The sequence below is a fragment of the Mytilus edulis genome, chromosome 6 (genome assembly GCF_963676685.1).
Source record: "Mytilus edulis chromosome 6, xbMytEdul2.2, whole genome shotgun sequence".
NCBI lineage: Eukaryota > Metazoa > Mollusca > Bivalvia > Mytilida > Mytilidae > Mytilus > Mytilus edulis.
The window spans coordinates 77,011,147-77,155,325 of NC_092349.1; the positions used below are offsets into that span (position 1 = coordinate 77,011,147).

At 32.1% G+C, this 144,179-nt stretch overlaps 10 protein-coding genes and 1 long non-coding RNA gene across 13 annotated transcripts; 6 read left to right on the top strand and 5 right to left on the bottom strand.

Annotated features, from left to right (window-relative positions):
- Positions 1-263: 263 nt before the first annotated feature.
- Positions 264-9,767, bottom strand: LOC139528468 (uncharacterized). The gene is made up of 3 exons (XR_011665596.1): positions 9,638-9,767; positions 8,131-8,266; positions 264-7,215 (listed from the first exon to the last, which is right to left on the bottom strand). It is a non-coding gene; the product is annotated as an uncharacterized lncRNA (long non-coding RNA).
- Positions 9,768-11,667: 1,900 nt separating this feature from the next.
- Positions 11,668-20,549, top strand: LOC139528469 (sodium/calcium exchanger regulatory protein 1-like). Its single transcript, XM_071324454.1, has 4 exons — positions 11,668-11,823; positions 13,887-14,059; positions 19,474-19,572; positions 20,316-20,549. The coding sequence occupies exons 1-4, from the start codon at positions 11,751-11,753 to the stop codon at positions 20,382-20,384; spliced, it is 414 nt and encodes a 137-aa protein (XP_071180555.1). The 5' UTR covers positions 11,668-11,750; the 3' UTR covers positions 20,385-20,549.
- A 448-nt stretch (positions 20,550-20,997) lies between these two features.
- Positions 20,998-23,976, bottom strand: LOC139528470 (ovoinhibitor-like). The gene is made up of 4 exons (XM_071324455.1): positions 23,834-23,976; positions 22,542-22,674; positions 21,889-22,092; positions 20,998-21,104 (listed from the first exon to the last, which is right to left on the bottom strand). Exons 1-4 carry the CDS (start codon positions 23,868-23,870, stop codon positions 21,032-21,034), a joined length of 447 nt encoding a protein of 148 aa, XP_071180556.1. The 5' UTR covers positions 23,871-23,976; the 3' UTR covers positions 20,998-21,031.
- A 388-nt stretch (positions 23,977-24,364) lies between these two features.
- LOC139528471 (thrombin inhibitor rhodniin-like) lies at positions 24,365-27,723 on the top strand. Its single transcript, XM_071324456.1, has 4 exons — positions 24,365-24,503; positions 25,923-26,049; positions 27,019-27,240; positions 27,582-27,723. The coding sequence occupies exons 1-4, from the start codon at positions 24,464-24,466 to the stop codon at positions 27,646-27,648; spliced, it is 456 nt and encodes a 151-aa protein (XP_071180557.1). The 5' UTR covers positions 24,365-24,463; the 3' UTR covers positions 27,649-27,723.
- Positions 27,724-36,744: 9,021 nt separating this feature from the next.
- Positions 36,745-37,440, bottom strand: LOC139526638 (uncharacterized). The gene has a single exon (XM_071321799.1). It carries the CDS (start codon positions 37,438-37,440, stop codon positions 36,745-36,747), a length of 696 nt encoding a protein of 231 aa, XP_071177900.1.
- Positions 37,441-39,073: 1,633 nt separating this feature from the next.
- LOC139528472 (ester hydrolase C11orf54 homolog) lies at positions 39,074-49,663 on the bottom strand. Its single transcript, XM_071324457.1, has 9 exons — positions 49,504-49,663; positions 47,373-47,471; positions 46,765-46,838; positions 43,091-43,192; positions 42,359-42,436; positions 41,765-41,851; positions 40,895-41,044; positions 40,352-40,465; positions 39,074-39,389 (listed from the first exon to the last, which is right to left on the bottom strand). Exons 1-9 carry the CDS (start codon positions 49,571-49,573, stop codon positions 39,219-39,221), a joined length of 945 nt encoding a protein of 314 aa, XP_071180558.1. The 5' UTR covers positions 49,574-49,663; the 3' UTR covers positions 39,074-39,218.
- A 1,986-nt stretch (positions 49,664-51,649) lies between these two features.
- On the top strand, positions 51,650-56,011 carry LOC139526821 (MIF-like protein mif-2). Its single transcript, XM_071321971.1, has 3 exons — positions 51,650-51,865; positions 54,801-54,973; positions 55,791-56,011. Exons 1-3 carry the CDS (start codon positions 51,758-51,760, stop codon positions 55,843-55,845), a joined length of 336 nt encoding a protein of 111 aa, XP_071178072.1. The 5' UTR covers positions 51,650-51,757; the 3' UTR covers positions 55,846-56,011.
- Positions 56,012-62,196: 6,185 nt separating this feature from the next.
- LOC139528473 (cell division control protein 45 homolog) lies at positions 62,197-80,910 on the bottom strand. The gene is made up of 18 exons (XM_071324458.1): positions 80,774-80,910; positions 78,464-78,523; positions 77,379-77,471; positions 76,571-76,665; positions 73,798-73,912; positions 73,269-73,384; positions 72,790-72,838; positions 71,954-72,015; positions 71,466-71,576; positions 70,155-70,346; positions 69,593-69,691; positions 67,883-67,994; positions 66,638-66,693; positions 66,088-66,226; positions 65,594-65,677; positions 65,257-65,375; positions 64,169-64,245; positions 62,197-63,433 (listed from the first exon to the last, which is right to left on the bottom strand). The coding sequence occupies exons 1-18, from the start codon at positions 80,822-80,824 to the stop codon at positions 63,369-63,371; spliced, it is 1,695 nt and encodes a 564-aa protein (XP_071180559.1). The 5' UTR covers positions 80,825-80,910; the 3' UTR covers positions 62,197-63,368.
- A 117-nt stretch (positions 80,911-81,027) lies between these two features.
- LOC139528474 (ubiquitin recognition factor in ER-associated degradation protein 1-like) lies at positions 81,028-119,596 on the top strand. 3 transcript variants are annotated; one of them, XR_011665597.1, is made up of 13 exons: positions 81,028-81,161; positions 84,077-84,206; positions 85,675-85,707; positions 85,936-86,057; positions 86,578-86,708; positions 87,323-87,395; positions 87,883-87,951; positions 88,823-88,900; positions 93,185-93,226; positions 93,924-94,012; positions 96,079-96,157; positions 97,257-97,523; positions 119,574-119,596. XR_011665597.1 is itself a non-coding variant. In XM_071324460.1 (13 exons), the coding sequence occupies exons 1-13, from the start codon at positions 81,159-81,161 to the stop codon at positions 97,323-97,325; spliced, it is 933 nt and encodes a 310-aa protein (XP_071180561.1). In that variant the 5' UTR covers positions 81,028-81,158; the 3' UTR covers positions 97,326-97,575. The 3 variants fall into 3 exon arrangements, 2 of the variants coding, with proteins under 2 accessions (XP_071180561.1, XP_071180562.1); XM_071324460.1 differs by lacking the exon at positions 119,574-119,596 and adding an exon at positions 90,109-90,123 and having other exon boundaries at positions 97,257-97,575; XM_071324461.1 differs by lacking the exon at positions 119,574-119,596 and having other exon boundaries at positions 97,257-97,575.
- On the top strand, positions 101,353-117,436 carry LOC139526639 (ubiquitin recognition factor in ER-associated degradation protein 1-like). The gene is made up of 10 exons (XM_071321800.1): positions 101,353-101,464; positions 102,109-102,238; positions 103,725-103,757; positions 104,905-105,026; positions 105,679-105,809; positions 108,271-108,343; positions 108,968-109,036; positions 109,893-109,970; positions 115,070-115,111; positions 117,151-117,436. The coding sequence occupies exons 1-10, from the start codon at positions 101,462-101,464 to the stop codon at positions 117,316-117,318; spliced, it is 849 nt and encodes a 282-aa protein (XP_071177901.1). The 5' UTR covers positions 101,353-101,461; the 3' UTR covers positions 117,319-117,436.
- A 6,078-nt stretch (positions 119,597-125,674) lies between the features above and the next one.
- LOC139526640 (uncharacterized) lies at positions 125,675-126,181 on the top strand. Its single transcript, XM_071321801.1, has one exon. The coding sequence runs from the start codon at positions 125,675-125,677 to the stop codon at positions 126,179-126,181; it is 507 nt and encodes a 168-aa protein (XP_071177902.1).
- The last annotated feature ends 17,998 nt before the right edge of the window (positions 126,182-144,179 follow it).

Below are 144,179 nucleotides of genomic sequence, written 5' to 3' on the forward strand. Positions count from 1 at the left end.
ATTCATGTGAACCACAAATTTTAGTTTTTCACAAGATTATTTTTTGGGGATTTGTATGAAGAATTTGTAAAATGTCTGAATGAAAGCATATTATTGGGGATTAGAGTTGTAAAATTAACCCAAGAATGAGATATCCGCCGCAAAACAGATTTTACTACCATATAACACTAGGGGTGATTATTTAAATAACTCTGGGAAATGATGATAGTTTTAGATAACTCAGAATGAAGTTTGTTTTTTGTTGGTTTTTTTTAGGGGGGGGGGGGGGGGGGGTGTAACTCCGGGTTTGAAATGATTTAATTAATTTTTCCTCCCATTTGGTTAAAGATTTAAGTGATTTTTATAGATAAGAGATGCATCCAATTAGATTATAATTTTAAAAGGGTTACTTTTACTTCACCATTACAAGTGCTTTAAAGAAACAGATACCCTGAAATAATTTTGTTGACACTCAAGTAAATAACATTTGGGACATTTTTCAACAATACTGTATTTGAATTCAATCTAAGATACGAATATATATTTAATTTTTTGGTTTCCAATACATCATAATATGTCAAATATAATTTATAATTTGATTTAAGACATTTAATTGCTTTTGACATTGTTTTGAAAATTATACATTTTTTTTTTACAGATTTAATGTCCAAATAGCTTTAAGATAAAAATCATATTTTTTTCAAATATTTAAATGACCAAACAAATATCAAATACTTTCATTTCAGAATTACATATAAAGATTCCCTTGAAAGCAGAACACCATATCCTGAACACTTGAAAACCATAACACCATTCAAAGAACCAATGAAAAAACAATAGAAACAGCCAGACCCTACTGCAAGCTACAGCAAAAAGAAACTGTTAGTAAGAGACGCAGCGCTCCAAGTTCAATGTATTTCTGAAATGATAATTTGATATTTGTTTTTTTGTCTTCAAAAACAACTTTCAAGATGAACATTAATGTTCAGCAATGAAACTTTAAATGCAGATGACTATGACCTAAATTTAGTTTCAAGTACAAATGTACTATGTTATTCTCCAATTTGACAATCAAGATGTATTGAAAACAGTAAAAAAAAAGTTAGGGAAATTGTTTAATTATAAATCTGAAATTTCAGTTTTATCTTTTTGAACTAGTGTACCACAAAAAAACTGCATGAATATTTTGGCCAACCCAATTTCAACCACCCAAAAGCACTGACAATGCAAAAAAGACAATGTTTTAAAATGTTTTATTAATATTTGTTGATCATTGGACCCACATACCTTAAATGTTTTACAACTTAATAAACCTCATCCAAAGTTATTTCAACTATCACCATTTCTGCATGGGTCAATTTGACAAAAAGTTAACAAATTTAATAAGTGCATGGGCAATTCACTCTGGGTTAATCTCCAACCTCTTTTTTAGCTTCACATGTTGTTGAATATTAAAGTATGCCAAATTGAACTACTGAAATTGATGGGCAAATCATTTAACTGCATTCCAGAAGAAAATTTTGTTCCATGGTTAAAAAACTGGGGATGCTTTTTGTTTATGTTGTAACCAAATCAAATCAATTTTCTTTCTGCGTTTTCCATTTAATTTCCAGTTTTTATAGTACTTTCTAATTTGTATCTATACATCACTATTAAATGGCCCATTTTTCCAGTCAAAATTCTAACTACGGCATGATGCATCGTTCTCATGAAATGCTTAATAAAAAAACTGTCATTTACGTATGCAAACTGAATATGTTCTTAAAGAAAATACTTTTTGGGAAGTTTTAAATATGAATTTTTAATGAAAATTATTCAAGAATCCCCTTGACAAGAATGTAATAAGTACCACTTGTATTTATATCGGCATATTTATCTCAATATTTTTTTAAATATGAGAATAAAGAAGAAGGTGTTATGTACTTGGCTATTATTAATCAAATGATCATTTGGCTTCTGTAATTAATAACATGAGGAAAACTTTTATAATTAAAAATGGCTCATCATAATCCAGAAACATTGTTAAAAATTTTGATGGTGAATATTTGTGATAATCATAAATGATTTTGTTTTATATATAAATTTTAACTAATTTTTGAAATTCAGAATCAAATTCAATCACATTTTCCCAATTACTAAATGCTTCTACTATAAAATAGTGGAGGAGGCTTTTTCACCTGGGCAAACTGATTTCAATTCAGATAGCATCACATTTAAGCAGTATATATTAATAATAAAATACCCTAGGTTTAATAATGTACCCCCTCAACTTTCCCAAGAGTAAAATATACATGAATTTTGATCTTGGCATAGTGTACCTAAATTTTACTTCACAAATTTAGAGCGAAATTGCATCACTTAGTTGAAATACCATATTGTATCGAAACCCTCATTTCATACAAGTTACCTCCCCTTCTAATTTAGTGAATTTTTATTTCACTACTCAGTGGCGAATCCAGAAGTTTTCATGAGGGGGCCCGCTCCAGTCATGCTACAGTGATTCTTTATATAATCTTCCCACAAAAGGGGGGGGGGGGGCAAAGGCTCCCTGGATCCACCTATGAGACTGTCATTCAAGATATCAGTGTTTTCATGTAAATCCGAGTCATTATTAGCTATTTTACCTTATATTTTCTGTAAAAAAAGATAAATTATTAAATTTTGGAACAGTTCAATTGTAAAAATTCATAGAAGCTTATCTTAATTTACTCCAAAAAATATAGAAATTTGTTATTTATAATCTTTTATTTAACACATTTATTATTGGGTTATGCATGAAAAAGGTTTGAACATTTCTTTTTTCATTCGTTGATTAAAGAAAATTACATTTCCAATTTTTTTTTCTATTCAAGAAATTATTTACTTATTATATTAAGTAAAACATTTTGAAGAAAGAGATGAAAAAACACATAAAATATTCATGTTGCATTTTGACAATTTTTGATAGAAAAAATGGAGCAAAGAATGAATAAAACTTAAACAATTAGTAAATAAGTTAACATATCAAATATTTGATACCATTCTGTGGTGCCTGAGATCACCCTGTTTTTTTTGTTTTGGTTGGTGCTTGGTGTCTGAGATAATTCCTGGTCTTTGGTAAGGTTGGTGTGTTGTGTCTGAAATCAACCCTGGTCTTTGGAAGGGTTGGTGCTTGGTGCCTGAGATAATCCCTGGCTCTCAAGTTTGGTTGGTGCATGGTGCCTGAAAACCTCTTAGGTCTTTGGTTGGGTTGGTGCTCTTTGCCCTAGTTCATGCCTGTTCTTTGTTTTGGTTAGTGCTTGGTGCTGGAGATCATCCCTGGTCTTTGGTTGGATTGGTGCTTGATGCCTGAGAACCTCTTGGGTCTTTGGTTGGATTGTTGCTGTACAATATTTTGTTATCAGTGTAGACAATTTTCTGTCATTTCTTATGGTTATGTGTTGTCTTATCTTTTTTCACCACATGGTTTAATATCGGCCCTTTGGTATATTCCTTTTTTGTGTATCTCTTGTTTATCATTGTACCCGACTGTTTGAATTTTTAGGATAATTGTAGAAATGCTATTAGCGATATGCTATTCCTAGATGTTCCAGGACATGAATAACTTCTTGATTACACGATGTGCTGCTTCATTTAAAAAAGGTGAAAGTAAGATGTCTCATGTGTTAAATTTTGTGAGGTCACTGGAATACTTCTTGTGTTCCAGGGTGTTCTGTCTCAAATAACACCAGTTAAGACTTTTATTGATTTTGTTCTGTGGGTTTTCTCTCATTGACAAAAATACACAAAAAGACAGAAATAATAAATACCGTATACCTATACATCTTTGTAAGAACTCTGAAATGGATATGAAGAAAAAAGATTAGTAATTTGTCACTTCCATCACTGAAATGGACATACAGAAATTTATATGCCACTTTTCTTCATCTGTTACAACAGAGCCATACTCTAGGGTCTATGACTGAGGTTGCATCTACAACAAACAAAAATTGTAAATTATTAGTGTTTGAGAACGTTGCATGACTGAAACATCCTCTCTGCTGCATCTGCAAAAAAATCTGTAGTGTTTTGGAGAACGTTGGTGTCACTTTCATCAAACGGGCCCTTTAACAAGCTCATGGTAGAGTGATCTTGTTACTATTGTATAGTGCTGCGGAAACTATGCGCTACCCTCCCTGGCCTAGTACAACGGAGTCTATTCAAGGTCTATGACTGTAACATCTCCCTGCTGCAATCTGCAAAATTCAAAATTATAAAATTAAACATCTGTTGGTGAACTCTAAAATGAAACATAAATAAATATACAACATTACATACGGGCATATAAGAATAAAATCAATTGAATTTTATTCTATTTTCTTTAAAGTATAATTCAAAATTTAATTTAATTTTTTTTTTTAATTAACTTTTTTTACTTTATTTTTCCATGAAATTTAGCATTGTAACTGCTGTGAAAATACCAAAACTATTGCCATTTGGCTTAGTTAGTCTGTTTCTTATGTTACCTTTTCTGACATGGGACACAGACTTCTTTTTAAATGAGTTTCACTGTGTGAATTGTTTTTCTACGTTGGCTCCTAGAGGTATAGGTGCGGGTTGAGATCTCTCAAACCTGTTTAGTTAGCGACTGTATTTATGCACCTGTCTTTAGTTAGAACCCTCTGGCCTTTGCTAGTCTTGTATGTTTTTTTAATTTTAGTTCATTTATATGTTTTTGAGTTTAGTAATACATCCATTTTTACTGAACTAGTACACATTTTTGTGTAGGGCCTGCTGAAGCCTGCTTCCTGATGCTGAGTTTTCTGGTTGAGTTGAAGAGCCATTAGTGGACTACAGCTGTTTTCTGCTCTTTGGTTGGGTTGTTGTCTCTAACATTATTTTCAATTTTGTATAAGACTCATATTTTTTGTTGGAAAAACCGGTCACCAAACCTGCATGTTGTGTGCGGTGGCTCCCTTGTTTCATTTTTTTAGTTTGACATTGTTCTTTTTTTTATCTGACCAAGCTGAGCAACCATCTACTACAATGGTACCCATTAAATGTTGCATGCATACAGACCAAACTGAGGTTAAATTATAGTCTTGGAAAAAAATAATAAATTAGCAATGTTTTTAGCTCATTTTTACAAAATTTAACTAAAGACTGCTTCCCGCTGGATTTCCCGTTTGAATGGTTTTACACTAGTTTTGGGGCCCTTTATAGCTTGTCGTTCAGTGTGAGCCACTTAGGCTCCATGTTGAAGGACGTTCATTGACCTATAATGGTTTACTTTTATAAATTGTTATTTGGATGGAGAGTTGTCTCATTGGCACTCACACCACATCTTCCTATATCTACTTGCTTATTGCAGGTCATTACTTCATTACTCCACTTTAATTTATGTTTATCAAAAATGAAGTGCTGTTATTTATTGTCTTTTTTATAGCAAATGCCTCTTAATGTATTTTTTCAAACTTTTAAAAAGTGAATGGAAGCTGACACAAATACACAAGATAATTACCGGTAAGTAATTTTTTTTTAACAATTTCAAGCTCCTATGTGTATAACATATCAAACCTTAAGCTTAGCTTTACAAATTTGATGGATTCTTTAATGTTTTTTGAGAGGGTGTGACAATTAAGCTCCTTGTGAAAAAAGCATATTCTAGTATTGCACAAACCATAAGCCTTGCTATCATCAGTAAATTTGGTGAAAATATTAAAATCAAATCTTATTATCATGTAGAAAAAGTTATGCTGCACTTTGTTTAAACTCATTTATACTCTTCAGAAACTAAAAAAAAATCAGTCAAAGTCAATCAAATGTTTAGCATTGACAATGCATTGAACATTTCAATAGAACTAACATACACAAGGTCTTGATGACTCAAGAGGTCACAGCCCATGAAACAACCAACAATGACAAAATGCTTTCCATGACCTCAACCAAGTCATCACTAAGGCCATTCAACTTCAATAAACATTTTGTTTGTCTTAGTCAAAGTCAAAGTGCAGTGCTAGTGAAATAGTCTCAACAGAGTAGAAATGAGTAAAAAAAAATTAATATTAAATGTTTTTGAAGATATTTGAACATTTATAAAATGATATTTATTTCAAGATGTAGGACACACATTGGACATTTTAGTGTGCTGATTTGGGTCTCCATGCTGTGGTATTTTGTTAGAAGAATGGCATCCTACATCTTAGCCTTGGAATTTATTTTGGAAAATGAAAAAAAAAATCTTTTGTTGATGCAAGCAAGCAAAAGGCAATTTAATGTAAACAATTTCTGTATTTCTTTTATCTTAGTTATCAATTATAGATATGAGGGGGGGGGGTAGGACCTTTATCGGGACTCCGGGATTGGGTGTTTTTAAGCTCGGGATTTGGGGATTGACCCTTTCAAGATCGGGGAATTCTTTTTTCAAATTTCGGGATGTCCAGATTTAAATTTATTTAAATTTGGAACCTCAGGATTTTGAGTTTTTAAGCCCAGGATTTCAGGATAAGTTTTCAGAATTATGACCCATGTGGTCACAGTTATCTCCCATTGAATAAAGGTAAGCTTCATCAAAACAACTCCATTCACTTGTTAAATTTTGAAAAATGACCAGAGCAACTGAATTAATTTTAAAGACCATTGAGGTAGTGGCCATTTTCCTCAATAATAAGAGTGACATTTTTCTCTTGCAGGGGAGTCAAGATTTCCAAATATTTTGTTTTTTGTTAATTGCATCTGGCATTTTTTTTTTTTTTAAAGATTAACAAATTAGCTTATTCAATATTTGAAACCCTTCAATTTGAAAAGTTTTCTGTATGAAATTTTGTAGTTTGGTTAGGCATTGCACAAAAAGGGTGGGCTTTATATAGAAAAGTTTCACCCTGCAACATGCTCATGTGCTTAGGTCAGATATTGGTGTATGTAAGTTATTTGTTAGTCTGTTCATTTTATTCACAAATCTTTTAGACTTTGGATGATTTACAAGTTCATGTATTGTATAAACATCAGTCTATAGTTGAAGACATGTAGTCTTTGGTTATTTATTTTCATTGGGTAGCTGCCTCGTTGATTTATACCCTACATCCCCCTTTTTTCATAATGATGCATAATATCTAACCAACAAAAAGAATACTCACCAAGTTTGATTATAGATGAGGTTCTTACCATAATATTTGGTAACCCCAGATATACTTAACAGCTGTCTCAATTACTGTTCACATTGCTTACTCTTCAAGGTCATCAATCTCTCTTCTGCTCTCTGCTCAGTTGTTGGCTCCTCTAAAACATCATTTCTTTTTAATAAATATGAAAGAATGGAACTTAAAACTCTATATTATTTATCATTTTGTTTGAATCTTGGTTGGTTGACCGGTCACTGGACACATTTTTAATACTAGATACCCCAATGATGATTGTGGTCAAGTTTGGTTTAATTTAGCCCAGTATTTTCAGAGGAGAAGATTTTTTGTAAGAATTAACGACAACAGACTACAGACGACAACGACGGACGCCAAGTAATGAGAAAAGCTCACTTGGTCCTTCAGGCCAGGTGAGCTAAAAAAGAGTACTTAACTTATATTACCTTATTATAACTTATAATGATAACTTTCATTGATAAAATGTATGTCTGTATAAATGACTTCAATGTATATCAATAGCAACAAAAAGTATATTTTCATACATTTGATTTTTTTTTAAAACTTATTCAAACTTTTGAGTGAAAATGATAAATTTTGTGCAAATTGATTATGTATGAGATGAAGAACAGCAATAAAAGCACTTTCCCTTTCTTTTGTTTGTTTATTTATGCTGTCTATGTACTGATTTTGTGTTCTGGATGGATATTCCTGTGTGCATATTCTTTGTTTACCTATTAAACTGTAGCACTAGGTCTATCAAAGATGAATACCACTGTATACTTTAATGTCCAAATCATAATAGTAGTCAAATCTGAGAAAAGTTTATCAAAAAGAATTTTGGGAGAAATTCATCATCAAAAAACAAATTCAGAAGCTTTCAGTCTCAAACATTTATGAAAATTTTTTTCAGGTATATTTAGTTTAGATCATTACAGAAACTTACAATCTAATTGTTAATATACATATAGTACAATATATTATCAGATAAAACTGCTAGTAATCCGGATGGTAAAAAAATTTTTATTAAGTTTTGTAATAAACTATTTGACTATACCTGTATTCACTTGGTCTACTGTATCAAGGGAAAATCAACATGTTTGTGAAATGAAGTTGATATACTGTCTTGCTTTCCTAGATGCATCTGAATACCAATTTAGATTTTAGATGACTAAGTTTGTAGTGTCAAAGTACTGAAAAGAAACATTTAATATTAAAATTATTCCAGAAAATATGTTGCAAACAAAAAAGTATGTGTGTTTACTGTACCCATACCTTCCCTAAAGTTTTGTTGGGAAATTTTTTGATTTAGCAATGTTGCTCCAATACTCTTTTTGAGTATTGACCCTACATGTAATACAAGGTTTTCAACATAGATGTTTTCAGTAAGTTTTGCCAACCAGTTCAATAACTTTACCCAAATTTGATTGGTTAAACTTAATTGTTCTCTAGACAGATACATGAATGTGAGCTCTATTCTTCTTGTTATATTTGCCACTGGACATTATGCAACCAACAATCAATCATGAATCTTAAATGGTTAAAGTAAAAGCTCTATGCTGTATCTCAAGTAAAGCTTATCATAGACATGCACAGACATTAAGAAGATGTTTTACATCTCTAGTAGTAAATCAAACAAAATGGATCACATTAAAGAAATTTCTGATAAATAAATGATACCTTAAATCTTCTATAACTTTGAACTCATTTGATGTCCCCAAAAAATTTAAGGAAAAACACAGGGGTTTGTCCAAGTAAAGATCAATTTAAACTAAAAATGAAGCCCAATTCAAACCTGTTGATCACATGATAATTTATACACTCAAATCTACTAACTTCACACTTGAGTAACCAGCCGTGTAGCCAAATATTTTCACCTGACAAAAGTATTGCAAAAAAATATGTAACTGAATTTTGCTCAGATAACAAAGAATTGCCCTCAAGGGAACTCTTTTTAACTTGTTAAAGAACAGTAAAATCTGAAGCATGAGGCTCAAAGAACCTGCATTCAAATTTTTAAGTTTGACCACGAAAACTGATAAACTAAAAAGTGGACCAAGGACAGATATGAAGAATCAAGTTCTTCTACCTTTTGAAATATAGCTTAATCATATATATACACTTCAACCCCAGGCTGCATCTTCATGTTAACTGTAAAAAAATATAAGTCCATTTATCAGTAAAATACGAAAAAAATATAAATAAGAATTTTCAAAACTTTGCTATCGATAGTTGAGCAAAATATATGCTATCTATATTAATGAATATTCCTTTTCAGTTTGTGTGACTTTTACAAACATTAATATATTTGCTATTGCAAAATTGACAAATCATGCCGGAATGCATCAACCCAGTCTAGTTTATTGTTGGTTGCTTAACGTCCAGTGGCAAATGTTTCATGCATATTTAGAACGATAAATGAACACGAGCCAGCTTCTCAAATTTCTTCAGATGGTCTTCTGTTTTCATATCCAAAATTTTTGAGAAAAGATTTTAAAAGCGGTGTTCTGAATGATTCATATAATGAAAATAACCTGGAAGCATATCAAGAGGTGAATATTTACCTTGGGTTTTTGTGGCTTCACGAACAGTTTCAAAGTTTACATCGTAAATCTTTTGCTTCTGTAAATTGTGTCCATCTTGTTCGTTTGAAGACAAAGTGCAATTTGAAACACTTTGGCGGGAAATTTTCCAATGGCCAAAAATGAAGGTCTTAAAACTTCAAACCAATGAGAACTAACAAAACAAGACACACCCTCGGTATTAAAACTACTCATAAAATTTGTTTGACCACAGCCTTGTCCAGTTGTTGAACAATAAACTAAGATCTCAAATCGAGCATAAAAAGGTCTGATAATACATTTAATATGAAAAATGACATGAGTTTCCTTTAATCATGGATACTGGTTTTCAGGTAGATGTTTAATAAGTGAAGAGTTTACGAACGTCGGACCGACGCCTAATGTTGTTATACATACATGCATAATGAAATATTGGTATGCAATATATTTTGTTTACCCCCTTTCCAAATCATAAAGTACGTGGCTGTTTTTCTATTCAATAAATTACAATATTCTTGTCATTTGATAGACTAAGGGAGCTACCATTTGAATTTTTTTTTTTTGGGGGGGGGGGGGGGGGGCTTGGATGAAATTTGAAAAAATAGGCAGGACAGGAGTTTTGAGTAAAATTATAAAGGCAGGATGAGACACTTTGCCAAAAAAAGGCAGGATGACAATTAAGTTAAAAAAAAGTCAGGATAAACTAATAAAAAAAAGGCAGGACCGAATAGAGTGAAAAATAAAAAGGCAGGACAGAGTTTACAACTAAAAAAAAAAGACAGGACAAAATTTTTCATCCTAGCCACAAAAAAAACACCATACGATTGCGCCAATTAGAAGAAAAATGACTTCCCTACTCCTTTTTTGAAACATATCTTCTTTCTGCTGCTGCATGGGTACTTCCCAGTTTAATGTATGTAGTAGCTTGTAACTTCATTGTATTGTCCAAATACACAAACATTTAAGGTTGAAACGCATAAAACAGTTCATAATAATTCCTATTAATAACAAAGCCCATACGCATTGTGAGAACAAGGCACTGTGTTATCAACATATGTAGCCAAAACATTATCAGAAAAAGCTTCTATGTTCTTCTCTATTGGTATATCTTTATTAAATATTCAACAAAGCAATATTTTTTTATTCTCTCTTTGTACATTGACTGTCTAATGCATTTAAAGTCATTTCTCTTCAGATGCTCATCTTCATGGTGAAAGATCTCCGAACATACGATACTTTTTAAGCCAAAACTAAGAAAAAAATATATATTAATCGTTTATATCTATGATAGATATGTGTACGGGTAAATTGGCGCAAATAAGTTTCGAATATTGGCGCAATTGATACATTTGGGAAAAAAAATTGGCGCAAATGATACCCCTGAAAAACTGTAATTGGCGCAAAAGGACTGCTGCCATTTTAAACTGCATGGTTGTAAATTGATTGGCCTCTAATTAATTTTTGTTTTTATAACACTTAATCTGTTATATTTTTTTCAACCTATGCCAACATATTTTCATTCAATTTTAAACCTTAATTTCAAAATGTTGGCATAGGTTGAATGAACCGCCACTGGATTCAAAGAAAGGGGGCGTGAATGGTTATGGTAGAAAAAGAAACATCACTGTCAGCTATTGATTTTTTTTCGATCAAAAACGGGCGTAATCCGACTCGTTCTGGAACAAGAAAGAAGGAATATTTTCTATCCATCTTTTTTTGTTTTTAGGCCCTTACCCTTCCTACCCAGAAAATAGCTGCCTTACTTACTCAAAATCTTTTATTGTCCTGATGTGATTTTTTTTTTATTCAGACTAATAAACATCTGATACTTAAATTTCTCACGTCGGGAAATAGTTACCGCCTCGGGCCGTGGTCCTCATAGCCAGTCAATAAGTGTATAATATTGAACTAACCAAACTCCTTGACGATGATACATTAAAAAATAAAAAAGTTCAATGAAAAATTAGTTAAAAGACGCGTGTACCGAATTTCCCGCCAATTTTATGAAAGATTACTGTCATGAGTTATTTTTTCTTTACTGCACCTTCAATCGATTTACTGTATTGTATAGACACATCAACTGGACTATTCCTATAAAATAGTAATTATATTTACAATGGCAGACTTAGCCTTGGGAACATGGAAAATGGCAGAATCTCATAATTTTGATGATTATATGAAAGCATTGGGTAAGGTATTGGGTAGATGTAATGTAGTATTTCTGATAATGTAAATAATGTAAAATTTTAGATAATGTATTAATAATATTATGGAGTGCATGTTTTCATTGTGTACTCTTAAAACTGAATTTATCAGCTGGATATCTATTTAATTATTGAATTTGGAAGATAAACTTATTATATGAATATTTTCTAGTGACGTTAATTTATTTATATTTTCCTCTGTTGTTAGTATACGTGGTTAAAAGTGGCTACTTCTTAAGTGGAGATCAAAGGTTTTTACATATGAATTTGAGAGTGTATGGTACACGTGTACGATATCATATTAAAGATGATCATAATCTAATGCACATTTTAATGCACGAAACCAACCTAAAACAAATGGAGAAGATTAAATGCGCATAATTATATCTGTGCATTTGTGGAAAAGGATGTAAAAAATATACCGTATGATTCGACAGTTTTATTTCTAGACAAGACTATACAAATACTTTATTAAAGTTTCACCACTTGTTACATATAAAATATATAGCATTGTTAAACACAAGATAACAACACGAACCACTCTATAGAGAGTTATGAGAGACTATAGAACATTTTTTTAGATATAATACAAATGCAAGTCAATTATCACGAGTATAAAATATATGTTTGCTCTAATAAAATTTCATTGCAGCGTTTTGCAGCATAAAAAAAACTTATTTTCATTTTCAAAAAGAAATATCAATGTTTGCTTACCAGACATGTAAAAAAATCTCATCAACAATACGAGTATGACAGTTTGTCTGACAACTCATTGTTTCTCATAATAATATGGAATTTAATTGATTTTGTTTTCGTATTTAATGCAATATACGCCATTATTTACTCGACCCTGTTTAAAGAAATACAGTCGTATTTTTATATGTTGTTTACTATGATATTTTGTTTCGCTACGTTAGTCAACTTGATAACCGATGACCATTATATAAGTCATTTATCTTCCTGTACTGAGGATAGTCCGGTGACTTTTCACCTGACCTGTCAAATCAAATGGACACAAATGTAATTAATATAGGGCACGACCCCTTCCAACAATTACTCTATTAGATAATAGATACACGGTCAGCTTGATCTGGAAGTTAAAAGTAATGAAATGCAAACCTCCTTTAACGCCCATTTTCCTTATAGAGAAATTCAATTAAAACGAAAAAGTGAAATTCAAAATGCTTCAGATGTATAGCTACGATGATATGTCAGGGAAAAGTTTTTCAAAACAGTAGTATAGATAATTGACATGTTTTCTAAAAAAAATGCAGTTTATTCATTGAAAAGTGACGACTCAACAATGCTCTATGTGATTTGATATGGTGCATGTCCAACAAGAACTGTAATTGATATGCAGTTAATATTTTTCTTTCTTTTGAAAAATCAAAAGTGGTAAAAACATTAAATTTCCAAATCGTGCGCGCATATGTTACAACGGCAAATTATTTCAGATATAAATCAAAAGTGTTATGTGGTATACTTCAAATGCGACAGCAATCCGACAACATTCCACGCAAATTAAAGACACAAAAATTAACACACGTACCGTTGGCAGACCAAGAAATTGTCACAAAGGGCCAACTGACTGTCAAAGAGGGGACCCGCTCCTGTCATGATTCAGTGGTTCTTATTCGCGTTAGACATTTGTTATTTATGCATGAAATATTGGCCACTGAACTTGACACAAATACAAATTAATCATCAACTATACATGATTTCATCCATTGAAAAGTGACGACCAAATTGATTAAGTATGATGTCAAATATTGATACTTGTTATGCAGTCCATATTTTTGAAAAATCTAAAGGGGTGATAACATTAGTACCCAAAATCTTGCATATAATTATTACAGCATAGTATTTTGGATATACATAAAAAGTTATGTGAGGTATATTTCAATGCTAAATTAAGCAATACAACAACACCCACGCACATAAAAGACAGATTAACACAAGGTAGACATTTTTTCATTTATGTATGAAATATTGGCCACTGAACCTGAATCAAATACAAATCAATTATTAATTATGCATGATGTTTTTAGGTGTCGGGTTAGTAATGAGAAAGATGGCAAACATGGCCAAGCCAACAATAGAAATATCTGTGGATGGTGACAACTGGACCATCAAAACTATAACTACTATAAAAACAACAGAGATTACTTTTAAACTTAATGAAGAATTCAATGAAACTACAGCAGATGGACGAAAAGTGAAGGTAACTAATAGACAACTTAAAGGCTATAAATTGGATCCTGTTTCTATGAGAGATGACACGGGGCGCTCATTTCCAAAATTTTCTCCATACTCCACTTTTTTACTCACTTCATCCCACACCTCAACGTTTTACCTACTATATCCCACATCCCCACTTTTTCCCTATATCACACATCCCCACTTTTCTCACCTCTTATATATCCCATTTCTGAAAGTGTATAGAATGGCAAATGGGATATTTTCTGTAGACTTACTCTAAGAAGAAATATCATTCTTGATTGTGTTTTGTTTAATAAAGTTCATCTTAATTTTCGTTTCAGGTATAGTCCTTTTTGCATGAAAAATGTTAAAATCATGACTCAACTTGAATAACTATATGTTTTCAAAATTTACGTGAATGCATTTTAATTTATTAAAAAAACCCAAAAACATCCAACATTTTGGCTCGTATAAAATTAAATTGGGAATAAACCCCAGCCCAGAGATGAAAGAAATATTACAATTCATTGCTCATGCAGAATAGTGTATGACTAAAAACCAATGAAATTTTTAAGCACCATTATGTATCTCGATAAAAATGGACTAAAAGCAAAAAAAAAAAAAATCAAAACGTCATCGCATCACAACAGTGACCGCACCGTATTCAAAATGGAGTAAATAGTTATCAAAAGTAACAGGATTATAATTTTATACGCCAGACGCGCGTTTCGTCTACATAAGACTTATCAGTGACGCTCAGATCAAAATAGTTAAAAAGCCAAATAAATACAAAGTTGAAGAGCATTGAGGATCAAAAATTCCTAAAAGTTGTGCCAAATATGGCTAAGGTAATCTACTCCTGGGGTAAGAAAATCCTTAGTTTTTCGAAAAATTCAAAGTTTTGTAAACAAAAAATTTATAAAAATGACCATATAATTGATATTCATGTCAACACCGAAGTGCTGACTACTGGGCTGGTGATACCCTCGGGGACGAAACGTCCACCAGCAGTGGCATCGACCCAGTGGTGTAAATAGTTATCAAAAGTACCAGGATTATAATTTTATACGCCAGACGCGCGTTTCGTCTACATAAGACTTATCAGTGACGCTCAGATCAAAATAGTTAAAAAGCCAAATAAATACAAAGTTGAAGAGCATTGAGGATCAAAAATTCCTAAAAGTTGTGCCAAATATGGCTAAGGTAATCTACTCCTGGGGTAAGAAAATTCTTAGTTTTTCGAATCAAAGCGCTGTAAGCACTGTAGGCAGTTAACCAAAAACCAAGGCAAACATAATTATGAAAACTGTGGCAATGTTGCTTCAATTTTGTTTTTAAAGATTTAAAAGAACAAACATTAAACATTCATATATAATTGTACATTTATGTTCATTTAATGAATTAATCATTAAGGCAAATAATTCCTATTTTATCAAGGTTTTCAATAGCAACGTATATATCAAGTATATTTTTTTTTCATGCTTATGAGTCTCGAGTCAGCAGTGGTACAAATTCGCAATGATTGCAGTTCTTCTAGTTTATCGTAATTTTTTGTATTAGTTGACTGATAGTATTTCAAGTTGACTTTAGTACGAGCTTGTAAAAGTATGAATAGACTTGCTTCTCTGGAAAGAAAACTGAGTTTGTGTTCTACAGTACAAAAGTTATGAGACACAAATCAGAAAAATGTTTACTACTACAGGGATCAATAGTGAGGTCTGACTGACCTGTCCATAGTAAATGTAAATGACTCCCACCTTCAATCCAAGTCCATGATGTCTAAGTTTGGAATAAAATGACAGGTGTTAGGTCTAGCAAAGTGATATGCATATGTGACGCCTATGAGATTGATCTTGTATGTCATTCAATCTTTTTGAAATCAAAAACAGGAATGAATATGGTTTAGGTATTAGTATCCCAATCTTTTACCTCAAAACACACACAAGAGGGTGTGAGTGACCCCAGGGACTACCCCTATTTTTCATTTGATTTTTTATATTGTCCCATACATGAATATATATGGTTTAGGGGTGGGGGACCCCAGTGACTTCCCCTATATTTCATTTGATTTGTTATGTTTTCCAATACATGGATATATATGGTTGAGGAGTGGGGATCTCATCTGTTTCCAAGTTATCAAACAGGATTGGGTAGGGTGACCATTAGGAGTCTCCCTATATTTCATTTGATTTGTTCTTTTGTCCCATACATGAAAATATATGGTTTAATTTATGGTTAGGATCTCGACTGTTTTCAAGTTCTCAAACAACAGGAGGGGTGGGATGACCGCAGGGATTTCCCCTATATTTTATTTTATTTGTTATTTAGTCCCATACATGAGTATATATGGTTACATGGTGAGGATCTCGACTGTTTCCAAGTTCTCAAACATGAGGGTGCAGTGACCCTAGGGACTCCCCCTTTAATTCATTTGATTTGTTATATTGTCCAATACATGAATATATATGGTTTATGGAGGGGATCTCAACCGTTTTCAAATTCTCAAACAGGAAGGGGTAGAGTGGCCCCACGAACTCCACCTATATTTCATATGATTTGTGTTATTGTCCCATACATGAATATATATGGTTTAGGGGTGGGGATCTCGACCGTTTCCAAGTTCTCAAACAGGAGGGGTGGGATGACCCACAGGGACTCCCCCTATATTTCATTTGATTTATTATATTGTCCGATACATGAATATATATGGTTTATGATTGGGGATCTGGACTGTTTCAAAGTTCCCAAACAGGAGTGGTGGGGTGACCCAAGGGACTCCCCCTGTATTTCATTTGATTGGTTATATTGTCCCATACATGAATAAATATGGTTGAGGGATGAGGATCCCGACTGTTTCCAAGTTCTGAAGCAGGAGGTGGTGGGTGACCCTAGGGACTTCACCTATATTTCATTTGATTAGTTATATAGTCCCATACATGAATGTATATGTTTGAGAGGTGGGGATCTCATCCGTTTCAAAGTTATCAAACAGGAGGGGGTAGAGTGCCCCCAAAGGACTCCACATACATATAATTTGCTTACATTCAGGTATCATATAATCTAGATGCACTATATGTGTAAAATAAGAAACTTCTAGCTATTTTAACTGACCCATCAAAATTGAGAAAAAAAAAATACCCATCTAGTAATATGTTTACACTTTAAAAGAATCTAACTTGCTTTACCAACATTTATTACTGATAAAGAAAATTTATACTGTCACCAACACCATATATATTGTTAGATATACTGTTCCCAGCTGTCACAAAGACTCACATTGAGTTTTTTTACATTAAAATTTGTCAAAAAGTAATTTTGAGTTTCCTATGGATACCTATGGATCTTCAGAACGCTGGCACTCTTGCACCATTATATTCTGCTCTACTTCATCATCATTGTATTTAATTGTACGTTTCTCACATTTTCAGTACAAAATATTTTTAGTTTTTTCATTCTTTTACATATATCTTTTGGTTTTCAATTCTAGTGTTTATATTTATTTACCATGCAAAGATGTATTTTGTCATCTGTCTGATTTTTTTTAAAGTTCAAAGATCGCCAAAACCCGGAATTACCCATATCAGCTTCCGGAATCGGATCCGATTTTAGAATTTTCTTCTCATGTCAGCCATTTTGTTTTCAATATTGTTTTTGTCAGATACGATTTTACTCGAATTTACACATTATTTGTCGGCAATTTTCTGTATAAAGTTAGCGGTTGAATAAAATGAACATCGCTGTTATGAATAATAATGCTAAAAACAAGTTTTGAGATCGTTTATTAGGAGACTTTGGTAAAAAGGTTTGCAAAGTTATTTTTTTATTTCCTCTCAAGTCGTGCATGTCGGGCGTAGCTAGTAACCAAGTCAAAAGTCCGACTGCAAAAGTGGAAGTTCGAAGACCTCGGACAACCGCTAATTGAACCCCTGCCTCCAAATAGAAAAGGTACAAAAATTTGCCGCCAACAGCATGAACAGTGGAACTTATTTTAAGACTACTGACGTAGTTGACTACGTATTGACGACAAACAATATTCCTACGACTTTTGCCATTTGGGAAATCTAAACTACTTGTCTTTATAAATTTTCGGTGATTAAACATTTCATACATTTGTTCTTTGACAGCTTAGCCAAAATCACAGGGGATAATAAACTACATAAAGATTCCTAATGTGCTCTACTTCCTATGTGCAACTTCAAAACTTTTGGATAAATCGACGATCATTTAAGGTTTTTCTGATTATATTTTTTGTAATCAAGAATTAAAAGTATGAAAAAACTGTCCAATTAGTTATGAATAACATAACATCCAGCTAGATAACAACAATGGCACATATTTCAGCATTTATTGGGTAGAACACAAATTTAGGGTGCTCGCATTAGGCAGCTTAACTGCCTAAATATTCAAAGTTTTGTAAACAGAAAATTTATAAAAATGACCATATAATTGATATTCATGTCAACACCGAAGTGTTGACTACTGGGCAGGTGGTACCCTCGGGGACGAAACGTCCACCAGCAGTGGCATCGACCCAGTGGTGTAAATAGTTATCAAAAGTACCAGGATTATAATTTTATACGCCAGACGCGCGTTTCGTCTACATAAGACTTATCAGTGACGCTCAGATCAAAATAGTTAAAAAGCCAAATAAATACAAAGTTGAAGAGCATTGAGGATCAAAAATTCCTAAAAGTTGTGCCAAATATGGCTAAGGTAATCTACTCCTGGGGTAAGAAAATCCTTAGTTTTTCGAAAAATTCAAAGTTTTGTAAACAGAAAATTTATAAAGTAGAACCAGTCAAACTTTAAGCAGCATTTAAAGTGAGTACAGTGTAGTACTTTCATGCTGTAACCAATAAAAAGTTGTAGAAAAGAAATGTACCACAATACCTATGCATGCATCAAATCGTGACAACAAACGGAACCAAAAGCAACCCGCGCCCTTTTCGAAATTCGTTCACTTATCTCTTTTTACGGTAGTGTTCACTTATTTTGGGGGTTGGCAATTGTGATAATTGAAAAAAAGATATAATCGCGTGTCTTTTCGTATTCAATAAATAAACCTTCACCAAGAACTCTCTGTGCCAAGTTTGGATACACATAGAACATGTAGAAAAAGTTTAAAAAAATTTAGAAAATTGGACATAACAAGATCGATCTCAATATCAACCGAAACCATTTCATGAATGCATTTTGCTAGCATATAACGATTCTGTGTCGCTGACCAAATGGTGGAGCTTATCGATCATTTATAGCAACCAAAAATAAGGTCTAATCATATGAATTCCGTTATCAATCAAGTGGAAGTTAGTATAAATCATGAAATGGTTCCAGGATATAAGTTGTTAAATTATGCACTATGTCCGATCAGAAGCATTGGCGTTTTCAAAACAATCTAATAAGGCTTTTGATATAAATCATATGATTATGTTACAGAGTATAGCACGATTGGACGGTAACAGATTAGACATTGACCAGAAGGGAGACTGTAATTCACTGATATCACGAGAATTTGATGGCAATACAATGACGCTGGTAAGTTATATGTCATTAGATATAAGAAGATGTGGTGTGTGAGCCAATGAGACAACTCTCCATCTAAGTCACAATTTCTAAAAGAAAAACCATCATTGGTCAAAGTACGGATATCAACACGGAGTTCCATACAAATCAGAGGCGAATTAAAGGGGGGTGCAGGGGCCCGCCCCCCCCCCCTTTTGGGAAAAAATTGGTTGCTTATATTTATGGAATCACTGAAGTGTGACTGGAGCGGGCCCCCTCTTAGGCAGTCAGTGGACCCCCACTTATTAAAATTTCTAGATCCGCCAGTGTTAATGTGTATTTACTTGTATTTTTATCAATGAAAACCTCAGTACTGGGATTTTAAGTACACAAAGTTTATAGAAAGACATTATTTGTACAGTATCTCTGCGATAAACCACAACTACAGCGCCAGCGTAGTTTGTTCGAGTTTTGACCATGTCGTCATTTTATGTATGTCATTTTGTTCGTATTTCAAGAGTAACAAATTCACTCTTGCAAAATCGATATGCTGGAAGAACTGGCATATAAAATACAAATGTAAAAAGTATTCTTTGATATGCATTGGCATATATATAGAATAGTTGGGATTCCACTTCGTGTAAAACCATGTAGTATTTGATCACTTTTGAGTAATGCCTTCCAATTTGTCCAATTATTTGTATGACAAAACACGAACACATATTACTCCCATTAATCTTGTTAATTTCTTATGTTTCTTTATTTATTAATTTTAGAAACTAGTTGCATATGAGGGCGACAAAGAAGTTACTTGTACAAGAAAATATCTGAAAGCTGAAACATAGACTATTTAAAGAATAGGACTAGAGCGTTGTTATTGTGAGACACTTTGTACAGTTGGCGCTATAGAATATGACATTTAACCGGTGTTAAGAGCTTATAAGGAGAATCTGCAAAAGCTTTATATGTACATAATATCATTTGACAATAAAACATGTGACCATTGTAAAGGCTTTGGTTTATAAAGTAGATTGTCCAAACTAGTCGAAGTGGCAGCTCACTTTTAGTATTGTCACAAACATGCTATTAATGGATGACTTGTTTAGTACACCTAAAGTTTTCCCATTACAGCCGATTGCAATGAGTGTGTAGGTTAAGGTTATCTCGTTGGTTAACTTGTTTGTTAGCTAAACCGTGAAGAGATTAGGTAAACTACCTTCCTTTAAGAGAAGACTAGTCCGACAGATAACGAAACTATCTGCCTGTAGGACTAGACTACGTCGAATGGAGTGTAATATATCTTAACTTTTAATGATTTCACGGTTTAGCTAGCATGCAGACTAGCCAAAGATATTAGCTCTACCTTCATACTCAATTCACTCAGCTGTAAAGATGACATAATTTTTCTCTTAGTCAGTTACGATGAAAGTCATAAGATATATAAAAATACATTTGAACTAATGTTTAAATATTTTAATATCGTAGATGAAACCTAAGCTAGACAAGCCTCTCTCTTCACAATTGTAAGCTCTGGGTGCATACATCTTTGCAGTTCATATTCACATCTGTAATGTATAAAATAAGTTATTATTCCATCTAACTTCAACTTCAACAACAACAAAATACAGCCTATATATTACGTAGTTCCATAAACACCCTTTCTTTTATGCTTACTTTGCTGTTACTGTCGACAAAATGTTAGTCAACAACAACAATATGGGTCAATAAGGCTCCATGCATAACCACTTCTACTATCACATTTCTAAATTTAGAAAATTGCGATGTTTCTTTGTCTTAAATCTAATTTGGAGTACATATTAATTGCTTTTCTTCATAATGAACATATGTACAAAGGTTCAAGTTGATTTTACCACAAATCACTTTTCATAAAACATTTAACATATTTTAGTCCAAAACATAAACCTTAAATTGAAATCTGCGAGTACGTTTCTTAAGTTTAAATGTATTTTTCAAAACAATTGTATATATACGATTGGAGCATATAGTATGCTATCCTGAAGTATTTATAATGTAATAATTGTCGCTGAACGTTAAAAAAAAAACCACCCTATACAGCCAACCACAATAGGCAAAAGATAAACTGTCGAGTTTGACTTCACATGGTTAGATTGACTGCTTGTCAATCGATTTATAATATACGGAAAAATTCAGTCGAATGGCCAAGCGTATATCTTATCTCTTAATGATTTTAAATATCGATGGTATTTTAAAGTGCAGTGTAAATAATGTTTTTGAATATCAATGGTATTTTAAGGTGCAGTGTAAATAATGTTTTTGAATATCAATGGTATTTTAAAGTGCAGTGTAAATAATGTTTTTTTGTCATACTCATTATTGTATGTCTTTCCGTTTGAAGCACATATCTCAGCAATATCATCGGGACAGCCTTTCAACAACAGCATTTCACATGTATACTGGAGTACGATCCATTCCCCGTGGGTCAGAGAACCTTCTTGACTTTCTCCATGACAGGTGCCATTGTGAGCTAGATGAATAGTTCTTACTCGGCAGTGATTTTTGGCGAAATCGCATCTGTAAGAAAGAGACGCCACTGAAATGCAGTTTTATGAGACAATATGCATTAAACATACAATATATATTATCAGTGACCGCTGTGGACAGTAAACTAGGGAATGATAGTAATTGATAATTAGTAATTGTATGCTATGGTAAATGACCTTTCGTTGGTAGTTTAGAGATGCACTTTTCATTTCAACAGAGGCGGATTTAGGGGGGCAGGGGGCCCGCCCCCCCCCCTTTTGTGAAAAAGTTTGGTTGCTTATATAGGGAATCACTGAAGTGTGACTGGAGCGGGCCCCCTCTTAGGTCAGTCAGTGGGCCCCCACTTATGAAAATTTCTGGATCCGCCACTGTTTCAACGAAATTGCTCTTTTAGTGCAAAGTAGTTATTGAATTATTTTGGAGTTTATCCACACTCAATTGTATTCTGTTTCTATTATAAAACGTATTGTAAAACTTACTTATTATAATAAGTCATGTTGTTAGATCCGCACTGGGGGTCATATGGTTCACCAAAACAATGATGTCCCAGAAACATTGCACAACGATAACCTCTTCTTTCTCTCTGATATTCCTCCGCTAGGACGATTAAAACTAAAAGAGGACAAAAATATGTCGAAAATCGGTGTTGAAATATATTCATCTGCCTCATAAGAAGTAAAAAAATCAGGTTAAAGAATATTATGTAGCAACTTGATTCCATCTCATGCAAGAATCATCCTGTTGCATGTAAGCAAAAAAACAACAACAAAAAAAACCCAATTCAAATTAAAATCAACCAACGACCATCAAACAACTCCAATAGATTTCAATTTGCAATATACAGAACATTAACAGCACGCAGTTCCGTGCAAATTCATCTCTTAACTAATCCAGTCCCTACTGTTATCCATACCAATATCTCACTCGTGTGGAGCTAGTCATGCAACATTATCGTATTCATACAATTTCACTGTTCTTTCGGAATAGAATAACTTGATTCTATCTCATGCAACAATCATCCTGTTTTCACTCCTATTAACCTATACTTTTTTAGTGTAATTTCTGGCGACCTTCCGTAGTTTTTTTTACCGCTACAACCAAATCAACTAAACAGTGAGTGAACAAATAGAAAGAACAATTATCTGAATAATTACATGAACGAAAACGTACAAAGAACATGGGGATTTTTAGACTATCCAGCTAATACCAAATGATAAGAATACGACATTAACGATGCGTCAAAGTACAGCCTTCAATAATGAGCCAAAGCCATACAATATTGTCAACTATAACATCTAGGGATTACCGTTAAACAAAGTCAAAAGAAAAGGACCTTTTTTAATTTCAAAAAGTTAAACGATTTGAATTAAATGAAATTTTCAGTAAATCATTTATATATATCAGACTCGTTTATATAGTCAAGTATTTTATTGCTGTGTGTATTGAAACTATTTTTTCATCATACTCATTACCTACTGTGCTTTTCCGTCGTCTTTATTTGTGAAAACGAGATTAACTTTTTAAAAGGGAATGTTGAAATTTTTTCAAGTAACTTTATAGAATTTAGTGTTCATCGGATATCTGTAAAAAACTATTTCCACTCTGGACTTTTTGAGAGCTAAATATAGACACCTGCTGTTACTGCCGATATGTCGCTTGACCTCTAGATGTCATTTTGATATTTGAGTCGTCGTTTTGCTGTCTCATTGACATTTTTTTCGCATCTTCATTTATCTTATATATAATCCTGAAAAAAATATGTTTTACTTACAAATGGCAGGCACTAAAAGAATTATATATCGAAGCATCGTTACGTTGGTGTTTAGTACTCTCTTGTCTATCAATGTCAAAAACTTGTGACACTATATCACGACTGCCTTATCTCAGCGATGTATATCTGTAGAGTTTACATAAGATCTATGGAATGTTGTGTATAAAGGATCGAATTCTACACATTTATTTTACATTTCTACTAGCCATTGCGGTCAATGCAACACCATTAAAGAAATACGCTATCAATTGTGACCGCATAAGGATATAGTCCGAAATACTCTGAAATGAACGGGCCAAAAAAGAACAATGCATAGTCTATTGGGGGGTGTCCCCCTTGAAGTTTTATTACATATAAATAATATTATTTTTTTTGTGATAGTCTTCATGGCTATTTCGATCTCGTATACATACATACATGAATTAAATGTCTACGTATCATGTTGATTAAAAAAAAAGTCAAACAGGTATACACATTCTGTTGAATTCAAAAACATGTTCTCTCTAATTTTATGCCCTTCCAGTTACCTAAATCTAGGCCACAAAAGCAAATTCCTAAGGTTATTTCTTTCTTTATGATAACTTATCATTTGAAACAGAAGGATATTTTGAGCACGGAATTTATGTGGAAATGAATTATGATTTCATTTTAGTTGTGTTGATCATCCAAGGTATGTAGTATATTGTTAGTTAAGACAATATGTTTTATAAACAATACTTGTTATCTGCGTTTTACCCCTCTGTGAGAAATTTAGCAAAGAATCTTAAAAATTTAATGCATGTCCTTATACAGTATTTACACGGGTTCAAATGTCGGTTTGCTTTTTTAGTTTTAATTTGTTTTTGAATTTCCGAAGGAAGACAACGACCCGAACAATGAGCAGAACACTGAACATTATGGCCACATATAGATCTTAGACCCATGCAGCGATAAAATTCTGCACTCAAAGGCGGTCTTGAGCTGACAAAAAAACAATATTGATTGTAAACACAAAACTCCAAAACATACAAATGAATCAATCATATTTTTTTTAATCACACAAGACTAACGAAGGCTAAAGTTGCCTGACTTGGGACAGGCGCAAAAATGAGGCGGGTTTAACATGTTTTGTGAGTTGCCCACCTTCCACTATACCTCTAGTCAATGTAAAAAAACAACCATTTTTTTAAATCACACAAGATTTACGAAGGCTAGAGGTTCTTGACTTGGGATAAGCGCAAATGAATTTGGCGGGTTTAACATGTTTTGTGAGTTCTCCGCCTTCCCCTTGACCTCTAGTCAATGAAAAGCCACACACAAAAATAAAAGCGCACAGTAAAAGTCAGTTTAAAAGAAGTCCGAGTCCGATGCTAGAATAGGCAACTAAATATAATGACAAGCAGAGTACTACTGGCAGTTACTGACACATGCCAGTAGTTTAAACACCCTAACTCAAATCATCATTGATCCTTCCAAGATTGGAGAACGTTATATAAACAACATACAATCAAACAACATTCTGCATTGTAAGACTAGTTTTTTTTGTATCTAGTTAATGTTTACAACCCTTCTAGCCATGCAACCAAAAAGTAACTGACCTACTGTGACCTTGATTTTTTTTGTGGAGAAATGGAAGTTAATTAATCTAAATATCATGCAACATGTAAGAATTAATGCTTGGTTGATGCCAGTGACAAATGTTTCATGCATATTCAAGATGAGAGCAAATGAACAATTAATAAAATTGGAAAGTTATATATGCTATATGTAGAGGAATTAAAATGGAAGGCAAAGTATATGAATTGCCACTGGAAAATGGTGATATGTTGAACGCACACCAGACGATTTCTTAAATATATTAATTTCTTTTTTCTATTCGATTGTTTTTTTAAACTATATAATGAGGTTGTTTTTTTTTAAGAAACACACTGAATACTAGTAAGTGAAAGTATGTTGAAATATTAAAAAAACAAACAATTACAAAACAAATATTAAAAAATTAGATCAATGTCCAAAGCACATATTTCCTGTATCATAAACATGCATAAGGCAAGTAAAATGCTATACGTGTATAGACGATCACAGACCAATTGATAAGTTCTTTTCTCAGTTTTTGTATCACCTTGTAATACCAGAGCCTTGACGAGATATTATTGTGAGCTTGCAGACAGAATCAACTGCAGAGCACGTGATGAGGCTAGAACATGTGGGTCAGACGGCAAAACATACTACAACATGTATGTATCCAATAGTTACGAGAAGATTACCACAATATATAGCTATAGGTAGAGGTGGTATGAATGTCAATTAGACAACTCTCCATCCAAGTCATAATTTATAAATTAAGTAAACCATTATAGGTCAAAGTAAGGTCTTCAACACGGAGCCTTGGCTCAAACCGAACAGCAAGTATATCGCAGTAAAGGGCACCAAAAATTACTAGTGTAAAACCATTCAAACGGGAAAATCAACGCTCTAATTTATATAAAAAACGAGAAACCAGAAACACTTATGCTTGTGACCACATCAACAAACGACAACTACTGTACATCAGATTCCTGACTTCGGACAGGTGCTTACAAGTGCAGCGGAGGTTAAACGTCTAATGGTACCAAACCTTCACCCTTATCTGAAACAAAAGTGTTACATCCCAACATAGAAAGACACACTATAAAATATCAATTGATATGGCTTAACTCAATCAAAAGACATATTAACAGCAAGTGAACATACACTGAATGAATAAATTTGATCTTTCATACAATTTAAATACAAAATCAATAAAATAATATAATATCTGTATGTCTTCAATAGTTATGAGAAGTTTACCTTAATATGCATGTATCTAATAGTAATTAGTTAAGGAGAAGTTAACTACAATGTGTTTATATAAATTGTAGATTTATGAAGTACAATCATTATGTCATTATATCGTTTAACTGATTATTGTATTTTTTATAAATATAATTGTTATTATATATATCAATATAGATTTTCTATTGACAAAAAGAGGAAGAAGAAAACAAGGATACAATCTAAAAAGTCATCACCACGCATAAAATTAAATAAAAGTCCAAAAACACCACACAGTAACATTTGGCATCTACGGTTTTTACAAGAGTTGTGATATAATTTACAGAAAACATAAAATTTTGTAAACGTTCGTGTCTTTACTTTGAAAATGTGTACATCTGATTCACTTTCAGGTGTGCTTTAAATATAGCAACTTGTGACCACCCAAGACTACATGCTGTCCACTCTGGACCATGTCCAACTAGTTCGACTATCACTGACATACCATCAGTTCCTACACAAGATGGATTACAACTGGCTTATGATATATTCTGTCTGGATTTGTTTCACCACAACTGTTTATTGGAAAGGTCGTTTCAGTTATGTGGCTCTAATAAGGCAACATACATTAACTTGTACGTTATACTTATATCACTATTTTACAATTTGAAAAAAAATGTTTTGACATCATTAAACAAAGTTATTATCGTTTTTAAAAAATCTATTTTAATCGTGAAATTGATTAATTTTAATTGGTATAACAAACTTTTGTACGTTAAAGTTCTTTTCTAATTTTGAATCTTTTTTTTCAAATCTTGAATTTATCATATTTCGATACATCCCTTGGTAGATTAAGATTTTGCATTAGCAGCGTGATAAAAGGTTGCGCGATCATGGTTTGCATTAAATTTTGCAGAATATAAATTATACACTATTTAATAAATATTTCAATCCTGTCTTTTATTGTTTTTTTCAGATGTGAATTTGACAAAGCCAGATGTACCCACAGAAACTTACATGTGGTTAAATACGGACCATGTTAAACTGGCCAGAGAACTATAATATAATTATATGTCTCTGGTTAAACCAATGTTTGCGCAATTAAAATATTTTCAGTATTCATTCGTTTCATTAACAAAAACACATGTCGCAAAGATCAAAGGCGGCTTGGACATTTAGAGTTAGACGGATAGGCGGTGATGCAGTATACAATGTAATAGTTTCGCAACATGATAAGGAAGGTGCTTCAACTATTTGTAAACAATATTAATTTGATTTCAGTTGTGTAGCCATTGGCAAATAATGATTGAACGTTTTTAATTCGATATAGAGCGTGCTTTTCTATCTTCCTAACTATCGATTAATTACATCGAATTGAATAGGGATTAGTGACATCAGAGACATATATACACATGTAAACTATATATATATATCTCTGGTGACATACTGCAATGGGACATCAACCCAACAGATGTATGCAAAAACATTGAAATGCATCTAGATATGCATACCAATTTCATATTAATCTCCTTATGTTTCAAATATTCCTCCCTCTTTTCAAACAGAGTATAAATGGTTTCATTTCTTACATTCCATTGATCTCAATATTCTATATTAGCACTACCGTACCGATCAATCGGTTCCATTCCAATATCACACTCCATTGTTTAACCTTTCCAATAACATTTTCCCGCGTTTTTACGAACATCAGTTCGGAACTCTTTTGGACTCATCCTACTGCACGATAGCCAGGTGTAAAACTGGGAAAGAGGAAAACAAGACTAAAATGCCTGCTAAGAAAAGAAAGTCACAAGAGACAGCTGATAGCAAAGAAACTGTTAAAGACAGTCCGACGAAAAAATCAAAGAAAGCCTCAGAAGCAGACGCTTTCAAACTCATTGTTGAATACTGGTATGAAACAGGTTTTTGTCTTTTTTTGCCAGAGCTCTAGCTTTAAATCTTCAATTGTGATAGTAAACATAACCAACCATGATAACCATAATTGTTAAGAGTTTAAATCTAAGGAAACTTTTCATAGTAGTATAACATTTGACACCCACATATGCAACTATTCCAGTCATAATTAGGTTCGATAACTCTGTATGTGACTGGTTTAATTATGGTTATGTAAAATGTACTGGTTACCCAAGTAATAATTTCAAAATATATATATATAGATATTGCATCTTTGTTTCAACCCATCCGTGGTTTCCTTTCGTTGATATAAAATATTATCATTAAATGATTTCATAAACAATCGTATAATACTAATATATATATTAAGTCTTGTCAAAATTTACATCGTGATTAGGTCACGTTGCCATGTTTGTTTTGTTTGATCACGTTGATGACTTAATTAATATCTCCACAATCTTGCTTTATCCTTAATTATCATACGAGTTACAATAACGTGTCATATTTAATTGCAATACAAACAGTTAAATCTTATTGAATTATTTGCATGTGTAAACTAAGTGTCGAACATCCTCTACGTTTGAAATTATTTGGTCGCCATTTTGTTATATGTAACTTCGAAATTTTATCAAAACAAATAGCATGTATCCACTTTCACAGAGGGAAATAGTGTTTAAATATATGCTGCATTAAGGTAAGACAATTATTGAAAAGACATGCATCTAACAATTTTACGATTTTCATCGTACAAATCTTCAAAAATCTATATGTCCATGTCGCCCCACGCTATCAATGTTCTAAACTGCATGGTCGGTGCATGTAAATCTTTATTTTTAGTGTGAGAGACTGTTTCTAATAAATATATTGAAGAACATGTGAAAAAAGAAATTTCGTAAGTACAAAAAGACACACTTTGATAAATATTTGAAATATTACATTTTGATTTATAACTAAATGAATACCGGCATGTCGTGTCGTTATGAACCTTCAACAGTGTCCGCCATTTTGAAAATATTGCTGAAGACTGCCAAAATATGAACTTTTCAAACAAATTTCGAAGCAAAAAGTTTAATACCTGAACTGATATGGTTTGCCATTTACTTTAAATAAATATGTTGTCGATCTTTTTAGAGGTTGGAAGGATATAAGTAACAATAAATTAATTGAGAAAATTGATTTTACAAAAAGGTCCCATTGCAATTTTGTCGAGTTTTAACGAAGATGTCAACGGAGGCTGTGTGGCTATGTCACCTCAATTTTCAAACTTATTTCGAAGCACGAAATCATATTTCTGAACTGAAACTTAAAACATATTTAATTGTAAAAATTTATAAACTGTAAAACGCGGGGTTGGAAGGAAAAATATACTTTATAACAAACAAGTTATGACCGTTTTATCTATGTACCCCGTTCACTTTCATTGATAATCTATCGGCCATTAATGATATACAACAGAAGTGTAAAAGTCACGTGATGACGGAGATAGTTGGATATGAAATTGGAGTTTGTAATTAAGAGATTCAACCCCCCCTTTTTTTTTTTAAATTTGTTACATTCTAATATAGTTTACATTTTCCAAGATTAATCAATATTTTACTATTAATAGGGTTTTTTTTTTTTTTTTTAAGTTTCCTTAGTTATACTCATATAACATGTAAAGTATGAATTGAAAGAGGTTTAACAGTTTATAGGATAACTGCACTCATCAGAGTGAAAAGTACTTGCAGTTCAAAAAAGCACATCAATATGATGAGGTCAATAACCATCAACACAAAAGTTGTTATTCTTTTTAAGAAAAAAAAGATATCAAAGTAATTCCACAAGAATTTCAACAACATGCTATCCAGATAGCCTTACTGCTGTAAGGATCATCAATATACTGATTTAGATCATATTGTAACTAACATTGACTAACAAATCGAGCATCATGATGTTTCTAGTTTCAATTGCATTTTTGTAAAGTTATAATCCTATAAATTCTTTTGTTTTCAATTTCAGCAAATCCTGACAAGTATTCAAGCGCAGGGCTGAAACATTAGTAGCAGACTTGCGCCAGACCTTTGGTGAGGTAGAAGTTGATTTCAATCCTTCCAAACCTCGCCGTGGAAGTTTTGAATTTACTCTGGTTAAGGGTGGAAAGGGTAGGTTTATTTGAGAATAACTGAGTGACATCCGTTTTACATGTTTACTAAATAGATTTATGGTCCTGTCACGAAAAAGTCATATCAATGTACATTGTATAACTTAATAAAAAATTATGAGGCTTTGTTTAGTAATTGGAAATAAAGATACATTATGTAGATTTATAGTTAATTGGTTACAAAAATGTTTCCAGGTTAACGTAAATATTCACATATTCCCACTTTCACACTCCAGGATCTTGTTGATCTTATAATTCATTTGTCCAAATATTTTTGTCACACTTCCCACTTTCACACTCCAGGATCTTGTTGATCTGATATTGCATTTGTCCAAATATTTTTGTCACACTTCCCACTTTCACACTCCAGGATCTTCTTGATCTGATATTGCATTTGTCCAAATATTTTTGTCACACTTCCCGTTTTCACACTCCAGGATCTTGTTGATCTGATATTGCATTTGTCCAAATATTTTTGTCACACTTCCCACTTTCACACTCCAGGATCTTGTTGATCTGATATTGCATTTGTCCAAATATTTTTGTCACACTTCCCACTTTCACACTCTAGGATCTTGTTGATCTGATATTGCATTTGTCCAAATATTTTTGTCACACTTCCCACTTTCACACTCTAGGATCTTGTTGATCTGGTAATTCATTTGTCCAAATATTTCTGTCACACTTCCCACTTTCACACTCTAGGATCTTGTTGATCTGATATTGCATTTGTCCAAATATTTTTGTCACACTTCCCACTTTCACACTCTAGGATCTTGTTGATCTGATAATTCATTTGTCCAAATATTTTTGTCACACTTCCCACTTTCACACTCTAGGATCTTGTTGATCTGATATTGCATTTGTCCAAATATTTTTGTCACACTTCCCACTTTCACACTCTAGGATCTTGTTGATCTGATATTGCATTTGTCCAAATATTTTTGTCACACTTCCCACTTTCTCACTCCAGGATCTTGTTGATCTGATATTGCATTTGTCCAAATATTTTTGTCACACTTCCCACTTTCACACTCTAGGATCTTGTTGATCTGATAATTCATTTGTCCAAATATTTTTGTCACACTTCCCACTTTCACACTCTAGGATCTTGTTGATCTGATATTGCATTTGTCCAAATATTTTTGTCACACTTCCCACTTTCACACTCTAGGATCTTGTTGATCTGATATTGCATTTGTCTAAATATTTTTGTCACACTTCCCACTTTCACACTCTAGGATCTTGTTGATCTGACATTGCATTTGTCCAAATATTTTTGCCACACTTCCCACTTTCACACTCTAGGATCTTGTTGATCTGATATTGCATTTGTCCAAATATTTTTGTCACACTTCCCACTTTCACACTCTAGGATCTTGTTGATCTGATATTGCATTTGTCCAAATATTTTTGTCACACTTCCCACTTTCACACTCTAGGATCTTGTTGATCTGATATTGCATTTGTCCAAATATTTTTGTCACACTTCCCACTTTCACACTCTAGGATCTTGTTGATCTGATATTGCATTTGTCCAAATATTTTTGTCACACTTCCCACTTTCACACTCTAGGATCTTGTTGATCTGATATTGCATTTGTCCAAATATTTTTGTCACACTTCCCACTTTCACACTCCAGGATCTTGTTGATCTGATATTGCATTTGTCCAAATATTTTTGTCACACTTCCCACTTTCACACTCTAGGATCTTGTTGATCTGGTAATTCATTTGTCCAAATATTTCTGTCACACTTCCCACTTTCACACTCTAGGATCTTGTTGATCTGATATTGCATTTGTCCAAATATTTTTGTCACACTTCCCACTTTCACACTCTAGGATCTTGTTGATCTGATAATTCATTTGTCCAAATATTTTTGTCACACTTCCCACTTTCACACTCTAGGATCTTGTTGATCTGATATTGCATTTGTCCAAATATTTTTGTCACACCTTCCACTTTCACACTCTAGGATCTTGTTGATCTGATAATTCATTTGTCCAAATATTTTTGTCACACACATCTCTGAAGTTTATTAACAGATGGACTTCATATTTGGTGATCAGTAGCTTTTACAGCTAATGAGTTATGAAGTGTTAAGTGTTTTTTATAGCTGTCTAGCATCATCTTCCTCTTTGTCAATACTTTTAATATGTCAATATTCAATATACAATTTTCCAATGCCACTGGAAAGAATGACTTCATATAATTTGGTCTGCAGCCTTGGCAGCCATGACAAATAAATAATGTGACAAACACTTCTTTCAATATGAACAATTTTACTGTATATCAATGTTGCATTCTTGTAAAAAAAACACTGGCAATAGTAATTGATGTTTAACGACATTCCATGAAAAACCTAATTGCTTCAAAATGAAAACGTTTTCAGAAAGTTGAAATGAAGTTGTGTTTTTTCATTTTGCAATAAAATAATGCTATTGTACAGAATAATATTGGTGTCAGAATTTGCGCAATATCTTGGACGATACAAATTATTGCAACAGTAACATCCTCATTGCATTATTATTTTTTTTTATTTTACAGAAACCGTAATATGGACAGGAGTAAAGAAAGGACCACCTAGGAAGATGAAATCCCCCGAAACACCAGATCTAATTATTGAGGCAATCAAAAAGAATCTCTAAATATAGAGAGAAGAATAAGGCAAGGACTCTAGACTCGATCAGTACCTCAACAAACACAATATCTCACTAGCTATTTCAACTTGATTGATGTTTTTGGTTTAGAAGTTTTAATGAAAGAAATAAGTACAAAGGGAGATTACTCTCTACTTATTACTGGAAATGTTGTTTATCTTCTAGCAAGAACAAAGATTGACTTGTTTATGTATGTGAAAAAAGGTGACAAATTTAGTTTGGTGCTATTTTTTGGGGGTGTTTACCAATTTTTTGGTGATGATTTTTTCATAATAAAATATAAAAAAAAATGAATATTGATTTATATTTTAATTTTGTGGTGATATAATATTAGAATTGTTTCTACTGGGTACAAAATTTCCAGCTTTTTGCACCGCCATTGTCTCAGAATGTTTTTCTCTATATTTTTATTAAGGTATATAGGAATTTTTTTTCTGATTCAAGTGTCTGTGACTTTTTGATAACTTTTCAATTGTGTTACCTAATTCAATGGTTTATCAGTATTTCAATTCTCAAACAAAGAATTTTCAAATAGATATAAAAAAAAATGTGGTGTGAGTGCCAATGAGACAACTCTTCATCCTAGTCACAATTTGGAAAAGTAAACCCAGACCTGTTGGTGACCTTCTGCTGTTGTGTTTTTTTCTATGGTCAGGTTGTTGTCTCTTTGGCACATTCCCCATTTCCATTCTCAATTTTACCTTATAGGTCATAGTACACATTGTCAAACTTTTCTTCAAATTCACTGATATATTGCCATCTTTATCTTTCAGACAATTAGAGAGGGGGGATAGGATGGGTACTGATCCCGAAATCCCGGGCTTAAAAACACGAAATCCCGAGATCCCGAATTTAAATAAAGTAAATCCCGACATCCCGAAATCCGAAAAACGAATTCCCGGATCCCGAAAGGGTCAATCCCGAAATCCCAAGCTTAAAAACACCCGATCCCGGAGTCCCGATAAAGGTCCTATCCCCCCTCATTAGACAATGATTCATGAATCTTTCATCTTGGCTTGAGCCTTCAATTTTACAAAAAATAAATACAAGATTTGGTTTATTGCAAGGGATCAAGTGATTTGGATTGTAGAAACTACAAAACACCTGATAACCTTTAACAATGAGGGAAACTAATAATGCATAGTAAGTTATAAAGGTCCAGCAAATCACAAGCTTAGTTTATACACCATATATCAATATGGTTTAAACATATCTGACATGTAACTTTTTTTAACCATGATTCTGTGGTTTCAATACAAAAAGTCGTCTACCATCAACGTTGAGAAACCCTTGTTTTGAGTAGATTTTATAATGTGTCTTCCAAAATTAAATTAAAACCAAAACAACAATGTTCCTGAATCAACAAATATGTCATATTCTGAACTTTGTTATGATACATTTGGACAGAAGTGTAACAGCACAACATGGTCATGAGAACAAAATTAATTTTATTTGGTGATTGGTTTTCTGTCATTAAGATATGTTGAGAATATGTTGCCATTGTTTTACTAGTTCTATCTATTTCAAACATGATCCAATGAATAACATGTTTATAATAGCTAAATGAGTTATATATAGAATAACCATTCATTGTCAAATATCAATGTTATTTGTACAAGGCTTAGAAACAGGTAGAAAGTGAGGCTGTGCCGAGAATTTCTACCTGATTCGAGCCGAGTACAAATAACATTGATATTTCGAGACAATGTATGGTTATTAACGAGCCTGCAACTTTTGTTGCAGAAAGCTCGACATAGGGATAGTGATCCGGCATCGGCGGCGTTAGCTCACTTCTTAAAAGCTTTATATTTTAGAAGGTGGAAGACCTGGATGCTTCATACTTTGTATATAGATGCCTCATGTTACGAAGTTTCCGTCAGTCACATGTCCAATGTCCTTGACCTCATTTTCATGGTTCAGTGACTGCTTGAAAAAAAAGTTAAGATTTTTTGTAATGTTGAATTCTCTCTTATTATAAGTAATAGGATAACTATATTTGATATGTGCGTACCTTGCAAGGTCCTCATGTCTGTCAGACAGTTTTCACTTGACCTCGACTTCATTTCATGGATAAGTGAACAAGGTTAAGTTTTAGTGGTCAAGTCTATATCTCAGATACTATAAGCAATAGGGCTAGTATATTCGGTGTATGGAAGGACTGTAAGGTGTACATGTTCAACTGGCAGATGACAGTTGTAATAAAGCTTAGCTTTATACTTAGGACTATCAACATAATATCAATGATTAGTAAAGAAGGCGAGACATTTCAGGGTGTGCACTATTGTTCATTATATACTGCAACTCTTATAACTAATCTAAATGAAGTATTTAGGGTAAAAACCTTCTTAATTCTGAGCAGAAGACGTAAAATTTCCGCGACCTGTATGTTTTATTGCTGTCATAAATAAAACTCTACGGAAACACATTGTCAACGTCATAAACAAGGTGATATACGGTCAGTGACTGTATATCACATATGAATATACTGTCAATGCAATTTGACTGCTCAAATAGCACAGCTGCAGTATATAAATCAATCAGGATCACATTACCAAGATGTCAGTATTGCATAAATAACCATTTCTAGTTTCAGTTGGTATAAAGACAATTTTTTCTCGCCTCTACCAAATCTAAAAAGGGAGACAAGGGTGTGCTTTTTCCAACAGCTGGGTCAACTGTGTATTGGATTTTATCTCACCTATGACAATAGGTGTCGCCATCAAGCGGCAATGACAACATAAATTATTAGTTTAAAAACTTTATATTTCAGAAGGTAGAAGACCTTTTAATGCTTCATATCTTGTATGCAGATAGCATATTTTATGAAGATTCCGTCTGTCATTTGTCCAATGTCCTTGACCTCATTTATCATAGTTCAGCAACTGCTTGAAAAAGTTTTCACCATGTAAATTCTGCACTTATTATGAGTTATAGGATAACCATATTGACATATGGGTTCCTTGCAATGTCTTTTAGATAGACAGGATTCACCTGAAACTCAACCTCATTTCATGGATAAGTGATCAAGGTAAAAGTAACATGATTAGGTCCGTTTCTCAAATACTATAAGCAGTAGGTCAACCATATGTGGTGTATGGAATGACTAACAGATACATGTCAGTCTGGCAGATTCCCTCGGACTATGACCTCATTTTCATAGTTTGTTGGTTAATATAAAGATTTTGTGATTTGGACTTTTTTCAAGTTCTTTAGGCAATAGGTCAACTATATTTGGTGTAAGGAATGATTTTAAGCTGTATATATCTGTTTGGCAGGTATTATCTGACTGTGACCTTATAAATAACCTTTTACTCCCATATAATTATTTTTTTTGCTTTCAATTGTACAATATTAAGACCTACACCTTATATGTCTATCTGCAAAATTCGATAAAAACTTATAAATAAATCATTTGTTATGAATCAAAAATGTTCAGTAGCACCTTTTGCATCTGCCTGTATATGTTTTAAAATCTTTGGTTTACTGGTATAGTATTGCTGTTTATAAATGCTTGGAATCTTAGTGGTCAAGAGGTCTAAGTAGACAATCTTTGGTTTACTGGTATAGTATTGCTGTTTATCAATGCTTGGAATCTTAGTGGTCAAGAGGTCTAAGTAGACAATCTTTGGTTTACTGCTATAGTATTGCTGTTTATCAATGCTTGGAATCTTAGTGGTCAAGAGGTCTAAGTAGACAATCTTTGGTTTACTGGTATAGTATTGCTGTTTATCAATGCTTGGAATCTTAGTGGTCAAGAGGTCTAAGTAGATCATCTTTAGTTGCTGTTCATTAATGCTTGGAATCTTAGTGGTCAAGAGGTCTAAGTAGACAATCTTTGGTTTACTGGTATAGTATTGCTGTTTATCAATGCTTGGAATCTTAGTGGTCAAGAGGTCTAAGTAGATCATCTTTAGTTGTTGTTCATTAATGCTTGGAATCTTAGTGGTCAAGAGGTCTAAGTAGACAATCTTTGGTTTACTGGTATAGTATTGCTGTTTATCAATGCTTGGAATCTTAGTGGTCAAGAGGTCTAAGTAGACAATCTTTGGTTTACTGGTATAGTATTGCTGTTTATCAATGCTTGGAATCTTAGTGGTCAAGAGGTCTAAGTAGATCATCTTTAGTATCACAGTCAACACTAAGATTGTGCATTCAATTCCAATCTTAGTTTACTAGGATTGCCATAATATGAAGGTTTGGATGGGGTTAAATGATTAAAGAATAATGCCCTTAAAAAATGAAGACCATTGGTTTTCCTGTTTAAATTGTTTTACACTAGTCATGTTGGAGCCCTTGTTAACTTGCTTTTGGATGTGATCCAATACTAAGGGTAAGGGTTGAAGGGCTTAGGTTGTAATTATTGAGTTGGAATATAATGAAATGCTGCCATAGTTAAGTTTTTAAACAGTACCATAAGTACTTTATGTCATGGCTAAAACAAAAGAAGAAAAAATAATATCATAAAATCTTTTTATCAAAATCAAAAACAATTACAGTTTCTAACAATTGTATAATTATACACATGAATTCATTTAAATATAAAACTTGTCAATTTTAATACCACTTAATTTATGAAACAAACTATTGCAAAACACAGTAAACCCTTGTTATAAAGCTCCTTATGGTATAAAACCACTAATTCAAAGCCCCATTGCTTTCTATGTTAAATTCTGCAATTTCAAGCATTTATGGCTACTTTGTCTTAAGTTCAAATAAAGGGGCAGTTATTTCATGTCAAAACTACCTTATCCTGATTTGTGCTGAAAGAATCAACATACCTTTAATTGCATATTAGAGCCTACTGGTTCCCCCAAGTTTGATAGTACAAAAACAGGAACTTCTGATCTGAACAATAGGCCAAATGTGCCCTCCTATTAAAATTTCATATTCTTCTTTATTATTCAAGTAAAGCTTTTAACAAGGGTTCTGCAGTGATCCCAAGTGCCAAAGCTTTCATTTGATACAAAAACTACCAAAATATTCCCACTATTGACAAAGATACAGCTATGCGTAGGAACTATTTTGTTTAAAATATGTACTACTTTCTTGTATGTTCTTTCCGACCGTGCCTGAATTAGTGGTTCTATACCTTATGTTATCACCACATTGCTATAAGAATTATTTGAAAAAAGTTTCATGAAATATAAAATGCTACTGACATACAAATATATGCTGCTCAATCTCCTTAATATAATATCAAAACATTTAATATATTTCACTAACTAATAAACAATTTTCTAAACTGTAAAAGGACTAGTAAATGATTTAAAAAAATGTATTGCACCTAGACAAATTATGATAAATATGTTATTCCAGTTAGAGAATTCTTGAAGGATGTGGCCTTATCCATAAATCCTAATAACAAGAAGAAGTACTGCCAGCAAAGCTCACAAGATGATTCCAAACACATCCCACATTAACCAAATCAATTTTAGCAAATCACATCCTTGCCATTGGTTAATGTTGGATGTGTTTAAAATCATTTTGTGAGGTTTGCTGGCATTACTTCTTGTTCTTATTAAAATTTAAAAGATAAAGGTTCAAAACACAAAATGAGAGATGGACAATCATATGGGTCAGATTCAGAGAATGGCCAAACAATAAAGTAAATAATGCGAGTGATTTAGTGGAAGTTTCTTAAAATTCTGTGATAAAATTCTGGAGCTTTTGCAGATACTATATTTTTAGGTAAAGATTGCATGAAATGCAATCAAAACCTTATGGGATTGACGGGATATCTAAATCTTCCAAGGCTGATCACTACCTTTTTGATACACAAAATATAGTGCATTGATCATAACATTCTATACATATCCATGAACAGCAATTTTAACTAAGTTTAAGGATACTATAACAAGGTTTAACTATAAAAATAACACAGTAAATGACTAAGCTATTATCGTGCTAATTCTGTTGTCTGAGGAGGTTGATCTACCCTGTATACATAATCTGCTAGTGTAAAGTATCCACGGTATTCTACTTCATTTGGTGTTGTGTCGTTATGGTAATGACCACCCTGACCATGTTCACTGTAACAATGGAAATGTTCAACTCTTAAATCCATACCCTAAAATGACAAATAATTAGTATATTGAAGTCACATTCAGCATGATTCTACACATCAAGTTTTAATGTTCCAAGTTATTAAAATATTCTTATTCAAAAAGTCAAATCTCACAACTGACATTTTCACAAACTACAGCATATCATACAATAGGAAGGCATGTACCCAAAAGAATTCAATCAAAGGCTTGCAAATTTGAGAGAATTGCTTTCATTTTGCATTTTCAATTGCATTGTAAGAAGTGTTAAGAATTGTAAAGGCTACATTTGAAGATTTTAATACATGAATTTAAAACTTTTGTAAACATTATAAATTCCTTATCAAAACATTGGAAACGACTGTTATTTTAGTGATATCTCTTTCACACATTCATGACCATTTCTAACAAATGGCTCCTGCAACTAAAATTGTATTCTTTTTAATCCCTAAATGGATTGTGTGATAATTGGTCTCGTAAAACAGTCATATCCAATTGTATTTTTGTCCATCTGATGAGTTAAGCCTTTTTCAACTGATTTTTATAGTTCGTTCTTATGTTGTACTGTTATACCACTGTCCCAGGTTAGGGGGAGGGTTGGAATCCCTCTTAAATGTTTAACCCGTCACATTATTTATGAATCCCTCTTAAATGTTTAACCCGCCACATTATTTATGTATGTGCCTGTCCCAAGTCAGGAGCCTGTAATTCAGTGGTTGCCGTTTGTTTATGTGTTACATATTTGTTTTTCATTCATTTTGTTTATATAAATAAGGCCGTTAGTTTTCTCGTTTGAATTGTTTTACATTGTCATATCGGGGCCTTTTATAGCTGACTATGCGGTATGGGCTTTGCTCATTGTTGAAGGCTGTACGGTGACCTATTGTTGTTAATGTCTTTGTTATTTTGGTCTCTTGTGGACAGTTGTCTCATTGGCAATCATACCTCATCTTCCTTTTTATATGTGACTATAATGACAAATACTTACTGGGTCATGTGACACAAGTTCTCCAAGACAAACTAATGGACTGTCCATTTCATAAAACTTTAGCCATTTTCCTACTTGCTCTTGAGAAGTCAGTGGTGTTTTAGAAAAATCAGGCTGAAAAAAAAATAATGATTCAATTTATTTAATTGTACATGAATCATACAGATATGATTTACAAATTCTTAGATGAAAAATAGCTGTTTTTAAAAGGTGTCAGGAGAAAATTCAAACTTGTAGTCTTAACCGTTTAACGAATAAATGGAGAAAAAAATAGAGCATTATATAAAAGGGACATAACTAGAGAACTGTAAAAAAGTTATGCCACCCAAATTCAAACTTGATCTGTGTTTTATGGTAATAGGCATTGTGTATTAGTTTTATAACATTTGGTTGAGGCAAACTTAGATTACAGAATGAAAGCAAAAAATTCAGCAATTTTTCCATTTGTAAAGGGGCATTACTCTAGAAATTTTACAAAAACAGACAAAGCTTAAATGCAAAATACAGAGATTGAAAAAAGTGCAGAATAGTATTTATATATACCATTATATGAAGGTTAGCTTTCCCCTTCTCCACCAGAAAGACACCACCTAGTGCCACAGGTTTGTTGTCATAATGACTGCCCAGGACCTTTCTAATACAGGACATAAAATTTTCTTCTCCAGTTCTCTTACTAGCCTTTACTTCTATCACCTAAAAAGAACAAAAGTATATCAGGTAATACATGATATTAATACATCAGTGTCAGTAACATGGTAGTGTTATGGATAATTTGTTGACATCTTTACGTTTATTTCAGCCTATCGCCACATTTGTTTTGGTTGAACAGTAAGGCTTGTCATTTGGGAAAATGACAAAATTTAATTAATTATCATTTGGTAAAATTTGTCAGATACTTGCTATTACGACAAACACTGAATATTCTGAAAAAAAGTTTTATAAGTGTTTTTTCAGAACCCATCATTTGCATCAAATAAACTACACAAAAATTAATCACTTCTGTACTCCTAATTTAATATAAACAAAAATTTCTAATGTAAAATGCATTCACTGTATTCAAAATCTGATGAATATATCTGGGTCTACAACATTTTTTTATTTAGATTGCAGTTGTCTTTGTCATACTTTATATTTTTTTGTAGACTGCTGTTTGTCTTTTTTCAACTTAGTTTTTTTTTTTTAGCATTACTGTGCATTTGGTTTATCAGAACTTTTTAAGTAATTGTTTTAAATTCATATAGCTTTAGAGAACAATTAATATGAACTGTTTCTATGTTTATATCATGAATTATCCATGAAATAGTTTTGAATGGTGGTCAGCTAAGTGTCACCACAGCACTTAAATGGGCAACATCCTATTTTATCTAGAAATATATTTATGTCTATTTCATGACTTATGAAACAACTACTAACCTTTCCTGGGTTGCCATCACAACATAAAAAATTTCCCATCAAAGAAAATTCATTTTTAGTCAGTGTCTCCTGGATACACCCTCCATCCTGTCAAAAAAAAAATTAATGAAAAAGACTTTAAGGTCATTACATTGTGTAGTAACAAAACGTACAACACATACATGAAAAAAAACCCCACTTTTTCTGTTTGCTGGTTTCAATTTTCTTAGTTTACCCTTGAAATTAGTGTGGAAATGTTTTTTGTTTTTATAATTACTGTGATTCTTAGAGTTATCTCCAGTTGTATCTTAGAGTTATCTCCCATATGTTGTCTATTCATCCAAACTGTGTTGATAAAGCATATTGCATGAATAAAAATCTGTAGCTTTATATGTAAATTAATACATTTTGTTCCCCTAAATTTAAATCAAATAATGTTGGCATATGCCTATACTTAATATATATAAGCCAGTTTTCACTTTTTAAGAGATTGGAAATTCAATTCAACGAACTGACAACTACCCTACACTTTAATCTATTTGTATTTGTAGGTCTGGTGCTTAATAATATAAGACAAGAGTAAAAAGTGAAACATTTCAGATTTTCTAATCATACCTCTGTGCTGACTTTTGCAATGTGTGAATTCATAACAGCCACATTTCCAGACTTGTCTAACTTTACATCATTAATCAGCTACAAATAGAATTTTTTAAAACTGGTTTAAATTTGATTGATTGATCTATTGTTGGTGTTTAACACCACTTGTCTATTTCATGGAAGTTTTTATTGGTGGAGTTATATATAAGGATCTTTGCTATTCCTTGACTAATATTCATGGTAACTGTTGGGATTTTTTGTTTAATTCTTTTAAGTTATGTTTAAGTATTGAAAACATAGTCATACCATTTATTATTATATTATTTTTAACCGTAGATTTTTCTTTAAAAATATTAATCAATTTCAAAAGAAAATAAACATTAAGAAATTGAGGTACATGTATACAAAATGAAAATGAAATAAAGAATAAATAGGTTATATACAAATTAGTTCATTATTTTGTGTTGCCTATTAACCATACAAGCATGTTTTCTATACATTGAAATTTTTGAAATACATAATCAATGGGGGTTGATCCAGTGTTCAATGACAAAGGGGTTAGGAAAGGGGATAATTTTTCATTATACCAAAAAAAATTGCACATGTAAGCAATGTATGTCTCTCCATTGATGCTCAAGGCCTGTTGAAATTTAAAAAACTAATACAAGAGCTGAAGAGCCTATAACACTAATCATTACCAAAGCCTAAACCAAACATTGACAAGGAATTTTAATTTTCTTTCCTACTTACTTCACAACAGCACCCAATATGTTTGTGTGGCCCTGCTCCTGCTCCAATCATAAATGCTCCTGGTAAGTCAACCAATTCAGCTATTTGAGTAAATGTATAGACCTGAAAACATAAATGATTCATATTATTCTACCAACTTGATGCAATTTAAATGATAACAAGATTGAGTTCAAAGTACCGTGAAAATTGGGAAAAAATCTCTAATTTGGCAATAAAATTAGAAAGATCAGATCATAGTGAACATTTGTACTTTAGAAGTTTCAAGTTGATTGAACTTTAACTGCATCAAAAACTACCTCGACCAAAAACTTTAACCTGAAGCAGGACAGACAGATGTACAAATGGACGGACGGACGGACGAACGAACGATGGATGGATGAATAAACTGACGCACAGACCAGAAAACATAATGCCCATAAATCACTGGCGTAGCACACGGTATGGTTGGTACGGTTCCGACCGTACCAATTGTTACTGCAGGTACGGAAAACCGTACCAAAAAAATCAAAATATTAATAAAAAAAATATGCTAGAATAGTATGCAAACTTCCATACAATAAAAGTTTTACATTTACCCCTACCTGTTTTCTTAAAGAAAGAAAAAAAAAATCCTTCAACGTTAAAAGTACTGAGCATATCAATGTATGTAAGGCAGCAACCATTTGATTTTCTGGGGGGGGGGCTATGGGTTTTTTTTCTGTACAAACTTTTTTTTCGCCTGTGTCGCCTGTGGCGAAAAACAATCTATTTTTTTTGCAACAAGTCGAAAACAATTTTTTTCTTTCAATTTTAACATTACATATAGTGACAGCTGAGGGTGAAACAAACAATTTTTTTTTCTCAGAATCAAAAACAAATTATTTTTTTCTCCAAAAACTGGAAACAAACTTTTTTTTTCAAAAAAAAAACAATAGCCCCCCCCCCTCAAAAATCAAATGGTTGCTGCCTAACCGCAGTACCGTAATCAGTTTATTGATTACCAATTAATGATTAATTAATGAAATTGTTAAAGATGCTGTTGCGGATAATGTTGGGTGTTGTTATTGGTTCATGTGCCAATCTGACACAGACTGAATAAACTGAAACGGATGGATAATCTGAAGAATGCTATAGCCAGCAACAATCGCCAGCTAATTCGGAAAATCTCCACATGATGTTACTAGCTCTACGTTTAACGCATCAGTTTGGAAACATGTTCAAGGCCGAAGAAGCCAGCAGTTTTTTTATTTGATTAATTGTTGCAAGTTTTGATTCCAGATGATGTAGATATAAACCTCAAAACAATTGGAAATAGTAATATTATTGTTTGCACAATGCCATATACTTAGGTTTGCAGGTAAACGATATATGTAATGATTTCACTCGTTTTTTTTTTAATAAAACAACCACAAGTCAAGTTCAAAATCAGTTGATTGATTGTTTATTTTCTTAACGTACAGTTGCAAATATTTCGAGCATAATGTCAATTGAAATCAGAGGTGAGGGCTTTTTTTTATAATGTAAGATACCGTTTTGCAAAAGGGGATATAATCTTTATCGGGACTCCGGAATTGTTCATTAAAAGTCGGGGATTGGTTATGTTCGGGACTTCGTAAGACCTCTAAGGCTTCATACCCCTTTCTGCACTGTGCCTTTCTTTGAGCGCCCTTCCGTAACACAAAACCTGAACAAAAAATCACCATTATTTCACATATCTATACTTCACTAGGAGGCGGTTTTCGTGAGACCGCCGATTTACTCTTTCCATTGTTTATTACAATTATTTAGAAAACCTGTAGGAATGGTGAAGAATTAATGAAGAAAATACATTATATTTTTAAAAAAGAATCGCGATCAAGGGACAAAAGACAAACCAGAGAACAAGTAAGACACACAAGGACAACCAACACCATTCAACATTGAAAACTATAAAATCAAATTAGAAACACGGACCCCTAAAAAAACTGGTGTAACTAAATGTGCTCCAGAAGCGTAAGCAGGTCCTTCTTGCAAGACAACCATTGTCCAAAAAATCACGGTAATGGCGACAGGCTCTCTAATAAATGTGCATATGAAAAAATCGTACACAATACATATAAACAAGATACAAATTATCAAGAACACAGTGATTTATTTCAGTTCTTCATCTTGACAGTCGCTGCATGATCATTTAAAATATTTATATCCTACCAGGTCAAGATGACCCCCTAGTGTCGACTTAAGTGATTGTCTTGAACGTTCACATTAAAACATTTAACATGTTAACCCTGCCGCAATTTTGCGCCTGTCCCAAGTCAGGAACCTCTGGCCTTTGTTTTTCTTGTTTGTTTTCAATTTTAGTTCTTTCGTGTGTTATGGGGTCTAGAAAAGTGTGCATCCCCCAAAACACGTTGTTTCTGCACCAACAGTCCTGTAATAAAAGACTTCTGAGGTTCATATCATTTACACTCAACGTTTTTTATCATGTATTTTTTTTTACTATCAATGTTTAACCCGAGTTGGGGTTTGATAGTAAAAAAATTAGATACTATACGAATTCGGGTTCAACATTGATAATAAAAAAAATATCCGCTAAAAAACGTTGAATGTAAATGATATGAACCTCGGAAGTCTTATATTATAGGACTACCAGACCGGCCGCAGCTTATCCCATGCATGCAGTGTGTGAGGATTGTCATGATAGTTTTTTTACCCATTCCCGATCCTCATTCATTTTTCTATTCACTATAGCTCTAAAGTTGCTAGCCGCACTTTGATTGTTTTATTTTAAACATTAAAAATAATAATATTAAGATCTTATAATAAATAAACTGACAGAAATCACTTGTAAATCATGAATTTTGCACAATGATTTGTCGCGAAGTATAGTATGACAGTGTTGTTCTCATTCACCAATCTTGCTATGTAAATGACACAAAAAATAGAAAACAAACTACAAAACCTGCAAGACACAGACATTCATTTTTTTTCAAATTGTCTTGTAAAAAATGCTGCTGCTCAAAAACATTTGTTAGTGCCAGGAAACACTCAGAATGCAGGATTTTAACGCTATAAACCCCAGAGCTTCTGGGGGCCTTAAGCGGCCCCCATTTCCCCTGCCGTAATGCAGCCTCGCTATGCGAGGCTGGATGGGCCACTTCGTGTCCCATATTATGTCTAATTTGCAGAAACCGTACCGTTATTTTTCGGCATGCTACTCCTATGAAATGGGGCATAAAAATGGGTAAATTTTTAAAACAGATTTTCTTTTCATCACAAGTACATAAAATGTAATTCCAACAATTAGGAAATACATGACTTAATATTGTACATTGTTGTTTTGGGTAGATCTCTGTTAAATTATCATAATGACCTCACATCCTTTGTCAGTACTCATGTTACGGTATGTCAAGGTACAAGTACATTATTTCACATGAAGCTGATTGCAATGCACTGTCTGTTGAAATAATTTAAGCATTATATAATAAAAGAATACTAAATGCATTAATTGTAATGCTGTAATCTTATACAAAAATGGGGAAAGTGTAGTGTAACTATCATGATACAAATCCATAACAAGGACAATGAAAAACGTCAATAAAAATATTGATATATCAAAAAATCTCCAGTTTTGAGGCCCAAACTCAAGCTGAATATTTTCAAATCTCTAGTTGTGACAAGACAACTCTGTCACATGTATGTTATAATGTGAGTACCTTGTTAAGCTGTGGCAATGGTGTCAGATATGGAGGTCCACCAATGTCAGCAAGCCTGGGGTGTCCATTCAAACCTGTTCAAAAATGTTTTAATAAAATAAACTGAAAATTTATTTACTTATTGTTACCCTGAGAAAACATTTGTCAACCGCTGCAAAGCCAAGGTTGACAATGTTTTCTCAGGGTAACAATCTGCTCTATCAACCTCTCAGCTATGTGTTATTTTATTTATTATATATTAATGTCCTTTCATTATTGTCTTTTACAGTTGTATTCTAAATTCAAAGCATTTTACTTTGAGGTCAGTGTCACGAACATAACAATGTTACAGGTATTCGAAATATCAAGACAACAGATGTGCAACAAGATGTTTTATTTTTGCATTCAAGTAAAAAGTTCTGTGCCAAAACGTAGAACTTAAGTTTTGTCTTTAATGCCCGATCTTAATTCAATTCATTGTCATTTAAACTGTCGATTTTTGATTAGTCTTCCCACAGGGTGACATTTATAATAATTGTCACCCGCTAATGTGATACAGTAAATTGTCACCCTCATATTAGCCAATCAAAATCTAGCATTTTAATGTGAAATATAATAAAAAGATTTACCTGGTGCTGAAAGACCATAAGGTTTCTGGGTCAGATCGGGACAATCCACAACATTCACACTGACTGTTGAAAAGTTCTTCTCCAAACCATCATTCAATACTACAAAAAAACAGATGTGAATGCGAGTAAACAAAAAAACAAGTATTCATACAATTGGTGAGAAAAAAGCAACTTAAAATCATTATTACTTGTCTTAGTCTCTATTACACTATTTAGTCTATTGAATGAAGTCTTTCTAAATACAATTTTAGTACTTTTTCCTTTTCAGAACAAAACAAAGCTTATTAAAATAAGATCTTTGTTACTTATCAACTATATATGTAAAATGTATCAGGTCTTGATTAAAAATAAATTTTCATCATGGTGGAATCTGTTCCTATTTGAAAGTAAAAGTAGATGTACCTGTCACGCATGCCACTGGAATGGGTATGTGTTTTTAAATATATCAACGACCATGGTGTGAAACTTGATTAATGTTTTGTTTCTTCATCAGGTGTCTGTTTTATAAAATACAGTGCACCACATCTTATATCTAATGAGTATGAATGATCTGATCTTTATCTGCTGAAACTTGTATAATACAAGTGAAAAAAAATGTCATTTAAGTACAGATGTAATAGAACTGATAATTTAATAAGTTTACTGTTTATATGACCAAAATTGTCAATTGACCCCTTAAGGTGGTATGGGAGTCTAAAATAAAAATGATATAATTTGTTCATACTTTGCCAACACGTAGTATCTATTTATATATGTTGAAATATATAATAAAAATGATAGGTCACCGCGCATTTTCTCAAGCTACAGGACGCGACAAAATGACACATTTTGTAAGGATTATACAGGAAAAAACACCATTTTGTGGTTAGAAGCTAAACAAAATGATAGAATTGTTAAACACTTAAGGAAAAGATAGCTTTCAGACAATGCTTTGAGAATTTCAAAAGAAAAGATAGGGTCACCGTGAGTTTTCCAGCTAAAATACAAAATAGGAAAATTCCATGTAGAATCCTTCAGAAAATGCACTATTTTAGAGTTACCTCCCCTTAAAATGGCAATTTAAAAAAATAAATAAAAAACACACAAAAATAATCAACATTAGCAAAAATATTAATATTTATAAGTTATATTCTTATAAATTGGTTCTTTTAAATGAAAATTCATATTAAATATCTGCATTCCTGCATCAAATTTTGCTACCTTGATAGAAAATCTTGACCTTTGGTTCACTGTTTTTTACAATCCAAGATGGAGGAAGACACCCATACCACCTTTTTAAAAGGAGTTATTGCCCTTTATTATCAATTTAACACAATTTGTTTATCATGTTTTCCTTGAAACTGCTGAGTGCTAAATCAAATTAAACCAAAGTTAAGCTGAATGATTCTTATGTTTTATTTTCAGTTTCCTCAAAAACATGGCCACCAAGGCTAAAAATATAACATAAGGGAAACTGCAGTTTTTTTTACTTATATCTCAAAAAATAAAACATTTATAGCAAATCAGACAAGAAGGTGAACATGGGGAAGTATTCATTAGGTCGAAGTCTACCGGCTGCTCAGAAATTATTAGCCAAATCTAAAGGGGTGGCAAGAGCTTTATATCCTGAGTAGCCCATAGTCCTAATTATATTTTATCATTTAACAAAATAACCTTGCCATTTATGACTAATAGGCAGCACAGGGCACTTACGACAATGACCCCTTAAGTATCTCTTATATTTTTTGTAAACACAAAAATAGTGAGAAAGAAAAAAAGGGGGTCCATGACAAAAGCCTGTTATAGCAAAGGACAAACGAAATAGTGAACTTATATGTGAATGTATTGAAAGAATTTTCTAAATTTCAGATTGGCCTATTCTCAACTTTTAAAAGTACATAAATAGACATGTTTTCAACTTTTATGTCCTATAGATAAAGGCAGATGTGGTGTGAGTGCCAATGAGACAACTCTCCATCCAAATAACAATTTAAAAAAGTAAACCATTATAGGTTAAAGTACGGCCTTCAACACGGAGCCTTGGCTCACACCGAACAACAAGCTATAAAGGGCCCCTATGCATATTACCACGTACTATATTTTGACCTTAGTGAAAACTTATCTCAAATGAACAATTTTCATTATATTTCACCTTTTGCAACTTCTTCCATTGCTGGAACATGCATATCTGCCTTTTTTACGGGTACACTTTGCGATGACATCTTTTTATCTGCTCGTTTATTTTGCAAGAAACTATGTACTTAGTGGGCTGTTGCCTGCCGTCTCTGTTATCGTAGCAATGATTAGAGTTATCGTTACTAAAACTGGGCATTACGAAAAGCTGGAAGTCATTCATTCCATGCCAACACGGAAAGGCGGAAAAGGTAAATTGGGAATCAAGGCATTATATATCTTTCTCCTGACATATAGAAAACCACTAACTTTAGAACAACAGAGAAGTCAATTTATAAGCGACCCAATGTACTTGGGGACAGGACATTTATTTAGTCCAACCTTTTTTTCCATATTCAGTGATCATTTTTTTCCCTAATAATTTCAATTATTTTCGTGCCGGTTTTTTTCTTTATTACATGAACGCAAATATATGTATGCATCAGTGACCGCTGTGGATAGTAAACTTGGATTTGATAGTACATAGCAGAAAAAGTTATTTCCCATATATTTAAGTATAATTTGAAAATCAAATTAATCATTAAACAAAAAAATATCGGATATTGGAGTTTATTAATAGGGATCGAGAGGGCTGAAAAAATAGTCCTGTCCACAATTGAATTTGTCTTTTGATGTAATAAGAAAAAAATTGATACTATGCATGCTTTTTAAATGGAAAGTGTGACGTCATGATGCCGTGATTTTGTTCAGAACAGCACAAAACAGGCCATGATCTACTCAAATATAATTCGAATCACAACTTTTCAGAGTGTTCCTAATAATTCTTTACCATGATAAAGGTTTTTTTCTTCAAAATATACCAAATTTCATCTGTAAATACTCAGACCCTCCCCCCCCCCCTCCCCAGAATTCTTCTTTCTTTATCATTGGAATTACAAAAGACACAGTTAATTAATTTACATACTATAAAAAAGATCCCTTCACATCCTTGTCTTCACATAAGAACGATATCCACAGCGACAAATCTCACCAAGCTCTATATGATGAAGTACCATACTCGAAAATATGCTCATGGAATTCCTGAGATTAAGCTTTTCTTAGTATCTATATCAGTTAATATCAGGAATCATTCCATAAGTTTGGCTTTAAAATGATCTTGACCTCCATTTATATAAATAAATTAATCACACAGAATCCGCGTCACTAGCAATGCTGAAAGTAAATTGATTCATCCTGTAATGCCTACCAGTATTAAAAAATTGAACAATGATCGAAAATGAAATCCAATGTGTGTACAGAAATTGTAACGATTTTTTCCATCATCGGTCCACTATCAGACTATGTTGGAAATAAATTATCTTGTGTACGGAAATGTCCATAGATTAGATGACTGGGTCTAGCTGGGGTATACATATAATGGTGAATAGTGACAGAAAATGAAGATGAGTGGGAAATAGACGAACTAATAAAGAATAGGGGATAATGGTGTTCTAAATTATAAAGAAATGAGAATACTTATAATGATGTGCTATGATGTATAGTATAAAAGATATAGTGCTTGCTTGGTTGTTGTTCCCTGTGGCCAGCATTTGTAGGCATATCAAGGACGAGAACAAACCAACAAGGCAAAGAATACATTAAGTATGATATGCAAGAAAGGGTTCTTCCAGGATGAAGGCGGGAAATATGGACGGTCTCATTGACACTCATACCACATTATTCTTTTTATTCATTTATTTATTCATACCACTGTTAAACTGAGGTATGTCTGATAAACTGATAGTCAGTTTGTCTTGTAAGACTCCTCATCTAGAGAGTTGTTTCGAACGTTCTATAATTCGCACAAAGAGCTTGACACTTTCTTCTCAAGACATCAGATTAAACTTTACCAATCCGGACGTGGCTGCGTATTTATACATCCCTCACCAAACGGACGTCTTAGTAAGATTAATTTAATATGACGGACTGACCAAATTATATACCCCATTCAACTCTAGACAAGAGAAATAACGGACCAGGCAAATCACGAACATAGAGACAATTGACATATGAATTAAAGAATACAGAATAACTACTAAATATGATCAAATATCATGAACCTTTGGCTCAGTTCTTTTAAATTTATTTATAAACATCGATTTAAATTTCCCCCGCTTCTAATCTTTACCAATGAGTATGCGTTTAATTATACATATGTGACATAATATTACATTTAAATAAGTCAGATAAACAAGTTCAATACACACATCTCCATTATACACATACATGTAAACATGCCTATTGTGCAGGTGACAACTAGTCTAAATAAAGGACTGATTCCTACAGAATTTGCCAAGAAATTTTCGGCGTTTCTTGCTGAGACCTTGGACAAGCCAATCGAGGTAGGTATTAATATAACCAAGAACTTATACCTGTGAATTATACATTATGCTCGCCCCTTTTTGTTAATTAACCATGTTAACCGATTTTGATACTTGATTTTTGCACTTCACATTTTATATTGATTAACTATATAACTTTGCCTTAATTAGACAAACTCTGAAACTGAATAACTATTCTTAGGTGTGTAAGATTGATTGATTGTTAAATGCTTAACGTCCAGTGGCAAACAGTGGCGGATCCAGAAATTTTCATAAGTGGGGGCCCACTGGCTGCCTTAGAGGGGGCCCGATCTCGTCACGCTTCAGTGATTCCCTATAAAAGCAACAACAAAATTTCTCAAAGGGGGGGGGGGCGGGCCCCCTGCCCCCCCCCCCCCCCCCCCAAATCCGCCTCTGGCAAATATTTCATGCATATTCAGGACAAAGGTGCGTAGGATATAACGTGATGAAATGTCTCCAAAGTCATGTGGTTACTGTATCAATATACAGTTGTTGATTTATTTTTACGCTATATAACACTGTCACTGTGGGTTCAATTTATCGATTTACTCGAAACAGTTTGAACAGGGACGATATTTTCTTAGATTGTTGTCTAAGTTTAGTGCTCTTGATAAACATTTACTCTAGGGGTATTTTCTTATCACTGTACAGGTCTCTGCCTGGTTATGTTGATCAGCGTCTTATTCAGACTTTTAATAACATGAATTACTGTAATCATTTATTGCATCTTCCATTTAAGCCTTATCTTAACAATATGTGCATGTAAATCTTTTTGTACAAAAGATAACAGTAGTAATCACCTGTGGTGCGTTAGTGTGTAAATCTTCTCTTTCAGAAGATAACACTGGTAATTACCTGTTATGCTTTAGTTTGTAGGTTTTCCCTTTCAGAAGATAACAGAAATAATCACTAGTAATGCTTTAGTTTGTAAGTCTTCTCTTACAGAAGATAACATAAGTAATCACCAGTGATGCTTTAGTTTGTATGTCTTCTCTTACAGAAGATAACAGTAGTAATCACCTGTGATATGTTAGTTTGTAAATCTTCTCTTTCAGAAGATAACAGTAGTAATCACCTGTGATATTTTAGTTTTTAAACCTTCTCTTACAGAAGATAACACTAGTAATCACCTGTGATGCTTTAGTGTGTAATCTTCTCTTTCAGAAGATAACAGTTGTAATCACCACCTGTGATTACTTAAGTTTGTCAATCTCTCTTCTAGGAGATAACAGTTAGTAATTGCCTATGATGCTTTAATATGTAGTTCTTCCTTTTCAGAAGATAGCTGATGCAATCACCGGTTACTGTTTTAGTCTGTAAATATTCTCTTTCAGAAGATAACAAAAGAAATCATCTTTGAAGTTTGATGCTTTAGTTTGTAAATCTTCGCTTACAGAAGATAACAGTAGTAATCACCTTTGATGTTTTAATTTGTAAATCCCCTCTTTCAGAAGATAACAGTAGTAATCACCTTTGATCCTTTAGTTTGTAAATCTTCTCTTACAGAGGATAACATTTGTAATCACTTACGGTGCTTTAGGTTGTAAATCTTCTCTTTCAGAAGATAACATTCGTAATCACCTTTGATCCTTTAGTTTGTAAATCTTCTCTTTCAGAAGATAACATTTGTAATCACTTACGGTGCTTTAGTTTGTAAATCCCCTCTTTCAGAAGATAACAGTAGTAATCACCTTTGATCCTTTAGTTTGTAAATCTTCTCTTTCAGAAGATAACATTTGTAATCACTTACGGTGCTTTAGTTTGTAAATCCCCTCTTTCAGAAGATAACATTCGTAATCACCTTTGATCCTTTAGTTTGTAAATCTTCTCTTTCAGAAGATAACATTTGTAATCACTTATGGTGCTTTAGTTTGTAAATCCCCTCTTTCAGAAGATAACATTCGTAATCACCTTTGATCCTTTAGTTTGTAAATCTTCTCTTTCAGAAGATAACATTTGTAATCACTTACGGTGCTTTAGGTTGTAAATCTTCTCTTACAGAAGATAACATTTGTAATCACTTACGGTGCTTTAGTTTGTAAATGTTCTCTTTCAGAAGATAACATTCGTAATCACCTTTGATCCTTTAGTTTGTAAATCTTCTCTTTCAGAAGATAACATTTGTAATCACTTACGGTGCTTTAGGTTGTAAATCTTCTCTTACAGAAGATAACATTTGTAATCACTTACGGTGCTTTAGTTTGTAAATCTTCTCTTTCAGAAGATAACATTCGTAATCACCTTTGATCCTTTAGTTTGTAAATCTTCTCTTTCAGAAGATAACATTTGTAATCACTTACGATGCTTTAGGTTGTAAATCTTCTCTTTCAGAAGATAACATTTGTAATCACTTACGATGCTTTAGGTTGTAAATCTTCTCTTTCAGAAGATAACATTCGTAATCACCTTTGATCCTTTAGTTTGTAAATCTTCTCTTTCAGAAGATAACATTTGTAATCACTTACGATGCTTTAGGTTGTAAATCTTCTCTTTCAGAAGATAACATTTGTAATCACTTACGATGCTTTAGGTTGTAAATCTTCTCTTTCAGAAGATAACATTTGTAATCACTTACGATGCTTTAGTTTGTAAATCTTCTCTTTCAGAAGATAACATTTGTAATCACTTACGATGCTTTAGTTTGTAAATCTTCTCTTTCAGAAGATAACATTTGTAATCACTTACGATGCTTTAGTTTGTAAATCTTCTCTTTCAGAAGATAACATTTGTAATCACTTACGATGCTTTAGTTTGTAAATCTTCTCTTACAGAAGGTAACATTCGTAATCACCTGTGATCCTTAATGTGTAAATCTTCTCTTACAGAAGATAACAGTTATAATAACCTATGATGCTTAAATTTGTTAATTTTCTCTTTCAGATGATAACAGTAGTAATCACCAGTGAAGCTTTAGTTTGTAAATTTTCTCTTACAGAAAATAACACTAGTAATCACCTGTGATGCCTTAGTTTGTAATGCTGGAGACGAATCACCGTTCATGCTGATCTCAATCATATCCATCGCGAGATTTAACGAGAAAGACAATCCAGGATATACAGACAAAATTACTACCTTTGTTAAGGAAGAAACCAAATTACCTGGAAACAAGTATGACGTTAATTACAGCTTTTTTAGCAATTTCTTTATCTCAATTTTATAGAATGTATGTTACCTATCATGTTAAAACATTTGCCCTGTCCACATACGCTAGGTGAAGGATGAGAAATTTGTTTCATTGTTAATATCATCAGTCGATTTTTTTTTGTGTACCTACCACATACTTGCACTTTCTTAGTTTGTCTTAGTAATACCTCGTTTTTGGAGAATGTAATAACTTTGACATGATCCATTTAACATACCAAAACCTTATTTTTAAATTGAATTACAAATGCAAACAATGGAAAAAAATATTATCCACATCCTGTACTCAAGGCCCTGCCAACTTGGCAAAAATGTGTTTTCAGAATTTAATCTTGTGGAAGATGTTAAAGAAAAGTACGAGTAATTGATACTCGGATTGATAGCTGCGTATTTAATGTCCAATGCTAAATACTTCAGACATATTTAGGACGAAAACAAATCGACAAAAGTAAAGTGAGTCGACTGGATTTCAGAGCGATGAAATTGAACAATATCTGTTGTTTCATTAATAATACATCATTCTATTAGAAAATGATTTAATGTAGCTACTTAAACGTACAATGGAAAGAATTTTCAAGACCAACAATTTACTAGAGTTGCACAGGCATAACAAGTCCAAACAAACAGGCAGGTAAAAGAAACCCGTTCGCAAGCCATTTCTAAAATATTGATGTTTTTGGGACTTTTTTTATAACGTATATTATTGTTGCATATAAAGCGAATTATTCTGATGAATGAACATATTTGTGATATTTGTATAGAAAAACCTATTTCTTTGTTTTAGGGTACAGATTGTTTATACAGATCTTCAACCGCACATGGCGGGTAAAGGGAAATGAAGAAAACAACATATTTATGATACTAACTACACAATAAACAGAATACAATATGTATGACTTTAACCTTGATAATCATGTTTGAAACACTTACTTATACTAATAAACACTAACACATGTAGAATATTATAATTTTGTTTTATCAATAAATTTATTTATAAAGTTTAAATCAATTATACACATTTGACTATAATATATATGTTTTGGGTGTGATATGTCATCCTCCAACAATATGATACAACAGTACAGACAAGAAAAGGCTGCTGTCAAGTTTAAGATCGGGAGGATTTTTCCCTTGGACAAATGAATTCTAAAGTTTTCTTAAAACTGTTTGTAATAAAACATTTAAATCCATCCTCCATTACCTATATTTATCTACACGTTTCATCTTTCATCTATACTGAATACATATTGTATTATATGTTTCTGATAACGTATAGTAGTCTCAGATAGGACAGATCGAATATGAAGAAAACAACGTACAGCTATCACTATAGCTATAATACTAAGAGAGAAATGAATAAGAATTACATTAGATTAATTAAAAAAAACATTACAGTGAGTGAACTATAAACAAAGAGAAACTTTGAAAACAAAAAGAACGAGGAGGTTAACCCATGTTCCGGTCGCATCTCAGTGGCGGATCTAGAAATTTTCATAACTGCCATAAGAAGGGACACGCTTTAGTGGTCCCTAATTAGTAATGAACCAATTTTCCCCACCTACCCACCCCAACACAACCTCCGCCCCAATCCGTCTATGCATCTATTAAAGCTACTGTTTTAGATTTGAAAGCTGATAAAGCATTCCTATCGCGGAAAGCAAATGATGTTTTATATAATTTTATTCAGTTTAAATGAAAGATAAAACGTGTAGATACATATAGGTAATGGAGGATGGATTTAAATGTTTTATTACAAACAGTTTAACTTTTAGGAAAACTTGTAGATTTCATTCGTCAAAGTGAAAACGAACCTTATAAATGCTTAAATACCTGTCGAAGGATTTGTCTAGTTAATCTTACTACACAAATCCTTGACCTATCGACATTGAAAGACAGCGATCTAGTATTACCTATCTAGAGAAACAGTCACCTATCGACATTGAAAGACAGCGACCTAGTATTACCTATCTAGAGAAACAGTCACCTATCGACATTGAAAGACAGCGACCTAGCATTACCTATCTAGAGAAACAGTCACCTATCGACATTGAAATACAGCGACCTAGTATTACCTATCTAGAGAAACAGTCACCTATCGACATTGAAAGACAGCGACCTAGTATTACCTATCTAGAGAAACAGTCACCTATCGACATTGAAAGACAGCGACCTAGTATTACCTATTTAGAGAAACAGTCACCTATCGACATTGAAAGACAGCGACCTAGTATTACCTATTTAGAGAAACAGTCACCTATCGACATTGAAAGACAGCGACCTAGTATTACCTATCTAGAGAAACAGTCAGTCCACAGAATGACACAAATCCTTGACCTATCGACATTGAAAGACAGCGACCTAGTATTACCTATCTAGAGAAGCAGTCAGTCCACAGAAAGACACAAATCCTTGACCTATCGACATTGAAAGACAGCGACCTAGTATTACCTATCTAGAGAAACAGTCAGTCCACAGAAAGACACAAATCCTTGACCTATCGACATTGAAAGACAGCGACCTAGTATTACCTATCTAGAGAAGCAGTCAGTCCACAGAAAGACACAAATCCTTGACCTATCGACATTGAAAGACAGCGACCTAGTATTACCTATCTAGAGAAACAGTCAGTCCACAGAAAGACACAAATCCTTGACCTATCGACATTGAAAGACAGCGACCTAGTATTACCTATCTAGAGAAGCAGTCAGTCCACAGAATGACAAAGACAGCGACCTTGTATTGCCTATCTAGAGAATCAGTCAGTCCACAAAATGACAAAGTGAAATAAACAGCTGCACCATAGGCGCATAATACGCCCGTCGTCTTGTGTGTAAGTTTTATGCAATAATCATACATAGTTTTTGAGATACGGCACGACATGTGAAAAAAACACATCCCTGTTTTAGTTACAAAGTCCCTTAACTCAAAAAGTTTTATTCTTATTTTCACCAAAAGGTATACAGATCGTTTGACCATCATAAGAAACAACTATATTAAGTTTCATAAAATTTGGATAAGTCGTTTTCAAGTTACGGTGCGACATGTTTACGCCCGACAGACAGACGGACGCCGGACATCTGTATACCATAATACGTCCCCATCAAAATTTGGACGGACGTATAAAAACCGGCCAATAATTTTGAGATCCTGCTGGGTCACAATGCTATTGCATAAACAGCAAGCCAGCGAATGTATCTTAGACGGCAAGTCACAAAATTCGAGATAATTAATTAGGGATGCAACTCACACTATTTATATAATGCTTTATATTTCAGCGGGGCAAGGACCTTGATGCATCACACCTTGTATATCAACCCATATGTTACGAGGTTTCCGTCTGTCATATGTAGTGTGTGCTTGATCTCATTTTCATGGCTACGTGTCTGCTTAAACTAGAGGCTATCAAGAGCCTGTGCCGCTCACCTGTTACTGTATTTACTGATTTTACATCTTGGGTGGTAGGCGGGGTCATTAGACACTTTTTTAAAATAGATACCCTAGTAATGATTGTGGCCAAGTTTGGTTAAATTTGGCCCATAGTTATAGAAAAGAAGATTTTTGTACAAGTTACAAAAATGACGAAAAGTTGTTCAATATTGACTATAAAGGGCAATAACTCCTTAAGGGGTCCTCTAATAATTTTGATCATGTTGACTTATTTGTAGATCTTACTTTGCTGAACATTATTGCTGTTTACAGTTTATCTCTATCTATAATAGTATTCAAGATAATAACCAAAAACTGCAAAATTTCCTTAAAATTACCAATTGTAGGGCAGCAACCCAACAACAGGTTGTCAGATTCATCTGAAATTTTGAGAGGGGATAGATCTTATTCTGATGGACATTTAAAGCTTAAAAGATTTGCCCTAAATGTCTTAGTTTCAAAGATATAAAGCAAAAACTGCATTTTACCAATATGTTCTAATTTTAGCCATGTCGGCCATTTTGTTTGGTAGGCAGGGTGATCGGACACATTTTTTAAACTATATACCACAATGATAATTGTGGCCAATTTTGGTTAAATTTGGCCCAGTAGTTTCAGAGAAGAAGATTTTTGTACAAGTTACAAAAAATGACGAAAAGTTGTTAAAAAATGACTATAAAGGGCAATAACTCCTTAAGGGGTTGACTGACAATTTTGGTCATGTTGACTTATTTGTAGGTCTTACTTTGGTGAACATTATTGCTGTTTACAGTTTATCTCTATCTATAATAGTATTCAAGATAATAACCAAAAACTGCAAAATTTCCTTAAAATAACCAATTCAGGGGCAGCAACCCAACAACAGGTTGTCCGATTCGTCTGAAAATTTCAGGGCAGATAGATCTTGACCTGATCAACAATTTTACCCCCATGTCAGATTTGCTGTAAATGCTTTGGTTTCAAAGATATAAGCCAAAATATACATTTTACCCCTGTGTTCTATTTTTAGCCATGGCGGCCATCTTGATTGGATGGCCAGGTCATCGGACACATATTTAAACTAGATACCCCAAGGATGATTGTGGCCAAGTTTGGTTAAATTTGGCCCAGTAGTTTCAGAGGAGAAGATTTTTGTAAAAGTTTACGGACGACGGACGCCGGACGCCAAGTGATGAGAAAAGCTCACTTGACCTTTCAGGTCAGGTGAGCTAAAAACTGAAAAGTTTGTTACAAAAAAAACCACAAAAAGTCCCTGCAGTATACAGACATTTTCTTATGTAGAAAATAGTGGATTAAACCTGGTTTTACAACTAGCTAAACCTCTCACTTGTAGTTTGACAGTCGCAGACATGTGAGCAAAACAAAGTGCATTCATTATAGGTAAAACTGAACTTAAAAAATTAAGGTACAGCTAATATAATGTGTACTTTTCACTTCTTATGATTAATATGATATTTGTCTTTTGTATTATGTGATCCTTGCAAGATCGTCATGTCACTAGTGTGTGTATTGACATGGTTCACCTGACACAGTGACCTATAGTTGATAGTTTCTGTACCATTTGGTCTCTTGAGGGGAGTTGTGTCATTGGTATTCATACCACATCTTCTGTTTTATATAGAACTGATTTCGTGGATCAGTGATAAAGGATTAGTTTTCTTGGTCAAGTCTGTATTTCAGATCCTATAAGTAGTATTAGTATAACTGTAGGTCAACTATATTTGGTGTATGTAATGATTATAAGGCGTACATGCACGTTCCACATTGTTCATTTGACCTTGACCTCATTTACATGGATTATTGTTCAATATACCAACTTGTACTCAAAGTATAAAATTTCCTTTAAGACTTTTCAACATTAATTCAATCATGATCAGTAAAGCACGGGGTTCATATGGCCATTGTTTGTCCATTAAAGTCGTAAGCTTCAAGCACATGCCCTGTAAAATTCTTGAGATTTTATTTCAAAAACCAAACATTTTAATAACTCCTTTTCATAGTTTTTGTCCTTGAATTCTGACTGATTGATTCCAAAATCCTATTCCCAATAACCTGTAATGTTATTCAATCATTGGGGAAACTTCAATTGCTATCAATATATGTTAACAAAATTCTATTTATAGTAAGGGACCTTGAACTTTGGCATATTGACTTCCCAAAGATACGCTTTTTCTCTTTCTCTTACATTTATATACTAGTAAGTTTCATTCCAACTAACTAAGGAAAACTCAAGTACCTGTCCAGAAACCATGTTTTATAAAAAGAAAAGTGTATGCAGTAAGTTACCCCAAACTTTGATCTAGTGAACCAATGTAATTCTTCCCCTTCTAATTAACATCCTCCAAGATCTTACAATTAAGAAAGGGACATTGGTACTTTAGGTATAAGGAAAACATTTGTTTATGACACACAGACAATGCAATGACTATGTGATCTCAAATGGGTTTTTTTCCCTGGAGAATCAAAATGTCTCTAAAAGTATCAGATAAAATAGAATTAGAAATAAATGTCAGAAATGCAAGAGATATAATTAATGACCAATTAAAGTATGTTTAACCCAAAAATTAAATCAAAGTGCTTGTAACTTGTAACAGTCACACATCTAATGCTGCATGAAATAGTTGAAGTTCCGAAAGTAGCCAGCATATAGGGACTAAAAATCTTGGAATTCCTTCAACAAACAAATCAAATGGGGAATATGACACAGATGATGCCCCCTATTGCATACAACATTATAAAGGAACTTAACTCAAGAACCGTAATAGTTATGCTACCCAAATTTGTACTTGATCCGTGTATGGAAATTATAAGCATTGTGTATGAGTTTCATAACATTTAGTTGAGGAAAACTAAAGTTAGAGAACAAACAAAAAATCAGCAATTTTTCCATTTGAAAATGGAATTAACACTAGATAAGAACGATAAAAGTGACGCCACCAAAATTCAAACTTGATCTGTGTTTTGTGGTAATAAGCATTGTGTTTAAGTTTCATAACATTTGTTTGAGGAAAACTAAAGTTCGAGAATGGAAACCAAAGCTTCAGCTCTTTTTCCAAATTTAAAGGGGCATAACTCTAGATAGGTTAAAGTGAGTCCATTAATATTCAAACTTGATCTGTGTTTTGTGGTTATAAGCATTATGTATAAGTTTGATGTTTTATAACATTTGGATGAGGCAAACTAAAGTTAGAGAACAAAAACTAATTTTGGGATGTAGGCTCCGTACATATACACAGATGGATAAGGGTAAAACTTAATGCCCCCTCTGCTAAGACAAGGCATAAAAAGAGAGATGTGGTATATTGCTGATGACATAATTATCAAGACTGTAAACTAGTAGTTCTAGTTTAAGCTATATAAAAAAGAAGATGTGGTATGATTGCCAATGAGACAACTATCCACAAAAGACCAAAATGACACAGACATTAACAACTATAAGTCACTGTACGGCCTTCAACAATGAGCAAAGCCCATACCGCATAGTCAGCTAGAAAAGGCCCCGATAAGACAATGTAAAACAATTCAAAGTTCAGTTTAGTATATTTGTCATCATCTGGTCATACCATTACTTCATTATTATTAGTGCGGTCCTAATTTTGGTTGATTTTGTGGGTATAAGTGAACCATGAATTATTTATTGAAATGCTGCTGGATTTCCCAGGTTGCCACATCAGATATCCACGAAAATAGAATATTTCATCCACAAAAATAAATGATTCCACCGTATATAAACTATAATATTAGACATAAAATAAGACTGGTACACAGATATGATAATTTAATATAAATTAGTACAATTAAATCTATACAATTAAAAACATTTAATGTGACATACTTGTTTAAGTATAATCACTTACAACATAAATACTTAATGAGGGTCTGGATGAGATGTACAGAATACAGAATAAATTGATTGACAGAAAGTGCTGAAGTAAAGGAATAGAGAAAATAGTGTATAGTTGGGTGTCGAAGTTTCATATACAGTGGCGGATCCAGAAATTTTCATAAGTGGGGGCCCACTGCCTGCCTAAGAGGGGACCCGATCACGTCACGCTTCAGTGATTCCCTATATAAGCAACCAATTTTTTTCTCAAAAAGGGGGGCCCAGGCCCCCTTCCCCCTAAATCCGCCTCTGATATAATGCACACAATAAAGAAAAGATGGGGGAAAATAATTTTAAAAATTATAGAATACAGAAATGAAAAACTCATCCAGAAACCTCCATAAAGACCAATTTATTTACAATTTAGGACACATTATCTGTCTATTCTTTTTTTTTTTAAATAAGCTTGAACACAATTCACGAAGAGAAGGGTTTTATGAACATGCTAATTTCTTAACAATTATTTTTCTCTAAAATTAAGGAGTAAAGACACAGGTCCTTATTTTTAAATCTTATTATTTCATAAATCAAAGATTTCCCTACAAATAAAATTAATCAAAATGCACATTTTATTGATTTTCAAATAAAAGTTTTTACTGTTATAATAATATTTTAAAAAATTGTTGACATTAAAGAATAATTATGAATCAAAAAGTACTGAAAAATACAACTTTGTAAGAGACTTTTTCTACACTTTCTGCAGTTGTAAAACAATTGGTGGAGCAATCAATTCTTAATATTTGCATTGTTATTTTATACTTTAATGACGCCATAGCTGTTACAATATAAATAAATGATTCTGCATCAAAATAAAGATATATGTTAATGGCAGGTCTGTATATCTTCAGCAGTAATAAAATCAAATCAAGTTGTTCAGTAAACAAAATACATTTCATGTAATAAATTATCTTCACAGAATCAGGTGGAAATGATTCTTGATATTTTCTATTACAAGTGTTATCATGGAATACAAGCAGTAAAATTATTTTACATTTTTAAGGATCATACTTTGTATTCAGGAATAAGTTAACAACAATCATAGAAAATGTCTATTTAATTCAGTAGACTTATTAAGGCATCAAAAAACTTGCTTCTGTCTTCTGTTTTCATTTCCATAACTGAAACAAAAATAACAAAAGCAATAAGAAGAAACAGTTATTATTTATTCATATCTGATATCAGCCCTTTTGACCATTATTCTTGAAATCATAAAACAACATAGTAATAAGATAATGCCCAGATAACTGAAGCTCTAAACTTTTCTGTAGACTATTTTTTCTTGAGTGAGGTATTTGCATTTTTCTCACAGAAAAATTAACACAGACGTGCGACTTCAATACTTCAACTATATGAATACATAAAAAAGTTAGAAAATCAGAAAAAGTTTGTTCTTTGTTGAGCCCTTACATCTCTGTCTCAGGTTATGAGGAGGTTGATTGCTCACAAACATGCTTTATAGCTTACATATATATCAAGTAAGGTGCCTGCAATTTAGTGGATGTTGTTGGTTCATGTCTGCCATATTTGTTTTTGGTAAATTGTTTTGTATTAATAAGGCATTTAGTTTTCTTGCTTGAATTGATTTACATTTTAAAAGTCACGTTCTTTTAAAGCTGACTATAGAGTAGATTTTTCTCATTGTTGAAGGCCTCAGTGACCTATGATTGTTTTTAATTTTGTCATGTGAACTCTAGCGGTCTGTTGTTTCATTGGCAATGAAGCCATATCTCCTTATTTTTATACTGCTAGAAAAGGCTACACTGTGTTCATACCCCAAAAAATTGGTGAACAATATACAACTTAAAGTGATTATAAAAAAACTACCATTAAACTTCTATAATTATACAACTTACTGTAGCTGTCGAAACTGTCATGCAAAGTTCTAGAATTAGTACTAACAGCTGCCTGCTCGAATGCTTTACCAAAGAAACTGAAAAAAAAGAAGATATTATGAAATTCAGTTTAAAGTCAAAAACTGTTCCCTCATGCTTTATACCAGTTTTGCTGATTAAAGTTTCTATTCATAAAGCAGAATAGGCAAAAACATTTAAAAAAAAAAGAGTTAAAAGTTGCCTGAAGTTTTTCGCATTGATAACTTCATCTGTGCTGATAATTTATTGCTTTTGGAATCTCTAACTTACTAACATAGTTTTCAACAATGTTATTAATTGGATAGATTGTCATTTAAGGGCAATAACTCTGATAAAGAGTCAACCAAAGATTTTGGCAACATCGACTTATTTAAATATCTTGTCTGATGCATCAAAAGACTCTTTCCATCCATTATATTTCAAAATAATAGACAATAAGAAATCAAAAATGGTAAAACTGTTTTTTTTTAATTTTAAAGATAACAAGATAAATGGAAAATAATATGTAAACGTTCATCATTATTAAAGGGCAATAAGTCCAAAAAAGAGTGACTGATGACTTTGAAATTGTAGATATCACGTTTGCTGTGTATAGTTTTAAAGATAATAGGCAAACATAAAGATACATCCCAGTAATATTTATTTTTTAAGTGCAATAACTCCTGTAAGAGTCATATGACAGTTTTGATGACAATAGACAATATGTAAATCTCAATTTCTTTATCTATAGTGTTTTTAAGACTATGTTTTATTGTAACCATGTCAGACATTTTGGTTGTCATGTGGGATCAACAGACATATTTTTATAACTAGATACCCAAATGATGGTTGTTACCAAGTTTGGTTCATATTGGCCAACAAGTACATGTAGTCTCAGATTTAAAGATTTTTGTAAAAATTAACAGGCGAATGGTGCCAATTAATGAGAATAGGTCCCTTGACCCTGACCCTTTGGGTCAAGTGAGCTTTTAAAAAACAACTTTTCTATAGTTTCAAACAGTTAGAATATTACACTGTAATGCAATAACACCAATAAATAAGGTTCTTAATTGCACGAAGACACATCTTACTTTTTCCTTTCTTCATCCAGCTGAAGTGGAGGGATACCTATAACTAGAGTTGTTCCCTGTTCTCCATCTAAAGGAGCACCTAAAACCAGTGGGAGACTTCGGGCTCTCTTGTTACGACTCTGTAAAGAAAGAAAAACTATGTACATAGCAATTTACAGTGTAAACATTTCAGAAACAATCAATACATTTAATATGCAGTATCTGTTTTGTACATTGTTGAAGGCAGTTCAGTTACCTATAGTTGTTAACTTCTATGTCGTTTGGTTTTTCGTAGAGAGTTGTCTCATTGGTAATCATACCACATCTTAATATTTTTTTATTTATGGTAGATACTTACAACAGAACAGTGAGCCTCTAATGTAAACCTGGCTAATCTCATCAAACATTGAGGTTTGGCGAAGAACTTGACATCCATAGTACCCTGCAAAAATAGTAAAAGTTAACAGCTTGTGGAAGACACATTTTCATCTGAATCCATTTCTATTGAGGAAAATGCATCATAATTATTCAGAATTTCAAACACCATATAGTAAGAACACTTCAGATTTCCTTGACAGCTATACGACTGCATCATTTTCTTCTGCTCAAAATAAATCCCATTTCTTTACTTTGCAATGTGTAATATGGTACTAGCCTTAAAGACAAATCCCTCTATTGTTTATGCTTACATATTGTACTAGGCTGTCAACTGTTTAAAATGTCGTGGTTTCCAGGCTCTTTTGTTAAATTTGAATTCATGCAGTACTCTGCTGCAGACTTATAGAAACTGTTACATCAGACAGACAAACAGTTTCTTGTTAACAATTGTTTTTTATGAGTATGACTAATTACCTCTTGTATAAAAGCATACAAGAATGGACCAGCAGATATGACCTGATGCATGTCTAGAAATGTCTGAACTTGGGTTACTATGGCTTGTGTCTGTTTCTTGGCTAATTCTACTGCCTTCTCTAGGGAAGCTACATTTACTCTGGAAACAGAAAGTTTGTTATTACCATAAACAGGTACATGCGGAATGCTAGGAAAATCCATGGGGTATCTGGACTCCTGTCTGAGTCACTCTAGTTATCAGAAACAAACAGAGAACCAGTCTACCATGCCAGCAAGTTTTACTTGATCTAGTCGTACTCAAGATATTAAAAAAAAAAAAAAAAAATTGAACTCGGAACTCAATTTTTTTTTGAGTCGGCGGCTATTTTCTCAGTCGGTCAGGGCAAGGGAAACAAACTAAATTTTAATTCTGGCCCCATGAAACACATCAAACCTTGAAAAAAATCCTACTTCTGTCTAACCAATCTTTTGTAATATCAAGCATGGTGTAAGGTTTTTTTTCCAAATCTAATTGTTCATTTTAAACCAACAAAAATATTTATATAATTACCTTTGTAGAATATCTAATGCACTTAAAAAGTTATCTGTAGCACTCTTATTCTTATCCTGAAATGTACAAGATGAAAATAAACAATTTAATATAAATGTTTGATACAAATGACCAACATGCTATAAACAAAAGTAAAAATAAACATACAAAAATCACAAAAGTCAGTGATGGATCCAGAACGGGGAAAGAGTTTCCAGGATAGGAACCCCCCCTTTTTTTTTAATGATCAATGCATTTGAATGGGGAGTTATATTTAGAACCCAACCCCCTTTATCCTGATTTGGGATTTGGTTGAATTTCCCTGAAAGATACAAACAAATAGTATGTTTATAGTAAATAAATGTAATGAAATGAAAGAAATTATTAAAACATTATTTTTTTTAAATTTTCAACAGATTTATCTCAAAAACAGTTATAGATTTGTTATGTCTGTCCTATTTCAAACCTGCACTGTTTTTCTTGATTGCAACTTAATATTAAGACTTTTAAAGGTCAATTAGCCTTTATATTTTCCATAGTACAAAATTTCAGCATTAGTTGACCGATGCAGTTAGAGTCTTGCTTTTCTTTATCTTAGAGCCTGATACAAAGTATTGGCTATTTTTAAAACCTTTTTCTAACCTCTCAATGTTTATAGGTTTTTGTGATGTTATATTTTTATCTCATTCATGTTTACCTCATATCTTCTCTCCACAAATTACAACAAGATATCTGCCTTTAATAAAGAAAGTCTTAAAATTGTACCACATATAATAAATTGTGTCATTCAAACTTCAGAAGTAGGTCCGAGACCACAATTGTCGTCCCTTGATTTTCGTTGTTTACGAATATAGTCCTAGTGTTGACAGTGGGTTACTTGCCAATGTTTTTTTATATCCCTTTCAAATTTATTTCTCCATGTTTTATGCCTCAAATTGTAAGTAGGGGGGTGAAATTAACACTGTAACAAAATTTGGGTCCAGAATTTTAAAGGAAAGTAGTGATTTGGTCCAGCTGAAAAAGGTTAAAAACTAGCACTTCAGAAGCTGTCAAAAGATTTCAAGACGCCCTAAACATAAAATTGTCATTATTTTGAGTTAGAGCCAATGAAGTTTTCTATAATTTTTATATATTTTGTCCCAAAAGTAGTACAACACACTGTAAAAATTTAACTGAGAAAGCGCAGGTGGTATTTTTTTAATTTTCATTTATGTTCTAAAAGAAATGCACGACGACATAATTGCGGTCTCGGACCAGTATACTTACTATATTTTCTAGTGTAGCTACACATGCCAACACATAGTCAGCTGCACATAATTTATTTTTATAACCATATTGGGCTGAAAATGATGGTATCACAACATCCTGGTTGGTTAAACTGTCAAAATAAATTGAAAGTCATACAAGATCTTATATTAAGTACAATATTGTATTGCATATTCTTTTATATATTTTAAGATGGAGCATCATCATTCAATAAGAAAGACAAGAGTGCACACGCTGAAATGTCTCGCCTTCTATACTAATCATTGATATTATGTTGATAGTCCTAAGTATAAAGCTAAGCTTTATTACAACTGTCACATAAACTTAACATTAACCAAGATAACTAAACATAGACCAATAAACCTTGAAAAAGAGGTCCAGGTCAGATGAACCATGCCAGGCAGACAGGTACAGCTAACAATGCTTCTATACAACATATATAGTTGACACATTACTTATAGTTTAAGAAAAATAGACCAAAACACAAAAACTTAACACTGTGCAATGAACCGTGAAAATGAGGTCACGGTTAAATAAAACCTGCTCGACTGACATAAAGATCATAAAATATTTCCATACACCAAATATAGTTGACCTATGGCATATAGCATTAGATAAAAAGACCAAAACTCAAAAACTTAACTTTGACCACTGAACCATGAAAATGAGGTCAAGGTCACATGACATCTGCCCGCTAGACATGTTCACTTAACAATCATTCCATACAACAAATATAGTAAACCTATTGCATATGGTATGAGAAAAACAGACCAAAACACAAAAATTTAACTATAACCACTGAACCATGAAAATGAGGTCAAGGTCAGATGACACCTGCCAGTTGGACATGTACACCTTACAGTCCTTCCATACACCGAATATACTAGCCCTATTGCTTATAGTATCTGAGATATGGACTTGACCACCAAAACTTAACCTTGTTCACTGATCCATGAAATGAGGTCGAGGTCAAGTGAAAACTGTCTGACAGACACGAGGACCTTGCAAGGTACGCACATATCAAATATAGTTATCATATTACTTATAATAAGAGAGAATTCAACATTACAAAAAATTTGAACTTTTTTTTCAAGTGGTCACTGAACCATGAAAATGAGGTCAAGGACATTGGACATGTGACTGACAGAAACTTCGTAACATGAAGCATCTATATACAAAGTATGAAGCATCCAGGTCTCCCACCTTCTAAAATATAAAGCTTTTAAGAAGTGAGATAACGCCGCCGCCGGATCACTATCCCTATGTCGAGCTTTCTGCAACAAAAGTTACAGGCTCGACAAAAACGAATTTGAATACTTGCGTGTTTTCTTGTCTGATGTATTTTAAAATAATGACAATGTTCACAAAAAATATAAGGATCATCAACAAGCAAACAACTGTCAATCACTTCAAATATTACAATAAATTTAATAGTTTAACAATACTAATGTGGATAGATATAATCAAGCTGTACAAAATCATGGTGAAGACACCATGTAACATATCACATGCATCATTTTATCCTTGAAGATATGATTGTTGTTATCATTGTATCTTTTAAAGACAAATACTTATTTCTAAGCAGGGGTTTAATTCTAAAATTTGTTCACAAATTCCAGCAATAATCTCAGTTTTTTCCAGCTTTTATTCTGCCAAAAAACTTTTTCCTTCATTAAAATAACATGTTTTAATTGTAAGCCGTCTTCTTACCCATATTTTGTCATGTGATCTTGAATCATCTGTTTAATGTTATGTCTTAATGTTGATTCCATTGAAGAAAATTTTTGTTTGCACTGACTCAATGGCATTCTGAAATAAATCAAAGTCATAAAGTGTTTACAAAACAAGTTTTATTATGAATGTTTGCTGAAGAAAGATGATAAAAACCATAACATAGGGGTCATGTACATTGTCAGTTAATTACAGGGTTTACACAAGCAGGAGACAATCTTACTTGAAACGCCAATAGCATTTAATATGAACAAATCAATTTTTGGCATTTTTGAAAAGACATTTTAAAAGTTTAAAAGCAATTCAAGGGCATGTTAACATTATATTTTGGGCAGGAAGCTCTTCCTGAAATATAAATCTTGACATGAAAACTTATCCATAGTTCTCAATCTTATTTTCAGAAAATGTTGGGAATAATGACCAAAATGTGTAGGGCATAAAATTGTGGATTTTTTTTCATAGATTTGAATATTATGGTCATTCTGACACTGATAGTTCTAATATGAGAAAAATAATGATTTTCAAAGGAAATAAAACTCACCCCATTTCAGCTAAAAATTCATGTAATCTTTTTTGTCCCTTTAATGTCCATACTTTGAATTTACAAGCCAAGTTGACAGAATGACATATACTGTCAAACAATGACCAATGTCGGTATAATGTTAATTGTAATTCTTCATCAAACACTATTTTTAAACAGTTTATAGATATTATATTATCTTCATCATCACCTCTGTAAAGAAAAATAACAATAAGAATCTCAGTTGATATACAAATATTTTAGAACAGAAAATTACAAATTAAAATACTGAATACCACATGGTTTGCTTTTAATTAAATACTGTCAGAGTTTGTAGAGTGGGGTGCTCATTTTCGCCATATCTTTCCATGTTTTCCACAGTTTATGTTGAGGTCTATATGTTTTTGAAGTATACTGATATTTCTATATGAAGATAACTTCAAATGCAAAATATTCTTAAGCTTCAAAAGGGGTTTGTTTGAAAATAATCATCTGAAAAGTTAGATTAAAGGGTGTTTGAAATTGCCTGATGTTTTGTCAATGGGGGACACATATTCGCCGTTTTTATACATCTATTTAAACCCAAATAACTGCAGCTTTAAACAATATTTTTCAAATCAATTTCATTATAGATGGCAATAGCAGACATTTTAAATGTGTACAGAACTGAAATTTAGGGCAATCAGTCAAAGATTTTCTCAGAAATACTTCTTTGAAATCGCGTTATTCATTCAGAAAATTGGCCGAAAACCATCATCCGTTTTTCGGTCCTTTGCAGTAAGTGCTGCAATTTTGTCGTAGTTTAAAATAAAATCATATTTGTTATAAAAATCTTAGTTACCAGCATATTTCTTCCATTTCAGCCTTCTTTTGAAGTATTTACAACTCAAAATTATAAAACGGCGAAATTGTGTCCCCGGCGAATATGCGCACCCCACTCTACCTATCAGGTTGATGCATATTATTACAAAATATTACCTGGGAGTCACAATGTGAAGTGTTTTTTGTTCAGATGCTAGTTACCAAAATTAACATAGAGAAAACTAGATATTCGATATGTTGGGTTGTATTTGTGAATTTTTCATGATAGAAACAAGTGTTTTCTTTTTTTCAAAAGCAAACTGGAAGATAATTTCAAAACTTATCAACATTGGTTTATTCATTTTGACATTGGTGATACGTGGAAGTCAAAGTTAATAAGGCCTTGATAAAATCCTAGATACTTCTACTGGCTTTTTCCCTTACCAAAGTCCTTTCAAACAACTTTTAGTCTGTTTCCTTACTTATTGGACTAACTAGTTAAATTCTAGAGTATTAAACATAAATGTAAACCTGTGATTATGTCTAGCAACATGTGACTCTAGAGCCATTGCATCATCAATATATTTATCCCTGGGGGTTTTAAAATGTATATACTGATCTGTTACTCCTACAACAGCCAACCTGAAAAAAACACAAATCTGAGATTTAAATAATTTCTTATCTATACATCAAACATATTGATTCAAATAAACAATAAAGTCAAAAATAATTCTTACTGGTATATGTTTAAATTTTTTAATATATGATACCATGGATACCAGTATGATTGATTTTGTGTGGAAATGAATAAGAAATGCATTTCTTTTTCAAAATGCTTAAAATATATTTGTAAGCTAATAAGCAGTTTTTCATGGTCTTTTAAATAACCTAAGTTTTTCTGAATTTCTATAAATCCTGAAATGACTAAAGAATGAACTATTATATACCATACATTAAGCACTGTTGCTGTAAAAAGCTCAGTCTAAAAAAGAATTTATAAAATAATAAAAAAATCTTACCATACTAAATCATTTGTATCTTTTGACATTTTCCATGCCAACTCAAACATTATTAGAGAAGCCTGTAATAAATGAGAGACAGATTCAATTCAACAGAAAGTAAAAAAAACAAGAAAAGAAAATAAAAACAACTGAAGTTATTTAACTGTACAGTTTACACTAAACCTCATTGTTTGCATGCTCTGTTCCATTGACTGGGTATTAATCGTTTTTTACTCATGTCTACAATTTTACGACTAAGAGATATATGAACACACCAAGATAAAATAGCAACCCTTACTGTGAAACTGTTGAACTCTATCACACATAAGTATATCTGGTGCCTTTTACATTTTTGCAAATGACCTGTAGGATTCATGAATACCTGCCATGGTTATGATAGAACAAAATATACATCTGTGTTTACAGTTACCTGCTAAAATAAAACTTAAAAGAAAGCTAATCTTTTTTTAAAAATCTGATTGGCATACCCCAAAAATATATAGTTCCTAATTGGATCTAGTTTTGAATTTACTTAGATTTCCTGTTAGCAGTCATTTAAAGAAGTAGTTTTTGTCAGTCATTTAAGTTTTTACTTGGTTTACCCAATTCTTGTGAACGATTTTCGGCATTAAGGTAGCGATTGAAAAAAAAGAAGATCTCTGTGGAGATCTATACCGGAGAAAATAAATTCACGAAATTTTCAGTGAAAAAAGTTAGGGTTTGCTCTCAAGAATTAAGGTTAGTCAAGGTACGATACACGCACATACTTTTTGGCAGGCTTATATGAGGTAATTACTTTCAATATTTTCAGTAAATAAAATTGATGCCAAAGGCTGGTGGATTTATGTACTTACAGAAGTGCCATATGTAGAGAACTGATTGTATTCAAATAATATCTTCTGTCTGGAAAAAAACGAAAAACAACATTTGCTTATGTCAGCAGCAACTTAATAGGTAAAATAAAATTGTTTAGATAAAAATACTGTACATTAAGTTGTATGTTTGTTTAATGGGTTTAGTGTTATTTTTTGACTGGATACCATTAGATAGTAATAACCTTTCCAGATTTCCTCTTCCAATTTGATTGTAAAATATGTATTTATCATGGAAGTTCTGATAATTTGTGAGTTTCATCTAATGAGAGTATTAAAGGAATAATGCATATGTTATGCATTGAATTATCAAATCTATAACTACAATTAATCTCCCATTTTCATTTTGATACAAGTAAATTCTAGAATTCCTTCAATTTTTATTTACAGATTTTACATTTTATGTCAAACTCTGTCAAGGCTTTTTTATACATAAGATAACAATTATTTGATATTAATACCTATTTTCATCCCAGATTCTTTTATCTCGTCTCTTTTCAATAGCTTCATCATCAAATCGTTTTCTTTTTCCTGACCTTTCTGAAGTATCACTATCATTTCCTGAATCATCGTCTGACTGTAAATAAGATAAAAAGAAAATGTAAACAAGTTTTTCCTACAACTTATTTCAGAGCTGTATACCAATGTTGTTCACCATCAATAGTCTTTTCTTTCATTTGTTTCAACAGAGAGTGTGAAATAAGTTGCTAGGGGGATATGCCCCCCCCCCCCCCACCCTGTAAATCACATGGATTTCTTCAAAAATTAAAAGGTTGTTGCCTAGCTTCAGAATTGAGCAAAAGCCATTCTGAATGCTATAGTCTGAAATTTAACCCCAACAAGAGATATGTGAAACAATTCAAATGAGAAAATTGAGAAAAGTCCAAAAAGGATTTTCCTACTAAACTTAAGTTATGTTGTTATATAAAGTAATATATGTCTCATACATCCATTTGGATAAAGTACTTGACCTATTTATAGGATTCTTACATCATCATCTCTGAATAAAGAATCATACTCTGGTAACTCGTCAAATTCTTCTTCTTTCATTAACAGCTTGACTTGTACTGCATTAAAAACATTGTGTACATCTACCGGCCTGTGACTGAAAGAGAATACATTAACAGTTTAACTTGTACTGCATCAAATACATTGTTTACATCTATTGGTCTGTTGCTAAAATATAATACAATAACAGTATAGCTTGTGCTGCATTAAATATACTGTGTACATCTACTGGCCTGTGACTAAAATATAATACAATAACAGTATAGCTTGTGCTGCATTAAATATACTGTGTACATCTACTGGCCAGTGACTAAAAGAGAATACAATAACAGTATAGCTTGTGCTGCATTAAATACACTGTGTACATCTACTGGCCTGTGGCTAAAATATAATACAATAACAGTATAGCTTGTGCTGCATTAAATATACTGTGTACATCTACTGGCCTGTGACTAAAATATAATACAATAACAGTATAGCTTGTGCTGCATTAAATATACTGTGTATATCTACTGGCCTGTGACTAAAATATAATACAATAACAGTATAGCTTGTGCTGCATTAAATATACTGTGTACATCTACTGGCCAGTGACTAAAAGAGAATACAATAACAGTATAGCTTGTGCTGCATTAAATACACTGTGTACATCTACTGGCCTGTGGCTAAAATATAATACAATAACAGTATAGCTTGTGCTGCATTAAATATACTGTGTACATCTACTGGTCTGTGGCTAAAATATAATACAATAACAGTATAGCTTGTGCTGCATTAAATACACTGTGTACATTTACTGGCCTGTGACTTAAAGAGAATACAATAACAGTATTAATGGTACTGAATCAAATGCATTGTGTACATCTACTGGTCTGTGGCTAAAATATAATACAATAACAGTATAGCTTGTGCTGCATTAAATATACTGTGTACATCTACTGGCCAGTGACTAAAAGAGAATACAATAACAGTATAGCTTGTGCTGCATTAAATACACTGTGTACATCTACTGGCCTGTGGCTAAAATATAATACAATAACAGTATAGCTTGTGCTGCATTAAATATACTGTGTACATCTACTGGTCTGTGGCTAAAATATAATACAATAACAGTATAGCTTGTGCTGCATTAAATACACTGTGTACATTTACTGGCCTGTGACTTAAAGAGAATACAATAACAGTATTAATGGTACTGAATCAAATGCATTGTGTACATCTACTGGTCTGTGGCTAAAATATAATACAATAACAGTATAGCTTGTGCTGCATTACATACATTGTGTACATTTACTGGTCTGTGGCTAAAATATAATACAATAACAGTATAGCTTGTGCTGCATTACATACATTGTGTACATCTACTGGCCTGTGACTTAAAGAGAATACAATAACAGTATTAATGGTACTGCATCAAATGCATTGTGTACATCTACTGGTCCGTGGCTAAAATATAATACATTAACAGTATTACTTGTACTGCATTAAATACATTATGTACATCAACTGGCCTGTGACTAAAATATATTAACAGTTTAACTTATGCTGCATAAAATATATAAAATATTAAGTTTTACTAGTACTGCATTTAAATAAATACATTTGTGTACATCTACTGGTTTGTGTCTAAAATATAATAAATGAACAATTTAACTTGTACTGCATCAAATTTGTTTGACTGCAAAACAATATAAACATCAACAGATATAATTTACTTGTAATGCAGTAGTTCTTGTTTATCATGGCGCATTATAACAGGGTGTACATCTTTTAATTATTGGTTAAAACATGAATGGAAATATCAAAACATCGGATCTGTGTTGTTTTTACAGTATTTAAAAAACATTTACAATGTGTGCTGAGCATGTATATACATATGCTATTAAAATAATAGACAGAAAAAAACAACTTCGCTTTGAAAAAATAATTTGTAAGGGTTTCGAGGAACCCAGTGTCTCGCCTACTTTATGAAGCTAATAAATGTTTAAGGAACTTTGACTGCAGATTGTATGTAATGTTAACAGGAAGAAAACTATGTACATAATTAATAATATACAGAAAACAGGAAATATATTTTTACAAAATTTCTTTCTAGATACTAGTTTTTGACCATAAATAAGCTTTTATCCAAGTTTGGTAGAAATCCAGGATAGTTTAAGACAGTTATTAAAATTTTAAAAACTTTAGCCAAAGTGAATGTTATGTTAACTGGCAGAAAAAACTAAGTTCATTTATAAGTAAAATAGGAAAAAAAAGACTTTTTTTACAAAATTTACTTCTGCATACCATCTTCTGACCATAAACAAGCTTTTGTCCAAGTTTGGTAGAAATCCAGGATTGTTTAAGAAAGTTATTAAAATTAAATTTGATTGATTTTTGGTGTTTTAACGCCACTGATAAGCACTGCGTTTAGACTATTTCATGGCGGTCAGTTTTTATTGGTGGAGGAGAGCAAGAGTGCTCAGAGAAAACCAATGATGACGGAATGTATGAATGATATGTATCGCTTTTTTGACAAAAGTTGAAGGCTCGACAAAAAACCCACACTTTTAATTTTGTGTGTTTGAACACCCTTTTCTTGATTTACCTTTACCCGTTTGAAACACTAGCCATGTAAACATTACATTCTTGTCCTTTTGATTTCTCATGATTAGTTGACTCATTTGAAACCATGCCAAGATTGTTTCCAAATGCAACACCTTATTCTCCATATTCCCCTGTCTCTTATATATCAAAAGTAGACCCCATTTCTTACCTATCACATATATAAAATCTAACACTTTCTTCTGGCTGTAAAGTCTCTACAACATCTACTGATGCTCCACAATTTATAAATATCACATGTTTCACCTGTAAGTATAAGATAATCAATTAAAGGATGAAGGAGACTGGAAACATATTGCTTCCAACAAATAATTGAGCATGCAAATCACAAATTAATATGTCACTTTCATTTGTATAATAAGTCGCTTAATTACTGAACAAATTGGATGAATTTTTACTTTTATCTGACAAAAAGCTTTCTAAGAATTCTTGTTATTATTTGATTATCATTTCAAGTATTGACAACTTTCACATTCTTGCATATTCCTGTACATTGGTCATGGTCTCAAGACATTTAGAGTCGTCCTTTTCATGACGTCGTTTAGACTGATTGACCTCAGGTATATCATTCATAAAAAGCATACAACTTGTGGGTATGATAGCAACAATCCAAACATATCATGATGTTGCCAATAAGCTGACATACAACATGTTCAATAGGTTTGTATTTTACACTGGTTTGTACCCAGTGTTTGAAGAACGTCATAATAGAATAAATTCAAGTATTTAATGTGGACATATTAGTAGTTAATTACTGCTTGAATCAACAATACTTTAGACTTTACTCCTAAATGCAATGTGCTATTAAAGCAGAGAAACAGCAAATAGTAATTTTGAAGTTTTTGGTTTCACCAGGCTTGGGTTCAACCAACATAATGCCCTACACTCAGGATAAACATACTACCACACCCACTGAGGTGGTAACTGTATACTGAGTATGCAATGTATACCAAACCTACCCCTTCTGAATTTTCTACATAAGCTTTCTCTAATTCTTCTTTTCCTGTTACCGGGACAATTGTATACAGGATTTGGTCACACTGGAATAAATACTGAAAAAAAAGTGAAAGAAAATCAAAATACTATTGTTTAGACAAAAAGACAGCCATTCAAAGTAGCATGTTAACATGATCTCTATCTGGGCAAAAATAAAATAAAACAAGTGTTCCTACTTGCATGCTGATAAAAATTATGCTAAGTATGTTGACAAATTGTCCTTTTAAAAAAAAGTTTCAACATGTTTCAAATGCTATAAAAACCATTCTGGTAGCCACTTAGAACATTAAAGGGTCAAATGGGTTAGCATAGACACATGTATCAAGTTTCTATGAGGTATGTTTACCATATCATTTGACTCACTTCTCAAATTGACAAACATATTGGATTGGTCAAAAATCGTTATGTGCCCAATAGTGGCACTTATTGACTAGTTGAATACTGTAACCAGACTGTTGAAGTAGGATTACTTGTACAGATACAATATCATAAGTATTTAACTTCTTATAGTATAATTTTAAATATGAGATATGTGGCTAAATGGTCTAGGCTTACATCGTTCATACAATATCCACCTTTTCTACCTGGATTAACAAAATCCTCACATTTTACTGAATTTAGATTTTTTTGAATCAAATTCAACAAATAACATACATATATTGACCAAACAATCATCTAAGAGGTACATTATAAAAAAATATTATTGCCGGAGTACAAATGTCTTTTTCTTGTTGTTTGTACATCTGTTTTCTCAGAGGAATCATTGCTGCTACATTGTGTCCTGTATAGAGTTATTTATTTTATACTCTTTCTCTTTAATATTGTTTTTATTTGTTTCAAAAACTGTGAGTCAGCATTAATTTGATTTTCACACTTCTTGCAAATAAGTGGTTTGCTCTAGGTTTTGTGTTTTTGAACATTTTCCAACAATAGAATGAACAATATCCAATTGTTTTAATTAATGAAAAGTGGCATTACAGTACACAGGTATACACCATCAAGCAAACAATTACAGTAACTGTGTATTAATTAATAAATGATATCCTACCTGAAGTATTTTACAGGCACATAGAGCATCAATATCAAAGGCAACTAAAACAAGCACTCTCTGAAAATAAAACAATAAACATTATAAGTTTTTGAACCTTTTAAAGTTCTATAAATAAATAAAGAAAAAAAATATATTCTGGACACGCTTATTGTAGAGACCATTAATGTCATATGCAATATGATGCAGGGTTGTCAAAAGGTGGTTGGTAGGTCAGGGTTGTTACCTCAACAAGTAACTTTTATATTTATTGTTCTACATGTTTCAGTCACTGTCATCACCGATTCAGGATAAAAACAATACAGTTGTGCCTGAAGCAGCTGGCCTGAAGTACAATATCGTGTATGCATAATTTACATCACAATGTTTCCATGGCATGCTGCATAGTGAGTATAACCAGAAAGTAAAAGAATACATGTAGCTGACAACATTTTCTGAGAATGTAGATTGATTACAGGAAGGGCATGAAATATTTAAGTTACAGGTAATAGTAGTAGCTCTGGATGTGCTGCTTTGTTGGTTCTGGAGCTGACTGACATCCCATGATCCATATAAATGGTGCCTCAACTTGTCATTTTTCATATTTCTTTTTATTTTCAAATGGACCTCATCTCATGGAGGCCTTGCAGCACCCAGACTTAAAGTATGCAAATTGTAATGCTGATTTCAGCCTTGAACCTTCCTAGCCAACCATGATAATAATCAGAACACACTCAGCCTTTCAACATTTTTGTGTAGTAAATAAACAAGGTGTTAGATTATATGTTCAATATTATTGACCGGAGCCATTTGAATAAATCAGCTCTCAAAATGCATTGCACTACTTTTTCTCGTTGGTCACATGATTGACAATCTTTCAAAGTGAACGTAAAAATGCCAAAATCTATGGGTCACTGTGAAAACTATTAGTATGAGAAATTAAAGGGTGGCAATTAGATGAAAAAACATACATTAAACGAAAAAAAAATAAAAAAACAAACAGATTGAGACCCGATCCAAGAACATCAAGAAGCAACAAAGCAGTGCATTTGGATGGTCATTTATCCAATTTTGATATGGGACAAGCTCTGATGTCTCATGGCCCCAGTTTGTCTGGCAAAACAGCTGTTGTACATCTGAGCAACTTCACACTACAGGTATTTTTGTAAGGAAATACAAATTGAGATCAATATAAAACACAGCACCCAAGCATACATCATTGTGTCCCAAGGATGATATGGCGGTATGGACATCATGGAAATGTGGCCTTCGCGTCTTGAGAGCCCACAGACATTATCTACATCTACGACATAGCGTCACTCGAAAAGGGTACTTCGACCCATCACTCAAGTATAGTTTAACTTTTGACGTCTTCCAACATGACAATAAACTTTCTATATTTACATAGTTCCAAAATTGTGCTTATAATTTATATACAGGTGTAGGTTAAACAGTTAAAAACATTTTCTACTAGTATCTATTGTTTGTGTTGCTAGCCACTACAGAGGAGCTTGGTGAGTTTGATCTTGAATTCCTCACTGGTCTCCATCTCTTAAAAACACACGATCCCGGAGTCCCGATAAAGGTCCTATCCCGCCTCATTAATGACAAGACATTATTTTGCCTTACAGTTACTGAGTTCATAGACATTGACTGATATAGTAAGAGCAGATTTAAGGTTCATTATAACCTTTTGGCTAAAATGGCCGTTTTTACACCCCAAATTTTACTCTGAGTACAGACTAACCTATACACCTGCAACAGTTTTAAGGGATGGCAGGAACTAGATATATAAATTTTAAATGCATTTTATGTTTCAGAAAATTATAAACTTTTCTAGAATTTGCTATCCATTTTTTTTTCGTTCCTGCAGAAGGTGCAAAAATTAACTAAGTAGTGAAAACGATTGAGAAGCTCCCCTCATATAATCAATGTTGTGAGTAGTATTGATTTAAATGGACAATAGATGGACAATAGACACCTGTAAACAATAGGTGATTTAACAGGTTTAAACTGTGTAACTGAGTGGACCGTATCAAATGAAACTCGGGTGTTTGTTTATTTTGCTATCTTCTGCAGACTGGAAAAAAATGAACATCAAAATCCAGGTAAGTTTTTAATTTTCTGAAACGTAGACTTCATATAACTTTTATATATCTAGTTCCTGCCATGCCTTAAAACTTTCCTGGATGTACCAGTTTGTCTGTACTCATAGTAATTTTGGAGGTGTAAACACGGCCATATTTTTCAATTCCTTATGATGAACCTTAATACTGAATTGAACGATTTTAATTTGAAGGATTGAGTTTGAATGTTTAGTGTCTTGTCTACCTGATGTAAGATCTCGTCATAAAAGCCCTTTCTGAGGTCTTTTATAAACATTTTCAACAATAAAGTAATTTTTCACATTTTAGATTGTGGCGGGGGTTTACACCGGAAGTAAGACAAATTGTTGTCATTTGTAACAATAACTTTCGTTGGTAGAATTTTCAATACGAAAGTAGAAATTGGCCAATCATAACCTAGTTAAGAAAAGTCTATTTTTAGCCCCAAAAGCTGAATCAGTTTTGCGTTTTTCAGGAAAAGAATATACTAAGACTTATTGACAACATAATTCACACTGGTTATTTACTTTCGATTTATTTCCTACTGAGTCATTTTGTTGAATTTAGAATATTACACGGTTAAATCCAAAGAAAAACCAAACAATACAAAAATGGTAATGAAAACATCAAACTACATACATAAGTTGATAGTTAAAAAAATACAGCAAATTCATATAATAATTAGATTAAGTAATATGAGACAGGCATTACCAGTGAATGGGGACGAAGTTTATACGATTTTTTTCATTCAAACATGTTAAAAAGAGAAACGGAAATACCGTAACATTTCTGATTTTGGTTCTGCTGTTAGGGATTTTAGTTGTGACGTTATTTAAGTTATGACGTCACATTCAATTTAAACAAAGAAACTCTGTCGTCAGGTAATGTTTTTTTCATAACAAACAATTTTAAAAAGTCTGACGATTTTGAGTTCATTAGTAGAATGAAAATTTCTGGAAATTTTACCTGATTTTTTTTGGGGGGGGGGGGGGGGGGATTTTTCTTCTGTAATAGGGGACTTCGTCTCCATGTAAATCTTTAAATTGTTTAAAACAAAATTAGATATATCATTGTGTGATGTGTTTTCATTCTAATAACAATTTTCACTGCTGATGGTTTTCACTGTTGAGTTTTAATTCAGGTGTTTACTCAAATTTAAAACGCATGACTTGTAGATTGATTTTAGGTATCTATATTTTTTGACAAGGCTTACTAAGATTTTTTACTGTTTCCAATTACTCTGCGATTTTTGTATGTCTAAAAAACGCCGTCATATGTTTTCGTATGAACATGATGAAATAAAAATTGGATCAGTACATAAACAGGAAATGACTATATAAAATCCGGAAATCAGTATTTTCTTTTAAAAGTCGTAGTTCTGGTGATTGCTTGAATCATGAAAAAGGTTATTTAATACTTTTCAGTACTAAAAATTACTAGCAAATAGTTTTAGATTGGTGTTTCTTGTGCTGAAATTGTTAGATTTTGATTAATTTCAGATTGGCACCTGGTTTGTACTTGTAAAATACATGATTTAAAAAAAAAATAAAATGCAGTTTTCAAAATTTAGGATTAAATATAAAAAGTTAAGACTGTTTTCATCTTCATGTATCAAGGATGTATAAAAAGAATTGTCAATAAAATATTGAAAAAAATAATTTTGAACAGCCATTTTATATATAAGAACCATGATAACCTTAACTCCCTGGTTTGTAATAAATTACCAAAAAACCACATGACAGTCACATGTCTTGAACACCGTGTATCATCAGTCCAGCGGATAAAGGTACTAACCAAGCGGGCATGATCGATTTTGACCTCATGCGGTAACGAAAATCTTTGTTTTGTTCACATAATATCAATTTGTACTTCAATCTAAACATAATAGTTGTTTCAAGAAATGATTTGGTCATAGGTTGATGATATTAGAGATGTCTCATTATTTTTGCCAAAGCAAGAATAATTACAAAAAACATGTGCAAATACTTGTCAAAGAAGTTGGCACTCGTCTCATCCGATATAATTCTATTTCCAATGCAACTCTTTTTCTGATAGAAGGCCATTGTGTGTCTGCAATATTAAGTGTTTCAATAATTGGCATTGAAATCTTTCATGCATACTTTTTTTTCGATATTTTATTCCGAAATGAAGCGTTGTGTACAGTGTTTAGCTGACCACATGAATCCTTCTGTACGATGCATCTATATAGTTAAGTTGCTGTACACCGTACACAAAAACTAAATTTTCATACTCGTTTATTACCCAAACATTTTCAAGGAATGAGTAATCACAGGTAGGTTTAATATTGGTAACTATTACTTTTGCCCTGTATAAGCTTTCTTTCAGATAAAACATGTAAATGTCTCGACAATTGTATCGAAATTGAAAGTTGGTGGTGACACTCACAACTATTTGCGCATTTACAAGTTGATTGTTCTTATTAAAATATCAAAGTTGTCTTATAAATAGAAAAAAATCGATGCAAAAATTATTTTGGAGCAGGAATTTCAGATGTTGAGAAATTTTGTACACTGAATGTTGATAAAACAATTCAAAGATTTTCGTTACCATGTCAGTTCAAAATTGATCATGCCCGCTTGGTTAGTACCTATATAGGCTGTACGATGATACATGGTGTTGAAGATCTGATGTGGGACAGGCAGACAATATGGCTATAATTCATGTAATCCCTCAGAATTTTTCTGAACAACTATTCTATTATGATCCGTATTATTGACATTAAATAAGAATGACTGAACAGGCAAGTTTAATTTAATTAGTTCTTACGTTTTTAAAAGCGACTTTGAATTTGTCACACATTTGTCATGTTGAAGTGTGGTTGTTGTTCCAAATATAGAAACCGAAAAACACGCCACAATGTACGTGTATGCCGTCTAAACCCACGAAATGTGGTTGATACCAAAACATATGACATACGAAAACATATGACATATAGTTGAAAAACCTTTAAACATTTATAGGACAACAGTAGCATGAGTAGCACTGTCATGACAGTGGAAACATTCCAAGATTTTGACATACTGCCAATATACAAAAGATTTTTTAATATTACAAATAAAAAATGATATAATGCCAGATACAATAGAAGACTTTTGAATTCATGCATTTTCCCGTAATTGTTTTATGTGTCACAGTAAGAAATGATCGTTTATGCTGATTGACCACAGTTCAACCGTTGTAACTCTTTCATAAAAAAACCAACTCAAGACTGGTGAATCATGTGAATGTAGACAGCCATGACAGATAGAGTGTAATGCATGTAAATTAATTATTATTCATCGAATCGATAGAGAAACTGATTCAAAATTTGGCTAACAGAAAATTAAACTAAAAAATAAAATGAAAAAAAAAACCAAGACCATGATTAACAAAATAGAAAATTATTAATATGGATTAATTTGACAATTTAGAATACACATGATACATAGACATGTATAAAAGATGGTAATATCAGACATAATGTATTGTATTATTAACAGATAATTCATATAATTTTTTTATTTTCCAGTTTGGTAGATTTGGAGGTAACATATTTGGGCCTGAGCTGGGTGGAGGTCTGGGTGGATTTAAACAGACATATAGATGTTATTCTGTGACCATGTTAGATAACAGAGAAGACGTTGAGAGAGGTGGAAAAAGTAAGATAAACAAATATAATTATACTTACAGATTATCTCCCTTTATTTGGGTGACAAGATCTACGATCTTTGATTTATATATAATAAAAAACTTTCAATAAGCAAAATATCTTTCCTTGTGTAGTTTGGTCAGGCCAGAGAAAGCAGTTATTTTGCAGTTCATTTCTTTTAGACAATAAACACAATTTACAAAAAATTGAACCTGCTCCATTCTAAAAAAGATTTTTTTACAGTGCAGTGTACTTCTTTTTGGGACAAATTTTAAATTTATACAGACAAAATTATCAAAACCTGTTACCTAAAATGAGAATAATTTTATAATAAGGGGATCTATAATTCAGATTGTTAGCTTCAGATATACTATAGTTTTAACACCAAAGAACTTTTTCACTCTTGAAACAAAATGCATGACTCACAATGTTTTGACACATAGTTTCATTCACCTATTTGATATTCAATGTATTAATAATATAAAAGAAGGAGTATTTATGAAAAAAGTTATGGACTATTTGTGGACAAAAAAAATCAAATAATGATAACTGTAACGGTAACTGTGTCCCCAGACCATATACTGAGGAATCAGAAATATTGCCTAGAAGTTTTTTCATTTTTGAAACATTCATATCAAATATCACTAATAATTCTTGAACAATAGTTTATGACATTGAATTTATGTTCCTCAATTGACAATTATTATATTGCATTAGATCTGGATGGAATGAATTTAAGGAGATCTATCTATAGTATATGACAGTGACATAGCAACCTAGCACAAATCATCAAATAAATATAGATTCTATCACTGCATCGAGTGTGATACGATATTTATCCACTCGAGACAGTTAAATTTTTAAATTTAAAACACGAGGCTCGCCGAGCGTTTTAAATATTTAAAATTTAACTGCTGAGAGTGGATAAATATCGTATTACATAAGATTTGGTGGTAGAATGTGTTTCTCTAATGATTTCCAAACAATATGCAGGCAAACGTATTCCTTCTTTCTGAATGATTTGAAAAAGATGTGTTCTTTCTATGTGACATCATCAGGCATGGTCACCTTTTTTCATGCCGTCACAATAGGAGATTCAGAGGAAAGCAAGAAAAAATCGACGACGAAGAATTAGAGAAACCAAAATAAACATCGTATATATTCTATTTTTGACATTGAACAATTTACAACATTAACTAGTAGTACTAGCACAAGGTCTAAATCACTCAAAAGAGCTATTAATAAAAATTAGAACCTAAATATCCACCTCAGTAACTTGGAATGAATTCTACTGAAAAAGCCAATACCTAACATCAACATCAAATTCTAAATGGAACTAAATGGAGATATAATGAACACTGTGTGAAAGCTAGTGTCTTATTCCTGACTTAAGCTTGGATAAGATCAGTATATATTTATATATATATTTTAAACCTATCAACATGTTTATTCATAATTCATTGTGTTTTTCGTTTCAGTTATTATGCCTCCATCTGCATTAGATCAACTAAGTAAGTATCACGACATGTTAACTAAGTACTGAAAATCTAAACAAGCAATTAGATAATGGAAATAACACATTTTCTGAATTCAAAAGAAATTTTCAAAGTTAGAGCTCTTTTAAATTAGGGAGATTCATAAATGGAATCTCAAAAGTTTAATGCATGTTGTTCTACCCAGTTTTCTTATCTGTCTGCCAAAATAATTCACTAACTAAAATGACAAATGTGTTTTTACAGCACGTTTACATATACAGTACCCTATGCTGTTTAAACTGAGGAACAATCAACAAGCCAGACACACACATTGTGGCGTATTAGAATTTGTAGCTGATGAAGGAAGAATTTATATACCTTACTGGGTAAGCATACAAACAGGCACATACATCACATTAGCTGTATTAGAGAGTTTGCATTTAAATACCTTATCAGGGATATGTTATTAAAGGTTCATACACAAATGGTTGTGTATTAGTTTGTTTCAGCAGAAGGAAGACTGTTGTAATTTATTGGGTCAATGTTATAAGAGTTAACACAGATTACTTTGATTAAGGTGTATTTATAAATGACAAAGTAAGCAGTTATTAGTTTAATGATAGATTCACAAATGGTAATGAATTAATAGATTGAAGCCAATTATAGAAGATGTTGTTTAATGTTTTTGGTGAATTATCAATATCATTCAATATTCATAGGGAACACATGTTTTTTTTTATATTTAACCATTTTAAAATCATTTTCAGACAATGAGGAACCTGTTATTAAATAAATTACTAGTTTGAAGCCAACTACAGTAGAGTTTGTAAATGTTTTGTGGGAGTATCTATATATTCATAAGCGACATGTTTTTTTTATATTTAACCCTTTTTATATTGTTTTCAGATGATGAGGAACCTGTTATTAAATGAAGGTGACCTTGTGGAAGTAGAGAATATTGCATTGAAAGTAGCCACATTTACAAAGTTCCAGCCACAGTCTGTTGACTTCTTAGATATAACAAATCCTAAAGCTGTGTATCTTTTACAAAAAATACATTACAGACTAATTATTGTTATCATCAATTTGCAGATATATTCAATTCAGTATACATGTATTTATATAGAGTAACAAGTATAGTCAAAATAATTCAGTTACAGTACTAGTGGTCACGGCACAAAAATGTAGTGGCAATAAGAAGCGTATATGAAAACAGCCATTTAAATATATCATTTAATAACATATAGCTTTTACTTCCGCTCAAGTCGATGTCATTGATGTTCCAACGTAGAAAAACAAACATTTTTCACGTGCAAAACATTGAAAAAGCGTGTAATACACACGAATATTATGTCACTAGGCAACTATGGTTGAACGTGGCATCACAAACAAACAAATGTAGTTAAAATAATTCTACCTGGTACCATACTTGAAAATACCATTTAAACTCTTAAAGATAATCATTACTTGATTGTACTCAGTGTCGCAGGATTTATTTTAGCATAATCACAAATTCATCTTCAAGTTATTGTGTATAAATGAATAAAAGGAAATGTGGAATATAGATTAACAAAACAACAAAAAAACATCTGGGGGTCAAGTAGAAATTAGTCTCTTATATTTTCTTATTAAGTCCTTGACTGAGCAACAGATTAGAGAACATGCTGAGAAGTTTTGCCTGTTTAACTAAAGGAGATGTAATATCAATCAAGTACAATGAAAGGGTAAGACAACACTGTTTTTAAAGCAAGGATCATTCATACCTTTTAATTATCTAAAGCGGACAAATCTTATGTTAATAAGGAAGGCAGGTAAATATTGACATATTTTACATTCTTTAATTCAAATTCCGTTTTTTATTATCCTTAAGGATTGTTTTTGATAGTGGTTGTATCTGAATATCTCTTGTGAATTTGTCACCTACAAGAAATTATCATTGCACATGTTCTAAATGAAATACAGGAATAAATAGAAAAAAAAAAGCTTTTCAAATTATTCTCGTTCAATTAATGGTGAACATATACATTTTATAATTGTGTAAAATGTAAATTTTTGAATGGTTTTATATAGATAATAGAATTTCACTGATGCACTCTCCTATAGTGCAACTGATAAAAAGGAAATAAAATCAACTAAAAATAAAAGAACATTTATAAAATTAACAAGATGTATTTCTATTTTAGACCATGATTAAATTCTGTTTTATTGCAGGAGTATGAACTATGTGTACTGGAAACTAAACCAGAGGATGCTATATCTATTATAGAATGTGATATGAATGTAAGATAACCTAATCAACTACATATATACCCCAGATACGGTAAAAATGTTTAGATCCAATGTGTCAGTTTCTCTAAAAAAAGGTAGATCGTAAGTCATGCACAATTCAGTATATTTGCGAACAATTTTAGATTGGCTACAAAAAAAAATTAGACAGCAACTCAACAGTACAAGAAGCATAGATCTCAACTCAATGTTAAGGAAGTTAGCTTGTCATGTTTTGGGATTTTTGTCAGATTTTTGGAAGCCTCTCATTTTATCCATTTGAAGGCCTTTAAAAAATTTTGCCCATTAACCTCCATTTTCCTATTTATAAATCTTTTACATGTATAATTATAAACCATCTGTAAAGGTCTTATAAAATCTTTGTTATTTTTTAATAGTTTTGGGGAACTTAAACTTGTCTATGATAAAGCTATGAAAAATCCAGAGAGAAAATTTTCCAGCCCAAATTTCAATGGCTAATATCTCGAAACAAGCACATTGACCTATACATTTATTTGGCTCTTTTGGCTTCTCTATTAATACCCTATCAATATATACTAGTGTTATGAAAAGCTTGTTATTTTGAAAATGTGCTGTAGAAATGTCAATGGTTGTCAGTCAAAGAGGATGGTGGATGGTAAAGGGTTACTTTTAAGCAACGCTCATAATTTTTATTCAACATGTTTTCATGCTTAAATTGTTTGCTTTGTTGTAATTCATAAGGGAAATACAAGATTAAATTGACTTACAATTGGTTAACAGTGTATTGATTAATTTTTCAACCGATAAAAGAAAACGAAAGGTGAAAAATAAATATATGTTTATGATTTTTTTTACAATTGGTGTTTATTTCATCATTGATTTATTACATACTAAATCTTTACAGGTTGATTTTGCACCTCCAGTTGGTTATCAAGAACCAAAAAGACCAGAGAAAAAACATGATGAAGATGTAGATATGGATGTATGTATCACATAGTGATTATTGAATGCTTTGTATCGGCCAATTGCATTTCAATCTCTTATGCCCATATTAGCCTGACAGCAGTGTTTGAGTGTTTTATATATGTCAGGGGTGAACCTGGGGAATAATATAAAAGAAGAATATCAATACATATAATGGATGTTTTTATCCTGGCCATCATGACCCTCAATGTTTTTTAATCTTGAAGGATTTGAAATGAGGCATGATACCTAGACATGGGACTTATATATTTATAAGGTTTCTGTCATAATTGGTAATGATATGTCCCAGTGGGACTCCCACAGCTTTTCAAACATTTCAAATATGGAGAAAAGCTATCAATTTTATGTAAAAACCAATCATGTAAATAGATAGCAATAGAATTAATCGTTTAAATTTTCAGTTTACATACATAGCACAAAAAATACTTGCCTGTCAAGACTTAACGAAGTGGTAATGAAGTTACTTACCTTCAGGAAAAGATATATAGCATATATATCGTAAAATATTAAGTCACTGATTTATGATTCTTAAAGCAACAGACTTTCCTTAAATTACAAACGAAATTAATATATATTAATATGAAAAACATATATCTGCTTTTCACTTATTGCAATGATAACACTAGATTTTCCAACAGTTTATACTTGAGAACAAGCCTTTTTTGGTATAGGACAAGCAATATATATATATATATAGTACTGGTTTTGCCTTTTATTTTATTGTCAAATTTATTCTTGGTGGATGTTTTTATTGGTCTTGTCATTTTATAACAGAACAAAGAGAGATACATGTATTCACCCTTCTCTGTAACCAAAACTTAACCAAGCAAAAATAATCATTGAAAAAGTACACATATGATTAACAGTGCTTTTGAAAACACATTACAATTTAGCTGAAAATGTCAAAACTTTTCTGTTCAAATGCTCTGTTTTCTCATTAACCAATTGTAATTATATACCCACACTATGCAAACTGGATTCCGTTACATTTAGTAAATAAATGTAAGAAGAAAATATTTAATATGTACAAAGGGGAAATGACTGTTCAAATATATCTTTAGGGATTTAATTCAATATCAAGACAAAACATGAAATGAATCAAAAAACTTTTATTTGAAAATTTAAAATTATAATGTATCTTTTAACATTAATCTTAAGATAAAAGATGGATAAAGTTTTCATTAGATTTTTTAATGTTAATTTCAGCACCATGCCTTGCAGGTAATGAAAATTTGTCATCATATTTTCACCTGTAGCTTAGTGTGATTGTGAATTCATTGTTAATTTTGAAGACTTCATATCAAATTTTTGCTATATACAGATTCATAATGTATTGCCTGATAAAGACATGTTACAAGCAAAAGGAGGTGTTGATGATAAAAAGGGGGAAAAATAAATCTACAGATTTATTTCAGGATGTTGGCAACAATCTGCAAACCATTTCTTCAGAGTGGCTTAATCATTGTAACTACATACATTTAATTTACACTCAATCATTAGAAAGTAAATTTATCATTAAATCATGACATCAGCTTGATAGACACTTTTTCTTCCTTGATGTTATATTTAGTGCTGAAATAAATATCCATGTCAGTTTACACAGCTTTTTTGTGATAGATATACAAAATGTTTACATTTTATTGTTATGTATAACTTTGATATGTTATAATATTGTTATCTTATGCATATTTTTGGTGGTTAATACTGAATTATCTCAAATTTAAACATATGGGTGATTTATCACAGTTAAGCATTTATAATATTAGAACCTTTATTGCGTAAAGAATTTTTACATAATTATTAATTTTCTGTCATCAAAAATAGTTATTTTGCACTATATAATAAAATTGTGTATGATACCAAAAAATAGATAGTTAGCAATATTAAAAAAAAAGAAGATAAAACATTTTTTTTAAGATTCAAATTTGCTTTGTATACGACTAATTTTTTTTTTTAGATCCTATTATGGTATGATGTTGTCGTCTGCTTTGTCAACGGAAAACACATTTGGTTTTCAAACAATAATTTCAGTTTAAGGAAATAGATCTCTATTAATTTTTTTAAGAAGGTTCAATAGGAATCCAACTGTTTAGGAATAAGGGGCCAAAAAGGTGCCCAAAACAAGCATTTTTCTAGTTTCAGGATAATAACTTGTGTATAAGTATTTTCATTGTTCTGAAATTGAACCACAATGTTAAATGTTACAAGCAGAAGGTTGAGATTCATATTTGGGGTTATGGTGCCAACAGTTTAGAAATTAATGGCCAAAAAGGGACCAAAACAAGCAGTTTTGTAGTTTCCGGCCAATAACTAGTGTGTGAGTGGATGGATTGTACCAAAAGCTTTCATATCACAAAGGGATGTCTGGGATTGAGTTAAGGGGTAATTGGTCCAAACATGCAGGAATAAGGGGCCACAAAAGGGCCAATAACTTGTGTTTAAGTGAATGGATCTCTCTGAAATTGTACTACAAGGTTCCATACTACAAAGAAAAGCTAGGATTGAGTTTGGGGGTAATTGCTCCAAGGAGGGATTCAAAAAGTTGGGGGTCCAATTTTTTTAAGGGGTTCATATTTTTTTTTCAAAAACTTTTGAGTTTCAAAAATAAAGAAGAAACATTCAATTGCACAGTATCGCACAATAGATTTGTAAGATCTTTGACCACATTTATTTTGTGTCAGAAACCTATACTATATCAAAAATTTGATCACAATCCAAATTCAGACAGTATCAAGCTTGAATACTGTGTTAAAATTTGCCCCAACTGTTCAGGGTTCGATCTCTGTGGTCATTTCAATCAGTGCATAGCAAATCATTTTATTTTTGATATTGAGAAAGTTTGTTTATATTGGTATATATATATTTGTGTGTTTTTAAAGAAAATTGAATTCTTGAAGTGTACTTAACTTAATTATGTCTTTAATATATAAAGACCAAATTGTGTACATTTGAATACTGACTTACACAGGTGGTCTTTATGCTTATCATAATTCTAGCTTACCAGTTTTCTAATGTGCATGTACTGATTATGTTGTTTTTTCATGATATTGATAATAACGATACAAATTCCAGTTACAGACTGCATGATATATCTTATAACAATAATATACAATGATACTATGCTTAAAAATTAGGAAACTATAGTCATGATGGTTAAAGTCAGTATACAAAATCTCCTGTCAAGAGTTTATATCTCTTGTTTATCTATTGTAATGTTTTTTACATGAAAATTTACCTCCTGTTGAACAAAAAGGGGGAAAAAATCTTAGAAAAAAGTTTTGAAATTCATTCAGAAATGACTAATCACAGAAGATGTTAAGATAGTTATTACAGTTTTGTTGTGGACTACTGTCATAAACTGCTGTCATAGTGTATCAAGAACAAGTGTAATGCTTAAACACTTTTTACCATATGAATGATGTAATGCTATTTTCTAAAATTTTCCTTTGATCTTTCTGTATAATGAGAGAGAGACACCATCAATTTAAAAACATATATAACTCTAAAAAAATTCCACTGTTAAGTATTATGCAAACAGTCTGATACATAGTTTTCATTATACAAAACAAAAAGAAATCAGGTCAATATTTGGTACTTAATATAATGCATAAATTAAGCCAATATACAAAAATGCAAACCTGATATGATTTGTACATGGAATCCATTCTTTTGATTGGTTTATGTCAAACCAAAGTCACATGATTCAAGTCTGTATTTACTGCTTCTCTATTTCACAAGAAAAAATCATGGGTATATAGAAAGACTATCACTACAGATTGCTAATACATGTATTATTATTATCACTATTTTATGAAATTTCCTTTAATCTTAGTAACTGATAAAAAAAAATTCTCAGCACAGTAGAGTGATCTGAAAAATTATTTGCTAGAATGATATTCTATAAGAATATGCCAGGTGATATGCTTTCCTAAAAATGTAACAATTTGAACCAAAGCAAAACAAGCTAGCATTTAATAAGTATTACTCAAGATTAAGCAGTTGTTGCTTTCAATTAATCAGTTTTATTGATAATAATAAAGAAGATGTGGTATGACTGCCAATGAGACAACTAAACACAAGAAACCAAATGATACAAAATTTAACAACTATAGGTCACCATACGACCTTCAACAATGAGCAAAATAAATATTTTTAAGACATTTTACTATATTTAATAAAATTAGTACAACAATAGTTACATTCTTTGATGAGGAATTTGTATTCATGATTTGTTATCAAGTACATATTTTCAGTAAACGTATATTTTCTTTGTTTATTTCAGAATCCAATAGACATGTCAGAGTATCTGGATAAAGCTTTTACAGTAGGTACCAAATAGAGCATACAAAATTTGAAGTGTAATTATTTTATCAGCAGTACCAGTATGTATAAAGAATATCATAGTTATTTTTTTACAATTTAATTTTGAATGTAACATGTCTTCTGATTGGCTGACAGTGTTTTTTCTATCAGCTCATAGACATAACTTTGTCATGTGACTGTGACGTCATTAAAGATTTTTAATAATTTACTCCCGCTAAAAATGGAGTTTTGAATCAAATCATAAGGAAAGACTCTGATATTTTTTCTGTCTATTCGATATAACATAAAAAATGTGGTTCACACTTTAAAATAACTTGCTATACAGGTTTTTCAGTGTGCACCACATTTTTTCTTTTTTTTCTTCATAGACAAAATATTACAGTGATTCCATAAAGGTTGTCAATAATTTGTTTGGTCTCCCTTTATTAAAGTTTTACCAAATTTTTTTATAATTATTATCATCATCATGCATATTTCATTGATTTTCAAGATTCCAATCACTCTATTACTCATGTATGTATAACATGTAATACTTGTGATGAAAACATTTTGGATTTGAAACTTTTGTATTCCTTATTATTCAATATAATTGAATATAGAATTGAAATTGAATATTGATTCATTTTCAGTCTTTTCTTCATTTGCAATTTACCTTTTACATCGTTTTATATAAGTTTGTGTTCAATATTCAATTACAGGCATTTAGTGGTTCTGGTAATAGGTTAGATGGAAAAAAGAAAGGCCTGGATGCTTCTCCAGAAGTTAAAAACTCAGTTCCACACAAAAGGTTAGTAAAACCTTATGTTATTGAAATCAAAGTATTTGATGCAGATTAAGAGATATGCCTAAGCATACTTTCTGATATTGGTCAAGGGATGTTAACCTGTATGTAATGAAACATTTCATGTAGTAATAATGCTCTGGATTGTGATTTTCTCTTTTTAATTCTTTGATTTTTTATATAATTTTTCACTATTCTTGATTATTTCATGGAAATTTTATTTCAAAGTTTTTTGCCAAATTCAGCTTGCAAGTGCCAGTAGAAATTTTTACTTTGTTATGTTTTTGAATTTGTGGTGAGAGTATTTCCATCAAATACATAAAAAATAGATATCCTATTAACAATAATGAATCCACAGTGTGATATCATTTTCAAGTTAATCTCATATTAAAATATTTTTTCATAAAAAATCTAATTATCTACACTCAATTATTTGAACAAAATGTTTATTTATAAAACAAACATACTAAATGACCAGAAGTGTGACTCAAAAGAGATTGCTTCAGGTCCTGATAAAGGCCTATCAGCCTGTATCTCACAAGGACAATCTGTATAAGGTTATCCGCCCATTTCACACAAAAACAGGGGTCGAAATTGGCGCTGGTCCGGTGGTCCGAGACCAGTAGAATTTGTCAGCTGGTGGTCCGGCGTACCAGTAGAAATTTTTCGTTTAAAATCAATGATTGCATCTCTATCTCGGTTTGTTTACAAAAAAATAAACTTGAGAAATTATTTTTAGGGTATTGGGGGTGCTATTTTTGGAATAAAGAAGAGGAAAGCAGCTGAGGAAAATAGAACTAAACATTTGTCATATCTTTTAGTAGTTATCAAATGAATGTCATTTTTGCAGGACCAGTAAATTTTGAGCCGGACTAGTAGATCTAAAGTCCACTGGTCCGGCTGGCCAGTACACTAAAAAGCTTAAATTCGACCCCTGCACAAGAAGCATTTCTTAAAGACTCAACGGTCAAGTGACATATGGACTTAGAGTGGGTTGCGCATATTCGCCGGGGACACAATTTCGCCGTTTTATAATTTTGAGGTGTAAATACTTCATAAGATGGCTGAAATGGAAGAAATATGCCGGTAACTTAGATTTTTATAACAAATATGATTATTTTTTAAACTACGACAAAATTGCGGCACTTACCGCAAAGGACTGAAAAACGGACAACGATTTCGGCCAATTTCCTGAATGAAAAACACGATTTCAAAGAAGTATTTCTTAGTAAATCTTTGACTGATTGCCCTAAACTTCAGTTCTGTACACCTTTAAAATGTCTGTTATTGCCATCTATAATGAAATTGATTTGAAAAATATTGTTTAAAGCTGCAGTTATTTGGGTTTCATTAGATGTATAAAAACGGCGAATATGTGTCCCCAATCGACAAAACATCAGGCAATTTCAAACACCCTTTAATCTAACTTTTCAGATGAATATTTTCAAACAAATACGTTTTCAAGCTGACGAATATTTTGCATTTGAAGTTATCTTCATATAGAAATTTCAGTATACTTCAAAAATGTAATGATCTGAACATAAACTGTAGAAAACGTGGAAAGATATGGCGAAAATGAGCACCCCACTCTATGCTTGTATGAGCTGTTAGTTTTTGACTGTATAATTTAAGTAAAATGCAGCATATTTTCTTCAAGTTTGTGATAATGAATGTTTACATTTACTCTTAAGACGGAAATTGTTGTGATAATTGCTCAGTAGGCAAAACTAAAATTAATGAAATGGATTTCGAAAAAATGCTTTAAAAATGAAAATCAGAATTTATTTATAAGTTCTATTTAAACAGGTGCCATATTTTAATTGTTATATTTTGCACAATTATAAAAACAATGGTCTTAAACATTTTCATAAATATCATAAGAAATGTAGACGTGTTATCATTCACATACAATATTACATGTAGTTTCTATTTCCCAAAGGGATTACTTCTATAGAAAGAGTTAGATAGTCACTGATAATGGCAGTATCATCAATTTCAGATAAGTTATAGATACATGTTAAACTTACAATATTAAGGTTGTTGCATTCACATACATTTTATTTGAATTTCAGAGGAATCCCAAATTATAAACATAAGAAAGGCACCATAACATTTATCAGAACACGAAGGAATATCACAGATAATAATGAGGTAAAGTGATTCACTTTGAATATCTGCTTGGTTATTTGTTCATAGTATCATTAACACATATATTTTACCCCACATATTTACATTCATTTCTTATGTCACATAATAGGAATAAAGGCTATGATTATACTTAAATGGTTACTGTTAAAGTATTTATGGTACTTGCAATTTCAAAGCTTCATTTAAAAATAGCAGGGAACAGAAACAATAAATTAAGTTCATTATTTTATTTGTGCATATATTTGAAATTTCTTGCATTGCATATGTTTAGTTCTAGGGATGCAAGTTTTAAAAAAAATGGTTTTTTAATAAATTTTAATCAGTTACCTTTAAATATTTCTATTTTTTGTTGTGTCATTGGATGGTATATTGCATTAGTTTCACTTTACATTAGTACTTCATCCTCCTCTAAAGCCTAATGTTATGTGTATATATTATAATTACTTTGAAAATAAAAAGATGTGGTATGATTGCCTATGAGGTAGTGTCATCTAAAGCAAAATTGTGGCAAATGTAAGCAACTTTAAGTCACTGTAAAGCCTTCTACAAGACTATAGTTAGCAAAACTTATACTGTATGGAAAGATATAAGAGGCACAATCATGACAAAATGTAAAACAATTCATATGAGAAAAGCAACAGCCTGATTTATGATAAAATAATAAACTAAAAACTGTTGCAGTGTAACTTGCCTAATCGTACACCTGAGTATTCAAACATCCTGCTTTTTTGGTCCCAAAATATGCCAATCCTTACAGAAAAAAGCTGAGTATTCCGACACCCTGCAGAGGAAGATTTAGAAGGAGGCCTGGGCCTCCCTTTTCTGGGAAAAATTTGGTTGATTATATAGGGAATCATTGAAGCTAGACTGGAGCCGCCCCCTTTTAGGCAGTCAGTGGACCCCCACTTATGAAAATTGCTTGATCCACCGTTGCCCTGATTAATCTGACATTTTGTTCTAGTCCTCCAGTGTGTTGGATAACACAAGTTACACTGTACTAAAATTACACAACTTATAGTATTTATATTTCTTTAAACGTATTTACCTGTATGTATCTGATCTAAACCATCCAGTTCATTTCACTATCTTTTCTTTTCTGCAGGAGGAAGAAAAAGATTTTGAAGCCTTTTCAGGTTCAGGTCAAATGTTAAGGAAGAAAGAAAGGAAATGAAAGGTTTATTTTTATCTGACTTGGGACTTTTGAACTGGCCATAAGATGTGCAGAGGACGTTTATTTATTTATTTTTGTTAGAAAGAACTGTTGAACCACCTATACAAGTCTACTGTCTTGCAATATACTGTGAAACATAAAGACTTGATAAGAGGATTAAAGACAATAGGAATTTATTTGCAGAAATAATCTGCTTGTGTTTATTTGCAATATGTCATAGAAATACAACATTAAAATTTCATGTACAGTCTCTTGTGTTTTCAATAACATATCTATCTTCATGTCGAAAAGTAGCTCATGAATATCTGTAGATGTGACAGTGATATGACTTTTGTTCTAGTAGATCAATCTAGTTGATGATGTTACAGATTTGAATACTTGTTTGTCTATCTTGAAAATCTATATCTAAAACTTCTTGAGAAACTTAATTATAATGTGATATTGTTGACCTATTTTATTTTTATGTTTTGTTTCGAATTACTTTTTATGATTCCCATAGTAAAACACACATGTCTGCAACTCTTCTTTAAACCTAGTTATTAAACTTCAATGTCAATGGTTATTTGGGTTTTTCATTGGACTTAAACATCCCTGCAAATGTGAAAAGCATCTTTATCTACATTTTCCCCTAAAGAACATATAGATTTCAATTAAATTTGTACAAATCATTCTACAAGACCGTATTGTGCATTCCATAAATAATTATTAATTGAAATGATTTAGTTTAAGTTCCTCTTAACAAATCAAGACAACAGTAATATACCGCTGTTCAAAAGTCATAAAACAATTCAGAGAAAACTAATCCGGGTTTCAAACTAAAGCCGAGGGTAACACATCAACTATAAAGGAAAACAATTGGACAACAGAAACACTGAAATGCAACAAAAACAAACACCAATGCAACATACATAGAAACAAGCTATTTGATAACAACTGCCATACCTGACAAAACAGAGACTTTTCATATCTGCTTATTGGAAAATCCATCTTGGGTCTTCAACTGATCTGAAGTTACTGGCTACAGTTTAGTTTAATTTAAACGTCACCTTTCTATGACATACATACTGGCATTGGTCATTTTCTTCTGTTTGGTATGAATGAGATTTTAGTTTATTATAGACATGCAAAACACATATTTTTGAATATTCATAAAACATTGGGAAGAACTATGAATTTAGGTGCTATACTTACGATGGTTACTTTCCATGGCATGTCTTGGTGTTTACATTTATTGACAACCAACACTGCATTAAAATCACACAGGAGAAGGTATTTTGACAGTCTATTGTTTTTTATGCCCCACGTACGATATAAGAGGGGCATTATGTTTTCTGGTCTGTGCCTTTGTCTGTTCATCTGTCCGTTCGTTCGTCCTTTTGTCCCACTTCAGGTTAAAGTTTTTGGTCAAGGTATTTTTTGATAACGTTGAAGTCCAATCAGTTTGAAACTTAGTACACATGTTCCCTATGATATGATCTTTCTTATTGTAATGCCAAATTAGAGTTTTGATCCCATTTTCATAGTCCACTAAACATAGAAAATGATAGTGCGAGTGGGGCATCCGTTTACCATGGACACATTCTTGTTTGTACTATTGCATTTTGCCAGTTTCTTTTTGACTTTTCAAAAAATATATAAAAATGGTAGGTTAACGAGCTTTTTTCAAGGTATGTGTTGTATAAAGTGACATATATTGTATGAATTGATCAAATCAAACAGGAAACAGTAAAAAATACTGTAGATTCCGTCTTTGATTATACAATACAAAGTACCTACCTTTAATTAAAACAATATGGTTACAAAATTTGAAATCAGTAAAAAATGTTCCACTTTTGTAAAAATTTAAGTAATTGCAAGTTGAAAGCACACACAATTGTTGATTGAGATGAAATTTTTTATAAGTAAATTGCATTACCGCATTGAAGATTGCTGACATAAACATTTTATACCGGTTGTTTTCTAATTTTACAATCCGAGATTGGGGAAGCCTCTCATACTACTTTAACCTATGAATACACGAAGAGTGTACATGGGACACATATGATGCCCTCGCTTGGATATGACCTAATAAAGGGACATGACTTCAGAATGGTTAAAGTGTCCTCACACTTATTTATATTTGATCTGTGGTTTGTGATAATGAACATCGTGTAGAAGTTTCATACCATTTAGTTGAGGAACGAAAACCAATTTCGAAAACGGACGTAGGGACAGATGCACAGACGGAGTTGAATAAGAGTAACACTAAATGCCCATATGCTGCGACGGAAGGCATTATTCTTGAACGAAAACCATAAAAAAAATCACAAAAATAACGTACTCCAAGGAAAATTCAAAATGGAAAGTCCCTAATCAAATGGCAAAATCAAAAGCTCAAACACATCAAACGAATGGACAACAACTGTCATATTCCTGACTTTGGTACAAGCATTTCTGATATAGAAAATGGTGGCTTGAACCTAATTGTATAGCTAACTAAACCTCTCACTTGTATGACTGTCGTATCAAATTCCATTATATTGACAACGATGCGTGAACAAACTGAAACTTGACCTGAATTTTATTATATGTTCATTTATTAGATTAAGACGAGCGGTTTTCAAATAATCATCTGAAAACCAATTTGTGTAAACACATTGTTCTTAATTTTAAGGTAACCAAAGACATAACTCTCAAATGGTAAATTAATTGATTGGTGTACACTACTTTGAGTACTTTTGTCTATTTTGTGGTGTTAAGGTTTAATTGGTGGTAAAACTGTAGTGCCCACAATTAACTTCATACCCATCAAAATCAATCCATTTCTATCTGTGTGGTTGTTGCTGCTAAATCATTTGTTTTCTATGCAGTGGATTGTTTGTGGATTTTGTTTTCATTTTGTCTTTTTGTTTGCCTTCTCAGACTTTTTGAGATGTAAAATTGCCCTCGATATCTTCAAACCCTTTTTGTCTGACAGGAATCTAGATGGTATTCCTACTATATTTGTGTATATATAAAAAAAAAAACAACACCGCACACTGTAATTGAACTAGCTAATTCGTCTACCTGGTACATATATCGGTTTAAATATTCGCAGACCTCATACCACCTTTTGCCCATTGGATTTATGTTTCCACTCCATGCTTTCCACCTCAGCCTTCTTGGTCTACAACTCCATGTTCACAATATTTCCCTACTGCATCTTACAAGCCAGAGTTTCTGGGGTAATGCCAAATCAGTAGTATTAAGTAGTAGTTGCTACCTGAAATATATTCTGATTCTGCTTTAATTCCTATTCCTACTGTCACATCAATACCGTCTGGTTCAGTTCGGGTAGGATTTAACTTTGTTAATACTCCTTCACGTCTATAGGAACCTTCCACTCAGTGTTGGTGATACCAAAAGTTGTTTTCTATTCGTAGCTTCTTTTCTATTTTCCCCTTCATACCTCTCTCTTATAGTCTATAAACATTGGAAAAGGTCAAATCACAAAAATACTGAACTCCGAGGAAAATTCAAAACGGAAAGTCCTTAATCAGATTACAAAAATCAAACGGTAAAACACATCAAACGAATGGAAAACAACTGTCATATTCCTGACTTGGTACAGGCATATGTATTACAATTTATCATTTATTAATCTATACAAGCTTGTCCTTATCATATACACACACATTTTTCTTTCTTATTCAAGTAAAGTAGGAAAACGAGATATACAGATTTTCTTTTTTCAAAGCAAATCTTTTAAGATGATGATAGGCGAGATCGCGAAGTTTTTTTTATGGAAACTAATCGTTAATTTCTTAATTAAATAGAGTAAGTCACTGACCAATCACATACTTTTTAATTGTAAATGTCAGTCGTGGACGTACTATCCGTTGACCGTCCTGATCGGAGTTGATAAGGCTGTTGACCACTGTTTCTATTAGACGTTAAGAAAACCTTTTATTCGTCTAATATTTAACAATGAGAATATTTTAACTATATAACCCAATTGTAACTTGAAGCGTACGACTATTTTAACCCGGTAATAAATCGCATTGGGTTTCAAAAAGCTGTAAATTTTTGTTCACTTTCGATTTAAGTTTAACCGAGTCATTTTGTTGAAAATAGAAAATTACATTGATTTATGCAAAAGGAAATAGAAAAATACAGAAATGGTAATTATAAAATCTTATGATATACTTAAAGTTGATAGTTCAGAACTGAAAATTTATGTACAAATCTAAATTGATACAAACTGCGCACTAGTAATCTATACTATACATTTATTGCCTGACACCTTTAATTAAACCACAATAATTTCAGAAAATGAGAGAAAAGTAATTTGTATCAAAAGTTGTAAGATCTGTTAAAGCAAACTGTTTATTGTGTCGTAGCAATACATATATGATAACTTTTGTGATCACTACACTGACATGAGATATCTCTGTGTTAATGATTTTTTTTTATCAATAAAGAGTCATATATAAGAGTTCAATGTGATATACTGTTTTTTCCACAGCAATACGAAAAATCTTGACTATGATTGATAAATATAAAAATAAGGAGATGGGGTATGATTGCCAATGAGACAACTATTTACCTAAGTCAAAATGAAATGGACATATGCAATTATAGGCAATATGTATAGTAAATTATTTTTTATTAACTTGACAATAATACATATACTATAGTTATGAATATTATCAGGTATATATGACAATGTTATAAATTTAACATCAATTTCAAATTTTTAAAGAATTTAGAGAGTTAGAGGCAATCAATTTGTATGTTTTTTTTTAAATTTTTTTAAATGTTCCAGTTTGGTAGATTTGGAGGTAACATATTTGGGCCTGAACTGGGCGAAGGTCTTGGTGAATTTAAAAAGCAACACAGATGTTATTCTGTGACCATGTTAGATAAAAGAGAAGATTTTGATAGAGGTGGAAGAAGTAAGATAAACAAACATAATTATACATACATATTATCTCCCTTTGCTCACAAGAAAATAATATATGGCAAAATCAGTAGCACATGCCGTATCATCCAGTCTGGGAGATACCAATATCGGACCGAGGGTCTTTATGCCCGACGGATAATGTTGGTCGAAGGTGATATGGCATGTGATACGGATCATACATTTAAATAGCAGTGTATATATGAACTGCTTACTGATCCAAAGCACCTGGGTTACCTCCAGATGTATTTTTGCCATGTTTTGTAAGCTTTATCAAATATAGGAACTGCTTATTCATCCGAATTACATGGGTTACCCTACAATTTGGGTCATGTTGTCAATAGAAATATTTTGTTTATTGTATTTTTTTTATATTATAAATTTTCTGAGTATTTCTGATAATTTAAAACTTTTTGACCTAATGAATTAGATGCAAACAGCTAAAATGTAAGAAAAAACCTCCATCACACTTCTTGACAGTCCTGAAAATCCTTGCAAGTAAAACGTAAAGTTCCTGGGGAGATATGTCATGAATTTCCCGTAATTTTGACATCTGATAATTTTAATAAATAGCACCAGTGCTATCTCATCTTTTTGCACATGTTGCAGTGAAGAGTACTACTTTTGGGACAAATTATATGAAAACGATAGAAATTGTCATCAGCTCTAACAATATATGGCCAGGTTTGTTAAGGGTTTCAATAATTCAGTTTGACAGCTTACGACATACTATAAAGTGTTACCGTTTCTATAAAACCAACATGACCAAATCAATATTTTATCTTAAAATTCACACCCACTATTTTTTACATGTACATGATGTGAATTCATCCCTCTACTCAACATTTAATGTATCGAATACAAAGGTATTGAATATACGAAAATAGATTTGGAAGATATATCAAATAGATTTTGCAAGTTATACACTGTCCACGCCCAAGACCATATTTGTAGACCAAACAAACCAAAGAGAATAACTGTGTCCCTATAATATTTCCGGAGAACACAATGGAGGACAACTAGAAATATTGACGAGAACTTGTGAATTTTCATTGCTTATAAGACATTTAGATAAAATATCTCCTATGTTTCTAGAATAGTAGTATACGCATGACAATTGATTTATGTTCCTACATTATTTTGTGAAGCCTCGATGGAATAAATTAAAATAAATTAAAATAGATCTAGAGTATGTTAAAGTGACACAACAGAAACATAGTTCAAGCACTAAAGAGCCGAAAGATCTAGAGTTCCATGTTCTATTTTCAACATTGAATAATTAGCAAAACGAGTACAAGGTCAACATATCTCAGATAAAGTTATCAATAAAAACTAAAACATACTGAATAATTTTGATTAATTCTACAGAAACAGCCCATACCTAGCACCCCCACTTAGCACTTATCTTGGTTAAGATCATTATATATTTATATATCTGTTTTAAAACTATTAACCCGTTCACTTATACTAATTCGTTTCAGTTATCATGCCTCCATCTGATTTGGATCAACTAAGTATGTATTACTACTACTGTTAAACTAAATCAATATTTAATGAAAGGAAAGAACACATTTCTAAACTCGTAAGAAAGGAGTATAGAGCTAGTAACCCGAATAAACGTGTATTCTTAAAACGACAATTATTTGAGTTAATCTTATGAGTATGTATAGCTCAATGGGTTGTTTTTGAAAGGATAATAAGACAAATTGTTTGTCTGCTTTATACATTATAAATATATTAGATATAAGAAGATGTGGTATGAGTTCCAATGCGACAACTCTTTATTCAATTCACAATATGTAAAAATAAACAATTATAGGTCAAAGCACGGTTTTCAACCGGAGCCTTGGCTCACATCGAACAGCAAGCCATGAAAGTCATAACAATGTCTAGTGTGAAACCATCCAAACAGGATATAATCAAAGGTATAATCTATATAGAAACGAGAAACACTTATGACCATATCAACAAACGACAACCACTGAACCTAAGTTCCTGACTTACGATATGTGCAAACAAATGTAGCGGGTTTAAACGTTTAACATGTTTAAACCTTCCAGCTTACCTCAAATAAAAATGTAACATCACAACATAAAAAGACACAATATAATAATCTGAAATAGAATAGACTTCATTTAAGTCCATTTTTCTTGAAATTTGTCACCTCTTTCGACCTTTTTTCTTGACTTTAAATGTGTTGCCACTCTTGACCTATTGAAATTTTGGTCGGAGAGGAAAGGATATAGTATATTAAGAAAATTTCAGCAAACGTTTGGTTGGAGAATGGTAGCGCCAATGTAATTTTTTCAGAAATCTGTCCTAAGTTGAGCCAAATTATGCCATAAAAATCAGTTTTAGTCAAATTCATATACATTTATAACGTCACAACTACATCACTTATGATGCGATCGATAATTTTTTTAACTATAACAATTGGACATTGTAACATATGTTTTCATAAATGTTTTCACAATATGATCGAAGTTTAAAAAAAATCAGATTATTATGGCCAAATTTATAAGTTAGGGAACCAACTACTTTTAAAATTGAAACTCTTAATGAGGAGATGATCTAAAAAAGGAATCTTTAAATGAAATTGTTTTGCTCTGTATCAATCAGCTTTTTTCTGTTTCCAAAATAATTCACTATTTGATTTTGCAGCCCGTTTCCATATACAGTACCCAATGCTGTTTAAACTGAAAAACAATCAACAAAACAGACACACACATTGTGGTGTGTTGGAATTTGTAGCTGATGAAGGAAGAATTTATATACCGAATTGGGTAAGAATTCAAACAGGTGCATTCATTATATAATTAGAGTTTGTATTTAAATACCTCAGTAATTATGCTATGTATATATTGTGTACAAGATATAGGTTTTGTGTACAAGCTATCAGTTTGTACAAATTATAATTTGTACAGGGTATTTGTACAAGTTATAAGTTTTTTTTACACGAACCTTCTTGCACAAGATGATAAAGGCTCATCTTCTAAAATATACCAGTTTAATGTTTTAGATTCAAATTTACATACTGCAACCTTACATTTAGCGCTATTTTTCCTTTCCCTCAAACTGGAAATGAGGATACCTGAATGGTTTAAATTCAATTTTTACTTTTCTACTTATACAAAAATCATATCAATAAAAAGTCTTTTTGTGTTCTAAAAGTGTATGTTTGTATCAATGCTCAGTATTAGACTGTATCATATATTTGTGACAACATAATAGAAATATGCAAAATAAAATGGGATGTTTTAGGAATTTGTACAAAGGAAGGTTTAATCAGTTTATTGATAGAGTTACTCACATGGTAGTGAATTAGTTGTTTGAACCAACTTCAAAAGAATTTGTTTACTGTTGTTGATGATTAACCAATATCTATTCGTAGGAAGACATGTTTTATATAATTAGCCCTTTTTGAATCATTTTTAGATGATGAGGAACCTGTTACTAAATGAAGGTGACATTGTGGAAGTAGAGAATATTGCATTGAAAGTAGCCACATTTACAAAGTTCCAGCCACAGTCTGTTGACTTCTTATATATTACAAATCCTAAAGATGTGTATCCTTTATAAATAAATTGAGAATTAGCCCCTAAACAAATATGTGTACTAGTTCAGTGACAATGAACGTCATACTGAACTCCGAAATATATAAAAGAAACTTAAACTAAAAAACTATACAAGACTACAAAATGCCAGTCTCCTGACTTGGGACAGGTGTAAAAATAAACATGTTTTTTTAGTTCTTGACCCTACCCTTCACCTCTAGCCATTCTAGAAAAAAGAAACACAATACACACACAGAGTCCGATGTCAGAAGAGGTAACAAAAGAAACTATAACATGAGAATGTTACATAAATTAACAAAGCACTAATAGCAGTTACTGACTTGCTAGTTCCAGACCTCAATTAAACTGATTGAAATATTATGTATTCATCATATGAATATCAAGCACAATCCATCCCGTTATGGGGTTAAGTATCATACCATCATAAAATATATGAGAAGAACATAACCCGTATCATGCGAACAACTGGTTTTAGAATTTATTTGTAAAATAATGGTCATATCAAATTTGCAGGTATTTTCAATTTATAGAGTTACAAGTATAGTCGGGGAAGCAGTTGTCAAGTGGTTTTGATAATTCATTCACAGTAACCATAAACGTGTCAGTTCTGAGGTTATGAGTTCAAACCATGCACTGGAATTGTCTGTGTTTGACTCCAATATAAATTGACAAGGGTTGCCAGTTTTCCTGCCGAAGATCTGTCTGTGATTTTGTCATGATATAGCCAAAGAATTTAAAAGTGACATGTATCAATAACAGACAAATAGATAAGTAGTCATATAATGCCACCACACTAAAAAATACCATCTGATTAAAGATCATTCTAACTGAATTGTACTTTTACTAACTCATTCTTTTGCATAAATATAATTTCAACTTCAGTCTTTGTAAATGACCTCCTGACCAATCATATCATCTTTTACATTGACCTTCCTATAACGCATTATTCGTTGGTTGATTGATAGATATTCTATTGACTCATGTGAAAATTAGGTTGATTAAAAAAAGACAAACAGATATACTAGTTGATGGAGTGTGTGTCCGAGCGCGAACATCTCTATGTTCATTACTTTAGGAATATTTATTTGAAATACAGTTATCACGATTCAGCCCTATTCTCCTATTAAGTCAGACGTCCGGCGCTACCCTGATATACCCTGTATTTTGTTTTTTTGTCCTCAAGTTTTGTGGTTAACGTATAAACCACTTTCGAGTTTGTCTGTCACCTGAAAAAACTCGTCAATTATGCGCGCCTTTATGACGTAATTTACCAGATAGAGGGGATCACCTGTATCCCTGCACTATAAACGTTCATCAAGCGTCTTACTGATCGTCATTGTGCAGGATAAACTATAAATAATATTTGTTCTGTAGGTACTTACTATCGACAGCAGTGCTGAAATTATGAAAATTCAATTTGCCAAAGGATTCGTGTAATATAGCTTTATAGTTTTCCAACCACTCGCTCAACATTGGAACGGAAGTGACGACGCCCCTAAACGCACGAATGATGTTCACTAAAACCAAAGTTTTTGACGGAAGTGCATCGAACTCGAAAGTTGTCTATTTTGTCGGGTACTTAATGACGGATAGCGTTTGACGTCATTAACCGAACAGTTTTATCATTTTACTTCATTACATTCCTGGTTCATATTCTGGACGCCATTATTTGCTCCTTTTAATTGGTAGAACAGATAATTAAAAAAAAAAATCATGATTTTTTGAAATGTAAAAATACTTAAAACTAAACTCGTTCAAAGGGTATCTACACGTCTCAATCTTCAAAATAGATTATATAAAAGTATCACAATCGCTATCATTTTTGATAACAAAACTCGTGGTTGCCCTTCTATCTATAAGTGTAATTGTAAAAAAATGACTTACATGTCCCCGTCTTTCCACCAACAATATAGTAAGGTCCAAGTTTAATGGTCACATAATTTCCCTAAATTTTGAAACTGATATCAATTGAATAACTATATATTTACTGACATAAAACACACCGGGATGCGTTATTCAGTACGTAGTTGAAACTGGATGATATTTATCTAAACCCACGCAAGAACACCTGTATCGTTTTAAAAGAACCCATAAGTTCAAAAGTATCATTTATCAACACATTAAGAAGCACCATCATCCTTTTGAACATTTAACACTTCAACCTTTAAAAGTAGTAAATAAGAAGCCCCAGGAATCTCCCTCACAATTTGTACGATCACAAAACATAATTGAATCAAATTGGATTAAAAAAATACACAGTCTATCTTCTCGGTCTTAATGACAATATCATGGGAATTGGTAATATATCAAGAACAGATTCTGTTAACATTTTGGACATAGCGAGGAAATAACTTTATTTGATTTTACCTACAATTGAGTTTATAAAACCATAAAGAAAGCATCAAGATGAATAAGTCACTTATATTTGTTATTAAGTTCTTGACTTCAACAGATTAGAGAATATGCTGAGGAGTTTTGCCTGTTTAACTAAAGGAGATGTAATACCAATCAAGTACAATGAACGGGTAAGACAAATTTGAGTTATTACAAAACAATGTTTTTTAATAAGATCATTCATTACCTTTTAATTATCTAAAGCGTACAAATGTTATGCTAATTAGGAAGGGTAGTAAATATTGACATATTTTGCATACTTAAATTCATATTCCAATTTTCTTAAGGTTTAGTTGTAGTCCATCTGGTTTCAATAATCTTGATATAGGTGATATACACTTTGTTGGCGAAGAATTTCGGTAAATGTTAGAAAAAAATATTATTGCAAAATTTGGAATATAAGAACACTATGGATCTACAGAAATGACGTGATTAATGAAAACAAAATTTAAAAGCTACAACGTTAGTGTTATAATTGAATTCATTTGTTTAAGCTTTAGGAACAAATAGAATGTAGAAGCTTGTCAAACTGCTCTCTTTTAATTAATGACGAGAACAAATTCATTTTTATATTTGCAGAATATGTACATTTATGTTGTATTAAGTGCTTGATTTTATATTTGGACGATAGAATTTCACTTATGCACTCTTTAGTGCAACCGTTTAAGGTTTTCATGAACTAAAAATAAAAGACGTTAAAATGAACAAGATGTATTTCCAGATTAACACATGCTCAAAGTTCTGTTTTATTCCAGGAGTATTACCTACAAGTACTTGAAACCAAGCCTGATGATGCTATATCTATTATAGACTGTGATATGAATGTAAGTTAACATAATCAACTGCATTATTTACCACAGATACGGTAAAAATAAGTAGATTCTTGGGTAATTGACAGATCTAACATTGTTGGGTTGATGTTTAGACGAGTTGTATATATATATAACTCGTCTAAACATCAACCCAACAGTGTTAGATCTGTAAATTTGCTTTCGCAAATTTGTTGTTCTTCCCTCGCCGGGATTCGAACTCATGCTACTGAGATATCGTGACACCAAATCGCCTGCACTGTAGCCGTCCCGCTAGACTACACGACCACCTGGGCTTCACAATAATAAAGCTTTCGGTGGCCGTGTGTTACCTTTCCTCGTCAGTTTTAATCTAGCGTCGTACTACAGTACATAATATATAAGGCATGGAGATGTTATTGTTACAGATCAGCTCAATTGTCTATAGTAAAGGATCCTACAAATTTATGTAAGATACAGTCACAGAAAATAATTATATTTATAAGTACATCTGAGTCAGTGACAACTCTACAACAGATTTATCCATCGGATCAACTATATATATATATAATAACTCTTAATATTACCACAACAATGTCAAATCTGCAAATTTGCGGAAGCAAATTATGTTCTTCTCTCGCAAGGATTCGAACTGATGATATTGTGATATCGAGACAACACCGCCTGCGCAGTGTCCATCGCTCTAGAACACTTGACCACCTACACTGAAATAATAATTCAGCTTTCAGTGTCTTAGTTTTACCTTTCCTCGTCAGAAGAATCTTGAGTTGTAACACAGTACATATCTGACGTGAAGGTGGAATTGATTGCAGATTATCTAAATATCTATTGTAAAGGATCGTAATATTCAGTTGTTCTAATGTCTTTACAGGTTGATATGGCACTACCAGTTGGTTATCAAGAACCAAAAAGACCAGAGAAAAAACACGACGAGGATGTAGAAATGGATGTGTGTATCAAAAATAAATCAGCAGATGCTTTGTATAGGCAAACTGCATTTTAATCCCCAATGCCCACATCAACCTGACAGCAGTATTTGATTGCCCGTATATGTATCAGGGGTTAACATGGGATTTAATATAAGTGAAGAACATTGTATATATGTTACAGTAAATAGGCGAAATTAGGAATTACTAAACAATTCTGTAAATACCTGTAATTACTAATCAATTTAGTAATTACATGTATTTACTGGTTGTTTCAGTGATAACAGGTACTCTCTAATTTGTTTGGTCATTTTTACAGCTATTTACCTACTTGATATTTTGTTTTAAAATTTAAGACATAATTCAATAAAGTAAAGGGGTAGAGTTTGTAGGGCTTATTTAAGGGTTAAGGAATCAAAGGGCCTTCAAAAATGCATGCACTTTATATTTTCTTTGTAAATTGAAACTGGAAAATGGATGTTTAAAAAGTTGAAATCATTTGTGAAACCTGCAAGACAATGATATTAATCCAAATATGAGAAATACTTTTGTAAGAAGTTCTTTTTGATGATAGAGATTTGATAATGCCAAATTTGGTTAAATGATCTTGATAAAGCATAATAAAATTAAAATCTCCATCAGGCATACTTTGCATATCAATTAGATCAACTTGCCTTCTGACATAACCAAATAGGTTTAACTTCGACTGTTTTAAGTCAGACTTATGTGATGAAGCTGACATTCTTCACATAAACTTATACAAATTGATTGAGTTAAGAGTCACATTTTCATATTTCTGTGTTTCTCTTTTTTATAAGTTTTTCAAGAATGCCTAATGCAACCTACGCTTATATACCCGATCAAAATTGTATTATACAGGTCATATTGTAATGCCGACATTCCCCCCTTTTTATAGTTAATCTATGTCTGTATAGTTTCTTGAAATTATTGAGGATAAAACTATAGATGTTAGTGAGATGTCTAATGTTACAAGTAGTGTAAGACTTGTCATTTGTTATTTTGGCTGTTGTTTTCATGATACGACAGATTTGTGTATGTTAGTTTGTTAAGAAGTTTCAGTTCACGTACTGATTCCGTATTTTCGCGGTAGTTACCTTATTATACTATAAACTCAAATAAGACTGTTCTAATGATCTACTTATAAATTTAATGTCGAAACCCATCTTTATTGATGAAGATCAATCATTGTTTACAAACAGTATCAACATTACGGGAGTTTCCCTAATATGATCCATGGTTGCCGATTGGTAAACAATATGTAACAAGCTCTGTCATTGGTCAGTCGAAAGTATAAATACCAAAACAACAACAGAAACGACGGGGTGTTGGGTTGACAAAGAATGGGTAGTGACAAACTTTAATAAAAGCTGGAATATGTAGCTTATTGAACGTTGCCTTTGTTTTAATTTAAGGTTCACGGTGCTGGTGCTTAGGGTGCCGGTGACGGTGCTAAGGTTGTAGGTGCTAAGGTTATCGGTGACGGTGCTAAGGTGGTCGGTGCTGGTGCTAAGGGTGCCAGTGAAGGTGCTGAGGTTGTAGGTGCTAAGGTTGCCGGTGACGGTGCTATGGTTGTCGGTGTTGGTGCTAAGTAGGGTTGCCGTGACGGTGTTAAATTTGTTGGTCTCGGTACTTAAATTTGCGAGGTTTTTATTATATCAAGTTGGTGGGGTATAAAGTAAAATTTGGGTATAAAATCTTCGTTTAGGGAGATTATACAAATAGTCCAAATAAGTAACCCCTTTAAAACTGGACTGTTGAGAAATATATAATCGGGTTGTATGTCAAAGTAGGACCAAGCATTACCGGGAACTCGACTAGACCAGTGACAGAGCCGGCAAGACCCAGCCTCTCCAACGGAGATTATTTATTTTCGTACAAATAAAATATGAAACTTTATTTATTTAGACATTTTATTTTATAACTATATATATACAAGTATACGTTTTCCCATTCTGTAACGTGTTTGGTCCGACGGTTAAAAGTGGACGTCGAACCTTACACTTTATTAGATCTTTTAAATCCCTTTTTCTTTGTGACCCTGTGTTCTCTGGTGGCCGACTCTAACACCAGGGAGGCGGCGTTACAATATATCTGTTACCCCACCTGTAGCAATTATGAATACCCATTCAGGATTAACATACTTGTATATGTTTATCAGACATTAAGTGGCTATTGACATATTGATAGTGTCTCATAAGAAGCCGAGAACACTTATCCTCACGATGCACCTGGTCCTGATTTGCAAACAGACAGACATTATTATTTCTGGGTAGGTTTGGTGCTTTCCGGGTTGATTTTTACAATGTACTTATGACTGTATTTATTTACATCAATTATCACAAGGGAAAATGGGGTAGGGGGTTTCAAATATACGACAAAACTAGTTTACCCCAACACATATTGCATATACCTGTTCCAAGTCTTGATTAAAGGCATTGAACGGGTTCAGGAAAGGGAACTGGTAGGAGCTAAGGTTTGGTAAAGCTAAGGGTGCACAGATACTAAATAACCCCCTCCCTCTTTTCCTGCAGCCTTAAAAAAGTACTGTTAAATAACTTGTATAGGTTGAATTTTTTGAAATGCAACAGAAGTGTCATGATAATCATTACTTACCTTAAGAGAAGATTGTAATCATCTCATGTCTTTTTTGTTGTTTCACTTTAAAAAAAAAAGTTTAATCTGCTGATTATAGTGTTTAGTTTTTCTCTTGGCATTAAGACTCTATCACATTTTTCAGTGTACAATTTGAACAACTCCTCTGTAAATATTTGTTCTCGTCGCCCATTTTTAACAAATATGTTTAAGACATTTCAAAGGAGCATTAGCTGTCAAATTCATTTTTACCTATTTAACTCAAATTCTCATATTGATGAGTATACTAAATCTTATATCCAAATTACAAAAAGTATAAAATAAACAATTATTATAAACAATGCATGGACTCGATAATATCAAAGTTTCGTGTGTATTTTTGTCTAAACGTCACCTAAGTAAACATCGAGATGTCCTCCGAAGACTACCGACGGTCATATAACCAGATATGAACAAATATAAATATAAATATATAGCGTCCACTTGTAATTGAATTTGTTCTTGGTCTGTTAGATTTCAAATGTAGATTAAAAGTATGTTTATCGTCGTTTATACCTATATAAGACTGATCTTTTTTGTGGATGAAATTATTCAAACAATCGGTTCATTCTTTTTGTTGTACTCTGAATGTTGACTTTTTATAGCTGAATACATGCGTAACCAATCCCAAACTAAGGCGTTGAATTAAATACGGATTCAATGAGATCGAATAATGGACTTGCAAGTGAATAACTCACCAGCCATGTTTCTTAGCACATTTTGACAAGATTGAACCAAATTGGCAGCTAAAAGCAAACTTTAATTTCACTATATCATTTTCATTAATGATTCAACAAAAAATATCATATTTAATATTTTGTATATCTCGTAGCTAATGCCTTATAACAAAAAGGTATATTTGAGAATGATCATTTTTTAATAGCACTCACTGATCTTTTAATCAGTATTATCCTAACTTTTGATCAGCTGACCATATTACATCATTATTCTAATAGTTAGTAAATAGGTGTAAAACTGGGCAGTTTAGGAATTACTTGTATAAACTAAGTGCACCAGGAATTACATGTAATTCCTAAATTTTAGTAATTACATGTAATTCCTTATTTCATTTATTTTCTGTAACATATATATATATGTTACAATAAATAGGTGAAATAAGGAATTGCACGTAACTACTAAACAATTCAGTAAATACCTGTACTTACTAATCAATTTGGGAATACAAATATTTACTGATTGTTTCAGTGTTTACAGGTATTCACTAATTATTTTGGTTATTTTACATCTACTTAAGGGTTAAGGTATCAAAGATCCTTCCAGACTGCATGTTCTTTAGTTTTGTTTGTGAATTGAAACTGGAAATTGGTTGTTTTATAATTGTGGAACCTCGCTAAACATCATGCATTTGCAACATACAAGACAATGATATAAATCCAAATATGAGAAATACATGTTTGAAAAGGTTATAGGTAACTTCGTCAGTTCTTTTTGGTGATTATGCCAAATTTAGTTAAATGATCTTGATAATTCATAACATTAAAATCTCCGTTAGGCATACTTTGCATAACAATCAGATCAACTGATATATGAAATGATAAAATTCCTTTGACAAAATTGGTTTAACTACAACTTCTTTTGTCAGACTTTTTCGATGAAGCTTATTTAGAATCAAATCACATGTGCTTTGTAAGGATAGGTGTTCTTGGCTAATTATGCGACACTTTCAATATGTCAATAGCCACTAAACATCGAATAAACATATATATGTAATTTGATTCTAAATAAGTATTCACATTTGCTATAAAAAAAAAGTGGGAGTAACTGCTATATGACCTGTATAACTACATTTAAGTTTGGAGGTCTAGAGAAGGTCATCAAAAAGAGACATCATTTTGTATAATTTTATTTATGAGGAATGTCAGCTTCATCGAAAAAGTCTGACAAAAGAATATAGCACGATGTATCTTAAATTTATAATTGAGAACACAGGTATCTTTGGTATAACACTAAGCAAAAGTAATGGATGTCCCTTTTATATTAATTACAAATTTATTTTTATGAATAAGAATATATAGTATGGAGTCCAATTAGACGAACTCTGCATCCAAGTCAACATATATAAAAAGTTAATGACTAAAAGTACGGCTTTCAACACGGAGCCTTGGCTCCCACTACACAGAAAGCTATATAGGGCCTCAAAATGATTAGTGTAAAACAATTAAAACAAGAAAACCAACGGTCTGATCTATAGAATCGAGAAACACTTATGAACAACATCAAACAAAAGACAACAACTGAACAACAGGTTCCTGCTTTAGGACAAGGGGAAATAAATACAGAGATTGTTTTCAGCTGAAATTACGATCTTGTATGAAACATTATCAGATTTTTTATATATTAAATAAAGTTACCTACACTAATAATGACATTCCTTGGTTGAGGAGCTTGTATGTATGATTTTGTTTTATCAAACATGTATTTTCAGTAGCATTTTTTCTTTGTTTTTCAGAGTCCATTAGACATATCCAAATATCTGAATAAGGCATTTACAGTAGGTACCAAACAAATAATATATATCAAAAGATAAATTGTAGAATAAAATGTAACATAGATATTTCTGAGGTTTTCATTACCCTTTTAACATTGTTTAATACGACCATAGCATTTTTGCAGTCGTATAATTTAAAGATTTTGTTAGCGTCGTCGTAGTTGTGGTGGACCGAAAACATTTGATTTAACAGTAACTTGAGAATAAGTGTTTGGATACCTGTGCAATTTTACCACACAGATTGACTTTCGCGGTTATTGTCATAAATAATTAGGGATTATGGGCCAAACCCCAGCATTTTTTCTCTTTCCAGGACAATGTGTAGAAGTTTCGGGATCTATATGAAATTATACCTCAAGGTTCTGTTCCTCCAAATGAAGGTTGGGATTGATTTGGAAGAGGGGGGTTATGGTCCAAACCACTTGTGAACTAGGTAACAAACAACTAGGATTTTTTGGTTTCAAGCCAACAACTGAAGTAGAAGTCTATGAATTTCTTTGAAATTCCACATGGTTCCATAACCATAGGGTGTGGATTGATTTTGGTGATTGTGGCTCTTACCGTCTAGGAAAAGTTAGGAATTGAACATTTCTTTACAATTTCAATGTGCTTTTATTCAAATTTTTGAATTCTTTGGGATTTGTGCTTCTCAGTCTTTTTATTTCTGTATTGTTTTGTGTACTATTGTTTGTTTGTTTGTCTTTTTTTTTTAGTCAGGGCTTTTTCAGTTTATTAATTCGCCTCATGAGTTTGAAAGTACTTCTAGTATCGTTCACCTGTATTTAGATTTTGGATTGAGTTGGTCAACATTGAGGTCCAAAGTAATCTTTGTTTGATTTCAACAAAAAAAGAGTTATTATGCTTCTTTGATATGCTGAAACTAATTGTGTATTTAGATTTTTAGGACCTGTTTCCACATTTTTGACATTAAGGTTTAAAGAAACCAAAATTAATCTCTTTTTGATATTAAAAATTGAGTTCAAGGGGTTCTTTGATATGCTGAATTTTAACAGTTATATGGAGTTTTAATCTTGGGCTTAGTTTTAGTTGGTCGCCATCGGGGTCTAAATCTCAACTGTGTTTGAATTCAACAAATATTGAATATATTAGGTACTTTGGAACGCTGAACCTAACTTTGTATATAGATTTTAGATTTTGGGTCCCGTTATAAAATTGGTCCACATTGACGTCTAAAGGACTAATGCAATACCAGAATTATCATTATTAAAGTGGAATTTTATCAAGTTGTGGGATTTACTTATTTAATGTCTCTTTATGTTTTTTAAAAAGTTAAAAACACACACATATTTTTTTCTTATAAATTACTGCCATGAACCTTATTTATCAGGTACGGTGTTTAAAGCCGTGTAGTTCCCCGGGTTTGTTCACTGAGGCTGTGATGTGCACTTGTTAGATGACTGAGGCTGTTCCGTACACAGGCTTAGTAAATTGAGGATTCGCTGTGCACAGGGGTATTCATATGCCTAAGCTTTGCACAGGTAAAATAAACTGAGCTTCAATGAATGTGGCTACGAAGAGCTCATGGTTAGCTGATTTAGGCCGTTCCGTACAAAGGGTTGGTTGTTTCGGGATTCGTTGTTCACAGGTGAAATACTATGACTGTGCTTTGCACAGGTTTGGTAAACTGAGGGTTAATGATTCAGGTTGTGCTGTGCACAGTAGTAGTTAACCCAAGCTGCCCTGTGCTCAGGGTAAGTAAAATAGGGTATGCTGTAAATAGGGCTGAACAAAAGAGCATAATCTTGCTTGCACACTAATATGAACTTGTCTTATGCCAATAGCACTTTCGATAGTTTAATTTGTCATTTTTACAGACGTGTTCTTAGTGGACTTTTGTAATTTGAAAATGTGTACATTTTTTCTTCTTGCACCAATAAAGTAAAAGAGGTAAGATTAAGTCGTGTTATTTCCAGTGGCAAAGTTAACAATGTATTACTTTTTTATAATGAAATAATTTTGATATACCCGATACATACTCATTTACTTTATGAGAATTTTATTGACTTTGGACTTATTTTCAGATTTTAATGGTAACAGAAGAGAAAGAGTGTGAGAAAAAAAAGGCAATTGATGAAGTTCCAGCAGTGGGCAATTTTGCAATAACCAATCTAGCTAAATATGCCGCAGAGTGGCCACAGATGGGAAAAGTTTTGAAAGTTGAAGAGGAAGAAATTATACAGGTACATTGAAACACGGGGTAAAAAACTGGACCCTGGTCTCCTTGTACCAAGGCGGTAAAAAGGACAAGAGGGAAAAGAGAAACCTGGTGTGAGGCTGTTAATTTGCATGACATTTGGTTTCATAGTTTTAATTTAACGCCTGCCAATAAAAGAGGGACGAAAGATAACAAAGGGACAGTCAAACTCACAAATCGAAAATAAACTGACAACGCCATGGCTAAAAATGAAAAAAAAAACAACAGACAAACAATAGTACACATGACACAACATAGAAAACTAAAGAATAAACAACACGAACCCCACCAAAACTAGGGGTGATCTCAGGTGCTCCGGAAGGGTAAGCATATCCTGCTCCTGCACCCGTCGTGTTGCTTATGTGATAACCACAAATCCGGTAAATAGTCTAATTCGGTAGGTCACATTCATGAAAGGGAAGGGGGATTGTAGTAACGACGTAAGGAACATATCCGATATCATTTGTGAAACGGTTATTTCATAACGGTCAACCAACTCGTGATGCCGTCCGTAAAATTTACGAAAGGATGATTTCAACTTCACCATTTGGAACTCTTGGTTTAATATAAAAGTGAGCAGCAACCCCCTATCAAGAAAATCATGATAGGAAATGCAAGCACGGGAATATCGTAGTATGCAGGTGCTGCTGGAATGTTGCTACTTAGAAATGGAAAGTTCTCAATTGGAAAGCTGAAATCATCTCTTTTGTCGTAAAGTTTTGTTTTCAACCGACCCTCATTGTCAATTTCTAGATGTAAGTCAAGATATAACGCCGTCTTAACTGTATCTGTAGTATCCTTTATCTCTAGTTCGATGGGATAGATGCTTTCCACATAGTCACCAAATTTTGAATTATTCAGTGAAAGAACATCATCTATATAGCGGAAAGTAGAGTTAACGAATATCGCTTACTTCTTATCTTTCTTCCTAAGAAGTTCCTGCATGAAGTCAGCCTCATAAACATAAAGAAACAAGTCGACAAGTAGAGGGGCACAATTTGTTCCCATTGGAATGCCGACAGTCTGTTGAAAAACACGTCCTCCGAACGTAACAAATATGTTGTCAATCAAGAATTAAAGCATTTTGATAATATCAGTTTCAGAGAATTTTTTGTTTGAATCAGAGTGAATCTTTTCAAAGTAGGATTTATCCATCCCTAAGACAAGATACTTGTATCTACGTTGGTCATTTGTTTTTAATGAAGCAAAGCAATACCAACTCTTTCAATTTGTCTTTTAGTTTGGAATGTGGAATACTTGTGTAAAGAGTAGAAAAGTCAAATGTTTTAATACTGTTACAATATGAAATAGAGTTAGATTGTATGTGCTCTAAAAGATCTTTGGAATTTTTAAGTATCTACATCTGATTCACACCGCCTCTAGAATAGGCAGTTTCACAATAACTTTGAATCCCGTCTTTGATTGCTGATAAAATAGATGTTAATAATTTAGAAAGAGGTTTCGTGGAGCACTTGGAAGATTAAGCAATATACCGTTGTTTGTAAGGACACTTATGTAGTTTAGGTATCCATTCAGTGATGGAAGATCCAGTTCTTCATCTTTGGTTACATTCCAAAGGAACATAGAACAGACCTATGATTATCCAGGATTTCCTCTTTGGTAATTGTCGTGAGGGTATATGTTGAGTTTTCAAGTGAATTGTCAATACCTAATTCGTTTATCTAGCATTTAATGTAAGAAGATTAAGAAGAAAATTTAGTTCTTTTTGAACAATGTGAGTTTTTTTTTATTTATCATTATCAATGAATTACTGAACAAATTACAGTCCAGAATTCAAAATGTCGGCTCCCTTCCTTACAGACAGATTTTCATTGGTTGTCACCCTATCATAATCATTTACTAGTATACAAAATGATAACACGAGAATAAGCTTTCTTTAAATCTGGAAATGCCAATTATCTATGATACTTTTTAAATGAATAAATTCATTCGATTTGATCTTCTGGTCACTGTATATATATATATATATATTAAAGAAACAATATACTTAAGGTAGATCATAAGTAAATATTTTTTGAGACAGAATTTTCTCATACTTAGCCAGAATGAAGATTTTAATATGCTCTTTTCAAAAATATAATAAAAAGTAGGGGTCACCGTGCTATTTTTCAAGCTATGAGTCGTTGAAAATTGCCTAAAATTGGTTAGATTGTTCATGGAAAAACACATTTGTGTGCATAAAAACAAAATCTATGAGATAGAATTTTGAAATATATTGTGAAAAGATAGGTTTTGTAATATGTTTTAAGAAAATAAAAAGAAAAAATGGTGTCACCGAACTTATTTTCTTGCTACAAGTAAAAAGAAAAAAATTCCCTATCAGTCCAGTATATTTTTTTTACTAAAAGAGTTATTTTCCCTTAAATGGCTCATTTGAAAAAAATAATTCAAAAAGCAAAAAAAAATGATATTTGTTTAAATATTTTGAATTATACAATAAATTACCAAGTTTTCTTCATATAATTAAACAGTCTAACCATTTAATTGCAAATCTGTCTCAAAATTTGCAGATTTAGGCAAATAACTAGACCGATTTTTTACTGTGATTGTTCAATCCAAGATGGCGGTATACCATGAATCTACCTTAATCGCATCCAACACTTTTAGATATAGTATTACAATTTATTTAAACTGTAACTGCAATAGAAGACATTAACCCACTTTTTTAATCTTCCCCTGGTATTGGTCCGAGTACACAGTTATTTCGTAGGGCATTTCTTTCAGACAATAACTAAAAATATTAAAAAATACCACCTGCGCTTTCTCAATAATATATTTACAGTGTGTTTTAATACTTTTGGGACAAATTATATCAAAATTACAGAAAACTTCATCGGCTCCAACTCAAAATATGGACAATTTCATGTTAAGGGGGTCTTGAAATCTTCAGACAGCATCCAAAGTGCTAATTTTTAACCTTTTCCAGCTGGACCAAATCACTACTTTACTTTAAAATTCATGACTCATTTTTCCAAAAGCCTTATATTTACATCATTTCGGCAAAGTCGAAAAAAATCATTCCGATGAAAAGTAGAGTTGCATGAGCTCTTTCAATATTTTGTATCTTTCCAAATTTTGCTGATAAACATACTTTTATTTTTAAATAGGGACTTAGCAAATTGAAATCGGTACAGAAACATCTTAATAACCAATATAAACTTTTTAGAGTAAAATAAAATAATTATCTGGTGAAATTTATCTAAAGTGTCATAATGAGTGTTCATAAGACATTGACAGATGTTTTTAAAATTATGAGTTTTTGTTCAAATTCCTTCTCTAATTTTGTTTTATAAAATCAACCTTTTTTATTTGACTAACTATACACAATATCGACAGTGACAGCAATGTGGCAGGCATTCACCCTTTGGTAATAGTTTAAACTTTCATGCAACCATTAGATAATTTTTAAGATCACAACTAGCAAATTCAGAAAAATTATAGGCGTTTTTCTGAAAGTACTTATAAATCATATATTTTACAAAATCATAAATCGATCCTTCTTTCTTTTGGCATTAACATGAACGAAAACGGGGGAAAATCTCCCATCATTATACTGGATACCAAAATTTTACAAAACTCCTTATCTGAATCGTCTAGTTGTTCGACTAAACATCTTTCTAAAGTTCTGACTAATATTCTTTCTACAGTAAAAGATGGCTTTTAAAAATATTGAGATGAAAAATATTCAACCAGTACTGTCAATCAGATGTTGATTCTTACAAATTCTAAAGAATTACTGCTTAATCTTTAATCACAATCTCTGCAATTTTGCAGCAACATAAGGACCTTTGATTTTAATACGCTTTACACTTTTATTCCCTATGCTCAATTGCAAGATCGTCTTCACCATCTCATTAAACATAGGGGTTTCTATACAAATGGGAACCATGGATATAAATTTCTGATTTTGGGCTATAGTAATCCTTATTTTGTGAAGAACCACACTGATTCTATCAGAAAAAAACCACTGAAGATGGTATTATCAAAATGCTGGACTTTTTGATCGACAAAATATTTGTTCACTTAGGATGATTAATATTCCAACAGACAGTCGGTATTCCAATGGGCACTAATATGCACCCTGCTGGACAATTTGTTTTTGTACTCAAATGAAAGCTGAACTCATGAAGAACTTTCTTAAGTTTTTTTTTTTTTATTAAAAAGCACATTGCGAAGTTTTACTTGCAGATATATCATGATGTATATGGATGATATCCTATCACTGATAACACATTTATCAGTTAGTACTTACATCTCATATATCCCAGTGAACTTGTAATTGCGGATGCTACTGATATTCTAGAAAGACTGCGTCATACCTTGGACTTTTCCTCAATATTGACATAGATGGACGACTTCCCACTAAAATCTATGACAAACGGGTTGATTTCAACTTCCCAATTGTCAATTCTCCATTTACAACAGTAAAGTACCTTATGCCCCATCGTATGGTGTTTCCATATCTTAGTTAATAAGTTATGCCCGTGCATGTTCACACTATAAGGACTTCATATACAGGAATGTGGTCCTTATACAGAAACTGCTCTTACAGTGTTATGAGGAGAAAAGATTAAACATGACTTTCCATAATTTTTATTGACATCATCACGAACTGATTGATCTATAAGATATGTCTGTGTCTAATCTAACTAACGACATTTTTTTACCACGTCTTAGATCGTGGTTTACCATCTACATCGTCTGCTCTGCTCAGTCCTGAACGTGACATATTTCCAAACATGACTGTTTTGTTTAATTTCTCGTTAAATTGTTCACATTGTACGGAAAGAAAGATACGGGAAGATAGATACTGACACGGAGATTGCAAAACTAGTCATTATGAGCATCTCAATACTTTTATTTCTGTGTATGGAACGAAAGAAATGGGTCATGTCAAATTAAAATACACCGGTTTCGTCATTGTTGTTTACTAACAATCACCCGGTTTCGTCTATATATATCACCCGGTAAAAAAGGCCGTTTTTTTATATTTTTTTAAAACCAACAATTTATGAAAAGCAACGTTAACACGGATCTGAACATTGTCTTACAAAAGAATTTAGATATATATTTATTATAAAGTAAACTTGGCGTGTTTACATTTATTTAAAGGTAATTATAGTACTACACTTTTTCCTAATGAAAGACGTATCTGTTATTTCACTGATCTTCAAACTAATTTTAAATCGAATATAAATACTCATTAGCAAACACTGATATCTGAGACTACTATAACATGTGTTATAGTAGTCTCAGCTGACATCTAATTATTTTTTTAACATTAACATTATGATATTTATTATATAGGTTTTGAGATACATCGCAATATGTGACACCCCTTTTTTTTTTTTTACAAAAAAAACCCCTAAATAACGCTTAATAAACATAATTGAAAACATCACCAAAAAGTATGCAGAAGTTAAGATTTATATTACTAAGAAGTGTGTAAAGTTTGATGCAATAATGATAAATCGATTTATTTGTATATCTTCTTGACTTCCTAAGTCATTTTTGCTATATGACTTTTATATATATGTTTGAAAAAAATAATTTCTATCTATTATTTTATTATTGAAAAAAATAAAATTAAAGAATTCCAAACAAAATTACACCGTTCTTGAATTTAAAAAAAATGTGTAACAACTGAAAATTTCAAATTTCACGAACCGGATCGGACATAGCTTCACTGGCGTTTTTTTTTTCAATAAAACAAATAAGACATATTATTTATATTTAAGTGTACGCACTGACATGTCACAAATGCTTAAATGGTCGCAATTCAATTTATGGTGAAGGTCTGTGGCCGAAGGAAAAATAATATAAAAATGAGGTCAAGGGCAAGGTCAATGGACATATGACAAATAGGGAAAAAATCGTTAGATCTGTGTTTCATACTTGTATATGTTACAGTCAAACCTTCTTACTTTTGACATATGCAGCTTTATACAAATACATGTAGTTCAAAACGCTATGAATTCGAATCAATTAGTGTCGCTTGTTTAAAAATATCAATGAGAATGTTTATAATAAACATAATCAGACTCACATAATCCGATTTCGCGGGTGTCCCTGTTTTCTTACTTCTTAAAATATTTTAATTCGGGATACACTTTATAATATAAGTGGCGAATCTAGAAGACGTATATATTGCACCCCCTCCCCCGATCCCACCTTTGATGCATGGTAGTTGTAATCCTTTTCTTCCTATAAACATTCATTTTCCATGTCGATTATGCATGCATATATACATTTGTCATCATATTTTCCATAATTCATATAGAAAACGCATATTTGAGAGCATTAACCTCAATTTGCGTTATAACCTTCATTTATATGTATTCTGCTGTTAAAAATTTTTGAATGCAAAATGAAATTAAAATTATTTGTGTTCTATAAGAGTAGGAATTCTAGTGTTTGCTTATTTTTTATTTGAATCTGAGACTAATATTCATATAAATAATAAGCCGTTGTCCTGTGAAAGAACTTGTTTTCCAACTACCCGGTCACAAAACTCCTTTTTAACACTGAAGTTAAATTATCAATTATAATGCAATGCGATTATGATTTTTTTTTATTTGACCAAACCGGGTTATGCATTGTGAAATCTAAGACCAAACCGGGTGGTACACATTGACGAAACCGGCCAGTTTCATTTTGACATGACCCATTTCTTTCGTTCCATACTCAGAAATACCACTATTGAGATGTTCATAAAAACAAGTTTTGCAATCTCCGTGTCAGTATCTATCTTCTCGTACCATTCTTTCCGTACAATGTGAACAAGTTAACGAGAAATTAAACAATTTCGAGGCAAGGTTCACTCAATTCATCATTTTGACATTAGTGGCAAGGTTTCGGTGCACAATATAGTTGGCATTCATTTTGTGTCCGTCATTCCGGAAACAGCAACGAAGCAGCCATTAGATAGTATTTATAACGTCCAATGAAATAACAGAAATACCGTTAACAGATTTACCCGAACCTGACGTTTAGCCTCTGACTAATCAGACCGTATCAACATGGTGATACGGACAGTACGGTAATGATTTAATTACTTGCTGGCCTTCCTTTTATTGTGTAGGATATTTAATAATAAGATATAATTACGTTAAGTACGTTTTTGTGAAGCGCCGTTAAGGAACTATTTTGTGATTTCAATGACGTCAGATAGAAACGTAGGTGATAAGGCTAAGAGTATGGAATTTTAAGGTTTATATTTATTATGTCACTTATTTATTGGAATTAAAGGCAAACTTTCGCGATTTTATGTATTTATAACGACATTTTGGGACATGAGTTTTCATTAGTATTTCAAAGTTATAGTAGATTTTCAGTTCTGTGAGTCGCGGATGTATTTCACCGTCAAGTATAAATACGGCGTCGCACTAGCACTTTGGCATATCGTATCTGGCTATCAAGCAGAGCAGAGCAATAAACAAAACAACCCTTAAAGTCAACCAAGCTATTTAGGTACAGGATGCATTTCGATATAAAGCTATTTTACCTTAAGCTATGCGATAGCATTTCAAGTCTATATTTATCTTTTTACATCTTTTGGAATATTAAACTAAAAGCTTACATACGGACGTCCAGGAACCAAATACCGCTTCTTATAAGTATTCCCGCTTAAGCAGGTCTTCAACAGGAAGAGGCTTCATATTTAGACAAGATGCGGAACCAGTTCAATGTTTACAATTTCTAATAGCAGTTTTTGGCAAATTATACAATTATTAAAGATGTAAAGATATGATGTCCCACCACGTTGACAACTTTCTAATATCGTAATTTAATGAAATAAGTATATTTCATTCTCTCATTTTTGTATGATTGATAGGATAAAGTCTTGTAAATCTGTATATATTAAAGTTACATCTGGGGTTCGGAAGGCCAGCGTCTTACTATTCTAATTTATGGTTATACTATGTTATTGCTGATATTTGCATGAGTTATTTATTGAGATATATGGACAAGAATAAAAGTCATTCTCTTAGTAATACGCTGGATTCATCATTTTATATGTGATTATGCTGGAGTCAACAAACTACACTTAAAACAAGACTAAGTAAAGGAACACGGTCAATAAGCAATCATACGGAATTAAAAGTACACTCGACCCCTACTCGCCCGCCTGTAACAGCCTATGTTTACCAAAGGAGGGAAAAGAAAAACACTTCATCAAAAATTGGCGTCCAATTACTTTATTATGTGTTGACTATAAATTAGCATCTGCTTGCATAGCAAAGAGATTAAAACCTCTACTGCAAAATATTATAAGTCAGACACAAAAAGGATTTTTAAAAGGAAGATACATTGGTGAATGTGTAAGAATTATGGCAGATATGATAGATAAACTAGAAGAAGAAGATATTCCAGGATTATTATTACTGGTTGACTTTGAAAAAGCCTTCGACACGGTCGAATGGTCCTTTATTGAAAAAACTTTAGATTTTTATGGGTTTGGTCCAACACTTTGTAGATGGATAAAATGTTTTTATACAGACATTACCAGTACAGTTACAAATAATGGACATTTATCAGAATTTTTTAATTTGGCTAGGGGGGGTAGGCAAGGGGATCCTTTATCCCCTTATCTCTTCATCCTTGTGTTGGAACTACTTAGTGCAGCTTTAAAATATGACCCAATTGTTTCTGGTGTCACAGTAAACGACTCTGAGTTTTTACTAAGTCAATATGCAGATGACTCCTCTCTGATTCTGGATGAAAATGAGAAATCTCTTAAACAAGCATTACACATTTTTGATAGTTTTGCTGCCTGTGCTGGTTTGAGGGTAAATGTAGATAAAACTGAAGCCATATGGGTTGGCTCAAGTCATTAGGCAGTAATAAAAAACTGTTGCCAAATAAGAAATTATCTTGGAATACATCAGGAAAGTTTAAACTGTTGGGAATTCGTTTCAATCTCTTAAATGAGGATAAAACTTTTGAAAACTATACAGAAAAAATTAAAAGCATGTAAAGCCTTCTCAATTTATGGTCATACAGAAACTTGACATATAGTGGCAAAACCATTGTTATCAAAACGTTGGCTCTCCCACTTTTGGTACAGGTTCTGACAGTCCTTCCAAATCCACCAGTTCAGGTTATACAAGAAATACAAGGAATTTTCATTAAATTTTTATGGGATGGAAAACCAGACAAAATAAAAGGGAAAGTTATTATTAAGAATTACGATGAGGGAGGTTTAGAGTTCCCACATATAGAAATTTTTTGTATGTCCCTTAAAATGTCATGGCTTTATAAATTGCTAGATCCTTTGAATATTTCTCCCTGGAAAATTCTATTATTGAGTTATATAGAAAAATATGGAGGGGATAAAATATTGTACCTGACAAAAGAGGGTCTGGAAAAAATTGCAAAAAAGTTAAATCCTTTTTGGAGGGACATTTTTCTAAATCTGGCTAAATTGAAGCCAGAAAAGGTGAAAGATGAAAACAATCCCATTAATATCCTGAGTCAACCCATTTGGCTGAATATTAACATTAAAAGATGTGGAAAGCCATTGATTTTTGAAAATTATTGTAATGATGGTATATTTTTTATAAATGATCTAATCTCAGATGGGAAAAACATATTGACATTTGAGCAGCTTAAAACTCAGTATGCAGTTAAAACCAATTTTGTTGAATATTATGGTCTTGATAGTGCAATCCCAGATATTTGGAAGAAAACAATTTCAGATCATGGTAGATTAGATATTATTGAAAATGATATTGTAGAAAAACTCAAAAATGATAAAAAAAACCATGTAAATATTTTTATCAATTATTTCTAGAAAAACTCAAAAATGATAAAAAAAACCATGTAAATATTTTTATCAATTATTTCTAGAAAAACTCAAAAATGATAAAAAAAAACCATGTAAATATTTTTATCAATTATTTCTAGAAAAAAATAAAGAAAATCCTTTAAGATCACAAAATAAATGGTCTGATGATTTATGTGTTAAGATTGATGATTGGGGAAAAATCTATTCGATGGCATTTCAAGCAACAAAAAACACTAAACTTCAAAATTTTCAATTCAAGTTATTACATAGAATTGTATACACAAACTCTTTTCTTTATAAATGTGGTTTAATAGAAACAGAAATGTGCACTTTTTGCACTGAAACCAAAGAAAGCTTATTGCATATTTTTTGGGAATGTATATATAGCAAAAATATTTGGATAACACTTCAAGATTTATTATTAAAATGTGGAATTAGCCTTAAACATATAGAGGCAGAATATGTTATTTTTGGAATTGGGGAAATTTTTGACCCATATAATGTAGTACAACATATAATGTTGATTTTAAAATTTTATATTTATAGCTGTAAAAATTTAGGAGAAAACCCTTCTGTGAAAGGTAGTATTGCATATTTAAAATACTGTATAAGAATAGAACAACATACAGTAAATTTCTTATCGCCTACACAAAAAGAATATATAGATAAAACATGGTTGCCATTACAATCTGTCCTAGGTGATTTAAATATTTTATAACTGGTACGAAAATTATAGTCATATTTTGTTGTATGTCTTGCTATTTAGAATTGTCATATAATAATAATATCTTTAAGACCATACTTGAAACTGTACATGTGTGTAATCCTGCTTGATTGTTTTCTGTCTTTATGTCAAAAATAAACAAATTACAAAAAAAAAAGAAGTTTATATTTTCATATCAAGTATCTATTGATCTCGTAGATTTTTTAGTTTGGTGTAAAAATATTGTAAAACAAATAAGATATTGACACTTTTTTTTATCAGTTCAATATAATTAACCACAGTCGCTTGAATTTTAGTGATATATATATATATGAATTTTTTTTTTTTAGTCAGTGATATATATATATGAAAAAAAAATAAAAAAAATGCTGTTATGTATATAACAGTATTTTTTTAATTTTTTTTTTCATATATATGGGCGTTTTTCAATAAAAACGTATTTTCTTGTCCTATCCACTTTAAAAAAAAATGTGTTTGATCTTTGCAAGTAATTTTTTGTGCAGTCAGTACATTGAATTAGATTTTACATATTTTTAGAGGGATTGATAAGATATTGACTCCTGAATGGTCCAAAACAACCAAAATGGCATGTCCCTAGACCGCCTGTTCAACATTCATACTCTAAAATATCGTAAAAAAATGAAGAAATAAATGTTCTTTTTACTTTACATAAGTTCTTTAATAATTCAAAAGTATGTTCAGAGCCAACATATTCTAATAAACACATTTCAATATAGGTTTTTTAATTTCAGAAGGTGTGTCCCTCACAAAATGTCCACTACGAAACGAAGTCATTAAAATTAGCCAATAAACAGTTTTATAAAATCAATGTAATTTTTGCTTGCAAGAGATATATACATTAGGGTCTTACAAAAGAAGTGATCCTTTTATAACGGCAATTAAACTGTTGGTAAGAAAAATTGAGCACATCAAATGGACCAGAGTGATACCGTATTTTTGAAAATGTCCCCTACGAAACGGGTCAAATCTCCTTCAGTATCTGGTTTTAAAATTATGAAAAAAATATCAGTGTACAGCTTGATAAATGCTTTGATGAATACAATCAGTCTTGTTATTATTGCAATATAGGGATTGTGGGAAAAAAATAAAACATGCGAATACGTCCCTTACGAAACGGTCCCCTACGAAACAAGTATGGGAGAAAAACGTTTCGTAGTGGACACTACCACTGTCATGGAGTCTTTTTTTAATCTTTTTTCAATTATATTCGTGCAAAACAAATAACAAGGGTTAGTTTCATGTAATTTTTATTATGTTTTTATTAACATATAATAGGGTTGATGTCTACTACGAAACTTTTTGTCCACTACGAAACGGTTTTGTCCATTACGAAACGCATCAAAATGTCCACTACGTAACGTGAGTTGAACCTTCATATGTGAAGTACTGTCTAATCTTTATCGATAAAAATGATTTTCCAATTCAGAAAAAAAATAATATTTTTCTAGTATTTAAAGTAAACAACTGGAATGTCTATAGGAAACATTTAAAATTGCAAAAAATATGTGTCTTTAGAAGAAATTTCGTAAACAGTACACAAATTATGAAAATAATATCATTTTAAAGAATATTTAAGATTGCACTTTTTGTTTACAAACAGGTCTATTATAGAAGTATTCAAAATAACTCTTGAAATTAAATTTTAGACAAGTTGATTTTCCATTTTTTTTAGGTCTGAAAGATACGCTTTTATCAAGGATTTGTATAGTCTTACTATACAAATCCTTGGTTTTATTGAAAAACGCCCATATATATATATATCACTGACTAAAATTCAAGCGACTGTGAATTAACCATGTTAACGCGTACATCGGCGAATGTGAACACCGTACGTCCGGTCAATTTTTTTTGGAGACAAACTTTTTTTTTACTATCTAAAGTTTATGCTGTCGTATCCAATATTTATTATTCTCACAGATTCCTGAATTTCATGGACAAATATTGTAGAACAAAAGAGATATCAACACTTGTTGTCGAGGGGTTGAATATATGTATATATAACGTAAGGGTACCCAAATTGCACCGAGTACCCCGGCAAATTGCACCTATTTAGAAAAAAAATAGCAACGGAAATCTTACAACATTTCCTAGAGACTAAACAATTTGTATTTTTTTGATTTGATACTATGCACGTCTTTCAACATAGGTAAACATATTTAGATATACACAAAACGTTCACAGTAGTTATCAACAGATGGACTATTTACTGAAAAAGCAAAATGTTCGAAAACGTCATCTTTTTAAAATTAGCAAAAACAATATATTATAAGCATCCATTTTGTAAAATATGAAGAGTAAGCATGGACTAATATCCAATTGTTCAAAATATTTGAAGAAATTAAACAAAAGCTCGGTTATTAGACTTTTGACGATGTGAATTTAAGCATGGATGCAATTTGGGTACTCCTCATTACAGAATCCTGGATCAGCCGGACAGCAAATCCCTGATTTGTCCGTTAAAAACCCGGATTTATTATTCGAGAATCAAGTGGAGATAATTTAAGAGAACGTCGTCGACAGATGTCGCTGCGTAGAATAATAATTCCCCGCGGAAGACGACCCGGTAGGAAATCGTGAATTTGTTAAATTATAAGAAACTAAACGTATCACGAGCGGTATGCATGATATGATAAATTTAACAAGTATTTAAAAGATATGAGAAGTCAAATAATTTCATCGTTGAATCAGACATTCAAGTTATTTATTTTCAGTCTACGGAACCGCCATTTTTCAACATCGACTATCATTGCCGACAAATATTCAACTCCGGACGAATTGACACAAACCCGTTTTACTTAGGAAAAATAAATATGATAACCCAAACAAAAAAAATTGAGGAACAAATCATGGTAACAAATGATAAACAAATCGTATGATTTCTTTCTGATTTGAAAGTGATAAAATTTCACATGCAAATGAGCTAACAAATCACAATAACAAATCACGAACAAATTACTTACAAATCATAAGCAAATCAGGGTAACAAATGATAAACAAATCGTATGATTTCTTTGTGATTTGAAAGTGATAAAATTTCACATGCAAATGAGCTAACAAATCACAATAACAAATTGCTTACAAATCATAAGCAAATCATAAACAAATTGCCAAGAAATTGTTTTGAAATCATTTACAAATCAGAAGCAAATTGTTTTCAAATCGTTAAGAAATTGATAACAAATCTTTAACAAATCAGAAGTAAATCATATTCCTACCTCAAGCAAATCACAAGCAAATCGTCAATAAATTGGCATCAATCATCAATTCACAGATTATATCATTCACATCCAGATCAAAAATAAGTTCTGCCCCTGAAACCCCAAAACTTTGAAGCGCAAGTGTCTTCATTTTACCTTTAACAGCTACTCCACTAATTGTAAAAAGAAGTACTAGTGCTATCTTTGGTTGCGATGAGGGACAAATTGTTCTTTGTGAAGTTTCTCTAATACTTTTTACCCGAAATTTGGAAAAAAACATAGGCAACCACGTGTACTTAGTAGAATATAATGTCGAATGGGTGATGGGTCTTAGTCTCAGTCCAAATCTGCTACATTGTAATATATATATAGATTTGTTCATTTTGCACGGGACCTGGTCAGTAAACAACAATTAAAACATTAAACTTGCCAGTGAATTTTTTCTGCTGGCCTGGGAAGCTAATCTTGAAATGTTTTGATCTGTTTACACATCTTTTACCAGAGACATATATACATATCAATGCATGTCTCTGCTTTTACACATTTTTATTTTTAAAATTAATCCTAACATCACTAAACTATAATGATTATAACGAGATACTGAAATGCACAGTTTCTGAATTTTATAGGTTAACATTTGAATAGTATTAGTTAAATATGTGAAATTATAAATATAAAGATTCCTTACCACCGTCATCTTTCATAGACTGAATAAAACTCCCCACCTTCTTTGTTCAGTTAATATAGAAAAGTATTTGAAATTTGAATTTGACCTCAACCGGAAGTCAGAGAGATAGATAAACAAAGAAACCTGGAATGCATTAACATTTTATGCATTGTAGCAAATCATCAATGAATCACACCAAGATAGCTAAAAAAGTTAACAAATCATTTTCAAATCATTTCATATGATATTCTAAGTTTAATAACAAATCATAACGAAATCACACCGTTCTAGCTAACAAAGTTAACAAATCTCTTTCAAATCATTTTATACGATATTCTAAGTAAACAAATCATAAAGAAAACACACAAAAACAGAAACAAATGGCTTACAAATCATACCAAAGAAAGAAATCACATAGAAATCAGATTTAGGGAATTTGGAAAATTCTGATTTGTCCATGATTTGTTTAATGAATACAAGCAAATGGTACTAACAAATCGCAGAATCACAATTTGAAAGAGATTTGAATACGATTTGAAAGCAATTTGTTCATTTATTTTTCTGTTTGGGAAGTTTATATTGATAAACTGGAGCATGGAGAACAGAACTGGGGTAGTCACATGACGTTACCCTTCCTTGTTTACAAACGAGCACAATTTTAGTACACATCACAAATTGGTAAGGCCCTGCGGGGACTCCCTTCTTTTTTTGTTGAAACTGCTCTGCTCTGGACTAAAACAGCTCCGAAATACGACAGACTTGCCACTAATAAAAAGACAGTCAACATGTCCTTTGAAATGAACAAAATCTTATTTTTTGTGTAATTTATTTCCCTTTTTCATGCCCCAGTACACAAAAATACTAAAAATGAACAAAATTTGTTTTACTTTCTTATAAATCACACAAATGTTATGAATTCAGCACATTAAACATGTAATAAAATGTACACAAACCTCCCAATGAATAACATCCCTTTAGCAGTGCATAAGTCCAGCTGTGTAAATTATTGTGACACTTGACAATGTCAGGTTTTGTCCTGAATCAGTGAAAGAATGACATGTCCAGTGTCAACATTGTGAGATCAGATATATCATAGATAAATAACAGAGCAAAACAGTTTGAACAGAGTCAGATCCTTATTTTGTAGCTTTCAGATGTAATTTCAAATGAATGAAGATGATATCACTTCATAATATAATATTGTTTATGCTTGTTCCCTATTCATCTTCTAGGTTCTAGCAGTCATTCAATAATTGTTCCATAGATGATTTTCAATCTGCATCCAGTTTACCTATTAGTAAATTAATCTCTATTAATGAATTCTTAGTCTAGTGCATTCTTTTTTTACAATTGTTAAGCTCCATGTACCTGCATTTGATGATTGAGGATTTATATATCAGGTCAACATGGTATTTTTTTAAATCTTCATTATTACAAATATTTCAGTATATATATATATATAAATAAAATTAAATTTCAAAATGCTCTTTAAAAGTCCTTTAATTATCTACATTTTTCTCCAACCGGTTTCACATCTTTGTGATAATCATGGATGAATGTAAGGTGGTCGGTAAAAGTGGTAACCCGAACCCGGACCCGAACCGGAATTTGCCGGAAATTTGCCGAACCGGAAATCTATTTTACATATATTATGATCTTTGCGTTACGATTTTTTCTACTAACGTTTATGCATTTGATGTCTTATTAAATTCTATGTCATATATGAATAGATTTTTGTCCAAACATCACTAACAAACATAAATTTAAGGTTTATTAATTTCCACCTTGGTAAAAGTGGTAACCCGAACTCAGCAACCTATTTTTCTTTATAGCTCTGTATTATATGAATTCTTGAATGGCCACTCTGACTTCGTTTGAAGAATATCATCTTTCATATTAAAAACAGAAAGATTTTTTTCAAACTGCATAAAACTTAATGATTTATTTCATTTCTAAGCGAATAAGTGGAAAACCGAACCCGAAAGGGAGATCACTCGTTTAGTTAATAGAATGCGCAGGTAAAATGACGCAATAAAACCGTATCGGATTCCGGATGGACTTTGGTATGAACCCGGTCTCTTGAAAAATTTTAACCACGTCAATGGTTTTAGGACTTTTGTCTGAAAAAAAACCAGTAAAAATAACACGAAGACAAACAATTAAACTTTTAAATATATAATCAAACAAAAAAACAAACAAACAAAATTAATTTAATTAATTAATAAATATTTGTGTATAATTATGAATTACTGGAAATAACAATATAAGAAAAAAAGTTTAAAGAAATTCAAAGAAAGCTTTCCACCCCTAAACTATTTTATTTTACTTTTTTATCCTGAATCGATCTCAGTTTGGTGTTGTCCCTAACGGAAAGTATAAGCATGCATATCGAGGCTATCTAATTCTTATGATTATATAAGCTGTACTGAATTTAAAAATTTAAATAAATCTTCTGAATTTTTATGGCTCTTGACAAAAGAAAATGTAACTCTTCTGGAAAAAACTGAGCTTTTATATGTGTGACTGTTTTAAATTTTTATAAGAAGAATATGAAGCAAAAACGGAGAGATATTGTTCGTAGGAAAAGAATATAAAGCAAAAAGGGAGAGATATTGTTCTTATGAAAAGAATATAAAGCAAAAACGGAGAGATATTGTTCTTATGAAAAGAATATAAAGCAAAAACGGAGAGATATTGTTCGTAGGAAAAGAATATAAAGCAAAAACGGAGAGATATTGTTCGTAGGAAAAGAATATAAAGCAAAAAAGAAGAGATATTGTTCGTAGGAAAAGAATATAAGGCAAAAAGGGAGAGATATTGTTCTTATGAAAAGAATATAAAGCAAAAAGGGAGAGATATTGTTCGTAGGAAAAGAATATAAAGCAAAAACGGAGAGATATTGTTCGTAGGAAAAGAATATAAAGCAAAAAGGGAGAGATATTGTTCGTAGGAAAAAAATATAAAGCAAAAAGGTAGAGATATTGTTCTTATGAAAAGAATATAAAGCAAAAACGGAGAGATATTGTTCGTAGGAAAAGAATAAAAGCAAAAAGGGAGAGACATTGTTCTTATGAAAAGAATATAAAGCAAAAAGGGAGAGATATTGTTCGTAGGAAAAGAATATAAAGCAAAAAGGGAGAGATATTGTTCGTAGGAAAAGAATATAAAGCAAAAAGGGAGAGATATTGTTCTTATGAAAAGAATATAAAGCAAAAACGGAGAGATATTGTTCTTATGAAAAAAATATAAAGCAAAAAGGGAGAGATATTGTTCTTATGAAAAGAATATAAAGCAAAAAGGGAGAGATATTGTTCTTATGAAAAGAATATCAAGCAAAAAGGGAGAGATATTGTTCGTAGGAAAAGAATATAAAGCAAAAAGAGAGAGATATTGTTCTTAGCAAAGAATATAAAGCAAAAAGGGAGAAACATTGTTCTTATGAAAAGAATATAAAGCAAAAACGGAGAGATATTGTTCGTAGGAAAAGAATATAAAGCAAAAAGGGAGAGATATTGTTCGTAGGAAAAGAATATAAAGCAAAAAGGGAGAGATATTGTTCGTAGGAAAAAATATAAAGCAAAAAGGTAGAGATATTGTTCTTATGAAAAGAATATAAAGCAAAAACGGAGAGATATTGTTCGTAGGAAAAGAATAAAAGCAAAAAGGGAGAGACATTGTTCTTATGAAAAGAATATAAAGCAAAAAGGGAGAGATATTGTTCGTAGGAAAAGAATATAAAGCAAAAAGGGAGAGATATTGTTCGTAGGAAAAGAATATAAAGCAAAAAGGGAGAGATATTGTTCTTATGAAAAGAATATGAAGCAAAAACGGAGAGATATTGTTCTTATGAAAAGACTATAAAGCAAAAAGGGAGAGATATTGTTCTTATGAAAAGAATATAAAGCAAAAAGGGAGAGATATTGTTCTTATGAAAAGAATATCAAGCAAAAAGGGAGAAATATTGTTCGTAGGAAAAGAATATAAAGCAAAAAGAGAGAGATATTGTTCTTAGCAAAGAATATAAAGCAAAAAGGGAGAGACATTGTTCTTATGAAAAGAATATAAAGCAAAAACGGAGAGATATTGTTCGTAGGAAAAGAATATAAATCAAAAAGGTAGAGATATTGTTCTTATGAAAAGAATATCAAGCAAAAAGGGAGAGATATTGTTCGTAGGAAAAGAATATAAAGCAAAAAGGGAGAGATATTGTTCTTATGAAAAGAATATAAAGCAAAAACGGAGAGATATTGTTCGTAGGAAAAGAATATAAAGCAAAAAGGGAGAGATATTGTTCGTAGCAAAGAAGGAAAGAGATTGTTATTAGGAAAAAAATATAAGGCAAAAATGTTTTAAGACGAATACAATATTTTTGAAACATGTCCTTAATTTTGATTAAGTAATAAAATGAAATTGTAGAGAATTGACAACCATTTATACGTACAATGACTATGAGACAAATCAAATTGGGATGCTCAGATGCTGCATGTGATTTGACATGCTAGTTATATAAATCTTAATTACCAATTTTACTCACAGAGTTCTTTTCTATTTTGATGACATCTTATTATGTATGACACATGTTAATCCAGTGTAACGAATGTAGAATGAAGTCCTAAAAGAATTCTTTATCATAGTTTTTTTCTTATATAGAACCAGAACAGTTGAACTGTTCAATGTGCCTATTTAGACAATTTGTATTTTTGTGTGTTAAATGCAATAGAAATGACATTGAAGTTCGCAGAAAATTTATATAAGGCTTTACTAGGACTTACGATGAAGAACAGCAATGAAAGTAATGTTCCTTTGTGAAAATAAACGAATAACTATAACTATACCAATGTAAGCTGACCTGAGGAAGAAGGACTTAAGATTTGAACCTCCACTGAAAGCAGTTGTGTGATCAAAATTAGACTTGAAGATGGCACAAGTGCCACAAACTCTTCTTATAGAAATGCTATACAGAAGTGCTGAAAACATGGCCCTAATTGTCCTAATATAAGATACATTATACATCTAGCACAGCAAACGACTTCTATTATGTACAGAATAATTGAATACCCTAAACCTCAGTTGTACAAATGTAAACAAAAAACATATATCTCAACTTGTCTTCATTTTGCATTTTCTTACTTTGACCATATTAAATAATAATTGCATAATAGTGCAAGAAGTTCTATGACAACACGCATATCAAATGGATGTACACTCTTTTCCCAAATTTAAATAATATTTAGAACAGGTATAAAATCCCTCTTTGATAACAATCGGAACATTGTGCAGTATACGTATAAAAGATTTTTATTTATAAAAACATAGTGTGAAACAACCAAGTCATGTTAAAACAGAAAAAAATGGTGGTATCTTATAAATTCCAGAAGTGTCACTATACAAATCCTTGATTTGTTTAACCAAAGTATCGTAAGCTTTTGTTTTTTCATAAATTGATAAAATAAAACTGAAAAAAAAACAAGAATGTGTCCCCAGTACACTAATGCCCTACTCGCACTATCATTTTCTATGTTCAGTGGACCGTGAAATTGGGGTAAACCCTCTAATTTGGCATTAAAATTAAAACGATCATATCATAGGGAACATGTATACTAAGTTTGAAGTCGATTGGACTTCAACTTCATCAAAAACTACCTTGACCAAAAACTTTAACCTGAAGCGGGACAGACGGACGGACGAACGAACGGACGGACGGACGGACGGACGGATGGACGGACGAACGGACGCACAGACCAGAAAACATAATGCCCCTCTACTATCGTAGGTGGGGCATAAAAAACATTACCATGATTACAGCCATAAGAAAATTAATACTTCTTTATCTATTGGGAAAAACAAAACAGAAAAGCAATATAGAAAAAAAAAGAAATAATAATTCAGAATACACAATCATCAATCAAAAGGCCGAAATTATGGTCCATATTTGGTATAGGCCGAGTTAACAATTAGCATCATAATCGCCCCAAAATCCAAGTCCAAACGGAGTTGTCTCCCTTTCGGGTTCGGGTGAACAATTTTTTTTCGAATTTCCACGATAAAAAGTTTTTGGCAGAGTTGTGAAAACAATTTTAAGTAAAATATGAAAGATTATTACATTCAGGACATAAAATTATAAAGCGAATTAAAAACACTTAGGTAAATAAGGTTTGGTTAAAGAAAAACTTTCAGGTTCGGGTTGCCACTTTTACCGAGGTGGAAATTAATAAACCTTAAATTTATGTTTGTTAGTGATGTTTGGACAAAAATCTATTCATATATGACATAGAATTTAATAAGACATCAAATGCATAAACGTTAGTAGAAAAAATCGTAACGCAAAGATCATAATATATGTAAAATAGATTTCCGGTTCGGCAAATTTCCGGCAAATTCCGGTTCGGGTCCGGGTTCGGGTTACCACTTTTACCGACCACCTGAATGTAACTAACGGTAACGTAACGTCACGATAATAAGTCTGTAACAATGCATTAAAGGGACGTAACCCTTACAAAAGTAACGTCTTATCTTTTTAGGCTTGGTTTGTACTATTGTATAAACATTTCTTTATTAATTCTCATTTCTTCGGTGAATTGGTCGTCACATTATGCATTGTTACAGACTTATTATCGTGACGTTACGTTACCGTTAGTTACATTCATCCATGATTATCACAAAGATGTGAAACCGGCTGGAGAAAAATGTAGATAATTAAAGGACTTTAAGAGCATTTTGAAATTTAATTTTATTTATATTTCTACTAGTGTGGACACAGAATTCAATTTTTAGTGTATATATATATATAGAGCCCAGGTGGTCGTGTGGTCTAGCGGGACGGCTGCAGTGCAGGCGATTTGGTGTCACGATATCACAGTAGCATGGGTTCGAATCCCGGCGAGGGAAGAACCAAAAATTTGCGAAAGCAAATTTACAGATCTAACATTGTTGGGTTGATGTTTAGACGAGTTGTATAGAACCAAAAATTTGCAAATTTTGGTTCTTCCCTCGCCGGGATTCGAACCCATGCTACTGTGATATCGTGACACCAAATCGCCTGCACTGCAGCCATCCCGCTAGACCACACGACCACCTGGGCTCTCAAAAAAAGAGCTTTCGCTGGCCGTGTGTTACCTTTCCACGTCAGTTTTAATCTAGCGGCGTACTGCAGTACATGATATATAAGGCATGAAGATGTTATTGTTACAGATCAGCTAAATTATCTATAGTAAAGGATCCTACAAATTAATGTAAGATACAGTCACAGAAAATAATTATATTTATAAGTACGTCTGAGTCAGTGACAACCCTACAACAGATGTATCCATCGGATCGCCATCAATGATGGTGATACATGGCTGTGTACATAATGTATATACAACTCGTCTTAACATCAACCCAACAATGTTAGATCTGTAAATTTGCTTTTATATATATGTCACCAGAAATTGTTATATATCATATGTCTCTGATGTTACATATTATTTGAGAACAGTATGTCAATATATATGTTCGTGATATTATACTATATATTATATGAATTATATAAAAAAAATCATATTCATTATATAATTATTTTTCACACCCCATGGCTCTAGCTGTTGAATGTTGTGCCAGGATTGTTTTTTGTTCAATTTTAGTACATGCATTACTATCCCACTAAATTACATATAATTAGTGAGAAAACTATTTTCAGTTTTACTTTATTCTAGAAAAATATAAAATTTACTTTATCTTAAATGTTTAACAGACATGACTCAAGGTGACTGTATGGGTATCTATATTCTATGCTTAGATTTATATAATATCTCCTAAGCCCTATTAAGTTCTAAATGATTTAAAAAACAGAAAGTTCAAACTACTACATTTCAGAATTTATATTTTACAATATAACCCCTTTTCTAAAATGAGACAGCACACAACAAAACACATGACAGTGTCACTATCAGGCAAAATCCAAATATATATAGTTAAAATGAACCAGATGCTCCGCAGGGCGTAGCTTTATACGACCGTAGAGGTTGAACCCTGAACGGTTGGGGCAAGTATGGACACAACATTCAAGCTGGATTCAGCTCTAAATTTGGATTGTGATTAAATAGTTGACACAGCATAGGTTTCTGACACAGAATGAATGTGTTCTAATGAACTTAAAATTTTTGTTTTCTCTTAGAGCAATTCACTATGCTGTTGAATATTAATCCTCTCAAAAAAATGTTTGAAGAAATTTTCTTTTTTATTAATGAAATTTCAAATGAGAAAAATTGAACCCAATTTTTTTAATCACATCCCCCTTTCCCTTATTCCAAAACTAATCTCAATTAAAATTTCTAATGGAGTTTGCAACAATAACTACTCATTTAAATACATCATAAAATATTAAGATGTAAAAAAAACTGCTTGTTATCACTGAATGGTAAAGATTATTTTAATTTATCAGTTGGTAGTAAAAAGTGAATATACATTGTATATTGTATATAACAAAGATTTAAGTTGATTCTGGACAAAGAAAGATAACTCCAATTAAAAAAATCTTGCTATTGCACAATATTTTGCAATTAGATATTTCTTGCTTACTATTCTGGACAAAGAAAGATAACTCTAATTAAAAAAAATTTTGCTATTTCACAATATTGTGCAATTAGATATTTCTTGCCATTGCGCAATACTGTGCAATTGAAAAGACTTGCTATTGCACAATACTTAATATAATAATTTTAGATCCTGATTTGGACCAACTTGAAAACTGGGCCCATAATAAAAAATCTAAGTACATTTTTGGATTCAGCATATCAAAGAACCCCAAGATTTCAATTTTTGTTAAAATCAGGCTAAGTTTAATTTTGGACCCTTTGGACTTTAGTGTAGACCAATTTGAAAACAGGACCAAAAATGAAGAATCTACATACACAGTTAGATTTGGTATATCAAAGAACCCCATTTATTCAATTTTTGATGAAATCAAACAAAGTTTAATTTTGGACCCCGATTTGGACCAACTTGAAAACTGGGCCAATAATCAAGAATCTAAGTACATTTTTAGATTCAGCATATCAAAGAACCTAACTGATTCATTTTTTGTCAAAATCAAACTAAGTTTAATTTTGGACCCTTTGGACCTTAATGTAGACCAATTTGAAAACGGGACCAAAAGTTAAGAATCTACATACACAGTCATGACAGTTAGATTCGGCATATCAAAGAACCCCAATTATTCAATTTGGATGAAATCAAACAAAGTTTAATTTTGGACCCTTTGGGCCCCTTATTCTGTTGGGACCAAAACTCCCAAAATCAATACCAACCTTCCTTTTATGGTCATAAACCTTGTGTTTAAATTTCATAGATTTCTATTTACTTATACTAACGTTATGGTGCGAAAACCAAGAAAAATGCTTATTTGGGTCCCTTTTTGGCCCCTAATTCCTAAACTGTTGGGACCTAAACTCCCAAAATCAATACCAACCTTCCTTTTGTAGTCATTAACATTGTGTTTAAATTTCATTGATTTCTATTTACTCAAACTAAAGTAATTGTGCGAAAACCAAGAATAATGCTTATTTGGGCCCTTTTTTGGCCCCTAATTCCTAAACTGTTGAAACCAAACCTCCCGAAATCAATCCCAACCCTTCTTTTGTGGTCATAAAATTTGTGTCAAAATTTCATAGATTTCTATTAACTTAAACTAAAGTTATAATGCGAAAACCAAGAAAATGCTTATTTGGGCCCTTTTTGGCCCCTAATTCCTAAAATGTTGGGACCAAAACTCCCAAAATCAATACCAACCTTCCTTTTGTGGTCATAAACCTTGTGTTAAAATTTCATAGATTTCCATTCACTTTTACTAAAGTTAGAGTGCGAAAACTAAAAGTATTCGGACGACGACGACGACGACGACGACGACGACGCCAACGTGATAGCAATATACGACGAAAATTTTTTCAAATTTTGCGGTCGTATAAAAACCACTGCAGAGAACAAAGTTCAATATAAAATGCAATATTTTTATGACATCAATTTGTTCAGGAATAGATTTTACTTTTTTAATCAGTCTCTCAATAGAAAATGAAATAAAGCCCTGATTTTGTTTTTATTATTTATTATTGACCCCCCATTATTTTTTCTCAATTTTTATTACTTTGTAATATTGCTACTTACAAACACATAGAAATTACTTTTTTGGTAAAGCCTTCTTATAGAGTACTTTGATTAATTCAATTTTTAATCAAAATTGTCAAGGGTATGATATCCTATGCCAGTGACTAGAAGTTATTACATTTCAGTGTTCACCATTAATAGACCTCACATAAATAATTACTTGCATACATTTGTAGATAAACATATTAAGAATGGAAATAAACATTTAATAAGTTCACAGATATAATTGACATTGGGTCTTAACTTAACAGAAATTCTCTAAAAATGTTACTCTAGAAAAGAATATATAAAAACAAAATTGTACATTTATACTCATGATCTATATAAAATATATTTTTATTAGTGTTGTCAACGGTTAACCGGTTAACCGGTTAACCGGTCGAACGACCGAATACCGAATACCAAAAACGCTAACCGGTTAACCGGACATTTTTTTTTCAATTTCAATAGATTTGATATAAATTTGTATCGAAATCATTAAATAGTTATGTTTTATTTAAAAATTGTCGTCGCCGTAATTAATTTGACAGATAAATTGTCCAGTCTATTGATTGCTATTGTTAATCCGAAAAATATAAAATTAATTAGAACTAGTTGCTCAGCTTGGGGCAAGATCTTAATGAATCATATTTAGTATACATGTTATTTTAACAGTAACTTTAAATCAGTAATACGATTTAATTTTACGATTAACTCCATTATTTTATTTTTAATAGCGTGTAGACCTACTTCTAAATGTGCAACCTCCGCCGTGTAAGGCTTTGATATACTTTAAACGAAATGTTTACTAAAATATTGTGAAATGCAAACCAATGTGAAAGTACTAAACATATACATGATAGTACGAGTAGCATTCTTAACCATTTCAAATTGAAACACTCCACATTAATTTCGGGGACACGAGAAAAGGGAAAAAAAAACAATCGGTTTCAGACATATTCGCTTCTGCGAGATCAAGAAGTTTTTATTTAATTTTTCAATCTGAAGTTGATACAAACGCCATAGTTGATACGGTGTATCTGAATATTAAAAGTCAAACTTCGCAAGGTATCCCCACGGATATATGTATATATTTTATATATATATATTTCAATGTTGATACAATAGTATACAGAAATACATAGACATACATAATAATACTATAAAACACTTATAATGCTTATCGACAAACTTCTATTTAAAAAGCGTAAATTTATGACTTGGATGGAAGGTTGTCCCATTGACACTCATACCACATCTTTTAGCTATGTGTAGAGTACTAAAGATATAAGGCTTTCAAACACCAACTTAAACTATCGGTTAACCGGTTAATCGGTCGAACGATTATCCGAGTAACCGGTTAGGCAATAGTGTACGATTTGACAACACTAATTTTTATGTAGATCTACTAAGAAACAATATGTTTCTGCATCACTGCAGGCGCGGATCCAGAGGGGGGGTTCCGGGGGTTGGAACCCCCCCAACCCCCGGAACCCCCCCTTTTTTTTGGCCGATCAATGCATTTGAATGGGAGCATAGCTGGAACCCCCCCCCCCCCCCCTTTTACTCTGGGTTGGGAACCCCCCCTTTTTAAAATGGCTGGATCCGCCCCTGCACTGACTCATCACTGAAAGCTGTATCAAAATGAAGAATTTATGTGTATTCAAAAATAATAATTTATGATTCTCCTAAAAAGTATGCCATGAAATAATTATTTCCATCAAAGTATATATGACAAAATAGAGGTATACACATGCAATCAGGGAATATGCTGAAACATTCCCCCCTTTAATGATAGTAACACCAAAGCTTTGGGCAAGTATTTTTTTCTAATAATTTACTGGTCCAAAACCCCTCACTTTATGTAAAAAAAAATAACCATATAGAAAACTTATACTTTCTCTCACTGTTTGGGTCCTGAGGCTGATACCTGACAGCTAGGTGCCCTCATTCCAATGATTAATTGTAATATCCAAAGGGAAGCAGGACAAGTCGCCCCACTGGAAAATCGCCCCACACCTAATCGGCCCACTTTTTCACCAATTCGCCCCACTTTTAAAAAAACCGCCCCAAACTGATTTACCAAATCGCCCCACTTTTTTAAAAATCGCCCCACATGTGAAATTTGTTAAATCATGTTTAATATTACCCCTGCCAACTCGCCCCACTTAATGTAAAACGGTAATATTTAGATTAATATATAATTAAAATTAAAAACTCGCCCTATTAAACTAATCTACACAGAATACAAACAAACCGAAAATTATTAAGAATAATTCAACACAAACGAGCTATCAGAGAAAGGCAAATGTTACTTTCA

Excerpts from the sequence above, each read along its gene's own strand:
- LOC139526638 (XM_071321799.1), bottom strand. The coding sequence starts at position 37,440 with ATGATCTACTTAGACCTCTTGACCACTAAGATTCCAAGCATTGATAAA.
- LOC139528469 (XM_071324454.1), top strand. The coding sequence starts at position 11,751 with ATGGCAGACTTAGCCTTGGGAACATGGAAAATGGCAGAATCTCATAAT. Across the intron at positions 11,824-13,886 it reads TGATTATATGAAAGCATTGG|GTGTCGGGTTAGTAATGAGA; the intron begins GTAAGGTATTGG and ends TGATGTTTTTAG. Across the intron at positions 19,573-20,315 it reads ATGGCAATACAATGACGCTG|AAACTAGTTGCATATGAGGG; the intron begins GTAAGTTATATG and ends TATTAATTTTAG.
- LOC139528470 (XM_071324455.1), bottom strand. The coding sequence starts at position 23,870 with ATGCTTCGATATATAATTCTTTTAGTGCCTGCCATTT. Across the intron at positions 22,675-23,833 it reads TCTTTTAGTGCCTGCCATTT|TTTTAATCGTCCTAGCGGAG; the intron begins GTAAGTAAAACA and ends GTCCTCTTTTAG. Across the intron at positions 22,093-22,541 it reads AACATGACTTATTATAATAA|ATGCGATTTCGCCAAAAATC; the intron begins GTAAGTTTTACA and ends TCTTTCTTACAG.
- LOC139528473 (XM_071324458.1), bottom strand. The coding sequence starts at position 80,824 with ATGTTTATAAAAGACCTCAGAAAGGGCTTTTATGACGAGATCTTACAT. Across the intron at positions 71,577-71,953 it reads GATACAAATGATTTAGTATG|GTTGGCTGTTGTAGGAGTAA; the intron begins GTAAGATTTTTT and ends TGTTTTTTTCAG. Across the intron at positions 66,694-67,882 it reads TAGCTACACTAGAAAATATA|GATAAGAATAAGAGTGCTAC; the intron begins GTAAGTATACTG and ends TGTACATTTCAG.
- LOC139526640 (XM_071321801.1), top strand. The coding sequence starts at position 125,675 with ATGGCAGATATGATAGATAAACTAGAAGAAGAAGATATTCCAGGATTA.
- LOC139528474 (XM_071324460.1), top strand. Across the intron at positions 86,058-86,577 it reads GAATTTATATACCTTACTGG|ATGATGAGGAACCTGTTATT; the intron begins GTAAGCATACAA and ends TATTGTTTTCAG. Across the intron at positions 87,396-87,882 it reads CAATCAAGTACAATGAAAGG|GAGTATGAACTATGTGTACT; the intron begins GTAAGACAACAC and ends GTTTTATTGCAG.
- LOC139528471 (XM_071324456.1), top strand. The coding sequence starts at position 24,464 with ATGAATTATGATTTCATTTTAGTTGTGTTGATCATCCAAG. Across the intron at positions 24,504-25,922 it reads AGTTGTGTTGATCATCCAAG|TTTTTGTATCACCTTGTAAT; the intron begins GTATGTAGTATA and ends TTCTTTTCTCAG. Across the intron at positions 26,050-27,018 it reads GGCAAAACATACTACAACAT|GTGTGCTTTAAATATAGCAA; the intron begins GTATGTATCCAA and ends ATTCACTTTCAG.
- LOC139526821 (XM_071321971.1), top strand. The coding sequence starts at position 51,758 with ATGCCTATTGTGCAGGTGACAACTAGTCTAAATAAAGGACTGATTCCT. Across the intron at positions 51,866-54,800 it reads CCTTGGACAAGCCAATCGAG|AAAATAACACTAGTAATCAC; the intron begins GTAGGTATTAAT and ends TTTCTCTTACAG. Across the intron at positions 54,974-55,790 it reads ACCAAATTACCTGGAAACAA|GGTACAGATTGTTTATACAG; the intron begins GTATGACGTTAA and ends TCTTTGTTTTAG.
- LOC139526639 (XM_071321800.1), top strand. Across the intron at positions 103,758-104,904 it reads ATCTGATTTGGATCAACTAA|CCCGTTTCCATATACAGTAC; the intron begins GTATGTATTACT and ends TTGATTTTGCAG. Across the intron at positions 108,344-108,967 it reads CAATCAAGTACAATGAACGG|GAGTATTACCTACAAGTACT; the intron begins GTAAGACAAATT and ends GTTTTATTCCAG.
- LOC139528472 (XM_071324457.1), bottom strand. The coding sequence starts at position 49,573 with ATGTCATCGCAAAGTGTACCCGTAAAAAAGGCAGATATGCATGTTCCA. Across the intron at positions 46,839-47,372 it reads TTATGGTCTTTCAGCACCAG|GTTTGAATGGACACCCCAGG; the intron begins GTAAATCTTTTT and ends ATTTTTGAACAG. Across the intron at positions 41,045-41,764 it reads GTGATGGCAACCCAGGAAAG|GTGATAGAAGTAAAGGCTAG; the intron begins GTTAGTAGTTGT and ends TGTTCTTTTTAG.